General features: G+C 34.2%; 3 protein-coding genes and 1 long non-coding RNA gene across 4 annotated transcripts in view; 1 reads left to right on the forward strand and 3 right to left on the reverse strand.

Moving 5' to 3' along the window:
• The window catches only part of LOC145314461 (uncharacterized), a 4,486-nt gene extending 2,728 nt beyond the window's left edge, over nt 1-1,758 (forward strand). Inside the window, exon 3 of the long non-coding RNA XR_013877786.1 lies at nt 1,600-1,758. This is a non-coding gene — a long non-coding RNA (uncharacterized LOC145314461). The remainder of the gene's footprint in view (nt 1-1,599) is intronic.
• Nucleotides 1,759-34,129: 32,371 nt separating this feature from the next.
• On the reverse strand, nt 34,130-53,925 carry LOC145325384 (uncharacterized). Its single transcript, XM_080168380.1, has 12 exons — nt 53,871-53,925; nt 53,087-53,242; nt 49,059-49,113; nt 48,597-48,653; nt 44,173-44,260; nt 43,480-43,502; nt 42,759-42,824; nt 40,538-40,623; nt 40,011-40,118; nt 38,678-38,768; nt 37,205-37,325; nt 34,130-36,153 (listed from the first exon to the last, which is right to left on the reverse strand). Exons 2-12 carry the CDS (start codon nt 53,185-53,187, stop codon nt 36,017-36,019), a joined length of 933 nt encoding a protein of 310 aa, XP_080024506.1. The 5' UTR covers nt 53,188-53,242; nt 53,871-53,925; the 3' UTR covers nt 34,130-36,016.
• A 347-nt stretch (nt 53,926-54,272) lies between these two features.
• On the reverse strand, nt 54,273-95,046 carry LOC145325397 (uncharacterized). Its single transcript, XM_080168388.1, has 15 exons — nt 94,694-95,046; nt 93,711-93,781; nt 93,008-93,160; nt 92,432-92,557; nt 90,607-90,717; nt 79,964-80,056; nt 77,193-77,277; nt 62,554-62,609; nt 62,023-62,079; nt 61,678-61,732; nt 56,855-56,915; nt 55,967-56,045; nt 55,318-55,381; nt 54,637-54,684; nt 54,273-54,386 (listed from the first exon to the last, which is right to left on the reverse strand). Exons 1-15 carry the CDS (start codon nt 94,775-94,777, stop codon nt 54,357-54,359), a joined length of 1,173 nt encoding a protein of 390 aa, XP_080024514.1. The 5' UTR covers nt 94,778-95,046; the 3' UTR covers nt 54,273-54,356.
• A 404-nt stretch (nt 95,047-95,450) lies between these two features.
• Nucleotides 95,451-100,511, reverse strand: LOC145325151 (uncharacterized). Its single transcript, XM_080168012.1, has 6 exons — nt 100,386-100,511; nt 98,889-99,186; nt 98,581-98,687; nt 97,865-98,021; nt 97,431-97,558; nt 95,451-96,485 (listed from the first exon to the last, which is right to left on the reverse strand). The coding sequence occupies exons 1-6, from the start codon at nt 100,467-100,469 to the stop codon at nt 96,399-96,401; spliced, it is 861 nt and encodes a 286-aa protein (XP_080024138.1). The 5' UTR covers nt 100,470-100,511; the 3' UTR covers nt 95,451-96,398.
• Nucleotides 100,512-112,302: the final 11,791 nt, after the last annotated feature.

Raw genomic sequence — 112,302 nt, forward strand, 5'->3', positions numbered from 1 at the left:
ACTTCTAGATAATTAAATGTTTTAATGCTCCCTCGTCATTTAAATGGCCCAAAAATATCGGTACCCAAAATGTTTGTCTGTGTGTTTGTTACACGGCAATCCATTCAATATTCTATCCTTATACTAAAGCAACAGGATGTTTGTCTGTGTGTCTGTACCGAAGGATCTCGCTAACAGCTGAACCAATCGGGTTCTCCTTAACAGGGTATATTCTTATATGTCCCGGGAAGGTTTTTAACTATTTTGGGGGAGGGTACCACACCCTCCCAAGAAAAATCACAAAAAATCTAATTTTTTTTACATTCTTGATTTTAGAAAGAGAGTTCAATGCCAACATAAACGTCAAACGCAACATAGACATATCCTTATACTAAAGTAACAGGATGTCTGTGTGTCTATATCTGTGTGTCTGTGTGTTTGTACCGAAGGATCTCGCTAACCGCTGAACCGATCGGGTTCTCCTTAACAGGGTAGCTTCTCATAAGTCCCGGGAAGGTTTATACCTATTTTGGGGGAGGGTACCACCACCCTATCAGGAGAAATCGCCCCTAGAAAAAATTACCCCTTCCGAAAAAGAGACTCCAACGAAACATAAACCAATTATTTCTGTATTTAGATATTTTAAACTAGCGGCTACGCCTCAAGAGGCCTCTAGTGGCCTTTAAATGTTTTTTTTTTATTTTAAATATCTAATTTGAGAAATAACTTGTCTATGTATCAATTGTTAAATTCATGAGTCTACGCAGCGCGACTAAGCTAGCGACACTATGTGGCGGAAATATTTCAATTTTTTTCTCGATATATTGTGATTTCTCTTGGGAGGGTGGTGGTACCTTCCCCCAAAATAGTTAAAAACCTTCCTGGGACATGTGACAATCTACCCTGTTAAGGAGAACCCAATCGGTTCAGCGGTTAGCGAGATCCTTCGGTACAAACACACAGATACACAGACACACAGACATCCTGTTACTTTAGTATAAGGTTAAAAAAAACATGCAAAGTACCACTGGAGGCCTCTAGGGGGCATAGCCGCCAATATAATTATAAAACAGTGATAAAACATATGATATTAGAATTATCCTTTCGATTTCAAACTTTGCATGATGATTCTTATGACAGTTAGGTACAATTTACAGAACGTAGCAACTCTATAATCGTTAACAGAAAGTCAGTATGTCCATCTAAAACATGCGTTGTGTGTTTCTCGGCTGAAATTTTTAGTGAAGATTCATATTATATATGTGTGCATCTATACATTATTTTGTCCGTCTGTCTGTTGGTCATTCTTGAAATGACAAAAATCTTATTGAAGGAAAAATGTTATTTACTAAACTGCTATTTAAGATAGACAGCTAAAATTTTTAGTATAGATTTCAAATATTTATATTGATTTTTGTCCGTCTGTATGTAGGTCATGCTTAAAAAGCAAAAAAAGTCCACAGTTTTTTAATTTTTAACATAAATCAACTTATGAACCTTCCACAGACTTCTTATAAGCTTCAAGATAAAGGAAATCCTGATTAGTTATTAATCAGTTAGCGAGACCTTTTCAAACAAACAGATATAATGTTCTTTATTATTTATTTTTTTATTTTTCAGGTGTCAAAGAAGTTACCTTCCTACCTTTCGTCGAGAATGCAAGAAAACCTGATTAACAATTAAACAAAAATTTCTAGATACTGTTTGTATTGTTTAAAATGTGAATGTCTTTTACCTATTGTTTTAGTTGAATTTAAAATATAAAACATTCGCAACAAATTGACTTGTATTTAAAATTAAAGCTTTTCTATAATTAGGGTCGGTCCTTATATCTTTGTTCGCTAATTAAGGCATGTTAGAATTGTCATAACTTTGAATAATTCCTAACTTTGCATGGTGATTCCTGTAGATTTAAAAAGCGTAGCAACTCTAATCATTACCAGTATGTCATTGTGTCCATTTTAAACATGTAGATTTTAACTTTTTATCAACAAATTTTTATGTGATATAATAATCCGATTGATCTGATTTTTGGAATACTGATTTCTAGGACAAAAAGTAAAATGTTATAAGCTAAGCATCTCTATAATCATGTCTTAAAATTTTCAGTATGTCCATAAACATTATCCAGTAGTTAAGCTGTTTTTCAACAATTTTGTTCTGACTTATTCAGTTCTGACACAGTTCATTAGTCCTACTGTTTCAAAGCTTTTATGAATGTTGTCATTCTTGTTTTTAAAATATTTAGTATTACAAGGTTTAGCTTTTTAGTAGCAATGCTACTCTATACCTACTATGATAAGAAACTTCTCTCATTCAGCTAGGTATGTTTAGAGGAAAACTGAAAATGGAGACTAAAAGGGATAGTTCTACGAAGTGTATTTAAAGAGTTAAGGTACTTAGAGTAGTGAACTTTAATATGTCTTAGTAGAATATATTAGTCATTGGATAGATATGATTATATGTTAAAGAATTTTTAACATTGACCAGGCCAAACTTTTTTTATTTGACAATATCTAAAAAAAGTTAAAGTGATTTGCCACATAAATTACATGAGAATGGTCTATTTTTTCCAAATATGTATAGCCAAAACACCAATATCAGAGAATCTTTTTCCACATATTTCACAAGAGTTATAAAAAAATTGAACAGGAGTTCCCCTTGGGACAAGTTACTTAAAAAACATAAAAAATAACGTCCGGTTCATTATAGGACAGGTTTTCTGTAGATTATTTTTTTTTAAATAAAGAAAACCGTTCGGTTTACTTACAATATACACATTATCTCACGCGAAAACAACTAACCATATATATATATTTATATATAAAAAGACCATTCTCATGTAATTTATGTTGCAAATCACTAACTTTTTTAGATATTGTCAAATAAAAAAAGTTCGGTCAGGTCAATGTTAAAATTCTTTATCACAATCATATCTATCAAATGCCTAATATATTCTACTAAGACATATAAAAAGATCACTACCCTAAGTACTATACTAAATATTTTATTGGTCATTCTTTGTTGTTATGTGTATTTTGTTGTATAAAAAGTTTGAAGTTCTATTAACTAGTAAATGCTATCTAAAGTTGTATTTATGACAAAAAAGTTTTTGCCATATATAACATGCAACGAAGTTGAAAATAAAAATAAAAACTCATTTTTTAAGGAAAATCCCTGGTCAAATCTTTTAATTTTAATCAATAACTTTATATAATGCACTACTACGTAATTCAAAATAGAAAAAACTTACAGTTCACTATTTTTTTTTAAATGCACTTCGTGAAACTATCCCTTTAGTTAGAATTTTTTTCTCTGCTTCTATTAAAGATAGACGTCAGGGACAGTTACAAACGTGTTTTGGTTAGTTGTGAAAAGCGAAGCTTTTTATAATTAGGGTCGGTCCGCCTATCCATCTGGAATAATTTAAACAGGTTAGAATCGTCCTATCGATTTCAAACTTAGCATGATGATTCTTAAAACTGTAAGGTACGACTTAGAAAGCACATCAACTCTAATCATTACCAGTAAGTCCGTAGATCCATTGAAAACATGCTGATTTTTTACTTTTCTGGCAACAAAGGGAAGGGGGGGGGGGAGTTAATGCAACCATCTTGTTATCAATGCAAGGATCCGAATTTCGTTTTGAAACTTGGCATGATTAATCCTTGGTAGGTCTATTTTCCCTAAATCAAATAAAAAGTTGGAAAAGTAACGGCTGCTCAGCCGTTTTTAGGGGAAAATTATTGATAATAATACAAATAAACTTTTAAAAATTTCTAGTACCAGCTGTTACAGCTAGAACCGACTGAAAACGACTGGTAGAAGCTATTAAATGCCAAGAGTATCATTTCAATCATTCAAAAAGTTAATCCTACGTAATTACTGATGGATTTGCCCTGAAATTAGCCAAAAACCGACTTATAGGCTGAGCCGCTAGCCGTTACTTTACATCTTTTTATTCGATTTAGGGAAAAAAGTTCTACAAAGGATTATTAATTCCAAATTTCATCGAGAAATTCGTATTCTACGTACCATTTACGCATTGATTACGAGATGGTTGCATTACCCCCCCCCCTTTTTTAAGGGATAATAATCTGGATTTTGGAATACTGATTCCTATAACAACAAGATATATAGGTATAATATGCGAATCATAACAATTACTTACAATTTTGTTAGACTTCTACATGAATATTATGCTTATTCAGTTCTGACACTTTACAAGTGATAATGTTCTCCATTTCAGAGCTTCGCCTTATAGATTTTATCATCCTTTTTATTTAATAACTTTGAGGTCATTTTAGAGTGCAAGGTTGCTTTTTATTGATATTAAACTTGTTTAGATATAAAGTTTTAGAATATAATTTCTATATGTTACACGAAAGGACAGCAATCTTTTTAAAAGCAAAGCTTTTCTATAACTTTGAGCTATACCTACGTCTTTAATGGTTACCTTATTTCGTTAATTTTGACATGTTAGAATTACCCTATCAATTTCAAATTAAGACTCCTAAAATAGTAAGGTATGATTTTGAAAGCGTAGCAACTCTATATTCGTCACTGGAATGTCCATACGTCCATTTAAACATGTTGATTTTAACCTTTTTTGACAACAAATTTGGTTTTATTAATTTATCCTATTTATCTGATATTTTAATACTGATTACTTTAACAATAAGGTATAATGTTAATCCTACCGATTAAGACCTTGGCTTTTAGGATGTTGTCATTCTTGTTTCATTTCAAACAGGCATCGGTTTTCATAAAAACTAGGTATTTATTTTAGTTACTGTTTTTTTACCTTTTCAAGTCATTTGGAGGTTAAGTGTCGGGTTATTTTAAATATTTGATTTTATTTGTATCAAAGATATTCTAGAATTCCCTTTTGTCTATCTGTCAGTCAGTCCATAATGCTACTGGGTATTTGTGATCATCTCAGCTGCTACTGGAGGTAAACTGGTGACATCTTCAGTGAAGATGTTAGTACATTCCTTGATTTTTTTGGCTTTGCTACTCATGGATGGTGTTATACTTTTTTTCTATATCTAATAATTTCGAAGTTGGATATGTTAAATCTTACAAGTTGGGCTTGATTGATTTAGGTATAGAATGTATAGATCAAGAATTTTTTTAAAGATTTATTTTATTAATAGACATAAATAAATTAATATATATCACAGTTTTAACATAATATGAAAATGCAAACATAGTCCATAATCACACTTTCTTTTACAAAATTTAAATGAGTAATTCCATGATATTATAGGTAAAATTAAAAGAAAGATAAAGGGGTAGTTGCACGAAATGCATTTGAACTTAATTTAGTGAATTGCATATTTTTTTCTGGTCAATGGTTGAAACTACATCTATATGGCATATATTTGAAAGAATTTCAATTTTTACCACGTAGTTTTTAAAATATTATAATTAAAAATAGTATTTTTGAGATACATGCAATTTATATACCTAGCTTATTTTCACAAAACAGCATGACTACTAATTTAGTGATGTCTAATTGCTTGTTATTTAGTGTAATACAAAATTAAAAATGTTGATGGTATATTTGTAAGTTTTGCTTGAAATATTTTTTTCTGAAATGCACTTCATACAACTATCCCTTTACAAAATTAGATCTTTTCATAAAGTGTATTTAACAAAAAATCAGAATATAAATATTTCTATTGTTTCTGGACATTAAAAAAATTTTATTATTTGAATATCTACTAGAAAGTGGACTGCACTTATATACATGTACAAATACATTGCAAGAAGCAAAGAAAGTGTTGTTAGTTAAATGAATGAAAAAATATGGACTGGACTACTGTTTTATGAAAATAATATCAATAAATATGAATACATATAAAACAAAAAAAATCACAAGTTAGGCTTGTATAGTGACTATAGTGCCAAATTATTTTTAAAAAAGAAACTCTTCTACAATAAGGGTCAGTCTGTGGATACCACTATTGTTTATTTAGGCATGTTAGAATAGTCATAAAATTGTCATAATAATATCTGTGGAAGACCTCGAGGGGGCTTGGTGTCGCTTCAGTTTCTAGACCTCTCCATGCACCTTTAAAACCATGCGTCTTAATTGAGTTGTGAAGGGTCCAATCTAGTAAATCCTAACTGTGCATGGTAATGAGTTGCGCCTGTTTTGGGCTAAGGCATTCCCCCTACTCTAACTATTTATGTCGTGCACCTGTCATAGCAGCAGTAGGAGCCATTTTAACGTCTTTAACTATGATAGGGTGTTATGCTGAGAATAGAACCTATTTTTTCCCCGACGACGAGTGCATGTGTTTTGCGCCATGGTGGCGGGTTAGTAATAATCAAATATCTGTAACCGTTAGATATAAATTTTAAAATGCGTAGCAACTCTACAATAATCACCAGAAGCTTCATAGGTCCATTAGCTTTTATGGTTGTTGTCATGCTTTTTTCGTAAATTTAACTATATTTAAGCAAGCCTTAAAATTACTGGCTTTTGTAGTCCACTTTCAGTCATACATGTGGATTTAATGTCAACAGAAAAATTTTTTCCAACAGCAGAGGCGTGCAATCGCATTTGACACCAAGAAATGTAAGCTGAATAAGTTTATGTTTCAGAAGTAACACAAATACCTTCCCCCTCGAGTTGTCATCATTGAACAGAAAAAAGTACTATAATAAAATTGAGATTGTCATAATTGAACCATTGAACATCTTTCTTATTGACTACGCTTCTAGATTTTGTATCATCAGCTTCAGTTTGTCTAGATATCACTGTCCACGTCGTCTAAACAAAAAAATATAGTTTTATTAGGTAGTTTGAAGACAATGTAAATGTCAAGTTTGGGCTGATTTAATTTTGAAGGCCAACATGTATTTTATTCAGAAGTTTATCTCTACTCCTTAATTATTCGTTTTTTCAATAAAATCACAGGCGTGCAGAAAGGGGTTGTTTCCAACCCCAGTCAAAATTAAGTGGGGGTGGACTGGATACACCCCATGAAATGTAAAAAAAATTGCGCAATCCGCACATTAATTTTTCAATTCAAGGACACTTGATTTTTGAGTGGGTGGATGGACATATAGGGGGGCGTAGGCAACCCCCTGACACCAAAAATACACCTATTTGTTGTCTGTTGTACCTTAGCCCCATCGATTTTTGTATAAGGAGGAGGCAAATTTTCAATTGCGCTTCACAAACCCCTCGCAAAACTCCATGTACGCCACTAATTAAATGTGATGTTAATTCATTTTAAACATGATTGACTTAAATCCTTCTAATAAAGTAACAGGATGTTTGTTGTTTGTCTGTACTGAAGGATCTCGCTAACCACTGAACCGATTGGGTTCTCCTTAACAGGGTAGCTTTTGATAGGTTCCAGGAAGGTTTATAAGTATTTTGGGGGAGGGTACCACCACACTCCCAAGAGAAATCGCCTGTTAAAAAAATTACCTCCCCCCCAAAAAAACATTAAATAAGTAAACATTCTACATATTCATGTTCAAACAATTTTGATCAATAAAAAATAAACCCATATTTATTACAAGCCACTATAGCGGACGTGTTTTGGCTTTCAGCTCAAACTGTATCAAATATTTACCTTTTACAAATTAAAGAAATACGGAGGTGGTTCAACTTAGAGGTTATTCATATTCTTTATTTCTGAAATTTTAAAATGTAAAATCAAACATATTCTAGTCTTATTAATAGGCAAGAGTAAGGGGCGTAGCTTGACTTAATTGACTTGATAAATTGGCGAAACCACATTTCTTGTATAATTAATAATGAATTAAACATGACAAATGTTGCGAAAAAAAGATATTGTTGTCTAGCTATACCTACTATTTTTTAATCCAAAAAATATAGAGTATCAAGGCAATTAATATGGTATAAGAGTACAACATAATCGCATCAAAAAAACGTAAAAGAAAATCATTATAATTAACTTGATTGGCCTTAATTAACTTTTTTTTCTGGAAATGGTCACATTAGAATGGATTGGATACGCTTTGTTTATTGTACCTAAACATATATACGAATATAAACTATTAATCCTGATTCTTCGAAAATATATAAGGAAAGCCCTTCTACATTTTCCAATTTTAGTTTGTACGACTTATAGTTTTGAACAAGGTATTCTGCATTTACTAATTTTGTTGTTAATATTTTTTAAAAGCTCAATTTACTCTAAAAAATCATTTTATCATATGAAACAAACTCGGATATATATATAAAACATAGAACTTTCAAATCTTAGATATGATTGTCGATTGATACAAAAGTAAAACAATAACAAAAATCAGCTGCTACAAATTGATCTGTGGAGAGAGGTAGATGGACAAAATATCAGTCAAAATTTTTAACCCATACCCAAATGATTATTTGTAAAAAACATATGTAATTATTCATTTTTATCAAACTATTTTGCGATAAATATAATTACAGCAGTATAAGACTATGAAAAACAAACTTTTATTCTTTTATACTATGATAAGTAACTAAAATGAAAACGGAAAAAATACTCAGGAGAAATTTGTCAAATTCTATCAATTCTATAAATTGGTATAAGGATTTGGATGGAAGTACTAGCCTAATATAGACATTATCCAGATAATTTCCATTTTAAAATACTTCATTTATCGACAATTACACAGTAACAAAACAATTAAATAAAAATTTGATATCACATTACAGATTAGGCACTGTTAGGAAAACTTTAAAACTACATTTTATATTTAAATTGTCATTGGAAATAGATTTAAACAGTAAAAATGTAGTCAAAGCCGCTTAAAAAAATTTTCTTCCCTTCCCCAACGGGTTTTTTTCGGGTTTAAAAAGTCAATATTTTTTTATACAAGGAACTTTCAGATATTTTTTTTAGTTAATGTTCTTTTAAAAATACTCTTCTTTACGTATATTAACAGAAATTTTTAGCTTCACACTCCCTTTAAGTCAAAAACAAAATGGTCAAGAGAAAATGATATCGTGTTGGTCACGTGTTTGTTCAACTCATGAAGCCAATTATGCAGCGCATAAAGGAGAAATGTGCATTAGTAAATGCTGTTGAAAGATTTGAATGTTATTTGAGACACAAGAAATTTATCGTGAGAACTGATTCAGCTGCACTGAAACATCTATCTACTTGGAGACAGAACGGATATTTAGTTGGCCTCACCATAAGGTGGATAAATTTTTTATCCACCTTCAGTTATGAGGTTGTACATAGGCAGGGCAAGATGCATACTAATGTTGATATATTGTCACGTACTGCATTAGAGGATAGTAAAGATAGGATATCTAGATTATCGACGGACGAACAAGGAGAGTTAATATTGGATACTGTATATCAATTAGAAGATCCTAAATTATGTCTTATTGCAGGAATTGGAGCAGAGACGGCCAGTCAAATAGCGTCCAGATTGAAGGCGAGAGAATTCAGTCGTAGTCTGGAGAAGGATCCTGTTCTAGTTGAGGTGAGAAAATTTATTGTAAATAATGTCAAACCCACGTCCAGAGAATTGTCTCAAATGCCTTATCGTGGTAAACAAATATTAAGGTTTTTCGAACATTTGAGTTTTAAAGATGGTTTAATTATTTTGACTTCACCTATGCGGCTCCAGAAGGAATTTCAATTTATAGAACGGGTAGTGGTACCTATTGGAATGTACAATAAAGTTTTTTGTTAGCTCATGCAGATGTTACAGCGGGACATAGGGGTTATCTGGAGACTTTGAGCAGGATTAACCGTCACTTCATTTTTCCCTATGTGTCTAAATATGTAGCGGCGGCAGTTGCAAATTGTGTTATTTGTTTGAATAGACGTAAAAAACCAAAACATAATCATAATATAGAATTTTCTCCTTTGGCTGGGGAGGCTATGGCAGAGTTGGCCATAGATGCTATAGGTCCTTTGAATGAGTGTGAATATAATGGAGTCATTTGTAAGCATATTTTAATAGTAGTTGACAGTTGTACTAGATATGTGTGGTTGTTTGCTATTGAAGATGTTAAAGCTGAAACAATTATTGAATGTTTGAAGTTTAATTTATTTTCTGTTTGGGGATTGTGCGAGAGAATCAGGACTGACAATGCACAAAGTTTCAAATCGAAAGTTTTTAGGGAAGTTTGTTTAAGGTTGGGAATTGAACAAATTTTTATCCCTCCCAGATCAGCTAATTCGAATTTTAGTGAAAGATACAACCAATCGGTGTATTCGTTTCTTAAGACTGATTTACGTTTTCAAGATGGAGATTGGGCTCATAAACTTAAAGCTACACAATTTTGTATGAACACTTCTTTTAATCGGAGGTTAGGATGTTCCCCGTTTTTCAAGATGTTCCTACGAAACCCTAAACTTCCGCTTGACGCATTTGATCCTTTAACACGCACGAAAATTAAACATATGAATTTTTCAGAGTTATTGGAGTGTCTTGATAGAAATTGGAGGACTGGACAAGAGAGGACTGAGAAGTATTTACAGGTAGAAAATACAGAAAGGATAGGTAGGCCGATAGCTATAAATTCCTATTGTTATATTTATTATGACGTCACAACGATTGGTGTAGCTCGTAAACTCTGTTCGTTATGGGTGGGTCCGTGTCTAGTGACAAAAGTAATTTCTGACAGTTTGTTTGAGGTTCAACCCCTAGAAAAGTGTAGATTGAAAGACAAAGGGGTAAGAATTGTGCCAAGGGATAAAATATATGTTATTGAGAGTACTCTAGACTTGACTCCAGATGAAAAGATTGACTTAGTGATTACAGATGAGTTTTTCTCTGTGGACAATAACTTGAAAATAAACTATGACTTTCCCAATACTTTAAGAAATTTATCTTGTTCAGGCGTTTCTGAAGAGGAGAATAGTTGTGGCGCTAGTCCAGAGGTGGTTGGAAGGCGGAAGGATGGACAGGTAACACCAGATTTTTTGGAGAGATCTTTTTTGGGTGTTGGGTTGTCACAGCAAAGGTCAAATGTATCTCAGGATAATGAAAATTTAGATGATTTAGTTGAGGATCTTAGTGATACTTTGGAGAGTACTCATATTTCTGACAGTGTAGATACGAATGATACGACTGACAAAACTAAGTTAGACTCTACATATTCTACTATTAGTAAAGATAGTGTTTTTCATGGAGATTATGCGTCTGATAATAGTTTAATTGACAACAGTTTGGGTGTAGAGGATGTTAACATGGAATCTGCTAGAGAATTAGAGTCTCGAATGAGTATTTTAGAGGACACTTTTCCAAAACTTCAGAGTAAAATTGTAAACTTGGAGCAAAGAAGGGGAAGTGTTAAACGAGGTAGGGATGTTGAGGAGGATGAATTAGATAGATCGTTAGATAATGCAAAATCGCAAAAAATGTCTGAAACTATTCCTGTGAAAGGTCGTCCTAAAGGTTCTACAAATGAAGTACAATTACAAAAATTGGATGAGGATAGACAGAATAGAGATAAAGATAGATTAGAACGTTATTCTGTAGCAGATGTTGTAACTCGGAACCTCGCAAAATTGATTAAAAAATAATATTTGTAATAATTTGTATAATATTTGCAGGAGAAGAGATTACCATGATAACCGTCGGGAGCGTGACGACAAGCGAGGAGGCGGCGGTGGTGACAAACATGACCGGAATAGACGAGATGGAGATCGTGGTATGCGAAAGAGGTCACCTGACGCCTGTAGTTCAAAAAGTGGACGTTCTGGACCAATACCTGTGAAGAAATCCAAGGATGATAGAGGAGTCAGGTATTTGGATATTTTTTTATTTGTTGTTGTGATGCAAACCTATTGTTGTATTATTGTTGGTGGTATGTATACGTCACAGGATCCACGGTTAGCGGCTTATGATTGTTCTCAAATAAGTGATGTTGAACTTAGATCAGCTGCCTGTTTGCATGATAGAATGGAACCGGTCAGATCTGTGGAATTACTGGGGTTAGCAGAAACCGATTTTATACTGTCGGAGGCTATTAGTTGTGAGGTTAGGCTAAAATTGGAGCGCTGGTTTTGCGGCACTGCGAGTCATGTGCACGTATTAGACGTGCCACATGAAAAACAGGTAGAGTTGAGTATGGATGAATGTAGAAGGGTTTTCCATTCTGGCAAGTATCAGCATGATGGTATTAGTTTCAAAGTGAACATAGATTTGCCAACTGTTCACAGCTTTACGGTTAATGGAACATTGTCACCTTTCTGGGATGTTGGTGGTGAAAATATCCAATGCAAGACACTGGGAGTATACGCGCATAACATGTGGTTCAACTTAGGTTTTGCTATTGGGACTTTGCATATTTTAGTAAAAAATACTCCAGTTTTGATCAAGGGAAATGTTGTTATGGATTATGATAAAAAGACGATTGTGGCGAACTTTGAAGAAAATCATTTGTGGGCAACATCAACTTCACCTTATTTTCCGTATGTAGTACGAAAACCGGCCAGTAATTTTAAGGTAGTTTTTCAAGATACATTCAATTTAACTACGTGGAATGATCAACTTTTTGTTTCTAACTCGGAAAGGAATATTTTAGTTAAAGTTATGGGAACAGAGAAACTTACTTTGCAGCATCTGGATTTTAATATTTTTGTAACAGAATTGGAGGGTATCAAGTTTTTGGAGGAACCGAAGGCAGCTGTTAGAAGTTATTTTGGGGATTTGTTAAAACAGGAGGCCAGGTTTGATTTGAATGCTATGTTTTTAGCTAGTAGAGAAAGGAATGAGAGAATGATGGAATTTTTTAGTATTTCTAGATGTGCTCAAACAGAAGTTAGATCAAATGTACAGTTGCATCATGGGTTCAGAATTATATACCTAGGAGAGATTGCTAAGTATGAAAAATGTACAGCGGTTGAAATTCCAGTAAAGTTAGGTGTGGATTATGGATGTGCAGTAGGACATTTGTTGGTGGAATATAAAGGTGAGACAGTTGGGATACAAGAATATAGTAGAATGATTGTTACAGAAGAGGACATAAAATTGTTGAATTGTTCGCAAAGTCCGGTATTTTTGAAGTTGACAGCTAATTTGATCATTGGGAATCAGGGGCAGGGACTCGAAATTCTTCACATTGCCAATGAGAAATCTGAACATGTGGGACAAAAGATTTTTCTGAGTGATGAAAAGGTGTTTATTGCTGATTTTAATAAAACTATTAGATATCAGGGCTTAGAGGATTTTGAGGATTTTAATGGACAAGCTTCTAAGTTGGATTTTGTTGATCATAAGTTGTCATTTTTCGAACAGGTTACAGGTTCTTGGTTTGGGTTAGAACATTTGTTTAAAGATATACTACCATTGTTTGCTAAGTTTGTATTGATTGTTTTAATGTTGTTGTTGGGTATAATTCCCATGTTGGTAGTTTTGTATTGTTGTTGCTCATGGTGTTATAAAAAAAGATTTACTGAGGAAGAATTTAATGCTAGATTTTAAATTCTTATGCTGAAATTTAATTATATTGTATTTTTGCAGGTTGGTTACGGCGGCAACAATGAATCAAAAGTTATTGAGCAACGAAGAAAATGGTCGCCACAAACAATCTGCGAATGAAGGAAATCAAGTCAAACCTGGTCTACCGGTGTCTGCGTTGGTCAGCAACTCTGCATCCCGGCTGGTGTTGGTAATGTCGCGCGTCGAGCTGCCGACGTTGAGTGTGGGCAGATCGACAAGAAATGTGTTTTTGAGCAGTGAGGACATGCCACTTGCAGATTTAGCTCGTCTTATTGATAATGAACCAAGGTTTAAATTGAACTTAATAAACATGCTTTCGTTGCAGTTAGAGATGGGGAGATGCATCAACTCAATAGACTGGGCTGTGGACAGGATCCCTATCTTTACCAGCCAGAACTCAAGACACTTAAACCTGATGGAGGCTGGGGAGCATTCTAAAGCTATAAACTGAAAGTTGTCATGGAATGAGACAACTAGTTTGAATAAATTGAGTGCAACTATATTTCTCTCTAAGCTTGTTTGCGAAATGTTACCAAGTTTGGTGTTGCTTGCCAAGATTGAATACCTGGATGGAGATGAGAGAAAAAGCTGCCAAACGTTGGGAGAATTGTTACCCATAATCAAACATATGGGGGAACTAGATGATTGGCATCAACTTTCAAAAATTGACGTCATACCTGCAGATGGTCGAATGAGTCTTCAGACGGTGCTGAGAACGGTGGGTAATAGCATTGATGCGCGGTTGAAAACGCAGGTTGTGTCAGCTATCCGGCTCCTGGCACATTGGAAAGACGTTGTGAATAAAGTCTCCTTTATTCTGAAACAGATGCCATCCACAACTTTGTTCGAGTTACAAAAAGATTGGCTTGAAGGAAAGTCTGAACAGGATTTGAGTGCTAAAGTGTTTATTGACTCTATTCAGGTGAATGAATACATGAACTTATTGGTTTTCATTCCCCGCATCGTTAACGTGAATTCGGTGAGTTTAATCACCAGTGGAGAGATGCCAGCTGAGATACGTTATGTTAGATTGGATGGACAAAGAGACATAATTGAAAATCTTGTGAGTGCTACATATACAGGTAGTTTGGTGAACAATAAAGTAGACGCCAGAGTTTTGACCTGGGAAATGCAGATGCGCTGCAAACGTCTCCGTCCGACTCTAGCCAAGCAGATATTGTTATGTGATCCAGATACTACTTTAGAGAATGTAGTAAAGGAACTTAGATTGGAGTTGGATGGAAAAGTTCATACAAGTTTGTTGACAACCAATCTTGAGTGGAAGTTTAATCCTGAACACAAAGTAAATGAGTGGTTTGAGGGTGATTTCAAGTTGGTTACTCGGTTTGGGGGTCCTGTTTGTGTTCAGCAGGATCAGCCTTTGGATCCGAACATTCCTGTTTGTCTGGACCTTGAATTGTCAGGTCAGCAATGGCGTGTTGATGAACAAGCGATGGAGGAAATGAGGATGGAGCACACGCCTGGAATATTGATGATGCTTGATAAATTTGGGGAGGAGGTTAGTCGTAAGCATCAAAAGATTTTGGATAATCAGGAGGAGGTTGATAACGTTGCAACCTCGATTTCAGTTGCGGTTAATACCGGATTTGAAAGATGTTTACATATGCTTGGTGATACTGAGGCAAGGATGCCTCAAGACGGCTTGTGTGATGAGACCGCAAAACTTGGAGTGAATGATGATGAAGCTATCATGCCTATGGACATTGAAGAATCTGGCAAGAAAAGCAGAGCGTCTAGAAAAAGAAAGTAATAATTATAGTTTACTGTGTATTAATTCATATTTATTTTATTTTATGTATTAAATGTTTGTTGAGGCAGTAGTAGTCTCGAAAAGGTTTAAAATTAATGCTTTATATTAATGCTCTATAATGCCATGTTTTAAATCTGATGGTTATATGTTAATCAGTGTTTTTTTATATCATGCATTTATAATAACTATGTTAATCAATGCATTTCAATGTTTGTATGTTAATCAATGCATTATATGTTAATCAATGCATTTTCAATGATTATATGTTAATCAATGTTTTTTTTTAAAAAATATTAAAAAGAAAAAAAAACACATAAAGAAAAAAGGAATATAAAAAAAAAACACAAAAGAGTTCTAAGGAACCAAAATAATAAAAAAAAAATGATTATGAAGTGTTTAAAGATCTGGAAATAAAATAAAAAAAAATAAAATAAAAAAAAATATGGCAGGTGTCATACCAGATCAATTATTATCTATTTTAATAAGCATTCAATGCTACTTATAATATATATATGATAATTAACATGTAACAAACATATTGTTATATTCAATCTGAAATATTACAGTTTCGAAATCCATGTGCATGTTAAAGCCAGGGAGAAATGTGATGTATAGTCCCTTTCTTCCTGATTTGAGAGCAATGTATGTATTTTGTATATTAGCTTTTAGTTCTTGTGTCAACCGTTTCGGAGCAAGACATTGCTCTGCAACTCGGCACGAACATAAAAGTGAATACTTGCTATTATATTAAATATTATTATTGTATGTTTAACTTGTCTTGAATTAATACACTTTATTAGAATATTTAGCTGTTTGTTCTTGCTATTACTACACGTCATTTTCTCCAGTTAGGTTTGATTATTGCGTTTAGAAGGAAAATTATTTAGTCTCTCATTGAACTATTCCTGAATAAAAATTTAGACTTAAAATGGGATATGATAGTGGATGTTGAATTATGATAAAACGAGAGAGCATTTTTTTAATAAGTGAACTACAGTGTGTTTTTTTTTTCATGAGAACCTTTTTGAAAGCAATTTTACCGCACTTATAGTTATCAGAATTTAATGGTTAATGGCTTATTTTCTTCGTTTTTTATAACCATTTAAAGAACACCAAAAAAATATTTAAGTTTTTATTAAAAAAGTACAGTAAAATCAAAAATTCAAAACCTAGGCGTTAACATCTAAAAATGGTTTTAGCACATTATTCTCATGCTCAAATCTTCTACCCTTCTACGCTTTAAAATTGAGATACAGAGTTAAAAATTGATACAGATACTTTTGCGGACATGTACTAGAACATTTCAAAGTTTGAAGACCATATCTCAACCAGGAATGGAATACTGGCCCCCCATAGTTGACTACTGAAAATCAATTTTTTTCTTGCAAAGGGTAGAAGATTTGAGCTTAAGAAAAATGCGCTAAAACCATTTTTAGATGTTGACACCTAAGTTTTGAATTTTTGATTTTACTGTACTTTTCAAATAAAAACTAAAACATTTTTTTGGTGTTCTATAAATGGTTATAAAAAACGAAGAAAATAAGCCGTTAATCATTAAATTCTGATAACTATAAGTGGGGTAAAATTGCTTTCAAAAAAGTTCTCATAAAAAAAAACACTGTAATTGTATGTAGATAATTTTCCCTCTTTTTCTAAAACGGATTGATTTTTAAAAGCGAAGCTTTCTTATAATTAGGGTCGGTCCGTCCTTCCGTCCGTCACAAACGGATAGCTTTTTTCCGTTAATTTAGGCATGTTAGAAATGTCCTATAGATTTCAAACTTTGCATGGTGATTCCTTTAGAAGTTAGGTACGATTTAGAAAGTGTAGCAACTCAATAAGTATTACAAGAATGTTCGTACGTCCATTTTAAACATGTTGATTTTTTTACTTTTTTAACAACAATTTTTTATGTGATCTAATTGATCTGATTTTAGTATGTTGATTCCTGGGACAACAAAGTATTATGTTATAAGCGAAGCAACTCTATAATCAAGTCCTAAAAATGTTATTATGGCCATACACATTATTCTGTATCAAGCAGTTTTTCAACAATTTTACTTACAATTTTGCGTCGACTCTTATACATTACAGTTCTGACACTATACAAGTGTTGATGTCCGTTTGTTCTACCATTTCAGAGCTTCACTTTTATGGATGTTATCATTTTTGTTTAACATAAAATCTTATGCATATATAATAAGGTGAAAGCAAGATAAACCTTACATCATTTTTAGCAGCAAAACTACTTTATAACAGGATCCATCTGTGATGTCACGCCAGACACGCAAATTAACTACAACTTACTTGTTCGTTTACAGACTTTAAAAATTGAAAAAATGTATTGAGTGATTTGTTGACAATTCTGGAAGCTTTACAAAGTGTCTCAAAAAATCAGACATGTGACGTCATAAAAATGAAGGATAAGAGGAGAAGTGGGAAAGAAAACCCATAAATAAATGAATAATCCCTCATTTTCATGACGTAACATGGCTGATTTTTTAGACACTTTGTGAAGCTTTACAATTCTGCTATCATAATTTTAATTAATAGTTCTAAATGAAAATCCAACACACATTGTGGGAGTACAAATTACAAATGAATCTTTCTTGTTTGTTTACAGAATTGAAAATTTGAAAACATGTATTGTAAACAATATTATCAGAAAAAAATTTGCTGTTCTAATTCTAATTAACAATTCTAAATGATATAAATCCAACACACATTGTGGAAGTACAAATCCTATTATATAAAGTAATAAGCGTTTTTTGTCTGTCCCGAAGGATCTCGATAACCGCTAAACCGATATTGTTCTCCTTTAAAGTGAAGCTTCTTATATTTCCTGGGAAGGTTTTAAACTATTTTTGGGGAGGGTGTCTTCACCCCCCTCCCCCCAAAAAAATATTTTTTTACTCTTTTGAAACGACTTTTCCCCCTCTTACCTTCAGTGCCCCTAGAGGCTTCTAGGGACGAAGCCGCTAGTTACAAATAAATCAATCAAATTGTTCTCTATTGTTGTTTTACTTTGTGTTTAGGTTCAGTGACTTCTACAATTTTTAGTCGCGTAGCTACTATATAGTTATGCTAGCAGCTACGCCCCTAGAATCCTTTAGGGGTTCATGAGAGGGGGGGGGGGGCTGATTTTGATTACCCTTTTATTTTAGATTTAAAAACAATAAGAAAAAAAAATATTTTTTTTCTTTAGGCGATTTCTCTTGGGAGGGTGGTGGCACCCTCTCGAAAAATAGTCATAAACCTTCCCGGGGCCTATGAGAAGCTACCCTGTTAAGAAGAACCCGATCGGTTCAGCGGTTAGCGAGATCCTTCGGTACAAACAAACATACAAACACACAGATATCCCTTTTTTACCCGTTAGTAAGGAATACTGTTTTTCTTTGCACTTACATTGACTGCAAGTTACATAGGTACCAAAAGCATTATAACTACATGGCTACAAAACTTTGGGTACTTTTTAAATTTAGATTGGGTGGTTTTAAACTATTATTTTATCTAATCTACAGAATGAGAAATTTCATCTTTAGGGGATGTACATCATTTTATCGTCCATTGTCTAATCCCTTAAGATCCATGCAGTATTGTGTATTTTTTATCATCATAATTGTTTTTCTTAAAAGTTATCCTTTGATTTTTGCTAATGGATAACAGCTAATAACAGAATAGAGTAAACAGAGACTCGTTTTTTTACTATAAAAATGGTTATTTGAAAGAGTGTCTGCTGTCTTATAAAACTAGCCGATAAGCCCCTTAAGTCCTCAAGGACCTCTTGAGGGAAGAAAGGGGGGGGGGGGGTAGTCGATCCTCAATTTATTTTCTTTAGGAGGAGGGGTTCTGCTACTCGTCCCCTAATAGTTATAAAGCTTCCCTAGAATTATGAGGAGCTATGCTGTAAAGGAGAACAATATCGGTTCAGCAGTTAGCGAGATCCTTTGCTATACACACTCTCAGACACATAGACATCCTGTTACCTTTCAAAAGGATAGTACGCGTATGTTGTAAATGTGGAGGTGAAATCACACCAATTTTTACATCTTTCTTCAGACTAGGAGTAAGCATTTTAATTCAGGGATGCAGGGATATGCAAATGAAAGCTAATTTTTATTTTTACCCCACTCTAAATTGTTTTCTTTCATACACCTGATTAAATGGCTAATGATAAACAGCTGTTTCATTGCACCACCTCTGTCTGACGATTTTAACAAAAAAATCGTGATAATAACGCCTGTTTAAGGGCCAATTCAACTCCCTTGCTATCCAATTAATAGCAAAAGTAAGCATTGTTTAACATCTTTAGTTATTACACATTTTTTTTTGTCTAGATTCGAAAACGAAAACGTTCTTATGGTAGATACAAAATATTGTCTTTAATTAATCAAATTTATGTTCATTGACCTAACCTCATATTCCTGAAGCGCGTCAGCTGGGAAATAAATAAAGGTTAATGTCCGCTGATTCTTTACAAACATGGCAGGGAGAGAAGGATAGGACATTGGAAGATTTCTTAAATTTTACATGTAAGATTATGCCTTGCTTGTAAAAACAGAGAGGGGAGTGGGCAGTGGTTGTTGAGAAATAGTAATAAAGGTACTATAGTAAACGACAAAATTTAAAGGAAAAAGTGTGTTTTTAAGTTTTATGTGTTTTGTGTGCGTATAGAAACTGCTTAAAAGTTGCATATTTGATAAACAGACAAACAGATTGAAATACGGACCAAAAATATTAGAAGCTGCAAATTTTCTACAATTTAGCTATTCTTGAGGAAAAAAGGAGCCAGTGGGTCAGCTGAATTTGAGTTTCCGATTGTGTACATAGTTTCCTCATCCTATCTCAATATTTACCACATGCTAAAAATCTTCAAACTTCAACAAAAAAATCAAATTGTAAAATCAAAATTTTGAATATATAATGTATAAATCAAATATACATAATATCGCTTTTCCCTTCGACCGGAGTAGCTGAAAATAGGTTTTGCAATATTTGGGTTATCTGCTGTACAATTTCGGAAATTAGGGAAGAAATAGGCAATCAATTTTCAGTTGAGCAGCCAGTGAAGTCATTGACTAGAGATTTAACTTTTAAACCATGTATCAAGGGTGGATAAGTAGATGTTGATTTCCTTGACAATTGGTTCTATAGCAGGGCCAGAGTTGAGGATATTTCCATCATCTGCATATGATACAAGATTAATGGAGCCAGGTGGTGATGGCATGGACGACATATATAAGTTGAAAAGTACAGGGGACAGGACACCTCCCTGTGGGACACCCTGTTTGACTTTCCTGTATTTGCTCTTGGAATTACGGAACATTACATATGTCTGCCTGCCTCTGAGATATGAACATAGAAATTTCTTGATGTAATCGTTCAGGTTGAGTTGGTTTATGTCGTCCAGCAGGATCTGGTGGTCAACCGTGTCGAAGGCACGGGACAGGTCGATTGCGACGGAGACAGTTCTGTGTACTGGCTTTTTCCTATTTAAACCGTTGTTGATGTGGTCTAAAATACTCTGGAGTGCAGTTGTGGTTGATCTGCCCTTCCTAAAACCGTGTTGGTGATCGGCAAGTTGAACAGCTTCATTTACATAGGGAAGTAGGAGAGCTTCAAGGATCTTGATTGCAGGAGAAAGGAGAGAAACAGGTCTGTAGCTAGGTCCAAGGTCTGAAGATTTGCCGGGTTTTAGGAGGGGGATGATCTTGGCAGTTTTCCACAGGCTGGGGATGACAGAGTCCTTCATGCATTTGTTGAAGATGTTGGTGAGAAATTTAATTGCATGTGGTCCAAGATGTTTAAGCATGAGAGGCGAAATGTCATCAGGTCCAAGAGCTTTGGAGTTCTTGGCCTTTTTGATAGCTGCGCTGGTCTGTTCTGGGGTGAAGATGATTGGTTGGTTCTTGGCTTTCCTCTTCATGGCTCTCAGAGTTTTCCTAAGTGCCTGGAGAGGTTTTTTGTCAGAAGGTGGAGTGTACTGCTTGTTGAACTGTGTTGCTATATCCTTAGCATTCAGGTAGGTTTTGCCATTGAATGCTATGCCTTGGTTGTCTGGTTGTTGTGGATGGTTATTTAAACTTTTTATCGTTTTCCAGAGTTTCTTAGAACCCGCCTGACAGCTGGCAAGGTGTTCCTGCCACTTGTTTTTGCGATGATTGTTGATGACATTGTTGATCTCCTTGTTTAGATCAGGTATTCTATCGTCAGCTGGGTTGGTGTTCTTGATGGTGTCTCTGTTCTCTATCAGTCTTACAGCTTCAGTGGGAAGAGCATTTAAGATTTTAGGGATGCGGCCAGCAGGAATAAATCTTTTGGAGGCTTTTTGAAGGGTTTTTCTAAAATGTTTTTCAGCTTGATGGACATTTGTGACTTCTCTGGCATTAGCAAAAATATTTTCAGTAAAGGATTGAAACTTTGGCCAGTCAGCTTTCGAGAAGTTCATGAAGGTAGATGGGCGGGAATTAAACTTTTTCAGTTCAGCTGTAATACTGATAATGATAGGCAGATGATCTGAGCTTAGCCTGTTTTCTACCTGCCATTTGGAGGTAGCTAATAGACTAGCAGAGGCGATGGATATGTCAGGTGATGTTGATGAAGTGCTGGTTACTCTGGTAGGGAGGTCTTCATTCAGAAAACCACAATCTTGCCCTGTAACGATGTCAGCAAGGGCATTACCTCTGGCATCAGGTGTTGAGCCAGTTAACCAAAGTTCATTGTGAGCATTTAGGTCGCCACAGACAAAGTAGTTTTCACCGAGATTATCAAAGAGATTATCAAGTGAGGGAATATATCCCTGGCTGCAACTACTCTGTGGTGGAATATACACATTGCGTATATACAAGGGTGGGTCTTCTCCTGGGATGCTGATGGTCATTGACTCAATATGTTGATCCTGTTCCAGGCTCTGAGGGGTTTTCTCAAGTGTGAAACAAACTTCCTTATGAATAAGGAAAGCAAGTCCACCACCTTTGTTGACACCTCTGTCCTGTCTGATGAATGTGTATTCAGGGGCTTTGGGATGTTTAGATTTGGCTGTAAGTTTTGTTTCTTGAACAGCCGCCACAAGAACCTTTCGTTTCTCCACCCATCTCACCCTCTAAATCTTCGGCAACCCTGTTCACAACAAGTTCCAATGAAATCAACATTGAACTTGGCGTTGAAATAGCAGGAGAAAGTGTACCAACGGTCAAGAAACCCAAGATCCTTGGTGTTACATTTGATGGTTTGCTTACTTTCAAAGAACACGCTGCCAACATGAAAACATCAGTACAGTCCAAGAACAACATCCTCAAGGCATTGGCAGGTAGCAGTTGGGGCAAGGAAAAAGAGGTAATTGTCAATACTTACAAAGCTATTGGACAGTCCACCCTCAATTACTGCGCCCCCATCTGGACACCAACACTAAGCGACACAAATTGGAAACATCTCCAAACTGCCCAAAATGCAGCACTCAGAGTCGCCACGGGTTGCCACAGAATGACTAACATAGACCATCTGCACTCTGAAACCAAAGTCATGCCTGTGCGGCCCCACTGTGAAATGCTTAGTAAGCAATTTTTACTTGGCACACAACGGGAAAATCATCCCAACAGAACCAACCTGAACAGACGTCCACCTCCACGGCAGATGAAACAAACTCTTACATCCAAGTTTGGTAAAGAAATCAAGAAAATTTCTCGCCCTAATCTGCCAGAGAAGGAATACAAGTCCAGGTTAAAACAAATCCACACCAAATCAGTACAAGAAGTTATCAAAAACCTTGATAACAACAAAGTACTGAAAACTAAACCTCCAGATATCAGCAAGACTGAATTGAAGCTGCCCAGACCAACCAGATCAACACTAGCACAGCTGAGATCTGGTTATAGTGTCTATTTGAACAGTTACAAGGCCCGCATCGACAGAACTGTGACAGATAAATGCCCTAATTGTGACAGTTCCCACACCACTACTCATCTGTTTAACTGTCCAAATAAACCAACGAACCTTACAGTCAGAGACCTCTGGAAAAATCCTGTTGCTACGGCCAGATTCCTAGACCTGGCAACAGCTGATGATGAATCTACATGAGAAGGACATGGGCTAAATGAATGAATGAACTAGAGATTTAACTTCATTCAAACCACAACAAGTAAGATTTAATTACATTATACATAAGCATGACTGCAAAATTTAATTGTTATTTCTCGCATCGTAATATAAACAGCTTTGCGCGGATATTAAATGTACAACTATAAGATTAAAACCAGTTTTATTAGATGTCGAAAGCACGGGCTTAAAAACTGGTTTTAATCTTTTGATTGTACATTTTTATGCCGGATATCAATCGGTTTCGAATGGATTTGAGAAATTAGATTATTGTATTGAAAACAGGGAAATAATTTCCATATAAGTGAAGTTTAACAAATCCGTCCGTCCGTCTGAAGCTTAAGATCTTGGTAACCAATAAACCGATTGGATTCTACTCTTCAGGGAATATATCTACTGGTCCTGTGGTAGTTTTAAACTAAATCCTCAATTTTTGAAATCTACATAAAAAATTTCACAAATAAAATATATAAACATGGGTCTAGAGATAGATATTCTCAATTTAACTATGATGCCCTAGCCCTTACCCCGTGGGGCAAAGCCCCTAGAGGCTAGGGACAAAACCGCTAGTATGTATATTTAGGCTAGGGGAAAAATATTTTAAATTCTATCACATGCTTTATCTAATTAAAACTTTACATAATTGGCCACTAAAATATCTTCTGTGTATTTAAAATTGTTCATAATTTTACTTTTCCTATTCTAATATTTATATTTAAACACTTAAATATGCGTTTTTATGTCATTTTTTTCTTTTCTAAAATAGCCTTAAACATTCCCATGATAAAATCGTGTGTGCTTTCTAGTAATCCATGTTTGTTCGTCTGTCTGTTTTTTGTATATGACAAAGACAAATTTTCTATTTAATGTTTATTGGTTATTAACTTATTGTTATCCTTCTAGATTATTCAGCTTTGTATCTATCGGATGACATCGTCCTTGTTTTGCTGTAAAATGTAAATTAATAAAATTTTTGTACTACACTAGAACATACTACACTTTTACCTTAGCAACCTTAGCACATAGGTCATGTTGGAGTAAAGAAACCTGAACATAGAAAATAAAAAATAAAGCAAAGGAACAGTTCGTTTGTCCGTACTTAATTGATGGCTTTTATCGTTTATTTATTATATGTTAAAATAGTCCTATTGATTTTAAACTGAGCATGATAATTCCTGTAAAATTTAGATACACAACAACTTAATAATCAGTACCAAATTTGGAGAGGATTGTTATTTGTGAATTCTCATATATATATATATATATATGGTCAGGTTTCTGTACTCAAACATGATCCATTCCCGTGGTCCTCCCAGTACTGAGTGAACATATCTGCTAAATTCAGGCCAAGAACGTATTATCACTCTTTTTTTTGTCAGCAAAATCTAATTTATTTTACCACCTTTTTCGTTACCCCCTTTTCCCGTTATCTATTTTAGGAAGCACAGCTTCTCTATAATAAAGCTGTTTGCGTCAATGCGTCGGAAAAAAATATCCAGAGTGAAAAGGGCTTTCATAGTTCTTTGAAATTTTATTGTTTACGATTTGCCATATAAGTTAGTAAGCTAATGGTAATCCGTTCTATACAGAGTTTGGCCGGATACCGTAGACCGGATATCCGGCTGATTTATAATGCAGAATGTCCGGACACAGATCTAGCCAATGACGGATAACCGGCAAATAACCAGATATACGGCCGGATAACCGAATATTCTGCATTATATATCAGCCGGATATCCGGTATCAGGATAGTTTCAATATACGGTATCCGGCCGGATATTAAAAATGGCCAGATATCCGGCAGAACCCTAGTTCTTTATTTCACTTTTGTTTGTTTTGGTAGTCATTTAATTTTTTTTATGTATTTATTTCACTGTCAATTTATACATTGAATAATTTATAATTAGATGTACGTTCTCTGATTATATATTAGCATTTAATTTTGGATCTATTTATCCTTGTTAGAAGATACAACTGGACATTTGTAAGTCTTCTTGTGTTAACTAAAGTTGTATATAATATATGTTTTTATGCTAATTAGGTTAATATTATGTCTATGGCTAGCTGTCAGCTGACAAAATTTAAAAAAGGAAAAATAAGACATTTCATTTTAATAATGTTAAATAATTAAAAAGTAACTTTACAGTGTCTCAAAAATCAGCCATGTGACGTCATAAAAATGAGGAAGATGAGAGAAGAAGAAGGAAAGAAAACCCCACATGACGTCACATGGCTGATTTTTGAGACACTTTGTAAAGTTACATTTAAAATATTATTAATATTGATATTTTTTGAAATTTTTATTAAAAATCATATTACAAGAAGCGTACATTTGTGTGTGGGTTTGCACTGCACAAGTCTACTAGAAACAGATCTATAATATAGAATAGTTGTATATACGGACAACTACCTCCCTTCTTTTTTCAAAGACCTTCTTCGTCTGCTTCTAAATTATTTTCTGCAACTTGGCTGTGTTAATATAAGCACACCATTGGTTGAGTCAATGACCTAATATAAAGGTTGCACAAGGTGGTTGTGATGGGCATTTATTTAACTCTTTCTCCCTCTAGTGTTTTACTCTAATGTACTAGACAAATCGGTATTGAGTGCAACATAGAATCAAGAAAGATAAATCATTACATTTTACTCTTTGATACAGTCGACGCAGTCATATACGGACGCACGGACAAACCTAAGCTGTAGAGTAGCTTCGACAATGTAAAAAGATAAAAAGTTGTTAACACTATTGTTTATTTATTTTATTTCGAAGTTCTAAAAAACGAAGAGTCAACACAATTTTAGAGAGACTTCTTAATTCACAAAAAAAAATTTGATAGCAAATGTAGTTTTTTGTTATTCTGCGGTTGATTTTAGGCTTTCTGCCGCAGTTAACCGCTGTTTTTGTTCATGCGGCTGCAGATTATTCCAAATATAATAAGGCGCAGCTAGAAATGGTTGATAACTGAAGCAGCTTCAGCTGACTAAACTAAACGGGCGGCTCGGCTACCAAGTCCCTCTAAATAATATTACGATATTAAAGAATTTTTTTGTTAATTTGCAAAAAAAAGTTTGTAACATCATGAAGCATTATCGTGACAAGTTTTAATATCAAGGGCATCAAACAATTTTTTATATATTTGTTATTGTAATCGACATATTATTACATGGATGTTGCGTCAGATATTCATAAAGTCATACTTGCAGCTGTCTAAAATAACGATAACCTATCCCCTCTTCTCCTACTGGACGATCGAACTGACCAATAGATGAGGTCTATATTAGCAAGCTAATTTGACAAAAAAAATACCCTCTCAATATATCCAAGTATATCCTATATCCTATATTATTATTGTAAAGATGACGTTGTAATTGTAAAAAATATATCAGAAAAACATTCATAAAAAAAATTATTAAAGATATTACTAACGGTTTTGAAACTTTATTTGAAGGATGCCTTTCAAGGGTACGGTTCCTGGTTTGTTGGCCCCAGTTACCTCCGAAGGATCTAATGACAACACAAACGGTAAAACTTATCCAAGCCAAACAGACAACCAACTCTTTGAATGGCTGACCTTTAACTTTAGGTCTTAACTATGCAGGGTAACAAATTAAAACTGTTGTACAATTATCATAGAATAATTTGTTATACCTCTCAAATCGCCTTTGTGTGTTTTTAAAAATGCAATTATAATGCTCCTCTTGGATGTGGTTAATTTAGGTTCAGTATAATACCGTCGCAGGACATCCGAGGGGCTATAAACAATTGTTTGATGTAAATAAAATTAAAGACACAAGCATTTTATCGCCAAATAAGGAGTAATTTAACTCTTTAATTAATTAGCTAGATAAAAAAAATAATTAAAAATCTAGTGTATACTTATTAAAAACAAACCTTGAGCAATTTTAAGACAGAGCAGTTATATTTAGTTATAAGAAATATCTTTTAAAATTATTCAAGGATATTTTTAATAACTTATGAATGTACTATTATCATTTAATGCATATATGAAAGTTTAACAAGGATAAAATAAAAACTCTGAGAAGCTATGTTTATATTATATAATGAAATAAACTAATTTTAAGATGAAAATAATATGTATATTGAATAATTTAGATTTTTCCAACAAAATTCTTTTATTTTTTTCAACAAAATGTTCCGTACATGAAGCTCGTATGGGCATAATTGTCTTAAAAAGTAGACAACATCCTTATTAGCGGAGTAATCAAATAAGATAGAAGGACAACCGAAAATAGACAAGTTTAGTATAATAGAAACAGGAGCTGTACCTATATTGTTTCAGAAATTATCGTACAATTGTTTGAAGGCGATAGGACAATTCTATAACATGTATAGATCTGAGCTATCCTTTGCGGACGAACATGCTAACAAACCGACGCTTATTGTAGAAAAGATTCGCGTCTAAAAAGAGAACACGCATACACTAGATACGCTCCCCCACGAGGTAAATTCATGATTTGATAAAAAATGCGTTTATAAGGGCAGCCTTCTTAGCCTTTCTATACACACACTTTTCAAACAGCGCGGCGCTAGCTTTTTCTTTAACCCATTCGTTTGCGGGCGTTCTTCCAATTATGCAAATTTTATTAAACAAATCAGAAGCATATTAACCGCAGCCACCCTTTATGCTTGTTGCAAACGGTGGGAAAGGAGGATACAAAGCACTGATTTTATCCTATGATATTAAGTAGCTAGTAAGGCTTTTTGTCTGTCCTTAGGGATCTTAATAACTTCTTAACCGACTGGGTTCTCTAATTCGTGAAGGCTTATATGATGGTCTTAGGCTATTTTATTTTCAGATTTTTGTCTTGGGATATTTTAAGCTAGTTTTTTGGCCCCTCTTCGTCCCTTCGAAAACAAAGCCCTTAGATGCTTCTCGTTCCTTTTGCCCAAAGACTAAGATTTAGCGTTTTTTTTTTATTTACAGATCTACAGGAAATCAATAAACATAAGATTATTCTGTATTATACTAGTGATTTCGCCCCAAAAGGCCTCTAGGGAAACTTGAGGTTGTAGAGGACAAGGTTGAATAAGACCCACCCCCATATTTTGTTTTAGTTTTAAAGAAGAAATTTTATTCATTGGTTTTTTGGGGGGGAGTCATTTTTTTCTAGAATCAATTTTTCTTGGTAGCGTGGAAGTACCTCACCCCTAAATAGTTATAAATCTTCACAGGACCTATGCAAAGCTTCATTGTAAAGAAGATCCTTCGGTAGAGACAGACGCACAAACCTAGATCCTCACCTTTTTTTTATAAGGATTGGATAATTTATATGAACACCCTGACTGAACTCCGGTAAGCAGGAACCCGGCACCCCTCTGACCTCCACTCACATCGAAAACCAGGGACAAAGAGGATAGTATCTTAAGAATATAATTGCTGGAATTCCAATGGAATAGTCTAAAATTATGTAGTGTGAATTCAGCGAAGATCTCGTATTAAGGACTTTTAAAGTCTTTTCAAAACGACAAATATTTTGTTTAGTCGTAGCCAGCTGGTTTGTTCTTCATCATGCCGCTCCTGATAAACGGCTAACCTTAAAATTTGAAACTAAGGTGTTCTAATTTTTATACAAATAATAGGGATAAGTATAAGAAAAGGGAGGTGTGAGGGGGGGGGGGGGGCTCCGCTTTCTGCTTTAGTTTTTGAAGAAGAAAAAATAAGCATTTGGAGAGGATGTTCAAGGGCAATTTTTCATGGGAGGGTATAGGTACCCTCCCCAAAAATGAACCCTCCCTGGAGCTAAAAGAATCTTCACTTGAAAGGAGAACCATATTTGTCCAGCAGTTAGCAAGGGACTTTACTACACACAGACAGATAGACAATCTGCAACTTTAACAAAGAACTATTAATTTGATTCTTCATAGTAGATATCCTTTATACCTTATTTGTAAAGTTCTTACCGCAAGCAAATTGAGAGTATTTACTCTTTATAATCGGCCAGTATGCTTCCCTGTAAACATTTCGTGCATTTTTATGACAAAAATGCACGAATGTCACATTTGCATTATTGGATTAGTGCTTTATTATAGGCTAGCGTCTACGCTAACTTCTAGGAGATCTCTAATTGCGCGGAAGGGGGGGGGGGGCTATAAAAATAGCCTAAACCAATCTAATAAAATATGACAAATGTATTTATGACAAATATAGTTATGACAAGTGTATTTATGACAAGTGAATTTATGACAAAAATTACTGAGCCAATCAATAGAGTATTGAATATAATTTTTATTTCGTTTCAGTGGACAATATGTCTATGGTTAAAAACAGATTAGATTCCGATGAGAAAAAAAGGCGAATTCTATTTTGTCGGTACAAGTTTTTAATTTTTGATAGGGATATTCTTGTAAAGTCTCTAGGTATTTATTGAACAAATATTTTTGCGTTTCAGTTTTGTACAATATACGTACACAAAGTATTCAATGCACGAGGTGGGTTCAGGGATTAAGGGAATCATACTATGACATTGTAATTAAACAATATTTGTTTCACTATTGTAGTTGTAATGGAGATACTCCCCTAACAAGAATGACAACATCCATAAAAGCGAAGCTCTAAAGCTACTATAGGATTCAGGAATCACCACGAAAAGTTTGAAATTGACAGGACAATTATTACATGCCTAAATTAACGAAAAAAGCTATCCGTCTCGGACGTACGGACGGACGGACCGACCCAAATTATAAAAAAAGATTCGCTTTTAAAAATAGAACACTATCAGGATATGAATTGGTTATTGGTTGAAACCCCCCCCCCCCACACGCCAATAAAAAAATAATCCTAATATAATGAAATAGTTTAATGACTGCTCTGCAAGAAGATCATGGATTTTAAACGTTTGCACGTCTTAAATAACTTCTAAACATAAAATTAATCAAAGAGTTTTTTAATAGCATAGGTAGCTGGAAGGATTAATGGAAACCGTATTCAGAAAGCCCAAAGCTGCAGGCGCAGCGTCAATCATACGGCCTATTGAAACCTTACAGCCAGCTGGGCGACTTATATGAGCCACCCAATGAGCCTTATTGTTAGCTGCGCGGCATATAAAAGCAACTAAATAAGCTTGGGTCGCAGCTGCCCAATTCAATCCATCTACTCTTAGCCTTGGCCACCAAATCTAAATCAGCCATCTTTAGTTGCAGCCGCTTTAAGCAACAACCTTTCAGTCGAGTGGCTGAAGTGGTTTATGCCTACAGTTACCTCGTAAGGGCTGGATTCTACTTCGATTTGAGTGATAATCTAGAGAATCCAGAGCATCATCCGCGTGTAATGGAATGCGATACTCTCACCAAAGGATATCAGGTTAAATAACATCCATCAGACAACCAACCCTTTGATTGCACGATCTTTGTCTGAGAAGTCCTAACTGTGCATGGTAATGAGTTGCGCCTGTTTATGTTCCAAGTCATTCCCCCTACTCTTACTATGTGTGTCGCGCACCTGACATAGCAGCAGTAGGAACTATTTTTAACGTCTATCGAACCTATCACCAACCCGGCAACGAGCGGATGCGCTACTTGTTGAGCCACGATCGCGGGTTACCAGTTACTTAATATTGCACAGCTCTGACCGCCAGTAACTAAGCACCTCTAGCTGCTATTGACTAAACAATCTGCACCACTAGCCGCCATGAACTCATAATCCACAACAATCTCAAGCCAAAGCCAAGTAACTCATTTTCATAAAAACAAAACAACAACGAAAATATAGTTAATTTAAAGGACGCCTGCAAGAAATACCACGCTTTAACTGCTGAAAGACTGCCACAAGTAGACCCAATACCCCAAATTTAAAGCCTTCAGCTTCAATAACAAAAAAGTTCCAGGCATTTCTAAATAGCATTTTATGTACAATGAAATTTTTGATAGAATTCCAATGCCCATAAAAGAAAAAAACAATATTAAATTACGTCGCCTAGACACAAAATTATAACCTTAGCTTTGTCAGAAACTTAGATTGCCCGTAACTGAATACATTTTTACAATAAAAACACCACATTTCATAGTCAAAATCTATGAAAAAAATTCGATTTAAATTGCATTTTTAAACGAAAATCATAGCGGAAACAAAGGGGGAACCTAATACAAACTAAGCTGTGATTGGTTGTTAAGCTGATTCAGCCTTTTGATTGGCTACAGTACACTTGGTACAATGCAAGTTAAACTTAATTTTCTTTTAATGATTTTGACTATAAAAATGTGTATTTTTATTGTAAAAATGTAATTAGTTACTGGAAACCTAAACTTATGACAAGAATAAGCTTATAATTTTGTTTCTAGGCCACGTAGTTTAATTTCAAAGTTTTCAACATGAGCATTGCAATTCTTTCAAAATTTTCATTGTACATAAAATTTCATTTTAAAATGCCTAGAACTTTTTTGTTATAGAAGCTGAAGGCTTCAAATTTGGAGTATTTGATCTACTCTTGGCAGTCTTTCAGCAGTTAAAGCGTGGTATTTCTTGCAGGCTTCCTTTAAGTAAATAATTTCTTGTAAACTTCCTACCTACCATTGAACGTTTGTGCACAAAAAGGCTTACGCAAACAAACTTACAAAAGTGTTTTTAAAATATAACTTTGTAATTGTTTACATCTTTTCTCTCAATTTCAAGAAAATACTGGTTTTAAACCATCCTCAAAATATTTTTAAATTATCAACACAATAATCTTCTTTTACTTAAAACAAGTAAGATTAAGACCAATTTTAGCGCAACTTAATAATTAATCTAAACATCAAACAAATTAGTAAGTAAACGATCAAAAATAATAAAATGAAAATATTTGCACAGTGCGTATGAAGGTGCTTTGACTTTTGTGTCAGAACCTAAATTGGGAAATAGTGCATTTCATTACCCTAGGTTAGGTAACTTCATTTCACTTTTCAACAAAATTTAAAATGCAGCCATTTGAGAAAATTAGATTTGAAAATTTCAAGTTCAATTTTCATCCACTAGGATTTACCGCATGACCATGACAAGAAATATATATATAAATATATGATATAATTAATCTATTTAAATTTTAAAGCATTTAATTATCTCTGGTTTTCTGAGAAAATTTTTGATCTTTAACCCTTTTTAAAGAAAAATCAAACTTGCATTTTATGTTAATCTAAAAAAACAAGGATGGCAATATCCATAAAAGCGAAGCTCAATAACCCAGACAAACAAACAAACTATGGCAATTAAAAAAATAATAGTTATTTCTCGCATCGTATTATAAACGGCTTTCCGCGGATATAGAATGTACAATTATGAGATTAAAACCAGTTTTTTTAGCCTCGAGGTGCCGAAGGCACCGGCTAAAAAAACTAGTTTTAATATTCTGATTGTACATTTTTATATTGAATATTCGTAGAAAGCTGGATATAATACGATGCTAGACATAGTTTTTTCGTATGGATGAGAACCGGTTCCTATCCACCGGATTCGAATGAATACGAGAAATGTATTTAACAATATCTAGTAGTATAAACAAAAATTTCGTGTGAACCTATTCTGTAATTACTTTAATACATAATACGACCATACTTACAATATGTAAGAATTAATTTTAGAGATTCTTTGCTTATATCATATCGTATAATCGTCATAGTAATAGTTATTTCCAAAAATTAAATGAATTTGATCATTATATCAACTTTTTTTTATCGAAATAGGTAAAAAAATTCAGGTGTTTAACATAAGTTTTTTTTTATTTTTATTTTTGCCGCATGTATACTGTATAAAAATTGTTTTATTATTACTAGATCTAATAAAGTGAAACTTGTAGCGGGCTAAAATTTCGATCAACCCATCCATCCACTCCGCCCCATCCCCACCCTTCCTACTGGATGAACGAACTTACCAATAAATGACCAGGAAAATAGCAACCTAAATTCACGATAATTTTCCTCTTTCATAATAATATATTCTATATACATTTGAACAGTCGGACAAATTGATCTAAATAATAGCTAAAACAACTTAAAATAGTGTACACTGAATAAACAAAAACATGTTAAATAAAGAGGTTATCCTTTATATGCGCATCATGCATTATTACGTATCTTTCTATTGAATAAATACAATTTCTTCTATTATCCTAAATATAAGTATCAAGATGTCTAAGTGTATGTTTGTTGTGAAAGCTCACGATAACCGCTGTTCTTCTTTACAGTAAAGCTTCTTATAAGTCCAAAGAAGTTTTAAAACTAGTTTTGGGGAGATAAACTTAACCCTCCCAAGAGAAATCACCTACTTATTAATTGCATCGTATTATAGACAGCTTTCCTCGGATATTAAAATAAAAAATCTAAGATTAAAGCAAGTTTTTACAACAAAAAAAAATATATCTATAAATGAAATGAAGCCGTTAATACCAAGACAAAGTTCCCTGGCAAATATTGATTTGTTTGTAATTTTTGCTACAAACTTTTTTCAATTTGGATAGAACCGTTCTTGTTATTTAATTTTATTGGGATTTCAGATTAGCAAAAGTAAAGCTGTTCTTCAATTAAAATTTGTCCGTCCGTAGTAATTCTGTTACTTATAATCTCTTTTAGTTGAGTGTGGCATATAGAATTCTTTCCTATACTATAATTTCTGTAACGATATGGTATAGTTTTTCAAAGGCAATTAAAAAGAAAAGCCAGTAATTTCATATTAAAAATATTTTTGTTGTATTAGTATATTGTTTTGATATTTAAATGGCCATTCAAAAGAGGACAATGTACAATGATATTTTTTTGTTTCTTTTTCAGTAGATATATCTTCACTTTTATGGATGGTGTCATCCTTGCTTTACTGTACCTTAAATGAATTTCCTAGAATTAAGAAGATAAGCTAAAAATAATCATGTTTATTTCTAAAGTTCATTGTGTGTTTGGTAATAACATTATTATTTAGATCAAGTCGGAATTACGAGGGCTGATTTTTGGTGAAACGGAAAGTGTCATGTATGACGTCATAAAAATACGCCTAAATCCCTCTTTCCTTTCCCACTCTTTTCATCATTTCTTTTTAGATGTATTTTTATGACTTCACACATGACACTTTCCGTATTTCCTTGAAATTTTAGATGGCTTCCAGCGCGCGCGGCCGAACGGCTGGCCGTATATGTTTACAATTTACATACACATTATAAGAATTATTAGAACTAATTTAGAAAAGTAAGACCAAAGTATATACCAGGACAGAAAAGCCACAACAATTATTATTTGCGCGTTTCTTTTGCCGTGCGATAACTGGTTATGCAATTCTTTTCATTCCTGTTGATCCAGCTCTAAAGTTGTACGACTAGCCGTTTAATCGATTGAAGCATTTAAAGTTACACAAAAGTTTCTTCGTATTTGAGACTTGATCCCGTCATATTAAGCAAATATTTAACAATTATAAACTATATAATTAAACAAAATAGAAAATCATTTAACAAATATTAACAAAAGCTAAAAAATCTAAAAATTTTGGAGGATTTTTTCTGCTTAAAACGAGCATAGCAGGTATATAAAGCTGCAACATATTTGTGTAAAAAGATTGTTAAATGTTTAATAGTGAGAAGATATCTTTTATGATAAAAAGAAAAAGTATTGTTACAGAAGCAAAAGAAAGGCCAAAATAATTTTTGTATGTATGTTTAATAAATTACAAAATATTACATTTTCTTTTAATAGTTTAGTTTAATCATATTATTCTGGAAAACCTTAAAATTCGTCAACAAACAAAACAGTTAACAGGCAATCTACAATGTGATTCAATTACTTGGACGAACAGACAGTACTAGGTTCTAATTATAGAATAGCTTTGCTACTTCAAGATATAATATTCGAGTAGACTGTTTTCAGAAGAACTAATGTAGCCACTAAATTAATATTGAAGAAAATATTTTTCTTATTTTTCCAAAGAAATACCTAAAGCTATTACATAATTATACAGCTAGAAAACAGTTTTATTTTTTTCTCACTTTAGATATGAAAAAATAGAAAAAATAAGGTTATTTTTTAAGTTCAAAAGTTGAAAAAAAAATAACATATTTTGAAACAGTGCCAAAAGTTTAGCAAATTAAATCAATTTAAACTATATCATATTTTACATAATTTCTTCCTTGTCTATTTCAAAAATTCATTAAAACCCTTTATGGCAAACATAATATAAATTCAATCGATTAAAATTTCTTATCCTTGCATAATATGCTATTAGGCAATAAATACGTAAGTGAATTCAAGAAAAATAAGCTGTATAATTTTACATTTATAAAAACTAAAAAGGATAACAAGAACAATTTTATCAAGAATTTGCGCAGCAATGACAAGTATTTAATATTTAGGATATAAATAGAATAGTTAACTATAGTAAAGTACAAAAAGAATGTAATTTAAGATTGCTAATAAAATATACCCCGAAAAAGCTGTTGGCAAACTATTGATATGCAATTTAAATGATTTATGTCGACATTATAGCTTTCTTAAAAGTAGTAGTGGCTGACATAATACTGACATGCTATTTCTTATTATGTTGTTGACAATATGATTATAATGGTCATGGTTGACATAGTATTGGCATATCGACAGTCTAACTACAAACTAAAGTTGACATAATAATGACACCACTATTTTAACAGGGTAAGGAGAAAAATATTAAGATGAGTTCTGTATTACCTTACTTTGTGTGAGTGACGGTCGAATGTATATGTACCGAAATTTCTCAGATATAGAGTAGCTATGCTACTAACAAGTTAGTCCTTGTAAGGATTCCATGAAAGAATTATGCTTATGAATAGGAGGCCGAGTAAGATCTCATAAATTTCCAGGGTCCCCACCATAATAGTCAGCATGGATTTTATACTCTTCTTTTTTCCACCACCATCAACTTCTAAAAATATAATATAATTAAAACAGAAATCCAGGAGACCGATGGTGTACACATGTTTAAATAGTACAAAGTTAAAACTATTAAATACTGCTTCTAATAGTGTAATTAATATTTTATATAAAACTGTTAATATGTATATTAATGTAAGTGAAACTTTTTATAAAAAATAGCGGCTACGCCCCCTAGAAGCCTCTAGAGGCTCTTAAGGTAGGAGGGGGAAAAGTCGACCTCATCCCATTTTAATTTTGTGTTTCAATTGAGAAAATTTTTTTTTTGGAGGGGCGTGGGGTAAAGACACCCTCCCTAAAAATAGTTTAAAACCTTCCCAGGCCCTATAAGAAGCTTTACTGTAAAAGAGAACAATATCGGTTCAGCGGTTAGCGAGATCCTTCGGGACAGACAAAAAACGCTTACTACTTTATATAATAGGACTTGCGGATTCGCCCCTAGCCTCTAGGGGCTTTGCCCCAAGAGATATAATTACATATTTTTTACCTGGAGATGCCCCCAATCCATCACTATTTTAAATAATAAAAAAATTGGTGGGGGGGGGGGGAGTTTTTGTTTTGGGGGGGATTGGGGGTGTCCCACCCCCCAAGAAAATAGCCTAAAACCACCACAGGAACAGTAGGTATATTCCCTGAAGAGTAGAATCCGATCAGATGGACAGACATCATTCTACCATGTATTATTGATAATAGGATAGGATATTTTTAAATCTTGAATTAAACCCCTATTTCAAACAATACATACTGTACAGTACACAATTATCCTTTTTTATTCTGTAACCGTATGTCGGTGTGTCTGTCTTAACAGAAGGATCTCGCTAACCGCAGAACTAATATCGTTCTCCTTTATAATGTAGCTTCTCATAGGTAGAGTACCACCACCCTCCCAAAAGAAAACTCACTTCAAGAGCCCCTAGAGGCATATTAAGCATATTGAGGAGTACAAGAATATATAAAATATATAAATATATAATATAAAACGGACTCAGCTATTTTTCCTGATCACTCTCTTTTAATTTTTTGTAAGATATTAATTCAAATACCCTTTTCAGTTGGCTTTTCCATTTGCACAACTGGTTCTTGTTTTGCTGGTTGTTGAAATGCCGGGACATCTACTGGTAACTTTTCTTCAACCGGTATTTTGCCAGATCTCAGCTGTGATACCTGTACAAAAATGGATTAACAGTATAGGTTTCGAGATAGATAGATGGATAATTACATATATAGATAGATAGATATGCATATAAAAATATGTTGATGGGCAGATAGACAGATATATAGTTAAATGGATAGAAATATGATTGCATAGTTAGATAGGTAAGTAGTTAGATGGATAGGTAGATAGACATATGAAAATAGAAATCTGAATAGATAGATATAAAAAAGTTTAAATATATGTGTGCAGTGTAATAAAACATGAAAATGTCATATAAAAATTTTATGAGATCCTTATACAGAGAGATGTATCGATCCAATACAATTTTCTCTCTTAGTACAGATTTTAATTTTAAAATAAAGTGTAAAACAGGTAATGAAACATGATCTTAATTTAATTCTTTAAATGAGAATTTAATGGATCAGTTAGATAAGAGACTATGATAGAGAGAAAGCAAGATTAGTTAATTATCGCATGGTATTACAGTCAGCTTTCCGCGGATATCAACATTGAAAATTGGCTGCAATACGATACAATGCATATTTTTAGTATGCCTGAGAACCTGTTCTAATCTAGCGGATATTAATCGGTTTCTAAGCCATACTGGAAAGATATTTACGTTGATAATAATAAAGATATACAAATAAATTGTTTATTGATAGTTTCACATCAGTTTTTCGTGCAAAGGGTTTTAATATTAAAATTAAAAATTTTAACTTGACACCCCCTTGGCTGTTTTTAGGGCGGTTAATCAAGGGGGTGAAGGCCCTTTTTAAGGTGAGTGTAGACTTATGTAAGGGTGCACACCTAGGTGGTTGTATTCACCCCCTTAATTTTGCATTAGGTTGTTATAATTAGAGTAAAACACCAGAGGGGAAGGGGTTAAATGTCCCCTTTCCGAGGATCATGTGCAGACTTTTGTATTTTGTCTTTGAAAATCAACCAATAACGTCGGGAATATTAACATAGCCAAGTCGCTAGAAAAGAGCAGTATTTGCTGGCAGACAAAAAAGAAGGATCCACGTAGTTGTCTGGTTATACATCTATACTATAAATTTATTGTTTGATACACCTCTTCTACACGCCTCTGATTTACATACATATAATTAGATAGATACTAACCTCTCTGAGAAGTTTAATTCGCTCAGCTTCTAGTTGATCTAGTTTCAGATTCTCCAGAATATATAGATAGATAGATACTAACCTCTCTGAGAAGTTTAATTCTCTCAGCTTCTAGTTGATCTAGTTTCTGATTCGACAGAATAGATATATAGATACTAACCTCTCTGAAAAGTTTAATTCTCTCAGCTTCTAGTTAATCTAGTTTCTTATTTGCCAGAATAGATAGATAGATACTAACCTCTCTGAGAAGTTTAATTCTCTCAGCTTCTAGTTCATCTAGCTTCTGATTCGCCAGCTCTAGTTCCTCTAGTGCTGAATCTCTGTTCTCACTAGAACAAGAACAATTATGTCCACTAGTAGCGCAGCAATGATAGTTAACAATTTCTTGAATGAAAAAGAACAGTTTTTTTTAATAAAATTCCCAAAATGCTAATTTACTGACATTCCATGATTATATAGTAGCAGTGCTAACAAAAAATACGTAGGCGGCCTTTTTATCCTGAAAATGTATTAATAAAAAGTTTTATAATTTTCCTTTCACAAATATCGAAAATGGATAAAATCTTCTTAAATAATTTTAATCTAGAATTTTATTGAAATATCTTGAGGTCATGGAAAAGTTTTTTTTATATTTTTGCACAAATTTGTTTTAAACTCCGTTATTTGTTGCAATCTTTAAACTTTTGAAGAAAATACTAATTGGACAGAAACTAAAACAACACAGTTTTTAAGGCAGATTTATAAATAAAATAAATTTTACGGCAGCCACTTTATGTTATACAATAAAGCCCCTAGAGGCCTTTTTATGTTCTTAAGGGAGGGGGAAGGGGAATTGACCCTCAACTTTCAATTTCAGGTTTTGAAAGAAAAGTTGGATCTACTGCAGTTCACGGTAAAATATTGCTGGGAACGAATATTGCCAAAAATCTATGAATTTTAAAGGCTGCTAGCTGCCAAAGGGCTAAAAGTACAGATCATACCCGCACACCATTTTAAGCGGTATAACAAGGCCTACAAATAATCTGGAATAACCAAGATCCAATGATGCACAGGGAAAGCTTCACTGAAGAAAAAATGCGTAAAATAGGCCTTTTTCGCGCATTTCTCTGCACTGCTAGATAATTATGCATTATTGATTTATGGCTATTCCAGATTATTTGTAGGCCTTCTTATGCCGCTTAAAACAGTGGTCGGGCATGATCTGTACGTTCAGCCGTTTGGCAGACAAACAGATACACGTCCTGTTACTTTTGTGTAAGAATTTTGATCCTTAGATACTTAGCTAAATCTAAATATATGCCTAGTTTTATTCAAAGTATTAAAATGCAAAATATCTCATTCTGAAAATAAAATTTAACACATGAAAATAGTGCACTCTAATAGTTATTTATTGCATAATAAACTGCTTTCCGCGGATATAAAAATGTAGAAGATTAAAAGATTAAAACTAGTTTTTGGAGAAAACTGGATATAATATGATATGATACATGATTTTTCAGTATGGCTTAGAACCGGTTCTAATCCAGCGGATATTAATCGGTTTTGAAACCATACTAAAAAATTTTTTGTACCTGGCATAGTCCAGCTCTCTTTGTATCTGTTCCAGCCTGCCCATTTCATCTCCAAGTCCGCGCATTTTTTTCATCTCGTTGTACATCACTTGCAGCTTCTCAAATTCTCTATAGAAGTTATTTGTCATATAGATAAATTTAAAAAGATGCTAGAAATGCATTTATGCAGAGTATAGCCTAGTTCACTTAAGAAGCTTTTGGTTGACTGATTTTATAAAGGCATTTATTAGTTGTACGTTATACAGAATAAATCGGTCGACCTCTAAAAGTTGTTTGTGAATTGTGCATATGACTATGGAAATGCCCTTATCCATTTACAGGCGTAACGTGTTTTAAGACCTCAAGACAAAGGTAGTAAATCAAAAGGATTGGTTTAATGTAACCGTCATGATTTTCATTGTCTTGTTTACCAATTTCTTATTTATGATGCTCAAAAATTTTCGACTTATAAAACAACATAATTTTTCATTGTCCCCTAAAATTGTCCAATACCTTATAAATTAAATTCAATTAAAATTGATTTTTACCTGGATAGAGTAGTGTTATCTTCTCTGGTAACTTCAAGCTCATCAATAACCAAGTTCAGTTTACCCCTCAGAGTCAAAATTTCAGCCTAAATCACATATTTAACTGTCGAATCAATCAATCTATAATAAAAAGATAAATACTCCCCCCTGCCCTAAAAATAATTGGAGGTGATACAATTTTTTAATATCCCCAAAACCCTCAAAAATGAATGTGAAATTTAAAGTCATTTGTTTTTACTAATCAGGTGAATTTATCACAATTAGTATTCGTGGGTTTTTACGCTATACCCCACTTTAAAATCTTATGAGTGGTTAAAATATTACGCGCCATAATCAACCCTCCCCTGGCCAAGTTAAAATACTCTTTTATTGTTACCACCCCCCCCCCCCCTCCCACCACGCAAACACACAAAAAAGAGACTTTCTTGTGCTATTCTTATTTACGATTATTATATGAATTGATTACAAAAATATTATTAAAAGCGAAGCTTTTCTATAATTAGGGTCGGTCCGTCCGTCCGTACGTCCGTCACAAACGGATAGCTTTTTTAGTTCATTTAGGCATGTTAGAATTGTCCTATCGATTTCAAACTTTGCATGGTGATACCTTTAGTAGTTAGGTACAATTTAAAAAGCGTAGCAACTCTATAATCATTACAAGAATGTCCGTACGTCCATTTTAAACATGTTGATTTTTTACTTTTTTTAACAACTATTTTTTTGTGATCTAATCATCCGATTGATCTGATTTTTCGTATGTTTATTCCTGGGACAACAAAGTATAATGTTTCAAGCGAAGCAACTCTATAATCAAGTCCTAAAAATGTAAGTATGTCCATAAACATTATATTGTATCAAGCAGTTTTTTTAACAAATTTACACTTACAATTTTGCTTCAACTGTTATACATTCATATTCTGATTATTCAGTTTTGACACTATATAAGTGTTAATGTCTGTTTGCTTTTATGGATGTTGTCATCCTTGTTTTAAACTATAATGAATTGAATACATCCCCCCTACCAGCATCAATTGATTAGGATATAAATTTGAATAAAGAATAAACAACCGGGTCCTGGCATATTCAGGTAAGGAATAGGAAATATGTATAAGCTCTAGTTAGAAATACCTCTATCATTTTACTATTTTACTGTTCATCTTTTAGTATAAGGTGACGTTATACTTATTTTATTTCATTTAGAACGAATTGCTTCGCCCCTAGCCCCTAGTGGGGGAGATGAGTAAAATATCATAAAACCACTTATAATTAAGATTTCCTGTAAAGTATTACTAATGCTGATAGGCATTTTCCGAGATTTTAAGACTTTATACTTGGGAAAGAAAATATTTATGCTCCATAGTGCACTCAGAAAAATATACATATTCCTAAGTAAGTTATGGAGTATCTGCGAATGCATGGTTTAAATTTCCAAATTTTTACATTTTCTCCAGGGAGACAGGAGATAGTGCAAGCAAGATTAATCAATCCACAACCTTTCCTTCTCCCATAAATTTACCATCTACCAAAGGCAGAACTTCGTACAGGGAAATATAGTTTTTCATCCATAGCTATGTCCCCTCCTCCCTGATTTCCTCTTTCTGATGGTGTGAGAGTTTTACTTCAATTTTTTATTGCAAAGGAAAAAATTGCACTTTGTTTTGTTGCCGTTGTAGAAAAACGAGAACAATGGCGTCCATAGCTATAAAAATACTCTTTTTGAGCAAATGTAGGATGGATGTCTTCTGTACCATAAGATTATACAAATCGCTGGACCAATTATGTTATGGACAAAGACCAAATTGTGTCAAAAATGATCCATTTGACGTCATAAAAATGAGGGAAATGAGAGGAGAAGTGGGAAAGAAAACCCCTAAAAAAGAGACGGATAATCTCTCCTTTTTATGACGTCACATGGATCATTTTTGACACAATTTGGTCTTTGTCTATGTTATGGGAATCTTTTAGGTATGTCCCAGACAGTTTCTTTTTACTTAGTTTTTGGGAAGGGAGGCTATCCATCCATCCAAGGAGAAATTGACCCCAATAAAAAAAATACTCCCAACCAACAACCAAAATATTAAACTTTCACAAACGTTTGGAGAAGGGAAGGATATCAACGACTTCAGCTGAAAAGTTTTTAGGGCAAAAAATGTTGTGTGTTGTAAATAAGTGAACTGGGCTGTTTTAGAGATACTATGAAACAAAATAGTTGTGTGATTACCTCCAAGCTATCCACGTTTCCGGTCTTAGACTGAATATGATCCCTGTCTTCGCTTACATACTGAATCTATAGCAAGAAAAACATTTAAAAAATATTGTATTTTATTGGAGTGAATTTGCTCCAAAAGTCACTAGTGATGGTATGTAAATAGGTCTGTTAGACTTACTTAACACCCTATTGATTAGTAAGCTTTTTTTGTATGTATATAGCACAGAATCTCGCTAACAACTGAACCGATATGGTTCTCCTTTACAGTAAAGCTTCTTATATGTCCTATGATGGTTTTAGGCAATTTTCTGCCCTAAATGCAAGTGGCGTAACCGCTAGTTAAAGTAAGTAAAGTATTAAAAATCTACTGTAGATGCTTTAGACAGTTCTTCTAGAGACTGCATAGATACTTTTGAATATGCAGTCGGATATACGAATATAGACGTCCTATGTTGAGGGGGGGGGGGGTAATGGGTTGTTTACTTTGAAACCCCCTCAATTTAAAAATAAAATATTATTAGTTACCCCCCTCCCAAACTAATTTTCTCTACTCAAAAAAGCTTGGACGTCATTGTATACGGACGTACGAATATCCTTTAATTATGCAGAAGCTATTCTGATATAAAACTGCCACTTAATTCACTCTATCTAAATACTGTTATTTGATATTTGTACAGTGTTCGCTTTAAATTAAGCAAGCAAAAAAGGTAAAATTGTATTAAAATTCCGTTACCTCTCCGTTCAGCCGAGATATTTCTAAACATGAATAAACCATCACAATTTTAATCAACTACTTAAAAACAGGGAGGGAGGGGACATTAGGCTTTACACTAGTTCCCAAAGTTTTATAATAACATTTTCTCATTAGTTCAATTAACAACTTTGGGGACTATTTTTTAATTTTGATTGGTTGGTTACGTAGGCTGAGTGTTTTAGAGGCTAGAGGCGAAGCCGCTAGTGGCAAAAATAAGATAGATAGTTGGAGAGTGAGAGAAAAAAAAGAGAATATTTTAAAGTAGACGTGCAAAAAAATTGCACTTTGCATAAAAGGGAGTTTGGTTACCAGTACGTATTCAGTGATTGGGATATACATAAGTTATTTTTAGTAATGAATCCAACTCATTTCCGTTATAATAAAACCGGTTATGTTATGTTCTGTTTTGTTTATTCTTTATTAGTACACCAAAGGCTGTGTCCAACTAGGGCCAAAAAATGGCCTAAAACCATTTTTATATTTAGATTATAAAACACAACCTAAAAACATCCCAGAACCTTTATGAAGCTTTCCTAAAATGTAGAACTCAATCAGATCAGTAACTACCGAAATGCTAAAGACAAAAACCTTACTACTTTATTTCAGAGGAAATCGACAGGACAGACCATGGTTTTGGAGATGCTTGGAATCTAACTTATGATGGTTTATTTCCTATGTCTTTTTGTTGTACAATTTCCACTTGTTCTCTGACAGATTCTTTCAGCTGGAGGATTTCGGTCAGCTTCGTCTTTACTTCGGCCTAAAAAAATGATTAATATAATTTTACCAATAAATTCATTTTATTTAATTTATGAAGAGTTTGGCACCCGCAAAAAGCTACAATTTTAAGTAAGCACCTCTTATAAAAAAATATCATTTGGCATTTTAATTTTCCAAGGACATATGAGAAGCTACATTTTAAAGGAGAACCATTTCCAGTGGTTAGCGCATTTAGCACTTTTTATCAAAAGATTTTCCAATGGTTTTGTGCTGTTTCTGTGGGAATGTACTAGTATTTACAAGTAATGTCTCTTCGTGACGTCACAAAGGCAATAAATGATTATTTAATAGACATTTAATAAATCGATTTGCGCTGTTTAACAGCGTAACATATTTTTATCAAATGCCGCTTCTTTAAATATATTAAGTACAAAAAAGTTAAGAATATTTATTGGCGCGTACATAGGAATTTACACATTTACCAAGGGGGGGGGGGGAGGGGTGAATGTTTTGAAACCCCATTGAAAAGTAAAATTGAAAAGGTTTTTGAGATTCTAAGGGTGGTATAGACGGATCATTGAGGGGGAGGCGGTAATATTTAAAATTGGTGGTTTACACCCGCAATCGCACGCCCCTGAATTAGTAGTTGATAAGAAGGATATATATCAAATGCTTTTTTTAATGTTACCGCAGTTTTGGAGTAGATACGATGATAAAAAAGTAATAAAATATATTAGTCATCATAATTTTATTCTTCATATTTTTTATTCAAATGATTCATGTAATAATTATGCACATTGTAATAAGATATTTTTTGCGATGAAATTAACCAATTAGCTGCTATATGAGATAGGTGTCCTTGACTGTTTTTCCACGGATCATGTTATACTATATATATTAAATGATTTTCATAATTATTAGAGATCAGATCGTGAGTTTGTCTCTGCTTTGACGTATGTATTGTCCTTGCCATAAGCGTTTACTATCGCCATTTTTTCTTATTTTTTGGAATAATGCAACTACAACTTATAAAATTTAAAATCAAATTAAAATGAAAGTAGTTTTTATGAAAGTTTTGGCAGTTTCAATACGCCGTACTTTGATTAGCAAGACTCTGTAGCCGCAACCAAGCCGCTGATTTGTTTGAAAATCTGTGCCGCTGCCAACAAGCATTGCGGTTTGTAGTCGAAAATTCAGGTGCGGCTGCTGGTAAACTGCCTTAAAATCAAATTCAGTCTAATTTTAATAGAAAAGTAATCAAAATTTAATTCTTCATAATATTTTATTAAATAAAATATGAGCTAGCTAAAAATAGAATATTTTATGATAACAAATAGGACAAAGTCTAAATAAGTATTCAATAACATTTTATGAAAGAATGCTTACATGTTTAATTTTATAAAGTCACGTACATTTTACAAAGTACTTTTCTTGTCGTTTGTCTAAGCATGATAAAGCTTTTTATGATGGTCCTAGGGCAAACGCAGGAGTCCCAAACGTCGGAGTGAAGAAACGTCGGAGTGGACACCTAACCTAACAGCTGTTTTAGACAAACTTTTTTTTACGTTTTTTAAATGCCTTGTACATTCAAGCATTATCCTAACCTGTATAGAAATACTTAATTAAATTAATATTTTAACTTTCCAGAGCGTTTGTCCACTCCGACGTTAGGGACTCCTGCGTTTGTCCTGGAACTTTTATAATAAAAAATGACGTCATACTTTCCTATCATTAGTTACTTAAATGTATACTGGCCTACCATTAGTAATTTGGTTTGTTTATTGGCCTATCATTGGTCATATGTATGACGTCATCTTTATAAAGAGCTTCAAGCATGTATTCTTAGATATCCTTTTTCCTTTCACTTAATTTAAGAAAAGGAATTTTTCCATTATTGAAAAACTAAAATAAACATTTCTAAACCAAATTTAATATCCATTATTTCAAATTATATACTGTTTTAGCGAAGTTTCTCTATAACTAGGGAAATTTTCATATATCTGTCACGATTTTGGTATAAAATTTCAATTTTATAATACATATTTAATGTATTCATTAATTTATGGGTTTTTTTTCAAAAGGACTAAACTGTTCACTGTGGTGCACATTGGTTATTGCTGCGCCACAATTAAAAATTATTATCCTTGTTTTAAAAAGTCCATCATATTAGTTAATTATTGTTATTTACCAATGTTAAAATCTTAGGTGGATTACTTATATTAAGCATTAACGAGCGCTTAATCAAAATGCCTCCTTTAATAATTAAATAAGTAGCCATAAATAAACTTTAATAAGTATGACGCTGAAATTTTTTTGCGCGGCATGATAGCTGTAATTTGCGCACAAATAGTTGACCACAATCACTTTTACTTTAGAAAAGAGTTGAATCACACACTAACAACGTGCTAAGTTTTTTTTCAACACATGTTTTAAGTACTTAAACAACAAGTTTAATAAATAAAATTATTGCAATACATGCATATGTCAATATAGTAGAATATATTTATACCAGCAGCTAAGCCATTAAAACTCACTATATGACACTTGAGTTTAAAGAAGAGAAAAATGAAAGGAAGCATTTTTTACTATCGACGATTTCTCTTAGGAGGATGGTTGTACCCTTGCCCCAAATAGTTATAAATATTCCCTGGGCCTTTCATTAGCTTCAGTGTTAAGAACGCCTGTATCGGTCCAACGGTTACCGAGATCTTAAGCTACAGAAGACATATAGATTCTAACACATCAAATTACTTTAGTTTAAGAATAAGCTGTTTTTTAGACAAATTAGTTAAGTTTGTTGCTTTTACGCGATCAGTACAAATATAGAAAAGCATTCATACCCTACAATTTTAGATTACTTTCTGTTTATCTCAATCAAACTTTAATACATCAACTTTTGCCCTTTAAAAAAGCAATTAATCATAGCGCAAAATTTGGCAGATTTTCCTTTACTTGTTGTTGTCATCTTGTGACGCAAAAATGAATCTAGGTTTTTATAATACATATATTACATAAAAGTGCGTATAACACATATTTTTTAACACTTTTACATTATTGATTCTATTCACATGATGTAATTCATAAAAAAAATGTTCTATTTATTCGTTTTTACTAGTTTTTCACTTTGTCCGTCCGTCCGTCAGTTCATCAGTCAATCAGTAACGCTGTGTGGGAAACGTGATTTTCTCGGTCCCTATTCAAGATAGACAGCTGAAATTTTTAGTGAAGATACTTATGACATATGCCCATCTAATCTATACATTGTTTTGTACATCTGTTTGTTACTTGGGGGGCTAGATGGATTTCTAGATTTTCAATTTTTTCCCCCTCAATTCCTATTCAAGATAGAAGGCTGAAACTTTCAGAGATTAATTAATTTAAAATTCGAAATTTTCCCTAAGTTTTATTAAGATTTGTTTATTAATCAGGGTGCTAAATCGATTCCTAGATTTTTAGGTTTTTGTGGGTTACTCTGTTCCTATTATTCAGGATTGACGGCTGAAATTATCAGGGATTGAATATGCTTATATACTACTTATTTCTATCAAGTTTCATTAAGATTTGTCAATCAATTGCGGTGCTAGATCGATTCCTAGATTTTTAAGTTTTCGTGATTCAAAGGTTGCGTAATTTTAAAGGCTTCGTGACTTCCCTATTTTATCAAGTTTAATGGTTATTGTATGCCACTGCTATATAGTAAATTTTTCCCCAATATACATTCATCATTTTTGAGCTTCGCTACTTATGGATGTTTTCATCCTTGTTTTTGTATGATTTTATTAACATTTGTACAACAATTATTGTTGACTAACCTTGAAAGTCAGGGATCTAAAGGGATAAGACAATGGCCGATAATTGATGTACATATCCAATGTTAATACACAAAATAACCTCTTCTGTAGATTACAATTAGTGGTTGAAACGTTAGGACACTAAACTCAATAAACAAACCAATCAAAATTATTTAATAGTTCCCAAAGTTGTTAGGCCAACGAATAATAAAACGTTATTGTAAAACTTTGAGGACAAGTGTGAAATCAGGCCATTGTCCCATCTCTCTCTTCTTGAAAGTACAGTGTGTTCCTATTTAAAATTAAAGTAAAAGAATATAGGGAACTGGGGTTAAAGAATTGTATGCTCTAGGGTGGGTACCCTGTGTCGACTTTAAATTGTGTCTTTAGGTATCATTAAATAGCGTTGATAATATTATCACAGCAAAGTTGCTGCAAAATAGTAGAAATAAATTTGCTAGTTGACGAAAAAGGTACCTGCCAATGGAACTAGGTAGTTGTCTGGGTTATACATCTATACTTATACATTTTATAATCAAAGAAGCAAGAAATTTAGCCGTTTATGAGATATCAATAAGTTAGTACCTGGGCAGAGTGCCATTGAATTTTCAAGTCTTCCACTTCTGCTTTCAGTTTGTCATCCTTTAAAATTTAATAATAGTTATTTTCCTCATCGTATTACAGACAGTTGAAATTTAAGAAATTGATTCCTGTTATGTTGGCCCCGGTGCATGGGAGCGAAGGTTCCGGTAGAAAAAATTGCTATTAGTTTTATGATTTTTATTTTATTGTTCACCCCAAATTGTCTCTAATACGTCATTTTTTAGTAAAGCTCAGAATTGCTTTTTTGTAGTGCTCTTAATAATAACGTATTACTGGCCTGCTATTGGTAATTTAGTGTGTGTATTGGCCTATAATTGGTCATTTTTTTAAGGCATCATTTTTTATAGGTACTATAAACAGCTTTATGTCTTAAAACTGGTTCTAATTCATCGAAGAATAATCTGTTTTGAAGCCATACTGGATAAAAATGATTATTGATTATACCTGGCTTGGTTGAGATTCCATTTTGTGCAGTAGGTTGGTCAAATGGGTACATTCACTAGAAAAAAAACAAGGTCAATATTTATAGCAGCAAAATACCATAATATTCTAATGTGTTTTTTTTAAAGCGAAGCTTTTCTATAATTAGGGTCGGTCCGTCCGTCCGTCACGTATAGCTTTTTTCGTTAATTTAGGCATTTTATAATTGTCCTATCGATTTCAAATTTTGCATGATGATTCCTTTAGTAGTTAGGTACGATGTAGAAAGCGTAGCAACTCTATAATCATTACCAAAATGTCCTTACGTCCATTTTAAACATGTTGATTTTTTTTACTTTTTTAACAACAAATTTTTATGTGATCTAATTATCCAATTGATCTGATGTTTGATATACTGATTCCTGGGACAACAAAGTATAATGTTTTAAGCGAAGCAACTCTTTAATGAAGTCTTAAAAATGTAAGTATGTCCATAAACATTATTCTGTATAAAGCAGTTTTTCAACAAATTTACTTTTAATTTTGTTTCGACTCTTATACATTTATATTCTGATTATTCACTTCTGACACTATATAGGTGTTAATGTCTGTTTGTCCTACCGTTTCAGTGCTTCGCTTTTATGGATTTTGTCATCCTTGTTATATAGGGTATTACTCTGTGAAATATACGTTAGCTTTTTTATGAAATAAGCTTAAAATCAACTAAATCTTTTTTACAAAACTTATAAAAAAATTTCAACCAAATTAAAGCAGAAATTTGCTTTATAAGTATAAAGAATCATGGAAAGAAAACGAAGTAGCAGGTTTCGTCTTATTTTGACAGTAGCTTTTGATAGGTTATTTTAGGTTAGATAAATTTTATGAATTGCCCCGCAGGGTTAGAGAAATAGGAGAAAAGCTATTGTGAAAATAGTTTAAATTACTATTATTGTCATATGGTAAGTATTTAAAGAAAGATTAATTTATTTTCCATTGACCAATCCTGTTCTCCCTGATTGATTACTCAGCAGATATCATATTTACATTTGTTTCTTATAGATAAAAGGATAGATAGTCTTCTTGACAATAGGTAAAATCTCCATTGGTAGCTGGTAAACATTTGGGAAGAAATAAGGACTCCTACCCTCCCTTATTTTTAAACAAATAAATTGAAAATAAATGGAACAGATGTTATTTTTCTATGTCAAACCCTTGCAGATGCACCTTACCCTGTTGGGCCCATACCTACAGTGTCTTAACCCTGCGAGGATACCAAATATCTAATCTAATCTAACCTAACCTGCCCTAAAGGAATCGGCAAAAAAAGAAAACCTCCAATAGTTTATTTTGAAAATTAGGAAAGGAGGGGTTCTGTGCTTAACAAGGTACTTTTAGGGTAAACACCGAAACATTTAATTAATTTTCAATTGTCCTATCACTGTATCCCTATTACAGTTTCCGCATTAACAACACATTTTATATAGGAGTAAAAAGAAGGCTAAGGTTTCCAGTTTCAAATTAATCCTTGCAAAAATACTCGCAAAAACAGGAGAGGCTTATTATTGTAACTGTATATCATTATTATCAGAGAATAACAAGGACGTGTACTTCCATAAAATGCCAAACACAGCAAATGCAATGAAAAAAAACTATGGAATAATCTAAAAACTAAGAATTTAATTTATTTTATAATATGACTTCGAAACCGATTAATATCCGCTGGATTATATCCAGTTCATAACTATACTGAAAAATCTTGTATTTCATAAGAATAAGAAAAAGAGAAATGATATTATTAATACCGGTTTTGTTAGCAATGGCCTTCGGCCCCTCAGGGCTAACAAATTTAAAATCTTAATTGCTTTTCGCAAAAAGTTGTCTATAACACGATGAGATAAATACCTAATATATATTTTTTTATCAAAAGAAATCTAATATAAAAGATTTATTAAGAAAAAACCTAGTTTGATAAAATATCTCTTTAGATAAGAGTGCTTCAAGTCGGCTAAAAAGATACTTTTATTATTAACTAGCGGCTACGCCCCTAGAAGCTTCTAATGGCGATTTAAATGTTTAGTTTTTTTGTTGCGTTGAAGGTTGCGTAGGAGTCTCTTTCTACGATACCTCGCAATTGTACATAGGAGTCTATATACTTAAGATTAAAATTTCGATTTATTGTGATTTCTTTTGGGGGTGGTACTCTCCCCCAGAATAGTTATAAACCTTTCCGAGAAGCTACCCTGTTAAGGAGAACTCGATCGGTTCAGCGGTTAGCAAGATCCTTCGGTACAAACAAACACACAAACATCCTGTTACTTTAATATAAGGATAAAAACAATGACCTAAATATTTCTTTTCCACCTTTTTAACTGAGAAAAGTTTTGTGATTTTCAAAATACTTTTTACAGGTTTAAAGTTTAATTCTGCTAAATAAAATGCATATTTTGCAGGGTGTGTATTTAATTTCGCATATGTGCAAAAAGGAACAATAATAACCAACGACCGTGGCTCAACATGCATTGCATGCGCTCGTCGTCGTGGATGTAATAGGTTCGAATATTGGCTTATTACAGCGTTACAACAAAGGATGCTAAAAATGGTTGCTACTTCTGCTTATAAAAACCATATGATTGGGCGGAATTCCTTGGCCCAAAACAGGAGCAACTCATTACCATTCACTTTCATACAAAGGTCGATCAATCGAAGAGTTGGTTGTCTGTTGGGTGTTATTAAACCTAATACTCCGGTTGTTTGGAGGACCTGACGTTTAAGTGTCATGCACAGCAGCCCCGCTAGGAAATTGAAGAGCCCAAAGCAGATTAACAAGAATTTTTCGATTATGAAAGTAAACCAATGGGAAAGGGATAGTTTAAGATGTTGATGATTTGATAATGTAATACATTTGTGGAAGTTAAGGCACACCATGTTGCACTGATTCTCAGCATTTTGTGCATTTAAAAAAAACTTTGTTGTCAAAATCGCTTATTTTGAAAGATATAAAAAAACTCCGTGTGGAAAAGTCCGCAAACAATACTCATAATTATAAAAATTATTTTCTTTTAATACTAATTAGGTTAGGTTTTGTAAAACTGATGTCTAGAAAAGCCCCACAGGTGTACAAGTAGCTAGGACCATGAAATTTAGGTAAGAAGGAGGATGAGGGGGTGGGCAAGAATGTTTTAATTGTATTAAATGTATTTTCCCACTTTTTTAAAATTTCAGCAGAACTTTTTGAATTTTTCAAAATAATTTTTTTTCAAATCTAAATTAAATAAGATTGTATAAGGAATAGGGGGAGAATTAATCTTCCCCAAATCTTCTTTTAAATATTGTGCTAATATTGAAGATATTTACAGAAGAAAAATACATTAATTAGTTTTCCATTGTTGTATCCCTGTATTTTTATAAAGTAAAACCATGATTTCCTTTTTTAAAAAGATGATAAATGAGTTTTAATTAGAAATGTACTTTCATTATGCTATATTGTAAACAACAAAATAACAGTTTCGTTGAATCAAAGCAAATGTGTAAATGATTTAATGAATGTTTGATCTTCATTGATTTAGTTTATGATACTTCAATAAGCTTTAAAAAGATTTTAAAAGCATATGATATCATGATTTAAATGTTCCAATTTAAAAATAAATGTAGATGGTACTTTTTTCTCTGGGCCAATAAAATCATGAAATAACAAATCACCCACAAGATAGCCTAAATAATACAAATATTATTTTTAGATTATGTCATTCCAGTAATTATCGTGATTTTTAGACAAAATAAACTATTTTGTTATCCTATTTAAAAAGTAGTAAAGGTTTCCTATATGCATGATGCATCTTAAGATTTCGATAACCAATGAACTGATTGAGTTCTCTGTTTTAAAGAGGCTTCAAATAGGTCCCAGGATGGGTTTTGGCTATTTTACTTTTTAAACTTATGTCTTAGGATGGCTTTAGGCTTAATTTCTGTCCTATCCCATCAAATCCAGAGCCCTTTATGCTAGGGGCGAAGCAGCTAGTGTAGTATATATTAAGAAAAAACAAATTTCTTACTCAATCTTTTCTGTAAGCTTTTCTTGGTTGCTGGACAGCTGCACCTTGAGATACTCTGTCTCCGTGGTGAGGGAGGAGATGGAGTTGTTGAGAGTCTCCATGGTGCCCTGCACTGTGTTCAGCTTGTCCTCCACGGCGGCCTTGCCACTCCGGGCACTAGTAGTTTGAAAGTTCAAAGGTTAATAATTTTACCAAGTATGAATACATCCCAAAAAACAAGGCATATTCCCGATACGTGTCTAGAATTAAACTCCCCCACCCCCTTCTTTATTTTGATAAAAATTGTAGCTGTCTATAGTGCCCTAACAAAATGGGGATAGATGTCACTGCTTTTGGCCTACTTATTCTATAGACATTAGGAAATACCCTATACTCCCCTTCCCTTTACTATGACGTCAACAGAATAGGTAGGCCAAAAGCGGTGAATTCTATCCCCATTTTCCTAGGATACTAGACACATTTATATATTTTGTTTGATTATTATTTTAGGTCAGTTGCCACTGAGAAGCCCCGCAGTGTTAAGCAGGACTTTTTAATCTATTTATTTTTATTTTCATTCAACCAACAAAATTTGAAAAAAGGGTAAAATTAAGCAGATTATTTAATATTGGTTAAAATTAGGATATTTGATACGGAAGTAAAATATCATATTTTGTCAATTTTATATCATCATAATAATTAGTTAAATATTGTATTTTATAAGTTTTACACCGTAATTAAATAAATCCTCAAATATCAAAGTATATTACAAATATTTTATAATTATTCAAAATTTGAAACTTTCCTGATCAATTCCTTCTTCAAGTATCCAATTTCATTTCTGTAGTTTAAATCAGCATAATATTATTTTTTAACATTGATCAAAAACAAGAAAAAAATCCGTAAGTAGCGCAAGTTATCTATATTCCAAAGTAAAATGATGTCTGTCCGTCTGTCATCCGTCCGTCCGTCCGTCCGTCCGTCCGTCCGTCAGTCTGTCTGTCTGTCTGTCCGTCCGTCTGTTCCTTAAGATATTGGTAACCACTGAACATTGATATCCACTGGATTAGAACTAATTCTTAGCCATACAGAAAAATCATGTAAAGCGTCATATTTCAGACAGCTTCTACACATTATAGTAAAATGAAAAATCTTTAAATTAAATCTAATTTTGTTAGTCCAGGCCTTCAACCACTCGGGGCTAACAAAACTAGTTTTAATCTTATAATTCTTCATATTCTATCCGCGGAAAGCTGTCTATAATACGATGCGATAAATAACTATTATGCCATTATTTCCTGAGCTCTGTTAGCATCTTATCCTGAAAAGAAACATAATTAGCATCAATCAATAATTTTTATATTAATTCTTCTAAAATATTTTGGTATTATCCTCTTAGAATTTTTTTTAATTTTAAAAGCGAACTATAAACTCTGGCCGCAGCGTTCGGCTCCCTAGCCTGCCTAGCCGCAGCGCTCAGCCCCCTTGCCTGCCTAGCCGCAGCGGGGGGGGGGGGACTCAAATTTTCGAGGATAACGCCAATATTTTGTTAAATTTAGAAAAAAAAATACCTTTTCTTCAAGAGCTTGAATGTCATCATCGCTTCTTTGAACAATAACCTAAAACATAAAACTTATGTATGTTCCTTAATATCTCTAAAAGGGCAAAAGCAGGAAAAAAGGGAAAGCAGCCTCACGTATAGAATGCAATGATTTGAGGGTGTATTTCCTAACCCTAGTTATGCTATATAGCGTTAACACGCGTCTATTAAGCGAATCTACTAATTCACTTTGTCTCTCCGTCCGTCAGTCAAACCATACCACAATGAGGAAAAGTTATTTTCTCAGCTGCTATTCAAGATTACCTTTGTCAGTCATGTTACAAAGATATTCAAAAATTAAAAATAACTAAGAAAGATATTTTTCCAACAAATCTAGTTTTGATTTTAACAAGTGCTTATTGGATCTCTGATTTTTAGTGCTTCTTAACTTAAGCATTTTGTCATCCTTGTTTTTACTTCTAATTTTCCTATAACAAAGAAAAAAACATCTATAAAAAAGCGAAGCTCTGAAACGGTAGGACAAACGAACATTAGCACTTGCAAAGTGTCAGAACTAAAAAAGCAGAATATTTATGGACAAGTCAAAACAAAATTGTACGTAAATTCGTTTCAAAACTGTCACGGACGTATGTACGGATAAACTAACCATAATTACAGGAAACCTTCGCTTCTAATAAATTTGTGTACTTACATCGCTATCAACTTCTGCCAGTTTCCTGTTGGCTCTATCCAATTCTGACTCAAGACGATCAATTCTAAATTAAATTTCATATTACAGGGCGCAGCAGTGTTTCAAAAATTCTCTAAGAGATGGATTGTTTGTTTAATAACAGATTTTGACATCCAGCTGAATTTTGAAGTTATAATATTAAGATTTCACTGAGAATTACACGCGGCTGCCGAGCCCTGCTAAATTAAATTCTAGATTAAAGTATATTGACCCAGTTAGATAAATTGCATTCATCAAAATTGATTGAGAAACTTTATTGTGAAGTAGTTGGATATCTTATTACATGTCTGTATTATACTTTACAACTAGTTGGGATTGTTAAGGTTTATACCTTTGAAAAGAAAATTTTGAAGAGATTTAAAAACTTAGCGGGCTAAAAAACGATACCCCTCCACTCCATAAACCCCTTTTACCCCACCCCTTTCTCTCTTACTGGATAAAAGAACTGACCAACAAAAGAGTTCCATGATAGCATCCCCGTCATAATATCCACGTATATAATATATCCAATTTAGCCAATAAATGAATATATCTAATTAAAATGAGTAATCTAAAAATACTTAAAATGAGAAATTTATGTATAAATAAATAATTTGATTTTAAAATCTACCTAAATTCAAGTTCCTGTTTAAGGTTAAAGTATTCTGTTTCTTTTCCTCTTGCTTTGTCAACTTCTGCCCGCGCATATCCTATTATATAAAGTAGTAAGGTTTTTTTTGTCTGTAGATTAAGATCTAAAATGATAATGTACCGATTAGGTTATCTATTTTAGATAAGCTTCATTTAGGGCTTGCGATGGTTTTAGGTTATTTCATTTTTAGATTTAAGTCTTTGGACGGTTTTAACCTTTTTTTCTAGCCTTTAGATGCTAAGAGCGTAGCCTCTAGTCCTTGATAATGTAGAAAGCTTCGCTTTAAATATGAAATAACTACATAAACTTAAACCTCAGCTTTTGAACACAGTAATAGTGTCTGACTGATTATGACGTAAAAAAAAAAATTAGCCAATGAGAGGCCGTTATTGACCAATGGTAAAATTTATAGTGGCCTCTCATTGTCTAATTTTTTTGTTACGTCATAATCAGTCAGACACTATTACTGTGTTCTCAGCTTTTTGGCAAGTCTTTGCTTTATAATGTTTTGTATGTCCAAACACCATTAATTTGGGTACACAATTGTTCTTATCTCTTTATTTGAAGTGTGTTATTTTGCCTTAGGTAGTTTATAGTTACTCTGGGCGGAAAACCTGGTGAGTGTATAAAATAAGATTATCTCTGTTTCTTGATTGTCAAGCTAGACGATCATCTATTTTTAAGTAATGCATACCGACAAACTGACAGTCAATAAATGTAAAGTAACTTCGACCTTAATATCAAAATCTATCTTCATCTCAATATAACTTTAATTTTTGCCCAAATCTTGGTATTTAAATCATAATTGAAATGTAAATGTAATAAATAATGATCTTAGATTATCTAAATAGAAAATTGGAATAGTACCTCCTTCAGACTCTAGAGTCTTTATTCTCTGGAGCAGAGTAATCTCATTACAAGTTATGTCCTGAAATAAAAAAATATCAATAAAGCGATTTATGTGTAACTATAGCTGTCTGTGTGTTCTTTTGTCTTTTGTGTGTAGATGTTAGGGGACCCACAAATTTTCCCCATGTTGGAGCACAGAAACCAGACTGTAAATCATAGGCGTCCAAGGGGGGGGGTAATGGGCCATTTGGCACCCCCAAACGATTTTGGGGGTGCCGTAGGCACCCCCAAAATTTTGTGAACAATACCCCCCCCAAAAAAAAATCACCCCTACCTTGGGGGTGCCGTAGGCACCCCCAACGATTTTGGGGGGGGTATTTACCCCCCCCAAACCATTTTGGGGGGGTAAATACTCCCCTCAAAATAGAAAATCTCTAACAAAAAAAATTTTTCCCCGCTTCGCGCGCATTTTTAATTCTAAATTTTTTATAAAATTTAAATTACCCCCCCCAAAAATTTTACCCCGGGGGTAAATTTTGGGGGGGGTAAACAAATTTTACCCCTGCCAACAGATTTCAGGGGGGGTAATTACCCCCCCCCCCAAGCAAATTTTACCCCCGGGGTAAAAATTTTGGGGGGGGTAAAAAAAATTTGCGGCGCGCTTCGCGCGCCATTTTACCCCCCCCAAAAGAACCCGGTATTAGTGTCTTAGAAATTATCTTAGTGACGTAAAAAAAATAGGATGTGTCGATACTACTAGGATTTTTAAGAATTGTTAATATAGGCCTGAAATCAAGATTTTTTGTGCTTTTAAAAAATATTAAAAATATTTCTAAAAATTCTACATTATTTTTGCTCACTTTTAAAAAACAAAATCAACTTTTTTTTATTTTTTTTTATAAAATTATCTTTCAAAATTGAAATAAGATCTATCAGCTGATATTGTACTTCTTACATAACTCAAGAGTTGACTTACAATGTGTAAATATTTTATAGATTATTTAGCAAAATAATAAAAAACCTATATGTAATTTCGTGATTAATAATTGGCTTAATCTTACATTAAACATTGAATGATTTTAAATAATTTTCAAATATTTGCTTTTATAATTATACTTATTGTATAATACCCTCATAAGTTAACGCAAAATGCCATATATTTTATCACATATGAGCTATTTTTTAAGCCAGCTTTTTAGTCAAAATTTCAAACCAATAACAATTAAATCAAAAGATATTAGGTTAAAACTATATATAAACGAGAGTAAAGAAATAAGATATTGCTATCAACAACAACAAAAAAGGGTTTTGTCTAGTTTTTGGTAAAAATAACGCATATTTATCATTTTAAATTAAAGCTATCTTTTCAAGATTACATCTATAAATTCGTCTGTATTTTATAACTTATACTGTTACCATGAAAAATCAATTGATTTTCCATAATAATTTTATTTCTATATTAAATTTAGAGACAGCTAATTTTTCTTTAAATATAATGAGATGTTTATCAGAAATTTTTAGTTAAGCATAATAATGTATATATAAAAAAGACAATTACGAATAAAAACAAAACAATCAATTATTAGATTATTTATATCAATAAATTTAACGGAATTTGAACGTAATTGTTAAAAAAGCTAGCTTAAACAGTTTTGCCATTAAAAAATAACCTTCTTTATGAATGGTACATTCTAACAAGGGTAATGATATCCAGTAGAGCAACATATTTAACAAATATGTCTTTAAATAATCAGTCTATTTAACAAATATCTTTTTAAAATGCATAAGTTATATTACCTCTCACAAGATTGTTTAGTCCTTTGACACTGTACATAATTATTATTTGATTGATCTATCCTTAATTTTTATTCATATTCAATTTTATTGTTTGTATATAAATATTTAATACCTGTATTATAATACGGTTATTATTTTTTTTGCTATGTTTTTATAAAATAAATATCTAAGCAAATGTTACCAATTCTTATAATTATCTGGAATTGAAAAGAATTACTTTCATTCGGTTGCTAAAAAGAGGAGAAAAAGAAATGTATTGAGTCAGATAGTAGCCTTAACCTGTACAGCTTTACATTTATTTCATAGATAAATTGAAATTGAAATTAGATAAAATTATTAATTGATTTTAGATTATTAAACAAGACATGTTAGAATTATCCTATCAATTTCAAACTCTTCATGATGATTCCTATGACTAGAAAGCAACTCTATCATTGTTAACAGAAAGTCAGTACGTCAATTTAAAACATGCTTTGTGTGTTTTTTGGCTGCTATTGAAGAAAGACAACTGAAATTTTAAGTGAAAAGGTCTTTTAAGAGGTGTTTTAATGTATTTTTTTTTACAGTAGCTTTTGATGGATTATTTTAGGTTAGGTTAGGTGATTGCCCTGCAGGGTTAGGAAAATGGCCCCGCATGGATAGAGCCCCCCCCCCCCGCAGTGGCTAGAAATAGGATAAAATCTACTGTGAAAATACCAAGAAACGTCCCTTAAGAGGCATTGTCATGAAAGGGACTATACCCAAGATATATGTGCATCTACTTAACGACTTCCAAAATTTGAGGGTGCCCTCAAGTAATCACCCCTTCCCCCCCCCTGCATCTACTCTATACATTATTTTGTCTGTCTGACTGTCGGTCATGCTTAAAAAACCTTATTGTTGGAGAAATGTTATTTTCACGACTGCTTTTTTAGATAGCCAGCTGTAAGTTTTAGTCAAGATACCTTATATTTATACAGATCTGCTCCATATATTTATTGTCTGTCTGTCTGACAGATATACTTTAAAGGACAATTTAGTTTTAAAAGAAAAAAATTTAAAAAATGTTGGTGGTTTTTTTTCTAAGCGCGTGAGGGTGCAGGTACCCTATCCTAAAATAGTTATAAACCTTCCCATGACCTATGACCTATGTCCCTGCAAAGGAGAAGCATATTAGTTAGGAAGATCCTTCCATATAAATAGACACACACACACAAACATTCTTTTACTTTGATATAAGGATTAGCATTTTGTTACTGTATCCTATTACTAGCGGCTACGCCTTAGAGGCCTCTTGGGGCACTTGAGGAGGAGAGAGTCCAATTTAATAAACCAATTTATTTTTCTAGATTTTAAAAGAAAAAGACAAACAAACAAACAAAGAGACAGACAAACAGACATCCTGTTACTTTATTATATCCTATTATATAAATTAGTAAGCTAAGCTTTTTTTGACTGTAGCAACGGATCTTGTTAACCGCTGAACCTAAAGGGTTCTTCTTTACAATGAAGCTTATTATAGGTATAGAGAAGTTTATAACTATTTAGGAAGAGGGCTCTCCACTCTCCAAAAAAAATAACACCTAGAAAAAAAGTACCATCTCCGCAAATTTACTTTGTTTTAAAACTTAAATTGAAAATTGGAAGAATGAACTTTCCCCCTTACCACCCTAAAAGCTTCTAGTGATGTTACTGCTAGTGATAATATATTATAGTTTATATCAACATAATATGCGGATTTTAAGAAAAATTTAATCAAATATGCGGACTTTTTTCAACCTTTTTTTGACAACATTTATTAGACATATTAGAATTATACTATTGATTTCAAATTTTGCTCGGAAGTATGTCCTTTTACTGTATGCTATATTTACGCAATTTTGCAACAAATTTATGTGCAATTTCATTTAGACTTCAAAATTAATATTCTGCTTATTAAGTTCTGACACTCTAGCTATTGTGCGTTTGTTCTACCTTCTGATTTTTGTGCTTCGTTTTTATGGATGTTGTCATCCTTGTCTAGAAAATACAAATTAATTAATCTATGGTAGAAAGTACAGAGAGTATAAATTATTTCCTACATTTTCTTTATCAATTATCAATTATCAATCACCTCTATTATCCATCTCTTTTTTAGGGGTTACCTTTCCCACCTCCCCTCTAATCCCTCGTTTTTAGTTACGTCACTAAGATAATTTCTAAGACACTAATACCGGGTTCCCCCAAAACCAAATTACCCCCCCCTTAAAAAAATGTTACCCCCCCCAAAATAAAAAGCTTGGACGCCCCTGCTGTAAATTTTATTCTGTGATTTGTGGACCCATGGAATCTTCCAACATATGATTTTCGAAAAATTCAAAAGGTGGCTTTTTTGAGTGTCTGCAGAAAAAAAACATTTTGAAAATTTGAGTTAAATTAACTACTGTTTCTGTTCTCCAACATGAAAAAATTCCATGGGTTCCATAATAATATATTTATGTGAGTGAGAGTGATGGAAAATTTTATTTTTCGCAAGAGTGCATCAACAAATTTGTAGTTTTCTGCAAAAAATATATAAAATACAAAAATAATAAGCTTGAAATTTTTTAAAAGCAATTATTCTCTATGATTTGACTAAATAATATGATCTAATTTATTATTTGTTTTATTAATTATCACGATATATAATAATTTGCTGTCGTGATATTAAGATTTATTCAGCCCCCCGGCCCCCCCCCCTCTCTTTTTCCAAAAAACTAACACTTATTTTTCGATTCCCTTTGCTTATCAACCTTATTTGGCGGGGAAGGTAGAGAAATTAATAATCCCCAAACCGATTGGGAATTTATCAAATTTCCCCCATTAGCAAAAAAAAACCTTGGAACCCCTCCAAAAATCGTTCAAAATCCCCAACCCCCAACAACAATAAAATAATTGGGGTAATATAAATCCCAGTGCGCTTCGCGCGCCTTTTTATCCACCCAAACTTCAAATATTGATATCCCAAAATGAAAAGCTTCGATGTCCCTGGATGCCTTGCTTAAACCAACGCTGCAATCTAACTACCATTGTATCAACGTTTTTACCTGCAACTCGGACTTCAATGATTCCCGTTCCTTGCCAAACTTCTCTTCAATTTCCCTTTAAAAGAATAGTAATTTATCGCATCGTATTATTGACAGTTTTCCGCGGATATTAAAATGAAAAATTATAAGAATAAACTAGTTTTGTTAACCCCAAGGGGACTAAGGCCCGGGCTAACAAAACTAAGATTAATCTTATTACTTTCATTTCAATATTCGTGGAAAATTGTCTGTACTATATATTTTTTCAGTTTCATGGCTCTGAGGTTCTAATCAGAAATAAATCGGTATCGAAGCCATACTGGAAATATTGTTATTTATTCATAATCATTTTATTATTATTTTTACCTTATTTTATTTTCATATTCCTGTGCATTTGATTGAATTTGGTTGTCTGCGTCCGCTCTGATTAATTACAGTTTTAACAATTAGAGGAATTATTTTTATAGGAAATTGTTTATAAAAATAAAAATAGTTTTTTTGACTGTGCAGCTGCTCTATTGAATCAAATGTATGTAGGTCTTTGGTTCACAAATAGACAAAGCCACAAAAACCAATCTGTAGAGATACAGATACATGTAAATAACAAGAAAAGGAAGTGTATAAAAAGGGAGATTATTCACCAGTTTTCCCTAAAGTGCCTATTCAAGCAAAAAATCCTCCCTCCTCCTTATTTTGAAATTTAAAAAAAAATAAGGGGGAAGGGTTAGTTTTTTCGTTTACTTCTTTGGATCAATGCAGGGGCTCGGCATTGAAATTTTTTAAATTTTATTACAAAAAATAGGGGGAGAGGGGGCTAGATATGTCCTTTGAGGGAAAGAACAGTTGAAAAGATTGGCTATAAATAAATTTTCAACTTTATTGTTAAGCTCTAATTTCCTAAGAGTACCCAAAAGATTTTCATAATAGTCCCTCACATCTCCGTTCTCATTTTCCTAGAAGAAAAAAAATAATTTTTAGTATATTAGTTCAGTAGCTACTCTGTAAGTTTTGTATATCTTGTCAGTCAGTTACTTGCTGAATCGATACGCAAAGACATACGCACAATATAACATCATCAGGGAAAAGGGAATGGTATTCTGACAAACAATTCCCTTTTTTTCTCCCCTTCTTGGCAACTCCAGTTATACCAAAAAAACAAGTTTTACTCCAACTTTACTCAAGCAAAAATTAAATTTTCGGCAATTTCAAATGGAATTAATTGGCAGAATAGTAGCCCCTGAACATCATAAGGAAAATATATTGTCCTGGAATTTTGGGACTTCCTCTGAACTACTCTGATGGGGAAAGGGTTAGATAACTGTATGTCCCCATCCCAAGGACCTTGTGCCAACTCTAAATTTGGTCTTTGAAAATCAACCATTAGTGTCGAGAATATTAACACAGCTAAGTAGCAGAAAACAATTTGCTAGCAGACGAAAAAGATCCAACTAAACTCAAGACTGAAGAGGGTGCAATGTCCACCGAAATATATTTCAATAAATAGCTGGGAAGTATCAAAGACTTTTTCACTCAGTGAATTTATCACGAAAAAGATCCTTGGAAAAGGAGGAATATAAATTTAAACTATAGTTCTGTTACTTAAATAATTCTTGTATAAAGGTAACCTAAATTATATTTAGTTATTACAACAATCAATTCATTAGAATAACTTTTAGTTTATAATATGTCAGCTAAAAAAAATCAACTTCATAAAGTTGACAAAAAACATTAATATTACCATAGAAAGCTTATAATTTGATAATAATTTTCTTGTAAAAAATAAAATAGGAATTGTTAATTTGTATAATAATAAAAATCCATAGGATGTCATTTCTCTAGAAAATGTCTTTAAATATGTATATTCTTTTATTTTCTATATTTTGTTGTATTCTTATTCTTAGAACGATTATTTCTCGTCCTTGCCTCGCTTTTTATGGGCATAATTGTCCTTTCTTTGAAAATGCATAGATTAGGCTTTATTCAAGGCAAACGTCCTTTTTTTTCTCTCCCCTTTAACTGTTATACAGTTAGTTGACGTTTTTTGTCATCATTTTTAGAAGTGAAGCTTTTCTACATTTAGTGTGTTTATACGTCCATGTAGAAGCTATAGTGCCTATAAAAATATTGACGTCATACAATACAAATGACCAATGATACACAGACTATATTACCAATGGCATCTAATTGACCATATTAGACAAGTATTATTTATTTCAAACGAAGACGAAGAAAGTCGCTCAAAAAATCAGCATGTTACGTCATAAAAATGAGGGATTATCCCTTTTTCAAGGATTTTCTTTACCACTCATCCTCTCCTTATCCCTCCTTTTATGACGTCAGGATTTTTTTTGAGCGACTTTCATCGTCTTCTTTCAAACCTTACATGATGACCCCTGTGATTGAGAAATTAATAATTTTTACAAGATAGAATTAACCTATCTAATTGATTCCTATACAATTAGGTACAGTAAACAACCTCCATTTTCTTCCATCATAATTTTCCTAATGTCCTTTTCTATGCTTATCATATTTATTGATTTTCGCTTTAATGGATGCTGACATTCTCGTTATAAAAAGCTAGAAAAATATTTGGCTAGATTGCTCTAATGCAATAATCAAATAATTATAGCCAGCATTTCTCTTTAACAGTATATTTATGTAAGTGTATTGTATATGAAATTAAATAAAAAGTCTAGTAAATAACACCACTATATATATATATATATACACTAGCGGCTACGCCCCCTACAGGCCTATAGGGGCTCTTAAGTTTGGGAAGTCGACCCCCACCCCCTTTTAATTGTAGTTTTAAAAAGAAAATTTGTTGTTTTTTTTTGGAAGGGGGGGTTGGTGATCTTTTATTGGTAGGGTAAATATACCCTATTCAAAACTAGATGAAACCCTTCCCTGGACATATAAGAAGCTTAAATGTAAAAGAGAACCATATTGATTCAGCGGTTATTGAGATCCTTCGCTACTGACAAACATACAAATAGACGTCTTGTTACTTTATTAAAAGGATATATATAATATACATTTATATGTCCTAACTATGTGTTGATTTACGAGTATAAAAAGTTGTTTTTCTTCATGTTATATGAGACTTCCTTGATAATATTTATCTAATATCAAACATTATGAAAAGGACTTTTTATCTCGCACGTGACTAAGCCCAGCCCTTTAGGCTTTAACAACATATGTAATTTTTACAGGGTGCCACAAGTAAGCTGTCCTAAAAATGATTCAAATGATTTGAACATCACCTTTAAACGCTTTAATAAAAAGGACATTCAGTGTGGATTGGTTTTGGGGAGTAATGCCATTCCCCCTCCCCCCCAAAAAAACATTTAATAAATGTCCTTTATCTATTTAACTCTTATTTTCTTTCAATACGCAGAAATATGGGTTAAGCCCAGTGGTGTGCACAGTGATTCAACAGAGGGGTGTAAGGCATTGAAGGATTAAAAAAGTGAAAGGCAGCCCAACAGATCTATAGTATAGAATTATATACAGATAACTACCTCCCTTCTTTTTTCCTTCGTCTGCTTCTAAATTATTTTTAGCTACTTGGCTGTGTTAATGTATTCGACACCATTGGTTGATTTTCAATGACTCAATAGAAAGGTTGCACATGCACAAGGCGGTTGTGATGGGAAGATACAGTTCTTTAACCCTTTATCCCTCTAGTGTTTTACTCTAATGGCAGCCCTACCAAATTCAATGTTATAAATGGGTGCCGGCACCCTTATTCTGCACGCCACTGGTTAAGCCTTTATTAAAAGCGAAGCTTTTCTATAATTAGGGTCGGCCCGTCCGTCCGAAAAAAAACAATTTTGACAATTAAGCTTGCGCTCCCTGTAATACATACATATATTTTACCAGAAATATCCAGTTAAGAGTTTACAGAATATATACATTATATATATGTTTCATATATATGTAATGCATAAACTGTAATCTAGAACATTAACATGACTAAATATGCTAAGAGGAAATCATTTACATATAATAAAGGGGTTATATTACATGGATGAAGTAAATATGATTAAATATGCAAAAAGGAAATTATTTACATATAATAAAGGTGTTATATTACATGGATTAAAAATGATAAAGGGGAATATTTTGTGCTGAAACTCCGTAAAAGTGTAAGTTTTAAGGCTTAAAAACAGTAGTAGTGTGGTATCCGCCGAGGATAAGTGGCAGACACCGGAGTTCAATTAGATTACGGCAGTGTGACAGACGTGGACACCTTACTATAGAGAAGCTACGCTTCTCTAGCATTCACTAGATAATGATCAACATCTATTTCAGTTGTCACTTTATTGAAGGTTTAAAGGATACTAAAGCTATATACAACAAACAATAATTACATGGATAGGAATAAATAATCATAACATAAAAGCATTATAATATATATACAATGGTCAGTTTGGGCAATAATGATCCCCCATCCCTGGAAAGGGTGGGGGAGAATTAAGAATACAGTTAACCATAATAAACATGACAGATTCAATCATTAATTTTAAGCATAGGGAGGGGGTCGCTAGACCCCTTCCCCAGGACTCGGGGGAGGGCCATTGACCCTCCACCGAACCCTAGATCAGGGGTGCCATAGGCATGGCTCACGGTTGCCGAATACCACAACTCTCCCCTCGGAAGGCTGGGAGATGGTTTCCCTACCAGACTTCCGACAGTGGTTGAGGCCTTCGGTCCGCTCCTTAGGGCTAAGCTATATATACAAACGATAATGATTCAATGGAATCCTAGTGGTGAGTGTTTTCTTAGGGTTGATGGGCTCCCAATGTGGGATAGAAGGCAGAGGCTGGCTTGGGTTGGACACGTTGGTCGGCGCCGGCAGGTGTCAGGTTTGCTGGTGGCACAGTTGTTGCTGGAACGGTCAGCAGTGGGGCCTGCTGGTTGTTGTTGGCAGCGGCTGGGGCGCTGGCTGCCAGGTTGATTATCTGAGCAGCGGCCTGTCCTCCTGAGGGGCCGCGGGGTCTGCCAGAGGGCGGTCCTGGCCTACCTGGGCGGTCATGGCCGCTGTCAGTTGATTTCATAGACACCATCTCCTCGGCTGCTTCCCTGCCGATGGGAATGGCATCCCAGTCCACTGAAAAGTCCCGGGACTTGGCATGGTTGAGCCTAGCTCTAGCCAGAGCTTTCCTATACAAAGCTGGATGGTACAGGAACACTTGTGATATTGCATTCAGGGCTGCCCGGACTCCTCCTTGTGCTGCTGCCAGAGAAATGATGGTTAGGTCCCCCAGCAGTTTGAGGATCAACAACAGCAAGCACAGTATGGCTGCGCCATCTCCCCACTCGTGGATGGCTTGTCTAAATCCAGCCCAGACATCCAGGGCGGCCTCTCCTTCCTCCGCCAGTCGGTCAATGTTGTAGGACACTATCCCATGGTCTCCTGTGGCCGAACAGCTGCCTTGCTGAACGCAGGAGCCATAGGATAGGCCGGTCAGCATGGCGCTCTTGTATGCTGGGAACGCCAGCAGTTGTTGCCAGTCGTTCAACTCAGCCTGCGAATACAAGCCCCCTGAACTGAAGTCATCTAAGGGCTCTGTCAACAATTGCTTAGGCGTATCCAGCGGGGGTGGCCTTTTCTTAGGAGCGGGGGTTAACTCTATCCAGCCTTCCTCCGCGTGCACAGTCAGGGGGTAGGTGGAGGAGCAGGGAATCTTGGTGGCGTGTTCACTATATACTCGTGTCACAGCATCTACAAAACCTGTGGGTTCTACTGGCACTTTGTCCCAACACTCCTTGTGTTCGCGGACAACGTATTTATGGCGTTGGCAGGTCAGCTGCAGCAGGATGTCTCCCCTCAGTACCGAGAACGTGCTCCCCTGGACACGCACCGGGTGGGCCGGGTCTAGTTGCTGGAGCTTCCAGCAGTTGGCCGCTACTTCTTCTGCTGCGGTGCTTTTCATGCGCGTTTCCAGGGTAAACCCAATATAACCTGCATGTATTTGGGCTTGAAGGGGAACGTCAACATCCCTGGCCGACACTCTGGGCAGCGCAGCCGCGGCTGGGTCAGCTGCCACAAACAACGCTGGATGGTTGGTGGCATGGGCCTCGAAGTCGCAGTTCACAATCGAGGTGGGGTTGGTCATGTTGATGAAAAACTGGGCCTGATGGTCAACCAGATATGCATCCATCACCAGGCTGGGCTGGAGGCTGCGGATCAGCCTCAAGGGGCAATCTCTCCCCAGGTGGTCCCACACGTAAGTTGCTTCCCCAGTGATGCAGGACAGCTCAGAATGGGGACACTCCAGGGTCAGGTGGTCAGATTGGGACTCCACCCGTCCATCCTCTACCACGTAGGTCTCTTCCTTGACCAGCAGCCGTCGCTCCTGGAGCACTAACTCGTTGCGGTACAGCTGGCCCTCGAAGTGGACGTCCTCCCCCTCACAACCCACCCCCTCGGGGCTGTTGACGAGGGCGCCCACCATGTCGATGGTGAAGAACAGGGGATGGTTCAGCTGGAACGTCAGTGGCTGGGTCTTGCCTGGCAGCGTGTAGACTCGGTTCCTGGCCAGGTCTCGGCACGCTTCTGGGTCTATCTTGGTTGGCCTCATGAGGGTGGGGACCGAGGTCACCTTGAGGTGACCCCATACCCCACACCTGAATGTCCACTGGGACACGGTGAGCTGACAACTGTACCCGGTGGTTTCCCTCACCTTGACTTGCTGCAGGACGTGCACTTCATGGCCCAGGGGCACCTCCTGGTGTAGGGGCTCCGTGTTACACATCTTTTCTTTATTGTAGGATGTGACATGGGTGGGGTTGGCACAGTCCCATCCCACCAGGACGTAGCTGGTTGTAGGCCACACGGCTGCCAGCAGGAGGCCCCACAGGACCATCCACTAATGGGAGAGGCTTCCAGGCAACCATCTACCTCGTACACGCGGCTGGGGATCTTCAGCTCTGGTCACGGCTGCTTCTTGGGGCTGGACACGGCTGGGCTGCTCCTGGCTAGATACAAGTTTCCATTGAGCGTTATCTTTATGCGGCCGGGGCACCCCGATACCCTCCCCAATGACAGACTGGCAAGCGACTGGCACTTGCCTGGGTGTCGGCTCCCCTAGCCCCAAGTGCTCCCTTCCCTTGTCCAAAGCATGCCCAGTGGCATGGGGCTGAAGTGCATGTGGCACAGGCTCGCCCTTACTCACTTCCCTCCCCTGCCCTAGGAACTCAGGTGCATGTGGCACAGGCAAGTCCTTATTTTCCCAAATTTCAATCTCCCCAGCCTCTGGTGCAGGGGGCACAGGCAAGGCTGGGGTTTTACAATAGCTTGGATACAACACATTTAACAAATTCAACTTATCCTGATGTTGAGCAGCTAGGTTCCCTTGGCTGGCAGGGGGCTCTGGATGGCATGTAGCTGGGCTCTCCCTGCAGGCTGGTGGCGCTGGCTGACTGGGGGTGACGGGTGTCACCCCTTCCTCTGGGACTGCTGGCTTGTTCCAGGACTCAGGTCTCTCGGTGGCGGCGACGGTTGTCGCCCCAGACATCAGGTTGGAGGCTGGCTCGTTCCAGGATCCAGGTATCTCGGTGGCGGCGACGGGTGTCGCCCCAGACATCAGGTTGGAGGCTGACTCGTTCCAGGATCCAGGTATCTCGGTGGCGGCGACGGTTGTCGCCCCAGGCACCAGGTGGGAGGCGCTGGATAGCACCCCCCCGTCATCCCAGGTGGCGACGCCGGGTGGCGTCCCATACATCGATGCAGAGGCGCTGGCTAGCACCTCCTGCCTCTCTCGTTCGGCGGCTGCCAGGGCCTCCCCGTACACTGTCTCAGGGACGCTGGGCAGCGCCCCTCCACTCTTGCTGGGTAGACTCAGTCGGGCAGGTTCCATCATGTTGAGGCTAAAAGGCTGGGGCCTCAGAATCTCTGGCTCAGCGATGTTGTTGGGTTGTATCAGCTCTGGCCCCAGATGGTTGAGGCTGAAGCCTAGGCCAACCCGGTTGGGTTCAGCCGCGCCGCCCAGTACGTTGATCCTAGCTGGGACAGTCCCAAACTGCGGCATCCCATCGGCTCGGTCCGCAGCTTTGGGGGCGGCTGCTTGCTGCGGTGGTGCTGGAGGCGCGCTCCCTTCCATGTGGGCCACTCTGCTGGGCTTCCCTGGAGGGGCGCCCTTATCGGCGGTGCGCCTGCGGCTGGCTACCTGGGCCCAGTCAGCTCTACAATCGGCTGCCGTGTGACCGTCATAGTGGCAACGCTCGCACTTGGCAGAACGGTCACGGCGTGGATGGGTGCGTCTCTCCTCTAGGCTAACTTCCACAGGCGTTGGGCAGTCTCGAGCTCGGTGGCCTCTCCCCTGGCAGCGGAAGCAGCGACCTGGAACCTTGTCATCTGGAGCGACCTTCCCCATCTGGTGGAGACCCGGAGCCAAGGCGCCAATCTCCATTGGCTCCGAATCATCATACTGGGGCAACTGGATGCTGGCGGATCCAGTCAGCCCGTCGGTAGAGTCCACTAGGCACACACCTTCCTTCAGTTGCTTTGTGATCATGGTGACGGTAAACATGGCCTTACGAGTGTACTCAGGTACACTCGTAATTTCATGTCCCATCATGATGCGTTTTACATTGGCGTTACGAATTCCACGATTTAATTCGTCCACCAACAACTCAAGATCCTCATGGCTGTAGGCGTCCCGATACAGGGCACATTTAGTGGATATGTACGCCTGTATCGGTTCTGTCGAGTGTTGCTTGTAATCCCTAAACGCTTGTTTAAGCGTTTGGGATTCAAAAGCAGGACGAAATAGCATTTCACACTCGGCCTTGACCTGCTCGTAGGTCAAGGCTTGGCCTGCCTCGCCAAACAGATGGGACGCCATTTCCGCCGCTTGCCCTACCAGTGACAGTAGGAGGGCGTTGCGGCGGTTGAGGGAATCATGAGGTGGCACGCGGTAAGCCGCCCATGACATCTCGAGTCTGCGGATATGTGACGACCAGGATTGCTTGGGCGGCCCTCTATACTCCGGCAGATTGCTCAGCATCAGCTTGCGGTACTCGGCTGGGGCCGGCTGAGGGTCATCCTGGAGCCATCCTGGGGCTTGATCACCTCCTGGGGCTTGTGGCTGGTCCATCGGGTCAACGGTTCAACGGCGGGGCACAAAGTTATACAATACTAAAATGAATGGTTTGTCACTTGAGGCTTTCTAGCCTAACAGCCAACACTGTTTGTATCACTAGGTTGGTAGTTTAGTTGCAAAGATATAACTTAGCTGTACTTATCACTAGTTAGGTGCTGAGGTTGTAGGGTAGGCTGGTAGGGGTAGATAGATGTTGAGGGTCTGAACTGCTGTCAGGAACTGATTGGGTTTTCCTTTATCACACTAGAGCTAGAAGGAGAGAAGCTTGTAAGTCTTTATTTGCTAAAAATACCCCTGTTAAATGCTATGGAGTAGCTCCGCTCCGGTGTGTGTGTGTGTGCGTGAAATCTCCTGTCCTTGCAACGCGCGTACGCACCGTCAAATCCGCGCACACGGGGAAAACGCGCTCTTATCCCTCAACTCGATCTCTCATTGGTCCGCTTCGTCCGTTGAATTTATGATATTTTCCGCACTCTGTTGCGCTACCCGTGAATGGCGCTCTGTGTGCCCGGTCGCTAGCCCCACACTACAGACGGACTTAGTCTAGTGCGGGTAGGAAGGGGGAAGCGCGTGAGGGGACGGGGGTAACTCCGTCCGTTCCCCCTGTGAGGGAGGGGGTGTAACTGTGTGCTGGTGTAATAGTGCCTTGTCTTCTTAATCCTAGGCTTATCTATTATATCACCCTGATTGTATTTGCCTTCAATGGAGAGGGGCTCCTCCCTTTCCCTTGGAATAAGGGGTGTATTGTTGTTGTGCTGTGGGCTTGAGGTGATTTGATTGTATATCAGGGTCTTTATTATATTACATCTAGCTTCTATTTTTGTCCTTATCACAATTGCATAACAGATTTGTTTACCAACCCTGTTCTATTTTTAGCTGTTATCACAATACACAATAAATCCAAGCCTGTTCTATCTTTAGATTTATCACAACACAACAATTTGTTTGCCAAGCTTTGCTCATAAATCTATTGTTTAGCCATCACACCAGGGTGGTAATCCCTGCAATGTGACATAATATCTATTTTTCTAGATGGGTGGCTGCGTTGTAGCCTCTCAGGATACTTGGAGTTGACGTAGTTTTTCTCTGTTCTGGTGCACTACACTCGTATGTTGGCTCGCAGCTTGCAGCTATGTGGCATGTTTCAGCCTATCGGCGGCAGGGAATGTCCCGTCCTGCTAGCGCCGCTGATCCAAATCCGGCTGATGGCGGCAGGGAATGTCCCGTCCTGCTAGCGCCACTGGTTCGGATCCTGCTATTTCTTGCAGTAAAGTTGGCCTATTTTCAGCCGTGTACACTTATTTGGCTTGTTTCAGCCGGTCCGCAGGCCTGTTTCAGCCCTTTGAGCGCTCAATTCTCCGTTAGATATCGGCGCTGCTCGCGGTTCTTCGTCAAATTTCGCTGTCTCGCTTCCACAACTGCCGGATGCAGAGTTAAACTTTGCTGTCCAGGGTGGGTAATTCAGGTTGCTTGCGTCAGTTTTGCCAGTTTCACTGCTGGGAGTACCTTAGCCTCAGATGCGCGTCTGCTCTACACTTGTGGTTCGCCGTAATCTCACACAGCTGTCACCAAAAGTTGTGGTATCCGCCGAGGATAAGTGGCAGACACTGGAGTTCAATTAGATTACGGCAGTGTGACAGACGTGGACACCTTACTATAGAGAAGCTACGCTTCTCTAGCATTCACTAGATAATGATCAACATCTATTTCAGTTGTCACTTTATTGAAGGTTTAAAGGATACTAAAGCTATATACAACAAACAATAATTACATGGATAGGAATAAATAATCATAACATAAAAGCATTATAATATATATACAATGGTCAGTTTGGGCAATAATGATCCCCCATCCCTGGAAAGGGTGGGGGAGAATTAAGAATACAGTTAACCATAATAAACATGACAGATTCAATCATTAATTTTAAGCATAGGGAGGGGGTCGCTAGACCCCTTCCCCAGGACTCGGGGGAGGGCCATTGACCCTCCACCGAACCCTAGATCAGGGGTGCCATAGGCATGGCTCACGGTTGCCGAATACCACAGTAGATCGATAATATTCACTAAATATGTGTATTCCTTATAGAAGAACCATAGACAAAAATTATTTATATTTTTACATTTTGTGAAAATTATCGTTCTACTACTGTTTTTAAACCCTTAATCTCATATCACTACGGAATTTTAGCACAACCTTCCTTTATTCAAGTTTGATTTCAAATAAAGTTTCTGTTGAACCTCCCCCTTTTTCCATAGTTTATTCGAATGTCCTACCCCTGCAGGCAACCCTAACCCTAAAGGACTACCCTGGAGAACCCACTATATCCGAACCTAACCTGAACTAAAGTAATACTTTAACAACGGGTCAAAAATTGAAAACTTGAATTATTTTTATTATGCATCTCATATATATCAATTCACTAGAACAACATCTTATCATTCCATTTGCATTAGTCATATCTAAAAAAATATTGTGCCATTTTGCGAATTTGAAACTTGCCTATTATATTTAGCAAAATATGGACAAATTAATTGTAGACAATTTTAAGTAAGAAACCTATAAAGGACAGGTTTAGGTTTAAAGTATAACTACATTTAAATGAAGCTTAGCTCCTAAATAGTTTATAGTACACATAATCCTCTTGCTAAATTACTCCATGTAAAAAGCAGCATGAAATTTGTGCGTGCAATTTTTGTGGGTGTGTGTTCAATTAAAAATTTGTTCCTGCTACAAAATTAAAAGGGCTTGACTAGAATATCACAAGGACGCTAAAATCTCACATATTGTTATTATTCATATAAATCCTATTATATAAAGTAGTAAGGTTTTTTGTATGTAGCGATGTATCTCAACAAACACTGAACCCAAATGGTTCTCCTTTATAGTGGAGCTTCTAATAGGTCCCGGTATGGTTTAAGGCTTTTTTATTTGTAACAAAAAATCCTGGGTATTGTTTTAGGTTTTTTTTCTGCCATATCCCTTCGAATATAGAACCTCTAGATGCTAGGAGAGCAGCAGCTAATAGCATAAAGAGAACAATAAAACAAAGCTTTGAAAATCAAAAGGCCAGTTAAATGTCTTTTTTTACTAAAAAAAGTCTATGTTATACAATAAGAAATTTATCTAATTAAATTATCAAAAAGGCAAAACGTTTTGTTAAATTCATCTTAGAGTAGTTTAAGAGTAATAAAATATAATATTAGTTTATTTATTTTAGATAAATTTGCTTATATTAATTTAAAACAGACAGGTTTCGTGATTTTCAATTTCATAATTTTTTCTTGCAAATGAATATCAAAATAAATAAACATAGGTATAAATATAATATTTGCAAATAAATTCTCCTATAAAGAGATGCTTTTTAAAGATTATGAATATGTTTTTTTTCTATCTATTTTGGAGGAGGGCATATTTTTAAGGAGAGAATAGCCCATGGAAAAATCCCACTCGCCCCCGAAAATATTTTGATATGGGAGACAATTCACTTATAAGATGAAACTATTTTAGTGTATTATGTATTTTGATATTAAACCTATCATTTGCAAGTTTACTTATATTTTGTTTGGAAATAAATTCTAGGAAATATAAACTAAGCAAGTTTTGCTAATCTCCAGACAATTTGGCGTCTTCTTTCTATATTTCCAAGAAAATAATATTAGATCATAAGTTTGTGGTGTGTCATTACTTACACACAAGTTTCGTATTCGCAAATCCTTGCATAAAAGTAGCAGAATCTATGTGTCTGGGCATGTCTGTACCAAAGGATATCGCTTACTACTGAACCGATAGGGCTCTTCATTACAATGTAGCTTCTCATAGGTCCTGGGAAGATTTAAAAATACCACAACGGAAGGGTATCACAACACCACCCAAGAGAAATAGTCACTAGAAAAAAATACCCTCCCCCAAAAAGACATCTTTTTCAAACGAAAATTGAAAATTTGGGGTGGTCCCCCCACCCCCTAAATATTAATAAATTATTTTTCTTTTTGAAACTAAAATAAAAATGAGGGAATCAAATTCACACTGTTTCATACTTAACCAAAAATTAACAAAAGCAAAAAAGATTGGAGGAAATGTCACATGGCAAAAAAGCAAAAGAGAGTAAAGCAAAGGTAAATAGACAGATTGTGCTCTAGAAATAATTTGCAAATGTGATAAATTGTGCGAAAAATACGGCACACCTAACTTTGTAACTAGATCAACAAATAATAACAGTCAGGCATTGAAGGAATTTGGCGAGGATAAAAAAAATTTAGTTTTCAAAAATTCGTAATGAAATGGCAATCCCAAATTGATTCCAAAATAGGCAAAGTAATTAGATATTTAGTTTACACATTTACACACACATTTAGAATATTTATTTCATTAAATGAAACAATATACAAAGAAAATAAAGTTATGATTATTGTTTTGTTAGTATGTTAGGTTCAATTAGTACATATTATTTATATTAATACATTATTTAATAGTTAAAGATAGTATTACAAAGTACTTGTTTTTCAGTTATTAAGCACGTTCGTTTGTTAAGAATGAAAATTGCTATGAAATAAAAGGGGGGAAAATTATAAACATCCTATTACAAGAACATAAAGAGATTAATGGTGAAAATTGTCGAAATCCAGAGCCCAATAGCCTAAAACAAATCATGAAGATTGTAGAAATACCTATTCAGCCATATATGAAATCTTAGCAAACATACATAGAGATATCCTTCTAATTTAAATTTAGGATACCATAAAATACATTTTTCTGTATTTTAAACAGAGGTAAATTCTTTTTAAAAACTTTTGCCTCACTAAAATTTTGGTGAGGCAAAATTATCCCCTCTAAATTTTTCGTGAGCCTCACTAAATTTTAGTGAGGCAATTTTTTTTTAAATTCACCTCAGATGTCCGCAGCCGAAGGGCAAAATGCCTCGTAGAGCGACACAATTGGAATTAACCTAATGACTTATTTGTTTTTCGTAGGCAATTTTTCAGCCTTGGAATGGTTTTTATCAGAGGAAATTAATCTTAATCAGAACCTTACTGTAAATTGACAACAGAATTATCATGTTGATAAGAATGCATCTTGAAAATTTGGAAAACTTTGATTTCCTATCCCTTTATGCCTTATCAACATGCGCAAATTTTAGTGCAATTTAGTAAAATTATTGTTTTGCAAACGCATGCAATATTCAGTTCATAAGAATTACATGATTTAGGATCTTATTCATTTATCATTACAAACTAGCGGCTACACCCCTAGAAGCCTCTAGGGGTTCTTGAATGGAAGAAGGGGTGGCCGGGAGAGTCGGCACTCCACTTTTAATTTTAGTAAAAAATATAGTTTTTATTTTTTTTTGTGTTCGGTTTTACTCTCAACCAAAATAGTTATAAACCTTCTCTGAACCTAAAAGAAGCTTTTCTGTAAAGAAGAACTGTATCAGTTCATCAGTTAACGAGATCCAAATATAACACACACACACAGACAAACATCTTGTTACTTTTACATAAAAAAAAACGGAGACAAGGTGATTACCTGTAGGCACCCCAAAAATTTTCAATGTTTTACCCCCCCCCCCCTCCCAATAAAAAAGCTTGGACGTTCTTGGCAGTAGGTATTATTACAAACGTCTCTAAAATCGACACACAGAAAACTGTCCCGAATTTGTATTAATTTTGAGGAACAAGACTCCAGTTACGTCATATTTTTCTTTCCCGAAAAAGGGAAGGGGGAAAGAAAAAAAGGGAAGGGGGGAAGAAAAAAGAGATGGGAGAAAAGGGGGTTTTCCCCATCTCTTTTGAAGAGATTTTCTTCCCCCCTTACCTTTTTCGGGAAAGAAAAATATGAGGTCACTGGAGTCTTGTTCCTCAAAATTAATACAAATTCGGGACAGTTTTCTGTGTGTCCTAAAATCACGCTGTGTTATCCAGACTCGACTTACCTGGTGCATATCAATATGTTTCTGTGCCTGGAGCAGAGAGGATTCCAGGTCAGATATATCCTGGTTCTGGCGGTCAGACTCACCTGATGCATATCAATAAGTTTCTGTGCCTGGAGCAGAAAGGATTCCAGATCAGAGTATTCTGGTTCTGACGGTCAGACTCACCTGATGCATATCAATAAGTTTCTGTGCCTATAGCAGAGAGGGTTCCAAGTCAGATATATCCTGGTTCTGGCAGTCAGACTCACCTGGTGCACATCAATAAGTTTCTGTGCCTGGAGCAAAGAGGATTCCAGGTCAGAAATATCCTGGTCCTGAAGGTCAGACTCACCTGGTACATAACAATAAGTTTCTGTGCCTGGAGCAGAGAGGATTCCAGGTCAGAGATATCCTGGTTCTAGCGGTCAGACTCACCTGGTGCATGTCAAAAAGTTTCTGTGCCTGGAGCAGAGAGGATTCCAGGTCAGAAATATCCTGGTCCTGACGGTCAGACTCACCTGGTGCATATCAATAATTTTCTGTGCCTGGAGCAGAGAGGATTCCAGGTCAGAGATATCCTGGTTCTGCCGGTCAATCAACTGCCTGCAAAAAATGGATCTTTTATTACTTGGATCTTACATCAAATTATCGTGTACTCTAATAAAATCAAACTTATAGCTGGCTAAAATATAGATACCTCCATCAACCCCCTTTAACTAATCCCCATCCCTCCTACGAAAGAACTCATTAATAAATTATGTCCATGTTAGCAACATAAATCTTATTGACCATAGAACTCTTTCCGTTATATGAAAAAAATATTTTGTTTATTTCTTTGGGAAAGGTCAGGTTAGACTGTGTTGATTGCTCCTTGGCCTTACAGGGTTAGCAAACCGCAGAAGAAAAAATATCCTTTTCCCTTATTTTAAATTCATTTAAAAAATATAATGGCGGCGGTTTTAGTGCTCGACATATCTTTAAGGAAAAGCCCCGTATGGACTATTCATAATCAGACATAAAATGACATTTAAAACTTTTACTTGCAACTGACAATTTCTCTTTGGAATTCTACCAAGTACCAACCTTTCAAAATAGTTATAAACCTTCTGTTGACCCATTTACTGTAAAGGAGAACCTTAACAGTTAAGTGGTTAGCGAGATCCTTCAATACAAACACACAGATGGACGTCCTGTTACATTTATTTTATGTTGATGTTTTTTTTGTAAAACTAGTAGCGTCTAAACGTTTTAACCAATAACCTATTCCAGAGAAGGTGTGATTTTATTTATCATTATTGAGAAATAATATGAATTTCTCGTCCATTGTCTTATCCCTGTTAAAGATAAAGTAGATAAAGATATGGAAAAAGGAAATTACTTGATGTATTAAATTGATTACTATAATGTATGTACATATAGTCAATACATATTTTTGCCAGATTAAGATATAATGTATATTTTTAATATTACTAAAGTAGCTGGACCATTTTTGTTAAAGTATGTTTTTTCCCAATAAAATCTCGTCAACGGTTAAACTATTAAAACCACCCCAAGACTTAACTATTAGACTGAAACAAATCTTGCACCTATGTGAAACTTCCCAAAAAATGTAAAAATCAATCGGTTCAGTAGTCTCATCGAAATCTTAAGTTCAGGCAAAAAAAACTTAATACTTTATATAAGTTGACCTACTTAGAAAGACTAAAAACTTAATTTTTTTTAATGAAATGCATATAATAATAAAGTTACTTACATTGGAAAACAAAATCTGAGAAAGAGAGAGCGAGAGAGACAAAGAAGCAAATCTAATTAAGAAATAAGATGGTATGTAATGATTTTCGCAAATAGGACCATTATTTTAATTATTAAAATAAGTTTCTAAGATAGACAAGATTTCTCAAGACTATAATTTTCGCATCACATTCAAATCATAAAAAAATATTCAGTAAGAAATATGAAGTCTTACTTGATATTTACTTAAGATTTGTTTGTATAGATGTATTGCAATGATCGGACACCAATAGAATGACAACCCAGGATTGGATGGAAATATGTAGAGTATACGTGGATATTATGACAGGGGAAAAATTGTCGTCAATTTAGATTGCTAACATGGTACTCATTTATTGGGCAGTTCATTATTCAGTATGAAAGGAGGGGTTGGGATAAGGAAAGTGGATTTTAGCCTGCTGCTAGATTCATTTTATACGAGAACATGAAAAATAAAATCTGATGTAAAATTCAAATAATGATACACCATTAAGATGTTTAATTGACAAAACAGCATATTATTTTTTCTAAATAGTTTGTTTATTAACGTATCCCATTTGTACCTTATAACTTTTTTGATTGATTTAGATGCCATTGCCATTTCCCTATATCCTGCACAAAGGAAGCCATAATTACATTATAATCAAACAATCTAAAGTAATTTCCTAACATTTACATAACATAACATAACAGAGAAATACTGCAAATAGAACATAAAATCTCATTATAGAGAATTTTTTTTCATTAGTAAAAATAAGGACGAAAATAATATTGTGTCCAATGTGTATTAGTAGCCAGGGAGGGAGGGGACATTGGGCTGTTTATTACACTTGACCCAAAGTTTTATAATTTTTAACGTAGGCTTAACAACTTAAATAAAAAGTTGGATGGTTGGTTCATTAAGTTCAGTATCCAACGTTTGAATCATTAATTGTTATCACAGAAGGTGTAATTTTGTGTTTCATCATTGGTAATGTACATCAATTTATCAGCCATTGTCTTTTTCCCTTTAGATCCTGATAGCGAAATAGATTAAAACAAACCATACAATAATCCCTTTTATATAACACTAGCAGCTTCGGCCCAGGCCTCTAGGGGCTCTAATATCGAAGGGATATGGAATGGCAGAAAAATCACCTAAAACCATACACTGCACTGACTTATTTATATAAAATGAAATAGACTTAAACCATCTTATGACATATAAAAGCTTCACTGTAAAAAGGTTCACAGACAAAAAAAGCTCACTACTTTATACATATATTAGGATAGTAATGTATTTTTTTTCTTTTATGTTACTTAAGATTTTAATAGTGACTAAACCAAATGAGTTATTTAAGTATTAGAATAGTTTTCTTTAAAATTTTTCAGTCCATTCCCTCACCTTCGTATACAATGATAGGGAAGCCTCCGCTAGTAAAACTTATAAAAAAGTTTCAGGTTTTGTCAATAAATCACAATCGATGACTTTTGGTCAGAAAAATGTCACAAATTATGTACTAAAAAGACAAATTGTTACCTAAGCTGCGCAATTTCTTGAGTGTCTTTTTCTTGTTTTCTCTGAACAGACCTAACCAGCATTTCTCTGTCTTCTAACTGGGCTTCTATCTCACTAAACAAAAACAATCATCTGTAATACAAAGTAGAATGATGTCTGTCCGTCCGTCCGTCTGTCCCTTAAGATCTAAACAGATTGGATTCTACTCTTCAGGGAATATACCTACTGGTCCCGTGGTGGTTTTAGGCTATTTTCTTGGGGGTTGGGACACCCCCAACCCCCCCAAAAAACAAAAAATCACCCTCAATTTTTTTGGAGCCTTCGGCTTAAAAAAATATTTTCTTTATTTTGAAATACCTCTTGGGGCAAAGCCTCTAGAGGGAGAAAGCCCAATCTGTCCCGATTTTGTATCACTTTTTAAAAGTGCGATTCCAGATACGTCATATACGTTTCGGGAAAGTAAAAGGGAAGGGGGGAAGAAAATCTCTTTAAAAGGGAAGAGATTTTCTTCCCCCCTTCCCTTTTTATATGACGTCACAGGAATCGCACTTTTCAAAAGTGATACAAAATCGGGACAGATTGGGCTTTCTCCTCTAGAGGCTATAGCTAAGTATTATATATAGCACAACAATAACAAGCTGACAGCCTTTTTTTGTGAATAATGCTGAAACAGCGTACAGTGTCCAATAAAAATGACGTCATACAATACAAATGACCAATGAAAGGCCAGTATACATTTTACTATAGGTCAACTACAATGTATACTGCCCTATTGTTGGTCATTTGTATTGTATGATGTCATTTTTTATTAGACACTATACGCTGTTTCAATAAAGCTCATTAGAGCATTATACAGTTGAAAAAGTAACATCAGCAATTAAAATGCTTTATCTAAATTTTTTTATCTATGAAATTTAAGTTGAATCTATTAATGTTTTTAAATCCATTACTTTTTCTTTTTGAAACTAGAATTGAAAACGGAAGGTCCACTTACCCAAAACCCAAGTGTCCCTAGAGGCCTCTAGGGGTGAAATGCTAGTATTTTATAAATTATGAAACACAAAATTAGCAAAGTTATAAGCGTTTCAAATTGTTGCTAAAAGTTTTTCAAATTTGCTCAGAGATTTTACAGAGATGCTGGGATGGATGTTTAATCAATCTAACCCTGAAGTATCTATAACCTTTATAACCACCACAAAATAAAAAAGCTTAGACGTCCTTGCCTCTATGATATACAGATTAACCCCCAAAAAATTTTTATTTACAATTTTTTACCCCCCCCCCCAAAAAAAAAAGCTGGGACGTTCTTGGAAAGATGAAACTCAACACGGCTAAGCCTTTTCTTGTTTCTTAAGTTCAACTTAAATATTTTAAACACAAAGAAATTTAAAAATAAATTATTTCCCCAACTAGCCGCTAGTAATTATAAAACACAAAATTAGCAAAGTTATAAACTTTTAAAAATTAATGCTAAAAGTCTTTCAAATTTGCTCAGAGATTTTACATAATATAATATTTATATAATATAGTTAATATATATATATTACTAGCGGCTACGCCCCTAGAGGCCTCTAGTGGCACTTTGAATGTTTTTTTATTTAAAATATCTAATTACATAAATATTTGGTTTATGTTTCGTTCAAGTCTCTTTATCGGGAGGGGTAATTTTTTTCTAGGGGCGATTTCTCCTGAGAGGGTGGTGGTACCCTCCCCCAAAATAGTTATAAACCTTCCCGGAACTTATGAGAAGCTACCCTGTTAAGGAGAACCCGATCGGTTCAGCGGTAAGCGAGATCCTTCGGTACAAACACACAGACAAACACATAGACATCCTGTTACTTTAGTATAAGGACTAGCGGCTACGCCCCTAGAGGCCTCTAGTGGCACTTTAATTGTTTTTATTTATATTCAAAATATAGCTATTTAACGTTTGACGCTTATTTTTCGTTGAACTCTCTTTCTAAAATCGATAAAGAAGGTGTATCAACTTTTTCACTTTTTATTTAAGATAGCTAGCCGGCTCTTTTAGTAAGTAGTAGATGTAAAATTTTTCATAGAATTCAGATATGCAATCGGTTTTTTTGTAGACCTCTTATTTTTTAAGTAATTTAAGTTTTAAAAAAAAATAATTAAGTCGATTTTAAAGTACTAAAACGCAACAAAATAAAAGAAGAAAATGGCCAGTATGAACAAAAATAGTAAGATCTTTAATTTGACACCTTACTTTTAAAATTCTGTTGAGTAATTATTGAAAAAATCAATTTTTTTAATCTCGGTTTAATAAAAACTTTAAACCTAAATATTTTATCAAACAGACATAAAAAATATGGGTTCATATATACCTTTAGAATCAGAAAAATATTACGAATCCATTCTAAGCGAAATTGAAAAAGTTTTAAAAAATTGTAATAAAAAATAAAAAAAATAAAAAGTTTATTTTAAGAATTGTAACTACTAAACTAGCCAATCACAAATCGCGAAAATTGACGAATCGCGAAGCTTAACCTATAAAGTTAACCAATAGAATTGCCAAAAAAAAAGGAGAACGTTCATACAATATATACAATAGATACTACAATAAATATAGTGATATTACAGAACATGTAAAAAATGAAAAATTATGAACAAATATGCATCAGTCTGTTTATAAACTTCAAAACAATGCAGTTAAAAATACATTATTGTTTCTTGTGTTTAAAAAATATCTGCTACATTGCATTGTCTTTTGTTTAGGTTTTGTTCAGGTTTTATTCAAGCTAACCCTTTAAAGCCGAAAATTATGATTCTTAAAATAAACTTATATTTTTTATTTTAGTTTTATAAAAGTTTTTCAATTTTGCTTAGACTGGATTCGTATTATTTTTCTCATTCTAAAAGTATATATGAACACATACTTTTTATGCCTGTGAGAGGATATTTTTAATTTCAAAGTTTTGATTATTTCGAGGTTAACAAAATAGATTTTTTCAATAATTACTTAACAGAATTTTAAAAGTAAGGTGTCAAATTAAAGATCTTACTATTTTTGTTCATACTGGCCATTTTCTTCTTTTATTTTGTTGCGTTTTAGTACCTTAAAACCGACTTAATTATTTTTTTTAAAAACTTAAATTGCTTAAAAAATAAGAGGTCTACAAAAAAACCGATTGCATATCTGAATTCTATGAAAAATTTTACATCTACTACTTACTAAAAGAGCCGGCTAGCTATCTTAAATAAAAAGTGAAAAAGTTGATACAACTTCTTTAAAAAAAATTAAATTTCTCTAGGGAGGGTGGTGGTACCCTCCCCCAAAATAGTTATAAACCTTCCCGGGACATATAGGAATATACCCTGTTAAGGAGAACCCGATCAGTTCAGCGGTTAGCGAGATCCTTCGGTACAAACACACAAACACACAGACACACAAACATCCTGTTACTTTATTATAAGGATAATATTTTGCACATAAGAAAATTGTAGAAAAAAATATTTATATCCCTAAATAAAGGATCTAAGGGGATTTTTTCATGTGAAAAAGAAAAAAAAAATTTTTTTGGGGGGGGTCCCCTTTTCTCCCTCCTTTGAATCCGTTGAGCCTCTAGAGGCCTCTAGTTAATAAAATAATAAACTTATAGTAATAAATGTAGGACTACTCTAGATAATATTTTCATGCTAAAAAAAGTTGCAGAAATGCTTTGCAATAATGAATCTTTGAAATAGGTTTTGAAAACGAAAGTTTTGTGAGGTCTGTTTGTCTCATGGATGAAAAGGGATAAGGCATTGGACAATATAATAAACTATTTTACACCCCCAAGATAATCCTTTTGTAGATTAAAATTATTGGTGTAGATTTGTGGAAACCCATCAAGCTTTAATATATAACACAAAGTAGCTTAATGTCTGTCCTTCCGTCTGTCCGTCCGACTGTCTGTCCGTCTGTCTGTCGGTCCCTTAAGATCTCGGTAATCACTGAACCGATTGGATTCTACACTTCAATGAATATACCTACTGGTCCGGTGGTGGTTTTAGGCTATTTACTTAGCTTGAGTTTGTCACCAAGGACACACCACTTTTTTTTAACTCCTCAATATCTTACAACCTTAAGTGAGAAATGTCTGAAAAAGTGTTTAAATCAAAATCCGATATTACCAATTTCTTCAATAGTCAAGCTAACCAACTAAACGAAATAAGTGATGGTGACGTAACCAATATTAAGCAGTTAAAGCTTAATAACTTTGAAGAAGCATTATTCAGTTTTTGCTTGAAAGCAAACAAAAAAATTCAAGTATTAAGCGAGATGCTTGAAAGCTTCAAAAAAAGCAACGGAAACTTGGGGGAAAGGGAGGAGGGCGTGGGAAGAGGTGTGAGCGCCTCTGTTAGCGGAGGGGGAGAGGGGAGCCCTAATTCTCGTCAAGAGAGAGGTAGGGCAAGAGAAAGAGAGGAGAGGAAGGATGAACAATGGGAGGCTTCTAATAGTTTCAGACAAAAATTTAACAGAATAAATAATAGACTAGACTATCTGGAAAGCCAGGTGGACGAAAATTCTACACGTCTTAGGAAAGGCACCCTGATTTGCTCCTCCTCTAACAAAGAAGGTCAAAGCCTCTTAAAACCCATCATGGCTATGTCTAATGCCACAAATACTGGTGCTAATAACAAATGCACAGAGGAAGATCTTAAACAAGTCTTGGAGCTTATTGACAAGAAGTATAAGGTTAAAGTAAAACCTTCCAGTGTATCAGCCTCTCATTGGCTGCCTAATGGATCCTTCATCATAAGGTTCACAGATAGAGGATTTAATTCTCCATGGCAACAGCTGGTCGAAGCCATGGCTGAAGGAGGGGACAGAAATGTAAATGTTTTCCTAAACTTTAACCTAACAAGGAAAAGATTGTCTCTTCTGACAGAGGTACGCAGGCTTAAACAAGAGAAGAAAATTGAAAAGTATGAAGTTAATGAGAACGGACAAATTTCCATCAGAATTAAAAGTAAATGGATGAAAATAACACACCATTATTCTAAAAAGACTGACATTCAACCAAGTGAGCTGATTTACACATACTCTAATTATAAACTTCAAACAACTGTAGAGGATTTGTATTCTCGCTCGTAATTTGGTACATAGTTATAAAGTTATGTAGATACTGCTGATACTCTAAATTATTTGCTCTATTATTTGTTCTGCAATAATACACTCACACACACACACTCACACGAGAGCCTTCTTTACATTACAATTATATTTCTCTACTCACACGCGCACGCACGCACACACACACACACTTCCTCTTTTCTTTTTTACTCACATGCACACACACATACATTTATACATATATGCAAACACCTACAAATATTTTTTTTTCACATTTTTTTTAATCATTTTTTTTGTCAAATGGCTTATATTCTACTTTTCGTTTTGTCAATCCTTAATGTTTTTTTTCAAACATATTATCTACTTACTGCTTTTATTCATTTCCATAAGTATAATTTTCTTTTTCTTAACCCTTACTTTAAAATACATTTTTTTTGGATATCTTTTGCTTAAAATGTTTTATAAATGGAGCAAAATAGGATTCTGAATTTTGAATTAAACAGTAACTTTTTCTCAATTTTAAATAATGAAACGATAAATGAAGATTTATTATTTAATCCATATGAAAATATTGATATAAAATGCCAATACTTTGATATTTGTAAAGTTATAAACCACTTAAAATCAAAGAAAGGTCTCAAAATTATTGGTTTAAATATTCAAAGCCTTCAATCAAAATTTATTGATTTTCAAGAATTTGTTGATGAATTCTTGAGGCAAGGTTGTTATCTTGACATTATATGCTTAGGGGAAATCTGGAATATAAAAAATGATGATTATGTTAAACTAAAGGGGTATGATTTTATATACAAATGTCGATCTCAATCTAATGGAGGTGGGGTTGGTATATATTTAAAAAAAGGTATTGCATTCAAGGAAATAAAAGCTTTATCTAGATTTGAGGAAAAAATAATTGAAAGTTTAACTTTAGAGATTAGTATTGGGAAAAATGATAAAATATTTCTAACAAACGTCTATAGATCAAATTGTAAACATCCTAATCTAACTGAAAGTGAGCAGTTAGACAGGTTTATCAACTTGTTCTCTGACTTACAAGCAGATCTAAATAGCCGCAGATACCCTTCCTATATTATTGGGGATTTAAATTTTGATCTATTAAAATTTGATCAACATGATAAAACTAGATCACTGCTTGAAAATAGCTTTGCAAATGGTTTCTTAGAATTAATCTCATTGCCAACTAGGATCACTCATACAAGTGCTACTCTCATAGATCATATTTATACCAATGATAATAAAAATAAGTTTGAGTCATTTATTATTACAGCAGATATTTCTGATCATTTCCCTACTTGCACTATTATTCTTGACAAAGTTAAAGAGTCTGGTCCTGTTTTTATTCAAACTCAAAATTTTAGTGAGGAAAATATTTCCTCTTTTAAACAAGATATGTTAAATGCTGATTGGAGTTCAGTGTCTAATAATTACAGTACTCAAGATGCATATAATAAATTCTATAGTATTTTTAATGAGTCATACTCAAGACATTTCCCATTTAAAAAAGTTAAACTAAATAAAAATATTCATAAAGTTGAACCTTTTATGACAAATGCTTTACTTAAATCTAGAAAGACAAAATTTGAGTTATATGACATTAAACTTAGAGAACCAACTCAAGAAAACATTTCTAAGTACAATGAATATAGAAAATGCTATAACAAAGCAATTAAAACAGGGAAGAAATTGTATTTTCAAAAATCTTTTGAAGAAAATAGGAATGATTTGAGAAAAACATGGTCAATATTAAGGGAAGCAATAAGGAAGCACAATGACAAAAGTTCAGTCATAACTGAAATTTTTAGTGATGGGGTTTACTATAAGGAGGGGAAAGATATTTCTAACAAATTTAATGAATTTTTTACAACCATTGCAGATGATATTACATCTAAAATAAATCCATCTGATAGAGACTGCACTTATTATACCACTGCATCTGACTCCATATTTTCATTTACTCATATTCAGCCTAAAGATATAGTAACAATTGTAAATGGCCTAGAGTCTAAATCAAGCCAAGACATGCTAGGTGTTTCTAATAAACTTATGAAAAAAATCATTGAAGATATTGCTATTCCTCTCACTCACATTATAAATTTATCCTTACAGTCAGGCAACATTCCAAATGAGCTCAAAATAGCCAAAGTTTTGCCAATTTTCAAACTTAAAACAAAAGAATCTGATCTATTAAGTAACATGTCTAATTATAGACCAATAAGTCTTCTGCCAATCTTCTCAAAAATCCTTGAAAAAATAGTTGCAAATAAACTTACTGCATATCTTGATGAAAATAACCTTATTTACAAACATCAATATGGCTTTCAGAAAAAAAAGTCAACCATACAGCCCATTTTTCATCTAATAAATGAAATTGTAAAGAATAGTAATGATAAAAAGTATACAGTTGGAGTCTTTTGTGATTTACAAAAGGCTTTTGATTGCTGTTCTCATAGGATCTTGCTGGACAAACTTTCTAAGCTTGGAATCAATGGTACAGAATTGACTTGGTTTAAAAATTACTTAGCAAATAGACAACAATTTGTTTACATTAACAATGAAAAGTCTGATATGAAATATATTAACAAAGGTGTACCTCAAGGATCTATTTTAGGACCCTTACTATTTTTAATTTATATCAATGACTTAGCTAAATGTACTACTCTATTTACATTACTTTTTGCTGATGATACCAGTTTTTTAATTTCGGGTAAAAACCTTCATGATATTATTAGTATTCTTAATATTGAATTAAGAAAAATAACTTATTGGTTTAGAACTAATGAGTTAAGCCTACATCCATCAAAAACTAAATTTATGATATTTACAAAAGATGAATCAACAATTGACTTTGATAGCATTAGTATTAATCTTGATCACAATAATGATAACCAAAATGATCCAAATTTGGTACACAAACTTTCATATGTCAACTCAAGGAGTGAAACTCCTGCAATTAAATTTCTAGGTGTTTATCTAGATCCTAAATTAAACTTTAAATATCATATTGATATGATAAATAAAAAGATTTCACGCTCATTATTTGCTATAAATGCTGCAAAACATATTATTGGCGGAAAAGCATTGCAAACTCTATACAACTCACTTGTCCATAGTCATCTTACATATTGTGCCCCAATTTGGGGAAGTGCAGCAGCATCAACTCTTGATAAAATTGTAAAACAGCAAAAAAAAGCACTGAGAATAATTACCAACTCAAAATATAATGCACATACTACAATCTTATTTAAAAATTTAGAAATTCTTCCTGTAACTCAACAAATTGTCTATTCTAAATTACAATTTATGTTTGATTACGTTAATCATAGGCTTCCATGTTCTTTTGATAACTTATGGATTAGAAATAGCACAAGAACAACAAGAGTTCTTAGAAATAATCAACAGTACAATGTTCCATTTGTTAGACTTGAATCTTTTAAAAAATTCCCTTACTCTGATCTACCAAAGTTATGGAATGAAATCATTATTCCTAATACTAATCCTAATCCTGAAAATGATAATAATAATGACGAGGTTATGTATACTTTTAGCACAGTTATGTCAAGAAAACAATTTTGTATGAAACTTAAAGATTTTTTATTGGAAAAACTTAATTTTATTTGTAATAGAGAAAACTGTTCTGAGTGCATAAATAGATCTTAAAAATTGATTTCATAAAAAAACCTGGTGATTTTTTTAAGGAGGGGGGGGGGGGTTGTCTTTTTTTGGCGGGGAGGGGAGGGTTGAATATAGGGCAAAAGTCAAAGTGGCATTCTATAAAAAGATATTATTTTGAATTGAGAAATTTTCTGTTTTTTTTGAAAAATAATACAATGACATAGGCTTGAAGTATTGCTTTTTTTCCTTTTTATGAATTTTTTTCTTCCTCCTTTCTTTTTAAATTAAATCTCTACTTATTAATCTTCAATGATATTTTAAAACTTAAAATATGGTATTAAACTTATATACAACAATGATCCATCTTATTATTTTTTATATTTGATTTATTTTGTTTTACTTTTCTCTAAATTCCTTCATCTATTTTTTTTTTCTCCATCTTTCTTATTTTTTACTGATTTCTCTTACATAATATGAATGTTTATTTGTGTTTTTTTCTTTTTTTTACCATCCTCACAACTCAATTTAACTAAATTAAAGTTTCAATTTTCCCTTTTTACAATTAATTTGTTTTATATTTCCTTTTTTTTCTTTTCGTCCTCCTTAAAAAGGGGCTCCAGGAATCAAATACACTATCCCCATTTTGGTCAAGATAGTACTCCTGTAGCTCCTGGTGCATATCCTAAAAAAATTTTTCCTTTTATTCCACCAATTTATATTTAGTTAATAATTAAACTTAGTATATATTATAATATTTTTGTATGAGACTAAACATCATAATGTAAACTCTAAATTGTCAATAGATAGCAGCAATTTAGAGTATTTTATGTGCTATCTCCTAAGCTAGGGGGTACCTGGCAGCACCAAATAAACATTATTATTATTATTATTATTATTATTTTCTTGGGGGGAATGGGACACCCACAACCCCGACACCCACCCACCACCAGAGGTAATAATTTTTTTTAATTTCCTCATGGGGCAAAGCCCTTAGAGGCTATAAAACTTAAAAGTCAACTGTTTATAAATCTTTGGGTACTAATATAAATTTCAGTCCAAAGCTTGCTTCCTCCCTGACTTGCCTTGACACATTTGAAAATAAGAGTAATGAGAGAGACAATCTGCTTCGTTAACTTGTTTTTTTTCTCAACACATAAAGTATTCACAGAGATATGTAAATGGAAGATACAATAATAAGTCTCCGTATATTGTAAAATGTAAAGATAAGGATGACAACATCCATATTAATAGAGCATTTATCTATAATACAAAGTAGCTTGATATCTGTCCGTCTGAAGCTTAAGATCTCGGTAACCACTGAACCAATCGGATTCTACTCTTCAGTGTATATACCTATTGGTCCTGTGGTGGTTTTAAGCTATTTTCTTGGGGGGCGGGACACCCCCGACCCCAAAAAATGAAATTCCCCCCCCCCCTCAAAAAATGGGGGGGGGAGTATGGTTTGGGGCACCCGAAATTTTTTTTATTTTTTTTAAAACTACCTCATGGGGCAAAGCCCCTATAGGCTAGGGGCGAAGCCGCTAGTATAATATTAAAATAATAAGAACAACCAGCAGATTGAAAAATTGAGTAGATGCATAGTGTTCACAGAAGTCTCTACACGAAATTTGAAGCATCTATCTTTAACATCAAAGGAGAATAATATAATTTTCTCAAAAGAATACCCATTTCAACACAGTATAACAGACATACAGACGGATATAGTAAGTTTTAGAGTATTCTATTTTCTATTTTCTATCAATAGTAAAAAAACAATATCCCATTACATCTAATGCCCAGCTTATTAAGTCAATTATAAACTGGATGCACATTGGTAAAAGGAATCTTCAAAAAAAACTTGCTGCCAATCTTGAATAGCAGCGGAGAAATTTACGTTTCTTCAGGACAGACTTGCAGACATTTCAAATTATAAAGGAGCGTTGCTACTAATTTTTACCTTAATTTTCTACAAAGTTGTTGGTTGTCCATATCAAATTTGTCATTATTAGGACTGTAGCTATCCTTTATAGTTCCAACTGTTTGTATATTCTCCATACTCTCTGATGGTCTGTAAATATTATATATTAGGACTATATAACTCTACTTTATAGTTCCAACTGTTTGTATATTCTCCATACTCTCTGATGGTCTGTAAATATTATATATTAGGACTATATAACTATACTTTATAGTTCCAACTGTTTGTATATTCTCCATACTCTCTGATGGTCTGTAAATATTATATATTAGGACTGTAGCTATCCTTTATAGTTCCAACTGTTTGTATATTCTCCATACTCTCTGATGGTCTGTAAATATTATATATTAGGACTATATAGCCATTTTTTAAGGTTCCAAGTTCCAACTATAAATGTGTATAATTAGGGAGCTAAATGTTATACAGACAATCAACCCATTGATTTTAGGACCGTTGTGTGGAAGATTTTAGTTGAAACAATACTTATATAGTAGCTTAGCTGTACTACCTGTATAGTTTATAAGTCTGAAGGTCTAGTAGAGCACTGGTTACCATCTGGGTACAACAAAATTATTGTTGAAACAATACTTATATAGTAGCTTAGCTGTACTACCTGTATAGTTTATAAGTCTGAAGGTCTAGTAGAGCACTGGTTACCATCTGGGTACAACAAAAGTATTGTTGAAACAATACTTATATAGTAGCTTAGCTGTACTACCTGTATAGTTTAGAGTCTGTACTACCTGTATAGTTTAGAGTCTGTAGGTCTAGTGGAGCACTGGTTACCATCTGGGTACAACAAACATATTTTTGACACAATTGCACGCTGGGTTACATTCTTAGCTTTGTCTAGTACATCTGATCCGATCTAGTTTATAAGTCTGAAGGTCTAGTAGAGCACTGGTTACCATCTGGGTACAACAAAATTATTGTTGAAACAATACTTATATAGTAGCTTAGCTGTACTACCTGTATAGTTTAGAGTCTGTAGGTCTAGTGGAGCACTGGTTACCATCTGGGTACAACAAGATTATTGTTGAAACAATACTTATATAGTAGCCCAGCTGTACTACCTGTATAGTTTATAAGTCTGAAGGTCTAGTAGAGCACTGGTTACCATCTGGGTACAACAAAATTATTGTTGAAACAATACTTATATAGTAGCTTAGCTGTACTACCTGTATAGTTTAGAGTCTGTAGGTCTAGTGGAGCACTGGTTACCATCTGGGTACAACAAGATTATTGTTGAAACAATACTTATATAGTAGCCCAGCTGTACTACCTGTATAGTTTATAAGTCTGAAGGTCTAGTAGAGCACTGGTTACCATCTGGGTACAACAAGATTATTGTTGAAACAATACTTATATAGTAGCTTAGCTGTACTACCTGTATAGTTTAGAGTCTGTAGGTCTAGTGGAGCACTGGTTACCATCTGGGTACAACAATATTATAGTTGAAACAATACTTATATAGTAGCTTAGCTGTACTACCAGTATAGTTTGGAGTCTGTAGGTCTAGTGGAGCACTCGTTACCATCTGGGTACAACAAGATTATAGTTGAAACAATACTTATATAGTAGCTTAGCTGTACTACCTGTATAGTTTAGAGTCTGTAGGTCTAGTAGAGCACTGGTTACCATCTGGATACAACAAAATTATAGTTGAAACAATACTTATATAGTAGCTTAGCTGTACTACCTGTATAGTTTATAAGTCTGAAGGTCTAGTAGAGCACTGGTTACCATCTGGGTACAACAAGATTATTGTTGAAACAATACTTATATAGTAGCTTAGCTGTACTACCTGTATAGTTTGGAGTCTGTAGGTCTAGTGGAGCACTGGTTACCATCTGGGTACAACAAACATATTTTTGACACAATTGCACGCTGGGTTACATTCTTAGCTTTGTCTAGTACATCTGATCCAAATCTAATAAAAAAAATAAAAAATAATTCATCAATTTGAAAATATAAACAATGAATTTTACAGGACAATTGTGTCATAATATTTAGAGTTTATATATTCTACAAATTTGGATTTGCTGATTAAAGAACAATAATATATTTAAAATTTTGAATTGTCAATGAATATAAAAATCTTTACTTGTTACCCGAAAATTAACAAGGAAGCTTCCATGAAAATATTATACCTATTGTTTCAGAAGTTTCTGAGATCTTACTGTACTTAACAAAACTCACATACATTGTAATGATTATTTAAATGCACTTTTTGGCTGTTTCCCTGAAACCTCTAATAGGTTGGGCATAAAGAAAATACAACCACAACTCCCCCCCCCCCAAAAAAAAAAAAAAATCCACTTCATTACAAAAATGATGGGAAAGCTTTATCAAATTTAATCTAAAACTTAACAAAATTAACCTGATAACATCTCCAGAGTAAATCCTGGTGATCCTGCTCTCCTGTCCAGCCTTGCTGAGCCGGATGTTGTTGACAAAGCTGCCATTACTGCTGCCAACATCTTGCAGGAAGAAGGTTCTCTGTCCATGGTCATAGCTGATCACAGCATGGTCCCTGCAAATCAAAACAAGGATGATAGCTTCCATTTTTAAGACAAATGGGATAGCATAACGTAGCGCTTTTGAATTTTAAACAAAGAAATAAATTATTTGTATCATAATAGCAACAAGAGTTTGGGTGCTTTCCCATAAATTGCCTCATCAAGCTCTACCCTTATTTTTTGATTAGTTGAAAATAAGGGGAGGTAGTTTTATTTCTTTGCTTAACGACTGCAGGGTTAGTGCGAACCATGCGGGCCTACTGTTTTGTTCTTTCCCTCCAAATAACAATAGCAGAAACACCATACCTTTTTTTTAAATGTAAATTTAGGGGGGGGGGGTTGGCTTTTTCCTACACCTTCTGGGTACCCTAACCCTGGTAGACTAAGCCCAACTGTACCTAATACTACCTAACCTAACCAAATCTAAAGTAAAAAAATTTGAAACATGAAAAATACATACTCAAGAGATATGGGCTAAAGAATGGATGAGGAAAGTGTTTGAACTTTTAATGCACTAATGCAATTAAATATAAATATAAACAAAACTTAAAAGCAAATTCTTACTTTGATAGAACTTTAGAATCAAAGAAAGCGTTGTCAGCTTCGCCTCGGTCATCTTTATGAGTGCGACCAACCTAAAAACATTATATTTTTACATAAAAATAGTTATATATTCTACGAGTGGCAAGGTAAAACCAGCAACAAACAATACCATAAATAGCCATAAAATGACTTTTTAAAAGCTTCGCTTTTAAAAAATTAGAGTAGGTCCGTCCGTCCGTCTGGAAGTAATGGCTTTTTTCGTTAATTTAGGCATGTTAAAATTGTCCTAACAATTTAAAACTTTGTATGGTGATTCCTGTAGCAGTTAGGTAGCGTAGCAACTCTATAATCGTTATCAGAATGTCCGTACGTATATTTTAATCATGTTGATTTTTAACAAAAAATTTTTATGTGATAAAATTATCCGATTGTTTTGATTTTTGGAATACTGATTCCTAGGACAACAAAGTACAATTTTATGAGCGAAGCATCTCTATAATCAATTCCAAAAACGTAATTATGTCCTTAAACATTATCCTGTACTTAGGTAGTTTTTCAACAAATTTACTTAGAATTTTGATTCGACATTTATATTTTTATGTTGTGATTTTTAAGTTCTGACACTCTACAAGTGTTAATATTCGTTTGTCCTACCATTTCAGAGCTTCGCTTTTATGGATGTTGTCGTCCTTGTTTCTATAAAAATCTTTAGAAATTACAGTTTTCAAAAATTGAACATAAATAAGGTAGTTTTGGTTTGTGTCCTTTAGGAAATCAATGTTGTCGATACATGATTTTAAAGGAAGCTATGAGTTAACTCTGTACATGTTTTAGGCTATGCAGTAAGGTTTATTAGGTCAAATCTAGCTCCATCAACTAATAGAAGAGTCCAACAGAATAATAATCACAAATCAAGCATCCTTTGTTTTAATTGGACTACACTGCGAAATTATTGCTAAACTGATATTTCAACCTTAAATTTTGCTGTTGATAAATTTGTTTACCTTAACCGCAGGTTCCAGCAGAAGCAACCTGTCCTCAAACTGGAAAGAATTGGGTCTAGGTGTAAAAATCGCTTTGGCCGTCATTTTTCACTTTTACAATTTCACTTTTATTTTTAAATTCATTCAAATAAGTTTTTTTTTAAATATCAAGGCCTTGTTTGTGTTGTATTAATAATGAGACTATGGAACAGCTGATTTGTCAGGTGAGGTGTGGAGCCAATTACAGGTTGGCCGTCAGAATGCATGGATACGACGTGTAGGGTAGGAACAGGCGGGACAGTACAACTCAATTGAGTTTACAAACACATGAATGAAATGCTTTGCTAATACAAATAAACATTCTGAAAGTGCTTTCTTGAATTTCAACGGAAGTAATAGAAAGGGGAAAGTATAAAAACATTTTTTGATGGGAATCATATGGGCTATTGTTTATAAGAAGGACGGACAGTAAATTATCCAATTTGCGCCAGGTTTACAGACAGACGGGTAGAGTAAATTATGTTGTAGCACCTCAAAGTTTTCAGTTCCAGCTTTGAAGACAGACAGGCGGTTAAAGTAAATTATGTCGAACCTCCTAAAAGTTCTCATTTTTAAGTCGCTCTCAAACGAACATAAACGCGACTGTTCGAAATATTCCACTGCTTATTTGATGTAAATATACACACAACATATGTGGAGTGTATGTTCGTTTGTGTCCAGGCCGTTTGACCGGCACAATTAGCTGCCTCGTCCCAGGGGATATTCAAAAGAAGAAGACTTTTATTTTTGCTTATACATTTTATTTTCAATGAAATAATTTACAAATACTTATTATGTTTATTTATGATTATATATATTTTAAAATTTGATAACATACATATATTTTAAAATTAGATAATATACTGCTATACATATATTTTTAGTATGACAGTTGTCTGCAGAAAGGAAAATGAAAACTAACTAAATTAATTCCTGTGTTATTGGCCCCAAGGGCAAACAAAAAATAATTTAACCTAAGATTTTTTTCAAGCTTTTTCAGACTTTATGTTTTTTTCACAATTGAACTGCAAATATTTTAATTCAGACTTTGACTCTTCTGTTTACAAAATATAATATAAAGATATAGTTCCTTATAAAGGATTTTTAGGTTCTACGATTGACTAAATATAATATACTGTATATATCTATTTACATATTGTATACATACACTGTAAAATTTTATTTGTACATACATATGAAGCTTAGTATTGATCCAGGGCAGGTTGAAGGGCTACTGGGAGGGGTTCGTCTTCAAGGGATATGCTCTATGGAACCAATCAAATAAAGCATACATACATATGGGAGATGATACCCCCTCCTTAAGTTAACATAGAGGCTAGGGACTCTGTAGAAAACTTAAAACTAAAGATTTTGTCTTAAGGAACATAAACTTTGTTCCTAAGGTTTCATATATGGTACTTATTTTTTACAGAGTAATTACTAAACGCCTTATAAACTAAACACTACATTTTGTACTAATAATGTACACTAAGCACAACTGGAAGCTCTTTATAGTGCCTATAAAAAATAACATCATACAATACAAATGACCAATATAGGCCAATACACAGAATAAATTACCAATGGCAGGCCAGTATAAATTTTAATTGACCAATTGTAGGCATGAAGTATGACTTTTTTTTGTACAGGTACTTTTAACAGCTTCCACAACTGTGGTACTGATATTCTATGTGTAAGAATCTCTTCTAGAATTCTTCCTCTTGTACTTCAGGATTGGATGAGGGTTTTCCAAGGCTAACAATTGACGGATAGCCTAAAAATAATATTAATTACAAAACATTGGACAACTTTGTCCTTGCCTATATGATATAAAGATAAATTTGGGGGTACAACTGAATGTTTGGCATAGAGAAAAAAATAAAAGAGAGGAATCGAAGCAACTAGAAGACGAAAATAGGCAGTGGGCCTAGAGGCCTACTCAGCGCTGTTGCCGCGATAAAATTCATTGCTATTCCACTACTTTTCAAATGGGAGGATTAAAAATTAAATTATTAAAAAAAATATTTTTTTACTTTTTACTATTTCCATATTTAGGGCAAGAATATTAGATTAGATATTTTCGTTTTAATGTTTTAATTAAAAATTACATAGAATTTTATTTTTATTTAAAAAAATTTGTTCATGAAAGATGAATCCTTCTATTTCTAAAAAGGGGGAAATTTTTTTCATAATGAACATTCAGCTGATTCTGACCGCCCACGGCTGTTTGCTAAATATCGCTTTTCTTTTTATTCACATTATTATTTATGATTGACTTACAAAAAGCCCTGGGCGGTTTTTGATTTTCGTCTGCTTCTAAATTTAGGGATGGGGAAGTAGTATTTTACCATGAAAAAGGGGTGAGTATTCATCCTCTTATCCTTTTTCCTTATGATGTTTGGACATAAATGTAGCAATATCACCCCCGTCACGATTTTTGACACCCCCCTTAAACCTAAATTGATGGGGGTGTCAGCTTTAGGGACGGAGTCTGGCTACAAAAGCCAAAAAAGTATTACTTGTCTTGTAAATTGACGCACGAAGCGCGCAAATTTTTTTTACGACAACTTAAAAATTATCCACCCTGAATTTTACAAGGGGTGTTGCTACACCCCCCTTCTACACTTATCTAAATGTAAGAGAAGGGCAAGTCATTTGTTAGTTTTAGGGAAACTACCCTATTAAAAGTCATTCATTTAGTTTCATAAAAAAATTCTACCTTTTCCTCGTTCTCTCTTCCTGAAGTTAGGTCCTCAAATGGAGTGATGTACAGCGGTACCATATGCTGTAGTATTCCACATCTTACTTTGTCTGTATGATTAGACATAGCACAGTGTTGTATAGGACCTAGATACAGATATTCTACATAACATATATAATATACGTGGATAATATGACAAAGAAAACATTATCATCAATTTAGCTTGCAACATTAATTTATTGATCAGTTAGTTCATCCAGTAAGGAGGGGAGGGGATGGGATAAAAGATATGGAAGGGTTGGATCGTTATTTCAACCCGCTACAAGTTTAAATTTATTATTGAATATAAAAGAAATTTTACTTGGAAAAGGCCAATATCGAAGTTTGTTAATTAAGGGGATATTCAATAGTTTTAATTTTCTATCCCCCATATCCCTAAATATTGTGTATACCTGCAAACATGATGACATCCCCCGGGCTGGCAGTCAGCTGTATGGCAGAATCAAAGAACTTCTTCTCATCCTGCGGATAGTGGGGGTCTATGTGGGAGCCGGGAACAATGGCGGTTGATCCGTTCTCTGGGGTAAAGTCAGTCAGGCAGGTTACTATCTAAAACATGGAGTAAAGGTATGATCAATTTGAATCATGTATTGATCAGTGTCATAAAATCTAAAATGTATGTTGAGTTTGATTCATTTTGCCATACAGAAAAAAGAAGTGGAATAGTAAGTTGTCCTAGAGTATAGAAACATACCTACTCTATAATATCTTAATAGTTAATTGTTTTATAATCAAATTGTATAGGGCTTAGATTAATATCTGTTGTATTAAATCTGGTTCTACTCTATGAAATATCCTATCATATTATAAAAAAAAATTACGAACGTAAAATAAAAATCATTAAATTAATTAAATAAAGTTTTGTTAGCCCACCCCTTTGGCCCCTCAGGGCTAACAAAACTGATTTTATTCTTATTATTTTTCATTTTGATATCCGAGGAATGCTGTCTAAAATACTATCGAATAAATAACCATAATAGTAATTTAGTTATCAAAATACAATGTTAAATTAATAAAAATAACATTGATCAAAACTTGGATGACACATTAAGGTTTGCTGCCGTCCCGTGGCCGCCAGGATGATAATTTCAATATAGGACAACAATACCTGTAGAGCTAGTAGATGGTGGGGTGGAAGATTCATACAACCATCCCTGCTGGGCCAGAGGTGACGGTAGTAGGGGTAATCCAGATGGGGTTTCTGACCTTTCATACCTTAACATTGAAAATTTGAAATCATTTTTATCTTAGACTCAGAAATTTTATGGGAAATGTTATATTTTCAAAACATGATTTTTTTTAGAAAGCTTTTATGTTTATATAAGTAAAAGTTTAGATTTTTATGTTAATTAAATTAGCGGAGAACGTTTGGTTTATTTATGTAAAATATCACTCTGAAAAAAATAAAATCTGTACCTGGCAAAACCGTGTTGGCGGCAAAGCTGGAGAGCCTGCAGTTATCTCCCAGCAGGTGTTGCGACACCTGCATAATTATGGGATGCGCCGCCATCTTGGTAAATATCCTGCCACGTGACAGGAGGCCCCAGGTCAGGCCGCCATAGTTGTTGTGCAAGTCATCCTGGTTCACAAACGTCTCGATGGTGTTGATCAGCTTCTGGGAGAAGAGCCGCTCCCGCGCCATCTCGACGTCCTTGGCGGAGAACATTTTCTTCAGGACAACCCACCCGTGGCCGAATGTAATTTTATGACACACCTAAACAAAAATTATATTTCTCTTCTGTATGCGAAGGAGGTTGGACAAATTATTATTTTTTTTGGAGGGGGGGTAATCTGAATATCATAGAGGTAACGACGACTATGCTTTTTTTATTTCGGGGGTGTTGAAAATTAAAAATCAAAAACATTGGGCCTACGGCTAACCTAAATTTATTTGGGGGTAGGTTAATCATTCCTTACCCCCCCCCCCCCCCCACCTGACAAAAGTAAATTTTTAAGGAAAAAACATATTTTCCTTTATTACATATATGGAGTAATTGCTATCAATAACTAAAATTTATCAAGAAACATTTAGGCTTACGTAAAAAATAGAAGCACAATAAGTTTTCTTTATGTTAATTCTATGAAAAAGATAAACTTAACCCAACTACGATTACTAAATTGAAAAATACGTTTTTTCTCTCAAATTAAATTGTATAAAGTCAAAGGCTATTATATTATTTGGTTTCACAAAGGTATTTTTTTCAAACAAAATTTTCATAGGTTTCTTTTTGATAAAAAAATACAACGTTTATGGCTTTATTCACTTATCATATGATTTCAGTATTTAAACTGAAACAATTCTTATGAGTTAAGCTACACTAAAATTCCAAGGGTATATGTCCGTCCATTTACGATGGTACTGTAATAATACAATGAGTCATTTTTCCCTAACTTTATCTAAAAAAAGCGGCCTTTAGGGGTAATGCAAGGAAGAGGGAAGGGATAACCCGACCCCCGCTTTCAAATTTAGCTTTAAAAAGATAAATAAAAATATTTTTGTGTAAGGTATTTTTTCAAAAGCGAATTTTCCTGTGATGGTTAAGGTAATCTCCACAAAAATAGCTAAAATCCTTCACTGAACCTACAGAGTAAAGGAGAACCATATAGGTCCAGTGGTTAGCATGATACCAAGCTACAAAGAGATAGAAAGAAATTATGTTACTTCTTTATAAGGATACTGGCAACTATTAAATGTTTTTTTAGTAATTAAAAAATTGTCTATGTTCAAGTCTCTAACTAAAAGCTATGATATTAAAATAAATTTTCGTTTTTTTGTGATTTTTCCTGGGATGGTGGTGGTACCCTAACCCAAAATAGCTATAAACCCTCCCGTTATGGAGAATCGGTTCAGCGGTAGCGAGATCCTTCGGTACAAACAGACATACAGACAGACAGCTCATGAATAAGAATTACCTCTTCCAGATCAAAATCATTTGGAATGATATAATTATCCAAATTGACATCATCATCACAATATTTTAGATTACTAGTCTCCATGATGACAGTAGAATCAAGGTCTCTGCTAGCTAGGCCTATATCAACTGCGTCAAGTAAGCCCCATTATCCACCTTATATACAGTGGCTTTATCAAAAATATTTTGGAAGATTTTCTAGTTATCATTTTTGTTTCCTGTATTTGATGGTTGTTGCTAATTTTTTTCTTTCTTTGGAAGTATATTTTCGATGGTTTTGATAACTTAACTTTTGTTATTTAGTCATTAAAAGCAAAGCTTTTCTATAACTAGGGTCGGTCCGTACGTCAGTACGTCCGTACGTCACGGACAGTTACCTCTTTTCCTTAATTTAAACAGGTTAGAATTGTCAAATCGATTCCAAAGTTTGCATGGTGATTCTGTAGTAGTTAAGTACGATTTACAAAGGGTAGCAGCTCTATAATCGTTACCAGAATGTAAGTACGTCCATTTTAAACATGTTGATTTCCGACTTTTTTAACAATAAACTTTTATGTGATAAAATTATCCGATTAATCTGATTTTTGGAGTACTGATCTCTATTACTATAAGGTACAATATTACAAGCAAAGCATCTCTATAATCAAGTCCTTAAAATGTCAGTATGTCCTTAAACAGAATTCTGTATTTAAGAAGTTTTGCAACAAATATACGTATAATTTTATCAAAACTTTTATGTTTTTATTTTGTAAATTCATTTATGACACTCTATAAGAATTAATGTTCGTCTGACATACCGTTTCAGAGCCTCGATTTTATAAATGCTGTCATCCTTGTTTGGTTGAACTTTGGAAGTACATTGTCAATGTTTTTGATAACCATAACCTAACATTTGTTATTTGGTCATTTCGGACAAAATAGTCTTAGAATATTTGCTTCGGATCAAGTAGAGAAAACGAAGTGGCGGGTTTCATCGTATTTTCACAATATCTTTTGATAGGTAAATTTAGGTTAGGTTAGGTAAATGTTAATGATTGCCCCTCAGGGGCTAGAAAAGGAGAAAATCTACGAAACCCGCTACTTTGTTTTCTTTCTATGATCCAAATGTTCTTTAAACCATAATTCATATTAAAAAGGAATTTGGGAAAGCAATAAATAAAATAGAAAAGCTCCTTTTATGAGTTATAAAATACTTTTATATATATCCAACATGTAAAAACGTTTTATAGTTTGTACTTATATAAAATTGCTCTGATTTGGAACCATAAATAAAAAATTGTTTACTTCATTGCAACATTACATTTTTATAATTCTTATTTAATTATACCATTAAATCAAATAAAATGAACTTAGGAACTAAGTTTTAAGATGTTTACATGTGATTTACTAATAAATAAATAAATCGCCTCAGATACGTTACACTTCAATTACATTTACTATAAAATACTTTTTTTCTTACAAAAAAATCTATTTCTAGTTTCCTTGGGAAGCTATTGGATCCCAGAGAAGCAAAGTGGAGGTTGAGCCACCTTTGATATATGGGGCTCTAGCCGGAGTGGAGCTTAAAAGTAACAGAGACTCAATTTTTTTTCCATTTCTAACGGAGCCGGATCACTGTTTTAGATGGAAGTAAAGAGACTGAAAATCTTATTTTTTGTCGGAGTGTCATGATATAAACTCTTAGGGTCGGTAAGTCTGTCGGAGCACCTTAAGGCTCCGTTCTTGTTACTGGGTAAATTAACAGAAAAACGCAATTTTAATTATCTTCTCAAATTTGTATGTATTCTGAATATTGATTTGTGCCTCTGTAAGAGCCAAAATATTTAGCCTTCTTTGGTGAACATTTACAAATTAAGACAAGGTTTTTAACTAAATTTTGATAATGTGAAGAAAAAAAATTTTCTTAGCTCCTTTGATAAATAAATACGTTATTATTGGATCAAAAAATCCTTATACTAAAGTAACAAGATGTCTGTGTGTTTGCGTGTTTCTATTCTGTGTTTGTGTGTCTGTGTGTCTGTACCGAAGGATCTCGCTAACCGCTGAACCGATCGGGTTCTCCTTAACAGGGTAGCTTCTCATAGGTCCCAGGAAGGTTTATAACTATTTTCTTGGGGGATGGGACACCCCTAACCCCCCAAAAAATGAAAAATCCCTTCCCCCCAATTTTTTTTATAAATTTTTTTAACTAAAATTAAAAATGAAGGAGTTGCACGTGCACACCCCCCCCCCCAACATAAAAAAATTGGCCCCCCCCAAAAAAAAATTTTTTTTTTACTTTTTCTTTTAAAATCTACAATAAGAAATTAGGTTATTAAATTCGACTCTCTCCTCCTCAGGTGCCCCTAGAGGCCACTAGGGGCGTAGCCGCTAGTAGTAAAATATTACAACAATATTGAAGAGAACTAAACAGTTAAATGTCAAGAATAAAATGAAGTCTTCTAGTTGTAAATGACATTTTCTAATCTATATTTTCATTTGCTTTTTTCTTCTGGGTTAAGGACGCATCAGTAAAGTATTATTAGAAAGGCAGCTACTCAATAAATCGTGTTGTTAGTTTGTCCATCTGGTTGTAAGCCCGTCTGTTCAATTATGGGGAAAATATGATTTACTCAGCTGCTATTTAAGATAGACTGCTGATTCTCTCGTTAATGAACATTAAGCATCACTTGGCCACTTGGTCTGTTGGTCTATCGGCATTGCATAGGGTGACATGTTAATTTTTTATTTAGTTCATTGTTATTAGAGATAGAATGCAGATTTTTATGCTTGTCTGTTCTATCATTTTAACACATATATGTATCTGTATTCTGTAAACTTAATTCATAAAATGTCTTTAACAAAAAAATATACTAATTTTCTATTTAAATTTTTTAGTTTTACTTACATATCTTTCTCGTGCGTTTTTTTTTTAAAAGTTAGCTACTATTGAAAGAAATCGCCCTTGTATTTTTCTTTGAACTATTCTTATAGCTTGTTTATTTAAAGATATGTCTTTTCAAATGTATTGTCATTGATTTTTAGCATTTGACCTCCTTTTTCCCTTCGTTGACCCATACAGTATGAAGTTTCTATTTTAAAAAGTTCAAAGAATAAATATTTTCCTATCATTAGACAGCTGCTTACAATATAATTTTATGAACCAGTGGCTGTGCCCCTAGAGGCAGAGAGAGAGGCTAGAAAATAGCTTAAAACCATTACAATACTGATATTTAAAAATAAAATAGTATTAAAAAATCACAAGACTAATGTGAAGCTTACCTAAAATAGGGAACACAATCGTCTCAGTAGTTATTGAGATCTTAAACTTCAGACAAAAAAAAACGTTCTACTTTACACAAAAGGATATATTACTTTTTTTAAAATCTTAATTCTCATAGATTCAATTTTTTAAAGGTCAAAGTTCATTCTTTGGCTAGTTGGCTAGGTTAAGTGAATTTGTCTGAAACAAGGATGACAGCATCAATGTAAGCGACAAAAACAAATCAGATATTTTGACAAACGAACACTAACTAATATAGAATGACAACGCTTTTATTTTTGAAGAATCTGATCATAACTGAATAAAGATCTATGTAATTTAATCGCAAAATTGCGTAAATACATACTAAATGTAATTATATTTTTCCTGGCTTGTTTGTAGAAAAGTATCTCTCATGGTATTATGCCATAAAGTCCTAGGAATCAACATTCTAAATATCTAATTATCTAAGTAATTAAATCATACAAAATTACTGATAAAAAAAGTTAGAATATTAACAGGTTAAGAATAGAAGCACAGACAAAACAACCAAAAAATGTTTTTGTTCTTGAAATTGTATATCAGCAATCAATCTCATACAATGTTTGATATCGATACGATAAAAGCACTACGTAACTACAATAACATTCAGAGCTATCCGTTGCCGAAGTCTAGAAATATAGAAAAGTTTCACGTTTAAAAATATCTTTGGGAAAAAAGACCTCTGCGGGTGTGTGTGTGTGTGTTTGTGTGTACAGAAACAAGGACTATTTAGTTTGCGAGAAGCGCAGTAATAGCTAGAATATTTCTTATCTTGTTTAAAAGACAGCAATTTGTCATCCTCTTATATAAAGTGGTAAGCCTTTTTGTCTGTAGCGAAGGATCTTGCTAATCGCTACTCTTATATGGTTCCCACCCTTCAAAGATCAATCACACCCTTAAAAAAAAAAACACATCCCAAATTTTTTTTAACTGTTTTCTTTTTAAATATAAAAACTTTAAATTCGGGGGTCACCTCCCCCCCCCCCCCTGACTATTTGCCCCTAGAGGCTTCTAAGGGCGTATCTTCTAGTAAATTAAAATGTCGTATTTAAATAATGCCAATAAATTTATTTATAAGGATTTAAAATTATAGAGAAGCTACGCTTTTTAAAAAAAGGTATGCAAACTATTGGGGATAGAATTTAGCAGAAAATTGGCAGAATAGAAAGAAATTCTTTAACACCTTTTTGCGACTAAATATGTAGCTTCAACGATAAGGTGCATTTTAGCAGAATTTTATTTAGTCCCAGTTCCTCAATTAAGTTTCACTTCTCTATAATTAAGTTATGTCTGTACATCTATAACTATTTATGCATCATACTCAAATTATTTTAGTTAAAATCTTTGAAAATCTATCCTTTTTTTTACCCAACTATTTAACACAGGGACCAATCCAGTATACCCCACTAGACAATGGACAATATTTTAAGCAATTCTTGCTTAGTTTTTAGGTAGCTGCGCTATTGAAAAAATGGGATATTGTGTAATTCTGTTTTATTTTTTTTCGGAATAATATACTACAAAAACGGTGTGCTCTTAATTCCGCATAACTTTCACAATAGCAAGTTAGATAAGAAGAGAGTAAGCAAAGGGAGAAGGGACAGTCTATGGTATTAAAATATTGTGCTGTTTTGATTATTTAATAATGTGATGTATTTGCAGAATCGAAGTCACAAAATTAATAAACTTACTTTGAATATATGCTTATACTGTTTATTAGTTGGAATAAGGTGATCATTTTGTTATCTTACTTTTTTATTCTAAGATCACTTATATCATAATACAAAATATATCCAACGTTTAGACGAGCATTTTTACTAATATATCTATAAGAGAAGAGGAATATTTTCCACGACATAACTATGTGTATATAGCGGTCAAAACATAATTGCCAAATTTTAGAGATGCGACACATCTTTAAATCTGTATTTTCCCTTATTGGCGGTATTTCACCCTACAAGGTACCAAATATGTGACCCATAAGCCTGCAGAAGGGGGGTTTCTACACCTCCCATAAAACTGAAATTGAAATGCTTCCTTTCCAGGGGCGTGTAGAAAGGGGCTGGATGAACACTACCAGCTAAATGAAGGAGGGTGGATAACCCCTTAGGTGTCCAACCCTAACACCCCTCTACATATCTCTTGAAATAGATATCCTCCCCCCTAACACTAAAAAAACACCCCTTTTAGTGTCTGAAAACCCATGGAAACTGTTATTCTTGGTTTGTTTTTGTACTACAAATTTTTATCAGTGCCTATAATGATAAAGGACGGAAATAGATGATAATTTGTGTGTTTGTCTGTTACAGTAACAGTATGTGAATTCAGAGGTGGATTCTAAAAAAATTAGGATCACTTAGTGAAAATTATATTTGTGAAAAATCCTCACATAAAAATCTACGAAAATTAAACAAAATCTTATGTTAATAACCCTTTTATTATTTTATTTAATTTTTGTAGATATTTTATGCAAATTTGGAGGATATTTCACAAAAATGATTTTGCCTCACTAAGTGACCCTATTTTTCTTAAGAATCCACCTCAAAAGTCAGGGGTATGCTATGATTTAGGCACATTCAAAGTTTATTTTAACTTCAACTTTTTTTTATTGATGTTTTAAATAAGCCACCGATTAAAGCATGATATAATTTACTATTGTTTATTATGATTTTAAAAATGTATTTAGTCTTTACTTAGAATATTTTTGACAGTTTGAAAAAGTTAAAATGCTCTATCCATAGGTACCTCAAAATTATTCTCTTTCTTTTCAATTCCTGAAAATAAAAATAATAATGTGTTGATAGTTTATCTGTAAAGCCATCTATACTAAATTACTTCTAGATATGACATGTCAATTTGAACATTAATATTGTCTTATCTCTCTAAAAGTACATTTTTCGCTATTTTAAAAGAACAGCTGGAACCCAGTAAAAGTGTCTGACAATGACGTCAGAAAAAATTAACAATTAACCAATGAGAGACCGCTATATATTTTACCATTGGTCAATTACAGTGAATACTGGCTTCTCATTGGTTAATTGTTATTTTTTTCTGACGTCATAGTTCGACACTTTTACGAGGTTCAACAGCTGCGCTATTTAAATGAGATACGTGGTGATGACGACCAGGAGGGGGGGGGGGGGGTAAAGAGGGGTTTTTGAAACCACTCATTTTAAATCCCTAAATTAAAATCATTAGGGTGTCAAAGATTTTTATAGTGCCTGTAAAAATAATGTCACACTGGCCTACCTTTGGTCAATTAAAATGTATACTGGCCTGCCATTGGTAATTTAGTCTGTGTATTGGCCTAACAATGGTCATTATATTGTCTGGCATCATTTTTTTATAGGCACCATAGGCGTCCAAGGGGGGGGGTAATGGGGCGATTACCCCCCCCCCCCCAACCCCCAAAAAATTTTTCATTTTACCCCCGCCATTTAAAATTTACCCCTACCCTGGGGGTGCCTTAGGCACCCCCAACCATTTAGGAGGGGGTATTTACCCCCCCCCAAACAATTTTGGGGGGTAAATACCCCCCAAAAATTTTACCCCGGGGGTAAATTTTGGGGGGGGTAAACAAATTTTACCCCTGCCAACAGATTTCAGGGGGTTAATTACCCCCCCCCCAAGCTAATTTAACCCCCGGGGTAAAAATTTTGGGGGGGGTAAAAAAAATTTGCGGCGCGCTTCGCGCGCCATTTTACCCCCCCCCCCAAAACCGAATTACACCCCCCTAAAAAAAATTTTACACCCCCCAAAATAAAAAGCTTGGACGCCCCTCATAGGCACTATCTCATTTTAGATAGGTTACCCTATCAAATTGTCCTGAGCTGGATCTTTAAATGTGTAGCCGTTGCCGCAGCCGTAACGTGGCCATAGCCGTGGCCGTAGTCGTAGCCGTCACCACTCCCAGTGCTGCCAATAAAACATGGATTTTTAAATGCTTAATTTTTTTTACGTATTATTATTATTATTTTTTTTTCATATTTATACTGAAAATTAAAAAAAAGTGGTTGTGATTTAAAGATCGCATATAGCTGTGGCCACGCGTAGCCAATTTGATTTAAATATCAGTATTAGGCTGTACCCCTGGCCACGGCTACGGCAACGGCTACACATTTAAAGATCCAGCTCTGCCATTAATTTTGAAATTTTAGATCCTCAATCCCCTTGGACCAATAGGAACACAGTGAAAGAAACAATCCCCTCATGGACCAATAGGAACACAGTGAAAGAAACAATCCCCTCATGGACCAATAGGAACACAGTGAAAGAAACAATTCCCTCATGGACCAATAGGAACACAGTGAAAGAAACAATTCCCTCATGGACCAATAGGAACACAGTGAAAGAAACAATCCGACCTACCCAATTATCTCCCTTCTTACACAACCAAGGTGAAGTTGCGTGAATGTATTTCAACTGATAAATTCGATTTTCCACATTGGGACTTGAACTCTTACCACCGTAACTCAATGCTACTACTCAGCTACGACGCCCTATTTAGAGTAGATTCGCAACTAAAACTTTGCATCTATCTAAATATTTGTTATCTAAAATTGACTTGTTCGCGCCAATTTGAAATTTAATCCTCGGATAAAGGTGACAAGAAATGGAGCGTTATATTACTTAGTGCAAATAAAAGTGTTCATAGTAAAGTTTGCTTTTTAGAAAGAAAAACAATTAGATTTGGTATAATCCTTATAATAAAGTAACAGGGCCGGGTGTGTGTTTGTCTGTGTGTCTCTTTGTCTGTACCGAAAGATCTCATTAACCGGCGAACCGATCGGGTTTTCCTTAACAAGGTAGCTTCTCATAGGTCTCGGAAAGGTTTATAACTAATTTGGGGGACGGTACCACCACACTCCTAAGTGAAATCACAAAAAATCGTATCTTTTTTTACGTAGAGACTTGAACGCAACATAGATATGTTACGTATTATTTCTTTCAAAAAACCAAACATTTAAAGTGCCACTAGATGCCTCTAGAGGCGAAGACGCTAGTAATTGATATTATGATAGGAAAAATTATCGTCAATTTAGCTTGCTAGCGTGGGCAGTATTTATTGGTTAGTTCGTTCATCCAATTAAGAAGGATGGGGATATGGTAAAGGGAGTGGGTGGGGTGGATCGCTATTTTAGCCGGCTACAAGTTTTACTGTATTAGAGTACGTTATAATCTGGTGTAATATCCAAATAATAATAAATCCATAGGTTTAATCTACAAAGCGAAGCAATTCTATAGGCATTGTAAGAATGCATGTATGTCCATTTAAAATATGATGATTTTACCTATTATATATATAACAATGATACAAAAATCTTGCTACCCAGCATATAATTTCGACTTTTCAATTATTTTTGACTAATTTTTAGTTTTCGTGCATCAAGATTTAATCCGATCAGACTGTAATTAATTCAATTGGTGTATAATTTGACCAATGTTTATTCTAAAATAGTCCAAAAAGCAGCTAGATCCAACTTTTATCAATGTGTAAGAGTAAGAAAAAAATAGTTTAGAAAACTGTAATTTACTGCAGTTCTCACTTTTTTCTACCATTTAATCTGAATTCGCGGTGACGTCCAAAGTATATGGTCTTTTTCATACTACTATTGAGCTTTGACACTTTTCTTACTTTAATATGAGATCATTGAGAGTCAGCAAAGTGTCTTTATTTTTCACAATACTTTTACAACTTGCTATTTCATTTGCCACACATATTCTAAACAAGATCATCATTGTTGTTTATTTTGGAGGTAAAGCTACTCGAAAGTTACAAAAGTTTGTCCCTAGACTTGATTTTCTCATGTGCTATTAAAGATAGGCGTAATTCTTTGTTACAAGTATTAGAGTAAAACACTAGAGGGAGAAAGGGTTAAAAAAACTGCATCTCCTCATCGCAACCGCCATATGCAATCTTTATATTGGGTCATTGAAAGTCAACCAATGGTGTCGCTTATATTAACACAGCCAAGTAGCAGAAAATAATTTAGAAGCAGACGAAAGAGGTCTTTGAAAAAGGAAAGGAGGTAGTTGTCTGTATATACATCTATAGTCCATATTATAGATCTGTTTTACAAATAGTTACTAATAATAGAAGATAAAAATTCTCGCAAAATGGATTAATAAGATGTATCCGTCCTTTTTTGAATTGAGAATTAGAGAAATGTGATGTTACATCTTTGTGTTTATTAACTTCGCTATTTACAGATGTTGTTATTCTTGTTTTTTTGTCTCTTTATGATTTAAACATTTTTTGAAGATTTTTTTGAAGATGCAACAGAGAAAACTAGGTATGGTTCGTCTACAGGAAAACTATATTTTTTCCCAGTGATGGAGAGTACAAGGTTCTGTAAATTATACTGGTACCCAAAGTTTTATACCGCAGTTATCTTATTTGTATGCTAAAAACTCTTATTTAATTGTGATTTATTGTTACTAAACTAGCAGTGTCCACACATTATAACCAATAATTATAATTTTCAATAGGGATAAAAACATTGTGGATTTTACAAAATCTATTAACTTAAAGATGTTAATTGTTCATGTTAGTTTACCTAACAACAGGGTAAAAACTTATTCTTAGGGTCGGTCCGTACGTCCGTCCGTCCGTACGGATAGATTTTTCGTTAATTTAGGCATGTTAGGATTGTCCTATCGATTTCAAGCTTTGCATGGTGATTCCTGTTGTAGTTAGGTACGATCTAGAAAGCGTAGCAACTCTATAATCATTACCAGAATGTCCGTAAGTTCATTTAAAACATGTTGATTTTTTACTTTTTTAAAAACAAAGGGATGAGTAGGTTGCGCTAAAAATCCGTAAAGGTGTTAGTTTTAAAACTTAAAAAAGTAGAACGATAATATTCACTAAATATGTGTATTTCTTATTGAAAATAACTCTATAGACAAAAAAATTTAAGTTAACATAAATTTTTATCGTTCTACTTCTGGTTTTAAATTAATACTCACAACCTTTACGGATTTTTAGCGCAACTTACTCCTCCCTTTTTAAGTGATCTAATCATCCGATTGTTCTGATTTTTAGTATATTGATTCCTGGGACAACAAAGTACAATATTATAAGCAAAGCAACTCTATAATCAAGTCCTAAAAATGTTAGTATGTCCGCAAACATTATCCTGCTTTAAGAAGTTTTTCAACAAATTTACTAACAATTTTGCTTTGACTCTTATCTATTTATATTCTGATTATTCAGTTCTGACACTATACAAGTGTTAATGTCCGTTTGTCCTACCGTTTCAGAGCTTTGCTTTTTTGTATGTTGTCATCCTTGTTTTTTGTAAAAGTAATTTGTTATTTAAAGTTGTCAAAAAGTTGTGCATTACAGGAGATATTGACAAGCTAGTTTTTGTTTCACAGGTAATGAAGCAAGCTAAAGCTAAGATCGTATGAAGTTATGTACATGGTTGGATTGCTGTGTATTGGAAAAGCTATGTACTTTTATAAGTAAAGTGCAGCTACTATATATTTAGGGTATGTACGTACTCCCTACCTTACAATGTAGTTCACATTTTAGATTCTACGCAGCAAAAGCTAATATGGACCTAGTGCACTATAACATCAAATTGGCTTATTTTTTAATTTAAACAGTACATTTTTCTCTTTTTAATGTTTTACAGTTTACTTTTTTGACAGATTATTAATGCATAGCCGAAAATAAATATTTTTTTTATCTTCTTAGCCATTGAAGATGTTTTTATTTAGATATTGATTTTAGTATAATAAGACTTTAAACATGTATCTAACTCTTATTTATAATATATACAAATTATGTACTATGTATTAGGTTAAAATTTTTAATAGGTTTCCAAAAAGCATTGGGTTATTTCAGTATGCATTCACTTCCGCAAATGCACACATCCTCATAGTTAATAACAGCGTTTCGGAGCCGTTTGATTTAGGTGTGGCTCCGGCTCCAGCTCCGGCTCCGACCTAAAATCAAGAAAAAAACTCAACATATTTTTTTTCCATGTCTATTTTTGACTTTTCAAGGTTTTAAAGGTTTAATTTTTGATAAAAATGGACTTGAAAAACTTAATAGGGGCATTTGCACATGACAAAACAGAGTTACCAAACTATAATTTATAAAAAAAATCTCTTTATTTATATAGACCGTAGCCGGCGCCGTTTTTAAATGAAAATTACGGCTCCGGCTCCAGCAAAATATGGCAGCTCCACGGCTCCCAGCTCCGGCTCCGAAACACTGGTTAATAACCTAAGCAAAAATACTTAGTAGCAATGAAATAACAAGGATGACAACATCCATTCAAGCGAAGCTCTGAAATAGTAGAACAAAAGAACATTAACACTTTTAAGTTAAAATAGAATTTCAAGTAAATTTGTTGCAAAACTGATTAAATACAGGATACTGTTAAGGATTTTAGAGAAGTTTCGCTTATAGCGTTGTACTATGTTGTTGTAGGAATAAGTATTCCAAAAATTAAATGAATAATCAAAAAAGTAAAAAATCAGCTTTTTAAAATGGACGTATGGACTTTCTGGTAACGAACATAAATATTACTGTTATAGGAACCACCATACAAAGTTTGAAATCGGCCAATTCTAACGTAACGAACGGACCGACCGAAGTTATAGTGAAAAGTGAATTTATTTT

Source organism: Acartia tonsa, chromosome 1 (genome assembly GCF_053477335.1).
Source record: "Acartia tonsa isolate MP-2025a chromosome 1, ASM5347733v1, whole genome shotgun sequence".
Lineage (NCBI taxonomy): Eukaryota > Metazoa > Arthropoda > Copepoda > Calanoida > Acartiidae > Acartia > Acartia tonsa.

Bases quoted from the DNA above. Each gene is read 5' to 3' on its own strand.
- LOC145325384 (XM_080168380.1), bottom strand. From the start codon at position 53,187: ATGGAGACTCTCAACAACTCCATCTCCTCCCTCACCACGGAGACAGAG. The intron at 49,114-53,086 runs GTAAGAAATTTG...TTTTTTTTCTAG, and splicing joins AAGCTTACAGAAAAGATTGA to TGAATGTACCCATTTGACCA. The intron at 43,503-44,172 runs GAAATAAACCAT...ATTCATGTTTAG, and splicing joins TGTACAACAAAAAGACATAG to AAATATCTCGGCTGAACGGA.
- LOC145325397 (XM_080168388.1), bottom strand. From the start codon at position 94,777: ATGACGGCCAAAGCGATTTTTACACCTAGACCCAATTCTTTCCAGTTT. The intron at 92,558-93,007 runs GTTAATTTTGTT...TTTTTTTATTAG, and splicing joins TACTCTGGAGATGTTATCAG to ATTTGGATCAGATGTACTAG. The intron at 56,916-61,677 runs GTAAAAACGTTG...TTTTTATTTCAG, and splicing joins CATTGAAGTCCGAGTTGCAG to GACATAACTTGTAATGAGAT.
- LOC145325151 (XM_080168012.1), bottom strand. From the start codon at position 100,469: ATGGAGACTAGTAATCTAAAATATTGTGATGATGATGTCAATTTGGAT. The intron at 99,187-100,385 runs GTAATTCTTATT...ATTTTTGTTTAG, and splicing joins ATGATTTTGATCTGGAAGAG to GTGTGTCATAAAATTACATT. The intron at 98,688-98,888 runs GTACAGATTTTA...TTCAATGTTAAG, and splicing joins CGCCAACACGGTTTTGCCAG to GTATGAAAGGTCAGAAACCC.